Source organism: Sycon ciliatum, chromosome 7, assembly GCF_964019385.1.
Source record: "Sycon ciliatum chromosome 7, ocSycCili1.1, whole genome shotgun sequence".
NCBI lineage: Eukaryota > Metazoa > Porifera > Calcarea > Leucosolenida > Sycettidae > Sycon > Sycon ciliatum.
In genome coordinates this window covers 35,627,315-35,771,493 of record NC_088649.1, presented here as the reverse complement: position 1 = coordinate 35,771,493, position 144,179 = coordinate 35,627,315, and the positions used below count along the sequence as shown (strand labels likewise).

At 45.5% G+C, this 144,179-nt stretch overlaps 1 protein-coding gene and 5 long non-coding RNA genes across 6 annotated transcripts; 3 read left to right on the top strand and 3 right to left on the bottom strand.

Moving 5' to 3' along the window:
* Positions 1–12,860: 12,860 nt before the first annotated feature.
* LOC135821449 (uncharacterized) lies at positions 12,861–19,754 on the bottom strand. The gene is made up of 3 exons (XR_010554359.1): positions 19,606–19,754; positions 13,701–13,772; positions 12,861–12,966 (listed from the first exon to the last, which is right to left on the bottom strand). It is a non-coding gene; the product is annotated as an uncharacterized LOC135821449 (long non-coding RNA).
* Positions 19,755–78,378: 58,624 nt separating this feature from the next.
* Positions 78,379–82,263, bottom strand: LOC135821893 (uncharacterized protein K02A2.6-like). The gene has a single exon (XM_065334890.1). The coding sequence runs from the start codon at positions 82,261–82,263 to the stop codon at positions 78,379–78,381; it is 3,885 nt and encodes a 1,294-aa protein (XP_065190962.1).
* A 1,487-nt stretch (positions 82,264–83,750) lies between these two features.
* On the top strand, positions 83,751–99,064 carry LOC135821500 (uncharacterized). The gene is made up of 3 exons (XR_010554380.1): positions 83,751–83,801; positions 98,507–98,578; positions 99,007–99,064. It is a non-coding gene; the product is annotated as an uncharacterized LOC135821500 (long non-coding RNA).
* Positions 94,531–96,126, bottom strand: LOC135820683 (uncharacterized). Its single transcript, XR_010554181.1, has 2 exons — positions 96,012–96,126; positions 94,531–95,435 (listed from the first exon to the last, which is right to left on the bottom strand). It is a non-coding gene; the product is annotated as an uncharacterized LOC135820683 (long non-coding RNA).
* Positions 99,065–101,985: 2,921 nt separating the features above from the next.
* Positions 101,986–109,991, top strand: LOC135821517 (uncharacterized). The gene is made up of 3 exons (XR_010554386.1): positions 101,986–102,093; positions 102,700–102,771; positions 109,920–109,991. It is a non-coding gene; the product is annotated as an uncharacterized LOC135821517 (long non-coding RNA).
* Positions 109,992–115,614: 5,623 nt separating this feature from the next.
* LOC135820952 (uncharacterized) lies at positions 115,615–124,759 on the top strand. The gene is made up of 3 exons (XR_010554223.1): positions 115,615–115,673; positions 118,008–118,079; positions 124,579–124,759. It is a non-coding gene; the product is annotated as an uncharacterized LOC135820952 (long non-coding RNA).
* Positions 124,760–144,179: the final 19,420 nt, after the last annotated feature.

The following is a 144,179-nucleotide window of genomic DNA, read 5'->3' as shown; positions in this document are numbered from 1 at the left end:
AGTAAAAGTAACCTTATCTATTTCTTTCAATGCCGACAATGTGAAGATCGGTATGTAGGTAGAACCCTTCAGCACCTGGGCGCACGCATTCGTCAACATGTGCCGTTAAGTTGTGTTCCGCTTGATGCGCGCGATTGTCGTCCTCGCCGTGGTCGTCCTCCAAAATGTGCTGTCCAGTCCATCGGTGGATCTTCCTCTTCCCGTGAAGATGTGACTGCATGCCCGTCCTCTTCTGCGTGTGTAGGACACGGGCCAGCTGAGAACAGCATAAAAGATGGTGAAAGACCCACACGTAAACCACCGAAACTGACAAAGGATCTGTCGGCGTCGGAAAGGGTGACGAGAAGCCAAGTGAAAATACGGACTGATGAGGACGAACGTACAACGACAACGGAAGTGACAACAACAGTCAATATTCGAAAACGTGGTAGACCGCGAAAACTAACCTCAATATCGGACACCGGACAAGTTGGAGTAAGAAGCTCAATAGAAATCCGCAATGGAGGAGACGTAACGGAAAGGACACCGGGTATCGCGCACCCAACGGTTAGTGTCAAGAAACGTGGAAGGCCGCGGAAACGCGAAGAGACAGATAGTGGTGATGCCACGAAGAGGCGAGATGACGGGACATTGGAGGAGACAACACCCAATGGAGCTAAGAATCGCACTTCGTCAATCAAGCAACATCTGTCAGCCCGTACCAATTGTCGTGAGTTGTACAGTGATAATGTTTTCTCAATATAGTCACGTGGTAGATGTGCGTTACATTTGGCTGTGTTAGAAGCTTTGTATATCCGTAAGTTAGATCCTGAACTTTGCGTACAGAAAGAAAATGTGTTGTCGCTACAATTGTTTGGTGTTACTCCTCGTCGAGGTGGTAACAATGTAACTTAATTTGCTCACTATGTTGTTGTCACTATTATTATTTTCCTTCGAGTTTTGTGTCGTGCTAAACTTGATAATTTTCCATCTTGTCACGAGTGTTGTTATCTAATTATCTTTATGCTATATAAGTTTTAGTCTTTCCAGCTTGAGCCATTCCCTGTATAATCCTTGATGAGAAGGGACCGAAAACGTTCGGATACTTATGACAAGTGCCGTATTATGACTGGATGTGTGTTTGCGTGGATATTTGCGACCCATAACTTACCTTAGTTTTAAAATAATAATAATAATAATAATAATACGGCGAAACGTACAACGTGTGGAACTACTTGTTATTGTACATAACTAGTCCATCATACATGATAGTGGATTTCAGTAGGATGTTAGAGTTTCGGTTTGTCACAATTCATCTTCGCTTAGCTTCCCCTTCTATGTTTATTACATAAACTTGAGTCTCTCAATTTTCGTCGATCTGTTGCTTTGCGTCGTCGAGTTGTAGTAAGGCCGGTCTGTCCAATAGTCTTACTAGTTTCGTCATCATCCAGTAACTTTCGACATTCTCTGTTGCCGTGATGCGTAGATCATGATCTCCTTCGTTGCGCTTTCCTTCCCGTCTTGGAGTTTTCCGAACCTGAGCCTTCTAATTAAAAACAATAAGTGGGAAGGTTGTTGGTTTGCGCCTTGGAGAAGTTTGTTTGTTTCTTCTATTTGAATTCCTTTAGAGCACAGGTAAATCTGCCTTCTCACCGGAGGAAAACCTCCGGTTCCTGCTAAGAACGAATATGATATTATGAGAGAAGGAAATATTAAAAAGAATCATAACATGATAATTCCAAAGCACAAAGTTTGTATATAATTCAAATGGGTGTGTATGTGTAAGCATAAAGTGAAGAACACACAGAGAAAACAGGCACTAATTTGTAGGGATGTCGAGCAAGGTGGTTACAAATTACAATTAATTCTGTTCAGAGCCAGTTTAAAGGCAAAAGCCGCACTGTGGAGGCGAATATCGCTGGGAAGGGCATTCCAAAGAGTGCTTCCCACAAATGTCAATGACTGCCGACCGGAAGGTCCAGGAAGGAAAGACACTTGCAGTAGCCGCTGTTCCTGTCCTCGAGTAATTCGGCGATCGTCCCGGGATGCTTGGCCTGTATTAGCCATCAACTGAAAGTAGGTGCAGAAAAGAGGACTTGCAAGATCATGTAGGCAACGGAAAACAAAAAACAAAACCTTGTACTGTAGTTAAAAATGTGAGTACGGGATCGAATAGATAAGCGCACGAGGAGAAGTATTGGAGCTAGGTGTCAGGTCGCCGAATGTCGCATTACTCTTTGTCAGTTTTGTGCCATTTTGTCGCACTCGCTGACTGTATAACATCTGGTTACGTTGGTGGACAGTTTGTCATAACTCGTAACATCTGTGTCCTTTTCCTTTCTTCATCATAACTCTATTACCTCACCATCCCAGTTCAATAATAATAATAACCAAAATAATAATTTGTCAGAAAGGTTTGCTCCCCACACCGGAGCTCGCGCTATTCCGCCGACTTTACTTCAGTGGTGCTTTCTTACAGGTTTGCCGAGTCGAAGGTTCGATGGACTTCTCGTGTGCTCTGGATGGCAGTCGTGAGTCAGTCAAGTGTCAAGTAAAGTCGGCGGAATAGCGCGAGCTCCGGTGTGGGGAGCAAACCTTTCTGACAAATCATCGCCAAAGTCGCAACCACTACTTCGTACTGTTGTGCCCAGCGCGGGCTTGCGACTAGTTGGTTTGGAGGTGACAGCGTTGCGAATGACCGAGGGTCCTCAACGTCTGTCTCACCGTCCAGGAGCGACACTGACTCACGCTGCTATCTGGTGTTCACGAGGTGTTTGTCGCGCTGGAAGCGGAGCGTCTCTGTAAGTTTGTATCCCTGGTGATATTTGTGCCTGGACAGCACTATATAAGTGGTGCTCTTCAGGCACAATCTTCCTCAGCCTACTCTAGCTCAACTGATGAGGGGTGAATTCCCCGAAACACTGTGTATTGAGCAGGGAGTGGTGCTTTCTTACAGGTTTGCCGAGTCGAAGGTTCGATGGACTTCTCGTGTGCGCTGGATGGCAGTCGTGAGTCAGTCAAGTGTCAAGTAAAGTCGGCGGAATAGCGCGAGCTCCGGTGTGGGGAGCAAACCTTTCTGACAAATCATCGCCGAAGTCGCAACCACTACTTCAAAATTATAATTACGTATGAAAATCCGTATGTCGTATGCGCCGGGGAGCGAGGGCAACTTTCATACGTAAGGCTCCCAACTAGGGAGTCGGAAAATACCGGGAGGCGACACGAGATACAGAACCGCGTCGGATGATTGACTCAGCTTGGGCACGAGTGCTGAGGGAAAATGTAGAAACCCCATGAGGTCAAAGCGGCGCAGGTCATGCACAAAGGACGCGTTCGCTGTTTGGTCCCAAAAATCAAAAAGTAATCCTGCTCCCAAGGAATCGTCCGAGTGTCAGCAGTTGTTTGGTTATTATAAGTTCGTGCCTTGGCCTTCGAAGTAAAGGATGATGGAGCTTAACAGAGATGCCTGCCAAAATGATGAGTCCACCGTGGAAGATGTAGATGACGCCACGTATCCACTTGGTGAAGCTACGCCGGGGAGACCCAGCCTGGTGGTCACCTGAGTGCCAGGAAGCTGTTGACAGGAAGCAATGTGCCTGGCGACGTCACCGATCTTCGCCCAATAATGCACACCTGCGGCTGGCCTACTCTATGGCAACAGGTGAAGCAAAAAACTGTCTGCACAGAGCCAAGCAAGCGCACACTACCAGTATCCGCCGAAAGATAAGAGAAGGTGCCCTTTCCAGCCGACAATGGTGGACAGCCGTCAAACGAGCAGTTGGGCAAGGACACCGCTCTGCAGACATACCTGTTCTGCGTGCGTCGAACGGAACTGAGCACACCACGTGCAGCGAAAAGGCCGAAGCATTCGGGCAGTACTTCTCCGCAAAGTGCAGTCTTGGTGACAACGACTTGCAAGCCAACAGCCTCCCTCCAGTCCGCCCCGATCTCAAGCCCAACTCCGCAATGTCCACTTTCGGCCAAGCACCGGTGAGCGGAAGCTGAGGCAACTCCACCCCGCCAAAGCCACGGGTCCAGACGGCATCCCGGGAGTGTAGTCCAGCAATGTAGCAAAGAGCTGGCTGTACCAGTGTCGCCAAAGGCTCAAGCCTCAACAAAATCTTCAACTGCAACTCTGTAAAGGTTAGCTACAGTTGCATGCAGAATATGGCTACTATCATCAAACAACACAATAACACGATTCTACGACCCAAGAAACAAGCTAACGGAGGTGACAACGATACCAGGACTTGTAACTGTCGGGCGAAAGACTCATGTCCACTGGACGGAGCGTGTCTAACGGAGAGCATCGTGTATAAGGCAAGAGTCACCGCAGGTATGGAGAAAGAGTATACTGGATTAACAGCAACAACATTCAAACAACGCTACTATAACCACCGATCCTCATTCTGTAACAGGTTTAATCAAACTTGAAAAGTAAGAGGCCTGGTTGAGCGTGCCTCGACCAGTTATATGCAAAATGTGATAGTATACATGTGGCAATGGCGCCAATGAAGGTGCTAATAGACAGGCGTAAGACGCACGAGGTGCGAGGGAGTGTAAAGTTATAGAGAACAGGGGAAAACTGTTACATCATCCCCCTCCTATGGAGAGGAAGGAGCTTATAACCCAAATGCTCAAGTGGAATAGAGTACAATAAGCGCAAACACGTGCGAGACGAAAAAAGGCTTCGCACTGAAGTAACACAATAAGACGACTGAAACTCCATGCAAATAAAGTGTAATAAGCTCAACAAATGTGTAAGGTGAAACTAGAAGTTCAACTGCAAAACTCAGCGGGCAGAAGCCAAGGTTTTGTACTTCTGAAGTGGAACAATGTCATTACCAGATTCATCCAACAAATAATGTTCAGGCTCCCAAGTGGCATCAGAGTAGCCTTGCCACTTGACTAGGTACTGAAGCTGATTCTGCCGACGGCGGTGACTGAGAATGTTCTCCACCACATAGCGGGCATGACCATCAAGGTCCGTGATAGGCGGAGGCGTAGGCTGTCTCCTATTAGGAATAGCGTTCTTCTCGTAGGCACGGAGTGCCGACACATTAAATACCGGGTGACAGCGGCTGGTATGAGGCAACTTGAGCTTGTAGGCATTCGGGCCGACCACATGGGTTATAGGAAAGGGGCCAAACCACTTGGGGCGTAATTTATGGGATGGTCGGTCCCGAGCTTCAGGAGTCAGGAGGAAATCCCGGTAGACCATTACCAAATCTCCCACCTTCAGCTTTCCCTCGACCCTTGTCCGATCTGCATAGAAGGCCTGACGAGCTTGAGCTGCCACTAGCGCATCTTGTGAGATCTTGACCGCGTCTTGTCTTGCTTGCAACCAATCAGCTGAATCTCTGCCTCCCTGAATAGGGTTGAGGAAGTCGGGTGGCGCTCTGGGATTTAGACCGTAATTTAAGAAGAACGGTGTGTTTCCTGTAGATGATTGAGTAGCGCTGTTGATAGAAAACTCACAGAGAGGTAGGAGCATATCCCAGTTATCTTGTTTATGATTTACAAAAGCCCTCAGCACATCCTCTACTATTCTGTTTACTCGTTCAGTTAGGCCATCTGTCTGAGGGTGATTGGCAGTACTAAATGCTAGTTTCGTTCCTAAGCGATCAAACAATTCCTGAAAAAATGCTGCCGTAAATCTTGGATCACGATCACATACAATACTAGAACTCAAACCATGAAGTCGAAATACATGTTGAATATACAGATCAGCACTTCCTTTAGCGTCAATAGTAGAGGAAGTAGGTGCTAAATGTACACACTTTGTCAAGCGATCTACAAATACATATATAGCATCATGACCTGTATCGGTCCTAGGCAAACCCATGATAAAATCCATCGAGATATCTGCCCACGGCTGACTGGGCACTGGTAAATTCTGCAAGAGACCAGTTTTTAGCTGGCCGCCTTTAACTCGTTGGCAGACGTCACATGACTTGACAAACGCCTTTACATCCAGTCCCATTCTGGGCCAATAGAAATATCTAGAGAGTCTGAAATAGGTGCGATCTCGACCGGGATGCCCCGCAGTCACACAGTCATGGTATTCTTGAAGCAGGGCGAGTCGGAGTTTGCTACTCTTTGGAATGCATAACCTGTTCTGTGGTGAAGATCTGAGATAAAGATAACCGGGTGTTTCATTTAGAAGGTAACGGTCGTGCAGATTGTCATGGCTTGAATTTTTCAGTCTCCTGATAATGGGAGCAAGATCCTTGTCGCACTTGTAACCGTTGACAATTAACTGCGCTAAGTCTGGATTAATCTCTAGGGTATGCTCTATGGCATTCAACTGAATGTTAGGAGGATAGGATGACCCGCCTATTTCAGAATCACTGAACAGATCTGGACGGCGTGAAAGCGGGTCGGCAATGTTTTTCTTTCCTGGTTTGTGAAAGACCGTAAAGTCATAGTCAGCTAAAAACTCTACCCATCTTGCCTCACGCTTGGTGAGAGTCGGTTTGGTTCGTAAATAGACAACACCCATATTATCAGTCATCAGGTCAAAGTGGCGGAATAGATAGATTCTCCAGCACTTTAATGCAAATACCACAGCCAACGTTTCCCTCTCGGCCGCAGTATAGTTGCGTTCTGCAGCTGACAGTTTCCGACTACAATAGGCTACGGGATGCAAATCCATATCTTCTCCCTGCTGCAGGAGCACACCCGCCACGGCAAAGTCACTTGCGTCAGTTTCTACCATGAAGCTTTTCTCAACATCGGCCAGTTGCAACACTGGCGCCTCGAGTAATGCTGATTTTAGAGACTCGAATGCCTTCTGTCTAGCAGCGCTCCATTCAAAGCGTGAATTTTTTCCGGTGATTTCTTCTAATGGACGAGAGATGGTCGAGTGTCGATCTATGAACCTTCGGAAATAGTTTGCAAAGCCAAGAAACTTCCTCACATCAGTTACTGACGACGGAGTTGGCCATGTTTCCACAGCACTTATCTTCTTGGGATCAGGGGAAATTGATGTGCCGTTGATTTTATGCCCCAAGAAGAGAACTTCTCTCACGCCGAATTCGCATTTAGACTGTTTGCAATACAGCTCACTATTTCTAAGTGTTTCTAGAACTGTTTGAAGATGATGCTGATGATCTTCCCAGGTCTTGCTGAAAACTAGAATGTCATCCAAGAATACTACAACGAATTTTCGGAGATGCGGTTGCAGAATAGAGTTCATGAGAGACTGAAAGGTGGCCGGGGCATTAGTCAGCCCGAATCCCATGACTCTAAATTGGAAGTGGCCGAACGGCGTATTAATGGCCGTCTTAGAAACATCCGAGTCTTGAATTCTGATTTGATTGTAGCCTGACCGCAAGTCCAACTTGGAGAAATATGCACTGCCCTGGATCGTGTCGAATAAGTCATCAATATTAGGAAGACAAGCTTTGTTTTTGATCGTAATTCTATTCAATTCTCGCCAATCGCACACCATTCTCAGAGTACCATCCGACTTTTTCACAAAAAACACAGGTGCACCGTATGGCGACTTACTTGGCTCAATGAATCCCTTCTCAAGTAATTCTGATAGCTGTGACTGGAGCTCGTCCATCTCTGGTTTCGGCAGGCGGTAGGCGGGTCGAGACGGTGGTCTGGCTCCATCTTCTATCTGGATTTCATGGTCGACTGGTCTCTTCGGTGGAAGCTCATTCGGCAGCTCGTCTGGAAATAAATCCTGGTACCTCTTGAGCAGGTTCTGGATGTCTTGTTGCTCTGATTCCTGGAGTTGTGGCCCGGAACGATTCTCCTCGTTTGCAGCAGTGACCCATGCAAGAAACCCCTCGGCTCCACTCCTCAGGGCATGACGAGCTTGTCGGCCACTGATAAACATGCTTTCCACAGATGGCCGGTCGGCTGTCGGCGGGTTAGCTGAAGGCAATTTGGCAACAAAGGGCTCACCGTCCAACTGAACTTCGTTCGTACGGAAGTTGATGCTGGGGTTGTTCCTTGTAAGCCACGGCTTGCCAAGAATAGCGTCGTAGCGAGTCAGGGGATACACAGTAAAGTGCTGTTCCTCACTGAAGCCCCCGACTGTCACCCTTAGCGTGCGTGTGGAAATCTGCGGGACCTCGCTGGTCGAGCCGTCCGCCAATGTTACGCTCAGCACTGCTGAGCTTGCATCCGTGTCAAGATGATGCTTTCGAACAAAACTGTCTGCAATGAAGTCATGCGTCGAACCGGAATCTATCAGCATCACTGCACGGCGACCGCCGATCTTTCCCTGTATGCGCAGTAGGTCGTGTTCAGGTTCATTGCCGACGCTGACGTTGCTGACATGACACCTTTCTGCAACGGGACAATTTCCTACAGCTATGGGTGTCTCCGGCTCCGTAGGTTCCTGGAGAGCAACGTCTTCAACCTCCAGAGCTCCGAACCGGTTAGCGACTGGTACCGGCGTGGGCGCTTGGGTCGTCGCCAGTAAGCGCACCCCCTTTCTTACTGGCGACCAGCGTTTGGGTAGCGCTGTCCACCCTCAGTACAGTCTTTAGCGAGGTGGCCTGGCTTCCTGCAAGCAAAGCAGTGTCCCATTGCTCGCAGTTGGACACGCTCTTGGTCCGTCAGCTTGCGGAGGCCCTGACCACGGAAGCTGGGCACGGAACGCGACTCTCTACTGGCTGGTGGCCCCGACGCCGGTGGCCCTGACGACTGCTCCACGGTGTTTGCTGCCATGACAGCTTGCTCCAGGGTACGTGGATGCTCACGCATGACCTGTCGCTGGATGTGCGGCACTAGACCCCTGACGAACAGCAGCGCTCTGGTGTGGTGGTCGATTTCCGGCACTTGCAGGCTGAGGCGAGTGAAAGCAGCAATGTATGCGTCCAGCGACCCGCGCTGCGCTGCGGAAATTAGTCCCATACGCGATGTTTCCTCGTTGTGCCGTGGTCCGTACACATCGCCAAGTGCCGCTTTCAGAGCAGGCCAGTCGGAAAACACTTGGTTAGCTTCCAATGCCGCTATCAACCAAAGACGAGCGTTTCCAGTCAAAAATCCTGCCGCGTAGTCGACCCTCTGTGCCGCATTTGGGAGTGCCAACGACCGTAGGGCCATGTCCATTGCAAACGTCCATTCTTTGAATGTAGCGGAATCTCCTCCAAACACAGGCGGCTCTTTCGTAAGGCGGGGTGTTGGCTCCCACGGTTCCGAGTTCGGATGTATCGTTCGGTGTCCTTGGCTAACGCGCTGAGCGGTCTTGATATCGTTTATCAGCCGAACGACGAGTACGAGGAGCGTAAGCAGAGCGACCAGAACACCTGCCAAAAGCAGAGTAGTAACCATCCTCTGCTACCAGTGTAACAGGTTTAATCAAACTTGAAAAGTAAGAGGCCTGGTTGAGCGTGCCTCGACCAGTTATATGCAAAATGTGATAGTATACATGTGGCAATGGCGCCAATGAAGGTGCTAATAGACAGGCGTAAGACGCACGAGGTGCGAGGGAGTGTAAAGTTATAGAGAACAGGGGAAAACTGTTACACATTCCGCCACAGACAACACGAGAAGGACACCCGCCTATCGCAGTACGTCTGGACCAAAAGGATGAAGGGAAGGCATGCAGCATTCAATGGGCGGTACACCGCAGAGCAGCGGCCTACAGCTACAAAAGCAAAAGGTGCAACCTGTGCCTGGCAGAAAAATTGGCTATCGCGCAAGCACCCATGCACCTCTCTCTCAACAAAAGGAGTGAGCTTGTGTCAAAGTGTCGCCATGAGAATAGGTACTGCCTTCGGAACTTTAAACCATCCACAGCCATCACCTAATTAAGTAAGAGACAACCGGCTCCAGTGGTGGTCACCTTTCACCACTGCTGTCATTCACATTTTCACTTTAGGATTTGCCTCATGATGCAGTCATTCACGCTTTGCACTGCCGCCATTTACAACTTTTAGATTTGCGCCATGCTGCAGCTATTTACACTTTGCTTTGTGAGTATATAAACCAATACTGATCCAGATTTCTCATTACTGTTTTCTGATGATCGCTTAGTGCGTGAAACTCGGAGTAAAAACACTTTCTCTGTCCTCCTAGTGTTTGACCTGCATGCAATGGGAATTTTCCAAAATCCTAAAGTCCCCCGGGAACAAGAGTATCTTACGTGATTTGACGTAGATCTGAACATATCTATCCACACTGGTATGGCTCCTCGGTGAGTTCGTCTCCAAACGTAGGAGATAAACAAAACTGCACAGACCACTGCCTGTAACGAGCAGGTTATTACGTAAATCCCTGCATAGAGGCAAAAGCAACAGCACAAATGGCCATTGTCAGCATTTCACGCTACCGCACAAACAGGTCAATGGCATCAAAAACATTCGCATTGCACCTCGTACATATATTTTGTGAGTCAAAGAGAATTGCGTTAAACAGGTTAAAGAGACTGATGCCGTTTTGTCAGTGATGCGTATATAGTTTTCATAGCACTCGTTGTGCGCATCTCATATTTCGTTCCAAATTATACTGCTCGAGAGTATGTTCGGATATGTTGGTACAAACTACCTCAACAAATAATATATTCATAAGAAAGAAGGGACCAATTGAACAACAAGTCACGCTATGCTGTCCACATTGGAACAACAGATGCTTGGCAATCAGCTCATGCCCTGGAATTGCACGACTCTGACTTGCACGACTCTGACTTGTATTGACTGTCTACCAATAGCTGAGTATCAGATGTAGCACGTCTTGGATGCGCATTCCAATAGTATTCCAGCGTGGAAGGTTCATACCTCTGCTAAGACATTCAGCTTGTTCTTGTTTTGGTTGCGTTGACCATCTCTCTATGTTATCACTCTAACTTTGAAGTTTTCAAGTTGGAAGGTTCGAAATTGACAGCAACTGCGGCTTCAACAGCAGCGACGGGAGCAACACAAGCGATGTCAGCAACAACAACAATAGTACTACATCCTATGGCATCAGATCCTATAGCGTTGGAATTTATAGCATTAGACATGGCTAGCATTTTACCGTTCACGCTAACTTCGTCGGTCGGCCTGTACCGTTTTTGTGTGTTTTCAAGACATGGTTAGGTTTTCGGTTTCTAACACACCGATCGACTTGTGACGTAACCCTAGTTGGAATCTTACCGTTTCGTTATCTCGCTAGACAGAGCTTTCTATCGTTGAAACGATACCAAACCGACGGTATCGTGGGTGTTGGGTACGAGTACCAGGCAGGCACAGTGGGTTGGTCAAAGACCATGATTGAGATACGAGAGGTACCTGGTTCAAGTCCTGCGTGGGAGCGGTTTTTCCAGCCGTGCTGCTACCCACAGTCAACTGGGAACTTGTGGCCAGGCACAAGGGGAACAAGGATGCAGCTAATGGGGTCGTTCTCGGCACTTGTGTCAGTGGTTGTGAGACTTATCCACTCACCCCCACAGTTAGGCGCTGCATCTGCCGCTAGGGTTTACCGGGTGTTAGCGGCCGTCGTGAGTTCCCATTGGGAACGGACTTTACCTACTTACCATAGGATTTAGCGTGAACGGTAAAATGCTAACAATATCTATTGTATCTTACCATAAACTGTGTGGGAGAACTTACAGGTGATACAAATTCGGCAAATTGCTAAAAGCCCCAAACTCGATGTGCTTGATTTTGTTTTTGTTGAGGTTTCTGCAAAAAACGAAGTCACAAGAGTCAGTGGGTATGCATGAGAGGTTTGCACGAGAGGTATGCATAAAGTAAACCAATGCCATTCCAGTTCAAATTCCACGTGCGAGTAACGATATGATATGAGAAATCTTAGGATGCTGAGTGCCAACACTATTACTACTTCTCAACATAATCTGCTAATGAACCTACATGTCTGTATGTCTGTATGTCTACCACGTAAGACCAAGCCTGAGATCGGCCACGCTACTATTCTATAGTATATGAAAGATAGGAGTAATATAGATGGCATGAGGAAGATGTACAGTCAGACAAATATCCAGATAGACAGAAATACAGATGGACAGGTAGACAGTTCAGCAAATCAACCATATCCATACTGGCAATGCAGAATGGAGCGTTTGGTACAGGGGCGGATCCAGACCCCAAAGCTGAGGGGTGCGAGGATGAAACTTACATATTTTCTTTTGCAGTAGTAAACCAAAGACATAGTATGTTATGTGTGTTACTGTATAATATCATAATTACACATAGCACCAAGATGTGTAGTATGATTAGTTACACATTGAATGTCAAAATTTACAAGTAATTTACGACTGCTACCGGTATGATTCTCAGTCAGACACGGATTATGCTATGTACATGCTAATCGCCCAATGTCAAAAGGATGATGGCTCTCACAACGACGCTTAGCAGCAGGCTCCATGGTCTCACCAGCTGGTACACCAGCTGTGTCCGACATCTCCGCTCAGCATGCACGGAAACAGAGTCGGAACAAGCAGTGAGAATTTGAAAGAAGCTAACACGACAACTGAAACATGCAACGTCAAAAGTAAAGAACTTCGAAGAGAGTTTGTTGCCGGTGAAAAAGTAATGGTAAGTTCCAAAAAAGTTCTATTCCAAATGTGCAGCCCTGGCGCGTTGACGTGCACAACGAGCAGTTGAGCACGTGTCCAGAACGATCACCTGATTGCACACAAATCATCCGCGGATCTGCGCAGCGAGCCTGGGCCTGGCCTGGCCTGCCTTTTTTTGGGGTTTTTTTTGGAAAAATCCTGACGGGTTCATTTGCACCCTTCACACCCCCCTGGATCCGCCCCTGACCAAACGAGATAAAGGGGGAGAAGAAACAGTGAGAGAGGCAGTCAGACATACAGACAGACAGACAGACAGAAAAGCGAGTAAATGAACTCCAAAACGGATACCGTGAGAGAAATTGAGTGAATAACGGACCATAGTACGCTCTACCCCCTACTTTGTTGGCATAGTAACTCCCAAGGGCATTCATACTCACATTGTTTGGATATTGCTGAGGTTCACGAAAACGCCTGCCGATATAACTTGAAGCAGGTTTCCTGATAGATCTCTGCAGGGTATGAAAGGCCAGAAAATAACCATGCATTGAACAGAATGCAACCGTGCTTTCTAAAATTAAATCACAGTTAATATTTTCTATCCACTGTGACGGCAAAAATCGGTTGGGAAGCAATTATTGGTGACCTGGGAGATAACACACCGCCACCTGATCCCGTTAAGATTTTGGTAGTAGGTACGGAAACGTTGACTCGCCATAACACAGAAGGACAGAACTGAGCGTGGTTTATGCTGGGCTGCTCTTTCTACTGCTAAGATATATTTTTATTGGTTTTAGGTAAGATGGAAACGGGAAAGGTCTGAAGATAAAATTGACTGTAACCATCAGGACTCGAAGCAGGGAAGTTCGCTTGAGGTTAGCAGTGTTCTAACCACTGAGCTATGGTGTAGCTACTGTCATTACAGCACAGACCGCTCAACATTTTCTTCAGACTTAAACACTCACGATTTCTGTACATTTGCAACGCTACTTTGCACGCTCCTTCTTCTCAATCGAAAATATCAGTGCACTCCATGCACAAACTGATTGTTTTTGAAACCTCTAAATCATTGGAGAGCAACTCTGTCTTTAAGAACTCAGATGGTAAGCCAAGGAAAAAATTGTAACATGGAAATCGCGGACACAACTTGTGCCCACAATTTCCATGTTACTTCAAGTACAAACTCTGTCTTTCATCGCAAAAAGAACAGTCTCTATGTCCATTCAAAGGAGACTGTCTGACTTACATTTCTTGGACTTTTGAAATATTTGCGAAACTCCAAGTTTCGAGAATGCTTATTCCAGTGTTCGCCAGCAACCTGAAAATAAAACATTATTCACACAGATTGAATAGCAAATACAACTCTTTAGATGATCACAAACACGCAGGCCTACAGTATCCCAAAGACCAAGGTATAATTATTTGCATTGGACATGCGAAACTCTCCGCTTACGACGAGAAGCTGTTGGCACAATTTTGATATGTCAAGTCAACTTTACATAGTGGAGGAGATTTTAATTCATATCGCCCACAGCCGCACAAAGGCATTGGCTACACAAATTGAAAACCTCTACAATTTTCGCTCCACATATACTGGCACCCCCAGAGACATAGACAGCAACAGCGACAACACACAAAGGGAAGGGTTGTTGGCTGCAGTCAGATGTGACCCGGATAACAAGTGTGGTATGGAAGCAGCAAGGACTGAAAACAGAGTGTCGCAAATAGAAAAGGCATGCCAGGGTATAGCAGAAATAGGCCACGATGCAGAACCACTTGGGACAGTCAGATTTTTTTTCTGGACCGAGCCAGCTGGGGAAAAACCCTCGCGCCGACGGACGCAGTTGTGATGGAACAAAACCGGGTGTATATCCCCAATGGCGATTAGGCATCATGTAGGCATGGTAAGCACATTACGGCAAAACGTGATATATAAAAAAACAATGAAAATATGCACAAAAATGAAGTGTGGGAGGACAGGGACACTGGTGAAACTCAAAACTGACTGAAGAAGTCAGGAAAAGAAGCAACAATAGAAAACACACCAGATGCCATATTTACAACTGAAAATGTTTCGCGAGAAATCATTTCTCGCCTATCTCGCTGCGCTCGGCCGGCGAGAAATACAACATCTCTCCAAAATAGTTTTCAAATTCTTCAAAATTTTCTGCCAGGACATCCTCAGGGGAATGAAGGAGATTGCTGGTTATATCTTACATTACACAGGTAAAAAGCACATGTACCAAGTAAGCCTTAGCATTCGTAAGCCTGTGTGAAGTTTCTGAATCTGATCATGAATACGCCTACTAATCATGTACTAAATGTAGACTCTTCCAACATCAAGCTCTCCTTTCCAACAGGCAAGGCATCTTGACTGATCTAAAGTAGTCACGTGACCGGATGGAATACTTGAAGTACAGGTAGGTAAATGGGGTTCGTTTCTGCCCGATGTACTACGGCATCCCTATGTCATCCGGGTATATCACGTGACGATGGTGCGGCATACCGTATTTAACCTTCCTCACTAGTTACACCTACTTTAAGGATACATTTTTGTTTTACTTGAAAAGCACATAATCACCAGAAAGCTGACAAAGAAAAAAGAGTAAGAAAAGACAGATAAAAAGAGAGCGGAGAGAGATAGAGAGAGTTGGGGTACGGTTTGAGGAGGATAAGACATTGAATGGTGGTCGCCACAGCCACAGATAGTAGCAGTGCTGGTGAGGCTACAGGCACTCCACTGACCAATAGGTCTCAGTATCGCCATGCCGGTAACGAACCAAAAGAAAAAACGGAAGAAACTCTGAAGCGCAATACATGATTAGTGGGCGTGAAACGAGTACTAGTATCTATTTTGACCAATCGATCACTCGTTCATAATATTCGATCGAGTATCCGATTATTTCGAGTATTTTATCAAAATTAAAAACTAGATTTGCGAGTTCTCGTCCACTTCGGAAGAAATTATCTGTGAACATAGAACAAAAGTCGCCAACGTCTTGTACAGAGTGTAAAGTAACGATTTTCATCAGTACTTTCATATCTCAGAACGTTACTTGCGGTGGTGATCCCATCGTCCAAGTCTTAAAATACTGACTCAAAGCCATGCATAACGCATGCATACCAGTAGACCAGCGGTACAACATAAGTTTTTGAAAAATACAATGCCAATATTAAAACAAACAAAAAAACCATCGAGTGCAAAATTTCGAATAGTCGCTCGTTTTAAATTTTCGAACGAATACTCGAATATTCGAACTAATCGTTTCACCCCTAAAATTTATTTTGTGATAAGTAATAACAATTAAAGTAATAGGGCGAGTGGCGACCAAGAGAGGACAGTAAAGACCGGTAGTATGGGGTGCTTCAATGCAAATCCCCAAACCAAGAGGTGCTATGTGGAAAGAACAGTCAGACGATCAACATGATGGCTTCAAAGCACGTCCCAGGACCATGGCTGGTCTGACATGTGTTTGTTGACGAGCAGTGAGTGGCGAGTGGTTGGCCAGACGGGGAACGACGCCCTCACGGAGGCTGTTCCACAATTCAAGGAAACTGTTGCGAAACCACAAGTTCTTAAGAGAGCATATCTGAGAAACCAGAAAAGCAGGGCTGGGCCATCTCTCCGATTTCGCTCAAATTTTGCAAGTAGGTTTCCTTTGGGGTCTACAACAACAATGCAAAAGGACTCGTTTCATAACTGACGGACACCTTGGAACTGGGGACCACCTCGAAATGGGCACAAAATACGATTAAATATTGGGTCCAAAACGAGCGCTGGTACAGCGTACACGATTGAGCTGAGAACAAACCACTATCATGCAAACATCACCCCACCTGAGTAGTCTTCACATCACCACCACATAGAGCCATGGCTAAATCCAGGAAAGCAATGGCCATCATCTCCAAATATCACTAAATTCCATTGCTAAAATAGCCAAATTTCAAGGACCATAGCAGGAACCATTTACGGCGTCCATTTTTCTGAACCATGCACTGCAGCACAGTGGACTATCTATACTACCACCCAGGACATGTCTCGTAAAAAGTGTTCCAAATTTTCTGGGAATATACAAATTTGAATATTTTCACTTCACCACATTGCAACATTGCCAATTTCCTACACCGCGAAGGAAAGCGCCTTCTCAAGCTCCAACACCAGGCACGGCTCCAGACGCCAGCATGCCAAACACTGTAGCGTGGTCACCTCTACCGAGTCTGACAAGAAATTTGAACTGACAACCCTTGTCACTCCAAACAACAACCATTTCCTTCCCTGAACGACTCGAATTTCACTAGCAGCAAAGCTTTGCAGAAGTGCAAAAAAATTGAACAAATCTCGATTTGTGCGATCGAAGCACGATATTTTGCGTCCTGAAACTGGCCGTGCGCGGACTACCGCGTTACATTGCAGATCGACGGATTTGATCGAGTTGATCGCAAATCAAGATCAGAATCAAATCTAGACGATCACGTTGATCAGCAACATGCTTTTAACGATGCTACGATGTATGATGGCATGCTGCTTGAGTGAACCATGAAGATACACGATGCCCTGGACTTCACGATATGGAATCTAGCTGCAACCTGTTTACCAGGGAACTCATTCGACATTTCGGCCACGTAGTCGCCACAGGTTTGAGCACGTGCTTTTCAGGTGCACTCCGGAGAGATCGACCTTTTGGGTACAGAAATGCATCAATGGCTATTTCGTGTGTCTGGTAACTTGGTCGTGTGTTTCGTGCATTTTTTGAGGATGCCAACAGTAATGTTGTGTAGCGCCCATGGATACCATCTGTTGCCGGAGCGACATAGCTCAGTTCTATCGACATAATGTCTCCATTCCCACCTGATCTATATTCCTGCAACTAGATAACGTGATGGGCTCAATACATTATTGGTGTTTTGAGTATAGTCCTAGAAATCGAATTTTCATTACGAGCTGAATTTCACAATATCCTCCTTGCCAGGTCGATGAAGTCGCGCTGAGACCAAACTCTGCGTGGTCAACCAGCCCTGCATTGTCACTGATAAGAGTGTCGACCTTTTAGAGACAAATAGTTGCTCGACAAGAAAATTACAACAAGCAGACTTACGCTCGCTCCTCACCGAACCTGAGGAAAACCCACACCTCGCTGCGTGCTGCGAACTCCGGCAACTCGGGTAAATGTACGCTAAAATAGTGTTGCTGATCAGCCTTCGTCATCCAGATTTTGATTCTTTTTTCAAATTTTTTATTATAAGTCTGATTCCCACCTTCCAACCCGGCAAATATTTAGATTTTGATAAAAACGATTCAAAGCCTCTCAATTATTTTGTAATACTTGAAGTATAGATATAAGAATAAGAATAATAATAGTTATACTTTCACACAAAACAAGCTCGGTGCAGCACTAATCACGGCAGGGGAACCCGACCCTCCACCATCGCCAACTCACGAAGCATGTGAACTGGACGGCAGATTTTGATTCTGATCTTGTTTGTCGATCAACTCGATCAAATCCGTCGATGCTGCTAGTGACATTCGAGTCGTTCAGGGAAGGAAATGGTTGTTGTTTGGAGTGACAAGGGTTGTCAATTCAAATCTCTTGTCAGACTCAGTATAGGTGACCACGCTGCAGTGTTCGGCGTGCTGGCGTCTGGAGCGGTGCCTGGTGTTGGAGCTTGAGGAGGCGCTTTCCGTCATGGGGGTAGAAAATTGGCAGTGAAGCAATGTGGTGAAGTGAAAATATGCAAATTTGTTTATTCCCAGAAAATGTGGAACACCTTTCACGAGACATGGCCTGGGTGGTAGTGGAGGTAGTCCACTGTACTGCAGTGCATGGTTCAGAAAAATAGACGTCGTAAATGGTTCCCGCCATGGCCCTTGAAATTTGGTTATTTTAGCGATGGAATTTAGTGATATTTGGAGATGATGGCCATTGCTTTCCTGGATGAAGCCATGGCTCTATGTGGTGGTGATGTGAAGACTACTCAGATGAGGTGATGTTTGCATGATAGTGGTTTGTTCTCAGTTCAATCGTGTACGCTGTACCAGCGCTCGTTTTTGGACCCAATATTCAGTCGTATTTTGTGCCCATTTCGAGGCGGTCCCCAGTTCCCAGGTGTCAGTCAGTTATGAAACGAGTCCTTTTGCATGGTTGTTGTTGACCCCAAAGGAGACTTACTTGCAAAATTTGAGCGAAATCGGAGAGATTGTCCATCCCAGGTTTTCTGGGTTTCCCAGACATGCTCTCTTAACCCTAGGACGGCCGCCACTTTCAGTACTCCTAGAACGGCCAAACGGTGTCATTTGACACCTGCATACATTTCCATGTCTAAGACCTATGATGTAGGTTATTATAGTTTTTGTTTTCAGTGCTGGCTATCACTAGCGGCATTTGTGATGTACACAACACATTGGGATCCACCAAGACACCATTTTTTGGCTATACGCAAAGTACAATGTACGCGTAACGGCAATCGCGAAGGATGAACTCAATTACTGGCAAAACTTCAATTACTTGCAAAGGAATTTCGTATAATCACGGAGTTACAATAACAAGCAATGTGTCAACGTCACTTTGCATACGAGGAACTGTTTTTTTTTGGAATATGTGCTTTGGCCTAGTCGGATTATTCGACCGTCACGATGAATGACACACAGTGACAAGTAACGGTTACAAACATGGACTGACTATGAGCATCATTCTTCCACCAAGCTGATACATATGCTGCTAGACATGGCTGCAAGATTAGGCTAGTAACGACTGCATTTTACACTCTTTCAAAGAGGTGTACCCTTCTCTTCTCCTTGGCTGCCACTTAGCAACCAGATGCCATGATTATCTCCAAGCTTATTGACCAGTGCAGGAATGAGCGTTGTCTGGATATGCATGAATTAGCAAAAATACTCAAATTTCGAAAAAGCCAAAAAGTACTGTGCTAGTGATTTCAACCCTGCCGAAGAGGCGTGTGGTAAGTCTCTACCTACTACAACTAATTACTAATATCTACCTAACTATCCCTCTCAAGAATCTGATCGGCCTGCTGCCAGCTGGCTACTACACAGCATGCTAAAGCTACGGAGCTCAAAAAAGCTAACTCTGCTACCTCTGACTAACGTTTATATGTCTTAATACCATGTTCAGTATACACGTATATATACTCACAAGAACGTTGTGTTTCTTGGCAGGTTTGTAGGCAAGTAGACCAGAGGCTGATTCTGACAGTCTATGGACGTTGCGTTGCAAGAACACGTAAGCGGACAGCTGTGTACGTTCAGCACTGACAAGGCCATGACTAGAATGAGAAGACTGTAGGTACAGAAACCCGCTGCAGACTGAGACAGGCCATGACTAGAATGAGAAGACTGTAGGTACAGAAACCCGCTGCAGACTGAGACAGGCAATGACTAGAATGAGAAGACTGTAGGTACAGAAGCCTGCTGCAGACTGAGACAGGCAATGAACAGAGCAAGAATGGAGATTATAGTTTTGATTACTTCAAGTAAAAGAATGTAATGGATGTGATCAGACATGTTTCGAAGTACATGTAGAGATCTTTCCCTTCTTCGGCCAATTCCAGGTCAGCTTCTTACCTATGTATAAAAGTTCCTCAACTCCAGTAGCTGTGTCTTTCTTATGAATTGATTTCAATTATGTAGCTATCCGTCAGAAAGCTTGCTAACCATAGACATCAATGAAGAATATAAACATAGGCTCGGATGGAGAGCCAAGGATATCTTCATAGAAAAGAAAAGGATCAAGGAACTACCAGGTAAGCTACAATGTCCACTGACACGACCAGTTACTTGACAGTCAGCTCAGATGATAACATTGCACGACACTGACCAGCGGCATTGACGTTCTAAAACCAGCTCTAGAACATCTTGGAAGTGCAGTTAGCGCACTCCAACAAATTTCCAAATGCCAGGATCGTCATCGATATGCATGTACATCCACCACCGAGATCAATGATAGCTACGACTACTTTCAGCTTGTGCTTGTCTTGGTTGAGCGCACGTTCCCCTCTTTTGTTATTCCTATAACTTACAACGTTTCAAGTGGGAAGAGTGCGCATCCAAGATGTAGCTAGGTGGTTAGTTGTAGAAGGTCAGTACCGTCGATCAGTGTCTTGCATTGCTATTGCATAAGCTTATTGTCAAGTACGAGTGTGTGTATGTGTGTCTGTGTGTGTGTGTGTGTGTGTTTGTGTGTGTGTCTGTCTGTGTGTGTGATTGTGTTTGTAAAATAGTTTGAACGCATGTTTGTGATGTGAATATGTGTGCAAATTCGTTGCGTGTGTTTCCTATGCTTACATTGGTTTCCAATGAGAGTACATCTTCTATCAGTTCTGCTCTAATCCACGTTACGCAATGCAGTGTCTGCGTTTAGTTGATTTTTATACCTTTCTTACCTGTTTCATGATATGCATCTTTTCCACCGTTTCGTTGTGCACCCTCGGACCAGTGATCCCGCCACAACAGAGACAGACTGGGAATGAAGCGTAGAGTAGCTTGGAACGCCACGGACAGAACAGGCAATAACAAAAAGCCGAACCTCTCACTGCCGCTTTTCCTGAAGCCATTCATTTCCAATGAAACAGGCATGGAGAGCCAAGCATCACTCGCAAATCAGACAGGGCATGTAGCCTCTTTGCACCTCAGCAAACATTTGACAACTAACTGACCATACAAACTATGTATGTAAGACCACCTGTCAGTCTGAAGTACTGTATTGTAGCGGTAATATCAATACATGTAAAAGTGTTCATATTGGTTCTTTTCTCTTGAACCACGATCATGATCTGCCCGCAGCTTTTGGATGGTCTCTATTATACTATTTCAAATCACAGCACCGATGGCAGAAGTCCAAAAACGAAGAAAAATCCAAGCAACCGGCTAGTTCAGATCCTCTCTCATTTTCAAATAACATTTGGGCCATCACAGGTTCGGAAGCTGTGCAGGTGTGCAAGAGCCTGTACTGGGGATCTACCCAAGTTGTACATTGTACAAATCATGATGTGTCTTTTCCGTATTGAATATTGTCTTTGGGAGACGGGGGGACTGGGGGACGGACTCCCATGTAATATCCTACAACCTGTGCTCTCTCTCATTTGCCCCGGTTCCGATTATGTATCATTATTTTGTTTGCGAGGTTAACGAGGTCCTTTCTGTGAGCGGCTTGTTCGGCATACAGCGTCCCCTGAGCTGCTTGTTGCCGAGGCCTAGGTTGCTCGCATGTGAGAACTAAATAACCGCAGGTCATTTTTATACTAAATACTGAGCGTGGATACTGGATGACTTTACTCTTATAATTATTGGACAGGCTATATTTATAGTAGTATATTTATAGGCTTTCTTCTTGTCTCCTGTTGTTCGGTATTTTCCACAATATTTTGAAGCATTTTATTAAAAAGGAAACGATTTCAGAATATTCATCTTGATCGTTCTTTATCGTTCATCATAATTGTTGTGATTTGTAGACAAATCAAGTGCGGATCCAGATGGGTCATTTCGTATTGTGGTAAACATAATGCGAAACGAGTGTTAATGCGCAACGTGCATCAGTGCGCACTGCAGTCTGGTAAGTGTTTGCTGTCAAAGCCGCGTGCTCTCTGCCTTTATCACGCCATCCAGACATTCCACTACACTATGGACAGCGCCTTATTGTTGAGAATCATGTTTTTCCAAGTTACGCATGGGTTACTTGAAAGGGTGCAGATAGCAACGCGCCAGTCAACTATAACGACAGCACCAGCTGAGCTAAAAGTGAATGCAAACCAGCTGCCAGCTGAAAGCAATAATAATGTGTCTGCTGGCCTTTTGGAAGCTGCAACTGGCGCAGGCCAGTATTTTCCACTTTGTGCATGATGCGAAAGTATCGGAAAAATCATTGCGCGGCGAAGCTAGGTTGCAACATTCTCTAGCCGCATCCTAGTGGCTCGGCCTTGCTCGGTATATATACACGTACATGGCGCACATCACAGCATTGCGATGAGGATACTGGAGACTCCGAGCGGCTATATGGCATGCAGTTGACGTGTTACAATACAAGCCCCGCGAGAAATGTCACCTGTCACCTGTCAAGTGCTCCAGCTGCGTTCCATGACAGTCTCTCATGCCATTGCCGACTTCATTACAGGCTTCCCAGCCTGAAAACCCCTTAGCAATGCTACATATTTCTGAGTTGTTACGATTCGACTCGTTGTTCTAACCTGCTATGTCGCAACTGAGTAAGCATTGATTACGTCGCAAAGTGAGGGGTGCGCTCGGAGCCCCGGAACTTGCGGGAGCTAGGAGAACAGTGTCGTGTAAAGTCCTGATCTCTGACTATAACTTATAAGTCGAAGTCTAGTATTTTTCCCAAATGTGTATTTTGAATAGGTCAGTGTCTTAGTTCGCGAGGAACGTAAAACATCTCCCCCCCCCCCCCTCCCATCCCATATGAACCTTAGGCCGCGGTCACACAAAACAAGCCGTTTTCAGCTTTCGCTGAATGAAGCGGTTGGTCACATCAACCCATGTGATCCGCGGATTTTTTGTGCGTGCTGTAGAGGTTTTTTTCTTTGCTTCCAATTTTGAATTTAATTCTTTTTAATTTTTAAATTAATTTGTGTTGAACATCTTCATGGCAATTAACAGAGTTATGATACTGTACTATACTGAGACCTTCATTGGAATCAGGGTGCCTGTTTGAAAGATTGAGGAAGGTTTGACGTTGTAGTGCAGCCATGGATCCTGAAACTAGACTCTGAGCCGTTGTCTGCATCTTGCTCGTCACCGATATCATGGTACGCATGCTTCTATCCCACAATAGTCTCCCTTGTCTGACGCAGCCGAACCAAATCGTACCTCGCAGAAAGCGCACAAGGAAAGATGAGGACAATACCAGACAACAGGCAATGAGAGAAATTGGACCAACAACGAAACAAATAGCGAAGGCTGGCATACATGTATATCAGAACACGATGCATCCATGGCAAGATGTGCTTTGGATTTGCACGATTTTGGTTTTCCCGCCACTGCGCCAGGTTGGCTGAAAGTGGCTGAATTCATTCAGATCTCCATTCTGCGCTTTATTTATTTTATTTATTTATTTCACCTTCCCGTGGCCAGAGAATATAGGCCAATATGGAGGGAGGGGGGCGGTAGCCAGCCATGGCATTGAAAACGGCTGACTGCTGAAAAAGCCTGAAGTCGAAAATTCAGCCGTTTCTGTAGCAACGATGACGTCAAAAAGGGCTTTTCCGCTGAATGGCTGAATTGTGCTTTGTGTGACCGCGGGCTTACCTGATCACATTTGCATCGACATATTATTTTTATAAACCTTTTTTTTTTAAACTTAGGTTATCCAAAACGCAGGGAAAAGAGTTATGGTCTATTATGTCGGCAATGGACAATATAACATACGTAATCTTAAGTTACCGGAGGATGTACCCAAGTTGCTGCCAGTGCTCAACACCGCGGAGACAGAGCGTAATAGATAACAACAAGGACAATCAAGGCTTGTTTTCAAGTTTCATACTCTCACAATCAACAGACAGGTTGCTTCATGATTGCGATAGCGTGAAACTTGAAGTAGTAGCAGCAAAATAGCCTTGATTGTCCTTGTTGTTCTGTAATCCTAAGTTACTACTGGTGAGTCAACTTTGGCCATCATCCCAGACACGACGGAACACGGAAACGGTGGAGAGGAAACTAACACAACGTTACGACATGAGTCATAATGCTATTATCAATATTTCATTCTTTGGAGAATGAAGTTGAAGCCACCACTGCAGCTGTGCTTATGGTTGATTAAAATGGTGGTAAAGACATACATTACACTATGGCAGTTGATACGCGTTCTCCAGGCTGTAAAGTTCGGGCACAGAGCTTTCATTCTCACTACCACTACCGCCAGGGGACGAAACGTACGTCGCAATCGAGGTATGTTGTTGCTGTGTCATCGTCTATGTGTCGTGAAATTGTGCTACCTGATGTACCAACCTTCTATGTCGGATACCACCAGCCATACATCGACTGAGAAGAAGAGCTCTGTGCCAGACCTTAGCAACCTAGAGAGCGTGTGTGTGGGCAGGTGAGTAGTACCGTCATATTGCCAGGTGTGGCTTTATCATCTAATCATTGATGTTTTATCCTTGCTCAGTACGCGGCTAAGAAAAAGTTTCATAATCCGCTCACCATTCCGGAATGCCATTCTTTGCGAATACTGCATCGTATTATATTATTATACTTTTTACAACATCTCAAGACTCGGTGGAAACACAGGCCAATGCTCAGAGAGTGTGTGATTGCCTACCACGGCGGAAAATAAAAGTAAGGGGAGGGAAAACAGAAGAGAAGCAAAATCAACAGCAACAACAACTCAGTAAAGAAAGAGAATGTCAAATAAAAACAGTGAAAAGCAACAGAGACGAAAGGACATGCGGATGATGACCTACGTATGTCGTAGTAAAAATGAGGCGGCACGGATCTTGAACAGGCGGAGTGATATCACCTTTTCAACTTCTCTGGGCAGAGGTTTTTTTGGGGAGGGGCAACTTTTTGGTTAACTGACAAGAGTGTAAGCAAGGCCAATCCCCATTTATGAATCAATGCCAGGTTACTCAGAAAGCGGTGGACATCACGCAACTGCTTTGTAACTATAACATGGTTTTTCAACGAACAACCCAAGGCTCTATTCAGTTGCTATCCAGCCTTGGCGCATCCGCTGGATGAATAATTCTGTTATTAGTGATGTCGAAAATTATGACGTTTCGGGTCAGTCACCCATCATCAGGTAAGTACTTCGTATGTTGTTCATTTTTCATTGGACTTTTCTTCAGGGACGGAATTTAGGTCCTTGAGCAACACCAAGTGAGACCGCACAGAGTACATATTCATACTAGTAAGTGGAGGCATTACATCAGTACCCAATGCCATCCATAGTTTGATATCATTTTTTCTACTGCTACGACCCGAACAGACCAACCTGTCAGCGGTGGCAGTTGCTTGTCAAGACAAACACGCAAACCAGACAAAATCTAAACATTCCGCAAGGAGGTTAGCGGATCGATTCGTTTGCAGACAGGCAAACATGTAGAGCTTATTCACGTATTGGAGAAAGGCCTCTGCCGACTGTGAATTTACATGATCAGAGACCAGCTAACAGGCAAATGAATGAAGACACCACCGACAGCATCACTCGCAACATTCCCTTCATCCTCAATGACAGTGAACAAGTAAAAATCTTCCAATTATCTCCACTGCGTGCAGTCGGTGACTGGCGTATTGTGCTACGAGCTGAAGCATTAGCAGAAGATAACGCTGAGCAAACTTTCCGTCTCTTCGAGGTTGGGTGTCTCCGGTGAGTGAATCCAGCACATAGATATCATTGAAATAAAGACAAGTTAGTGGGAGCGGAAAATCAAAGCCACTATATCAAAATATGTAGCCGCCATTACGACTGATGGTGGCCGAGCCAGTCACTCCGGGGCAGGCCCAGTTCTCCCGCAGGAACAAGCGGGTATTTCTACATTCTCCCGTTTTAAAACAGCATTGTGCAGTGATCGATTTTCACACACTGGGCATGTACAAGGCTTAGATGTGTGGGTTTTCTCTAGCTTGCCTGGTTATCTCTAGCGTGCCTGGGTATCTCTAGCTTGCCTGGGTATCTCTAGTGTGCCTGGGTATCTTTGTCCGCTGTACGTATAGGTATGTGTGTGTATGAGCGTACGCGTTGGTTTATGCTGGTGTGCGAATGTAGCCATAATGTTTGACGTATTTAGGCCAGGGTGCGTATTGTCTACACGGTGGTTTTTTCTTGATTACGGATTTCAAATAGGGTTTCCTTACGTAAATACACCGATGGATCATTGAACACCTGTTATTATTGGTGCTAGTAAAGCCAATATCAGATACTTGGTAACTTTGCAACCCAAACTTGCATAAAGTGTTGCCTTCACAGGGACAGAGTTGAATGCAGCTTAATACGCCCACGGACACTTTGACATATTCTATTAGTTTGCGGCACCTTGTCTACATCCTGCCCATATGCCCATTCTGTCGAACCACCTACACATCAAGCCATGGGGTGGGTATTTCAACCGCGGGGTGGATGGAGGGCCAGTTTTGTTTTCGAAGTTTCCCTCTGAATTTCTATCCCCTCTCCCACCGCACAAACAGTGAATGTCACAGAGCTAACTGACCAGATAATGCGTCAACGTGAAGTCGGGAGAAATGAAGTAAGTTATTTGGCTGCTCAGAAAAATCGGATATCAACAAGCGGGTAGTATTCCCGCAATAAACCTCGGATGGTAAGCCCATTAAAACACGGATAAAAAAAGTGAAAAACAGAATCGGAAGATCTAGGACTAACTGTCCACTAATGTAACCAGGGAATTTAACATCAGCGAAAGCAACAAGAAGGCCCCCAACTGAAAAGGAATATTTACAATACTTTGGAGGTGAAGGTAGGCATAGTGGGGTGGTCTAAGACCACGATTGAGAAACAGAGGTTTCCAAGTTTAATATTAAGTCCTGCTTGGAAGCGGAAGGATTTTTTCCAGCCGTGCTGCGACCCACAGTTAAGGGAACTCGTGGCCTCTCTTATCATTCCGGCAATAAAGCAGTTTTTCTTTCTCTCTCGCTCCTCTCTCCTTTTCCCTTCCCCCTCTCTCTTTTTCTATCTATGTATCTCTTTTCTCTCATCATCCATGCGTCACACTTTCATGTAATGTCTCTTATAAGATAACATGCTTCACACTAATATTTCTTTCCTTTCCTCGTATTTTTGGTGAGAGCTTGGACAATCCACTTGTCTAGGCAAGAAGACAGCAATGCCTGTTAATTATGGCGAAGTAAATTAAAATATACCAAACAACCAACCAATTCCACCGTGTAGAGTGCGTAGGCGTAGCTCCAGTTATCCCAAAGTAGAACGCTGTTCAATTTTACACTCCGCTACTATCTCCAGTTGAGCGTTCTCGGGGCCTTCTATTCGGTACTCTTTGTAGTTGTACTTCTGTGCTGTTGAGCTATCCGAATTCAAATAAACACTAAAAAAAGAAAAAAAGAATCTTCAATCTTCTGCAGCAACCATTAAATGTTGTATTCTGCACTGGTCTATGACTGTTCGTATTATTATATATGTGGGCTTCTTTGCGTGTGGTAATGTTCGTGTGTGTTTGCCTGTGTGTATAATTTTGTGGACATGACGGTGTGTGTGTGTGTGTAAGTGTCCGTGTGTGTGATTCGTTAACTTTTGCTCAATAGCGGATACGTGCCCTGATCAGTTACTTTGATTGCTGTGTCGGAGTGGTCACTCGACTACCTATCGCTGACAGCCGGGTTATGGCTTTTGCAGGAAACCAGGTATGTATTGATTATCATTGTCCAAGGACCTGCTCTCACTGTTGCCATAACTCCATGTAAAATGAATCGCCTTCATAAACTTTTATTGAGCCTGATGCAAAAAAATTCAATTGTGGTTCCAATGGCATGTGCCGGAAACAACAGTTTTGAACTGAACGCAACAAATTCATAACCATTTCCTCTTAACCAATTATGTTATGGGCTGATTGCCACACTGCAAATTGCGCTGCCTTCTATACCTTACTCAAAATTCTACTGATTCATTCAATGATTTGGTCTATGACCATCATCAGGAAATTCCAAAAAATTGCTTTTAAAAACTCTTATCCAAAGGATTAGTCGCGGAAGTAAACTTCCTGAAAAAGAAGAAAAAACGCCAGACCCACCAGAACTCGAAACCGAGTCCTTGCTTGTAATGAGCAATGCTGTAACCACTGAGCTACGGGACCAGTCTGAACCTACAGCTGAACCTAGTCCTGGTGGGTCTGGCGTTTGTTCTCTTTTCAGGCAGTTCACTTCCCGTCTGATCCTTTGGATTTGAAGTCCTCCCAATCCTTTCAACTAATCTTATCATTGAATTGTTTTAAATGGCAATAAATAAAAACAATTGTGAACAGCTAAAAACGAAGAAATTTATGTTCAACTCGGGTGGTGAGCCAATATAGTTATGATGAAAAAAGGAAAAGGACAAAATTTTACAAGCTGTGACAAAATGTCCACCAACGTAACCAGATCTTATAAAGTCAGCGAGTGACAAATCGGCACAAAACTGACAAGGAGTACTGAGACTGAGCTCTTCTTCGTTGCGCTTTCCTTCCCCTCCTGGACCTTTCCGAACCTGAGCCTTCCAAATTGGAAGGTTTTAGGTTTGCACCTTGGAGAAGTGTTGGAGCTAGCTGTCAGGTCGCCGAATGTCTCAGTACTCCTTGTCAGTTTTGTGCCATTTTGTCGCACTCGCTGACTTTAAAAGATCTGGTTACGTTGGTGGACAGTTTGTCATAGCTCGCAACATTTTTTTTCCTTTTCCTTTCTTTACAATAAATTTAAGGTCCATAACGTTTTCTTGTGACTATCATCAGTGGAACACCGTCGCATAAACTGTAATATCTATAACACACACTTGTATACACGTAGATAGTATGGGTTTCAGGTAGAAATACAGCGGCCAGCAAGTGCAAAAAGCGAACTTTGCACCTTTTCCAATGTGTGAACATTGGTCAGGTGTAAAGGCGTAAACATCGCTTTTGGTACTTGCTGACTACTGGGTTTTTACCTGAAACCGTATTCGCTACATAGAACTTAACTTCACTCTTTTTTAGCTGTTGTTACGAGTGCACACTTGATCTTATCAATTGCCAGTTTACGACTATTGTCTCCTCGTCGATTTCATTTTTTGTATCGGTTTCCATTTTTTAAATTTCGGTGCCTCAAGAGTTCATTTTACTGTTACAAAGAGGCCCGGCAAACCGACCATGAAGAGATAAAAATGAAAAAGAAGATACAAACCAAAAAAACTAGATGAAGTGAGAAATACTATTCAGACTCAGGTACAGCCCATGTTATTTCATGCGCTGATTGTAAAGTAAATGTTGGTGTTGGTGTTTGTGGATATTATAGCGTCACTAGTAGCTCCTCGGCCTTCGCGTCTTCTTTTTATCCATTCAACTTTTCGGTTTAGAAACGTCATCAGGTTCCTGATGAAGGTCATATCCCGAAAGGTTGAATGAGTACTTCGAAGTAATTTTGAATAAAATATAGAGAGCAGTACAATTAGAGGTGTTTCTGTTAGCCCGCAACGTAATTGGTGACAAGGAAGCTTAAGGAACCGTCCAATCTCATAATAGATTTTTAATTGTCTCAATTTATTTGGGCAAATGGCAGACAAATGTCGAAGTCTGAACGGTGTGAACGACGCACACTGATAGCAGTGTGGGTGGAGTAGGGAGTGGACTATCTGTGGAATTCGTATTAGAGGTGCGCGCTATTATATTTATTTATTTCACTCAACTCGTGGTCCATGACCAATTGGCACGCATAGTGCGAGAGAGGGGTTATAGCCAACCACGGTAAGAAAAGAAAAGAAAATAAAGGAATAAAGAAAAAGAGAAGAAAGGAGGATAGACAAGAATCCAGCAACGAGATCCTATCGTACTACATTATGCGATCGGAGTGCATTTTTAAAGCTGGAAAGACATTTTGATGTCTTAACATGCTGGGGAAGTTGCAGCCAAAGGCTGTAGGACAAAAACAGAGGAGAGTTGGTAAATGCGGCTGAATTAGCACGGGGAAGTGAGATTTCTGTTTCCAAAATGTCCAAGTATGACCATTGGGTTTGGCACGTATTGGATGAGTTTTTGGCTTTTTCTTCTTCTTGTGTTCTATAGCTACCTCCAAGGGTCCTTCTTCTAACATTTCTGACAACATGTTCATTCTTGCTGACGGCAGTGCAATGCTTCCCAACCGAATGCACGTGTACCAACACAACCGTAGATTGCCAGCACATGGAGTTGACGACTGCGCCGAATGGTATACCAATCAATGCCACCACTCTGTAAGAGGCCGTAGATTGTTAGGTGTCCGCTTCTAACCGACCCGATGAGCCACCCCGTCCATTCTCCTCCGCCATCGCCATCAGCGGCGGCGGATGGTCTGTGGGTCCTCCGTCTGCTTCTAAGTCTTTTATATTATTATTAGTGTAACTTGTAGTTGCTTGGTCCCTTTTTAATTTGTATAAATTATTACTACTGCAGTATGTGAGCCTCTAGATGCGAAAAGTGGGCTTACGTCCTTTCACGAAGTACTGAGAAAAATGCATTCGAAAGTTGAGAGTTCCGCATAAAGCCATGGATAATTCACTTAAAACTCGGATGTTGAGCCATAAATAAATGTAAAGGAGAAAAGGACATATGGATACGAGCTGTCAGTTTTGTGCCTAGTTATTGCACCTTCTGACTGTATATAGTATCATGTTACAGTGATGGAGAGTTACTCTTAACTCGTATCCATATGTCCTTTTCTCTTTTATAATTCACTTACTTCAGTATTAAAACACCCCTAGCTCTGTGAAAGATGAAGATTGTGGACCTTGGGTTTTACAGAGTGATCTGCTCGGATACAGCACTGTCATGTGTCATGGTAAAGATAACTAAAACTGATCAAAAATAACACAAGCCCTTTTGGATCTAGAGGATCATACATTCATATTTCCCCAGGGCAGTACCGAGAGACCTATTTTCTATTTTTAATGTTTTTAATAGTGGCTGTAAATACAGTCTGCCATAAAATGGCTGTAAATACAGTCTAATGAGACCTATTTGCTTCTTTCGGGGTACCCTAGCTAATCTAGGATTGCGATACGAAATTAACTTGGTGAAGCAGGAAGGCGGACTGATGTCGGAACTGAGTTTCAGGGGTGAGAGGCTAAAAACGAAAGAGATGAACAGCCAAATCGAGAGGCGATTTGGGGCAGTACAAGTCCAAGAGGTTCTTGAGACCTTGGGCAGGTTACTCAGAAATGGCTCAAATGCAGAAAAGGCGGCATAGAAGTGAGCTGGCAGAAGAATGAATGCAGCTGAATACAATAAGGGGCAGCTTAAAGGGAAACCGTATAGTGAAGGATGTAAGGCTGTTGTGAGACAGAACACACTGAGCTTCTGCGGTGGACGTGTAGCCAAATCCAGTATGTAATGAACGGCGAGAGATGCGGGTGAGAGAACATAATCCAGTGTAGACTGGACAAAAGAAAGATAGAATATGCGTCTGGCTGCATTGGTCAACATGATGAGGCAGCGCCAAAATGCGTTCACATTTGCACTGACCTCCTTCCGGAGTGCATCCGGAGTGCATCGACTTGCTGACGGAATGTCACGTGCTCGTGAATACTGATGCCAAGATACTTCGCACAAGATTATTGTTAAACCACCACGCCACAGAACCGCAACTGACGGGATACCTGCACTGTTGGCTTCCGCGGAACAAGAAACTGAGGCTGTGCCGGGTCTAATTTGTGTACTCTGGAATGCAGAAACTCGCTGATTGAATGCAAGTCTTTCTCAAGCTTTTCAGGTGCTGCATGATCAGCTAGGTCTGGAACATATACATTTGTAAAATCCGCATAGAGTTGGCTGTTGGAGAAGGCCAAGCATGTTGGAAGAGAGCGTGTGTACAGGGTGAACAGTCGCGGACCAAGTACAGATCCCTGAGGAACACCACGGCTGGCAGTATAGTGTCCTCCTGGGCGGTGGGGACATAGAACTTGCTGTTGAGGGCTTATCTGGTAGCTGCAGAGCCAGGCCATGACGTTATCACCTACACCACCAGCATTGAGCTCGAGAAGAAGTTTATCATGACGAACACAGGCAAAAGCTTTACTGAGGTCCAACAACGCCATCGCCCAACGTGGCTCAAGGAGCATATTAGCTCCTGCCGTGCCTGAGTCCCCTGCGGTACAAGCGGTGGCTGAGGCACGCATCCAGTAAACCTGCAGTAATCTTACTGAGGTTGTTTAATTCTTTCTATATCCAATGATTCGGTTTATGTAATTGTGTCGATGTTTCACAAGTGTGGTATTTTGCATGCACAAGAGGCTCAATCTATTAAAAAACTGCTCAACAAAGTGGGTTTCCCTCAGGCGACAATTCAGGAGGGAATACTTACGGCGGGTTGCGCGGAAAGCTTGATGTGCAGACTCATTTGTACGGTCTTTGGGCCAGTTTTTGGTAGGGCTGAAACGATCGTGGATTTTCATGTATCGATTACTCTTTAGCTTAACGATCGAGTAATCGATTATAATCGTTAGCAAATAGTGTCATAATTCTGTGCAAACATTACTCTGTTTCCACAAACTATGCCTTCATAATACAAACAAATCTGCATTAGTGAAAGGGTAGCTCCGAAACATGGCAGTTTTGAAGTCAATTTAACCTCAGAACATGAACCATACCCCTGGCAACTGCATACTCCCAGCGCAAACTGATTCAAACTTCACAAAATGAGGGTTTACAGTACTTTCTGGACACAAATTTAAAAAACGCAAAATAATCGTAATCGGTAATCTAAACGATTGCTCGATCGTTAGAGTTATCAAACGAGTACTCGATTATTCGGTATAATCGTTTCAGCCCTAGTTTTTGGTTCAAATGGGCTTTCCTTCTGACCAACTGTGTCAAAGCTGGTGTAAACTATGGTGGAGGTGGAGGGTGAAAGGTAGCTGGGACAGCTACTATTCAGGACAGAAATTGTTGATGGCGTGCTTAAAGAGGAAGTAAATGCTAAAATCAACTTCCACCAGTTGTAGTCTTCGGGGTGCTGAGTCGAATGGTCTGTATTTATTTATTCAACATCTTATGGCTTCCGTTTAGGCGTTTAGGCGCTGCATCTGCGCCTTTGATCCTAGAGGGTGGTGGCGTTCCCACGGCGGATGCGGAAAACTCGGCTTCCAGCCGAGTCTCACGCGAACCGTGAAATTTATTTTTTTAATTTTTATGGCTTCCGATGGCAGCCAAAACGGGAAGATGTGGGTGATAGCCAACCATGGTAAAATAAGGAGAGGATTATATACATGAAAAGGTAACAGCCGAAAAGCTATATTGATATAGTGTTTTTTATTGTGGTGCACGCAGTCATCAGCAGGCCCTCAGATTCACTTTAAATTCTTTCAATAATGCAGAAGTCTTCGCTGGGTGGGGAAGTTGTAGCCACGCACAGTAGCCCTGGAAGAATGGCGATCTTGTGAATTGCGTTGACTTTGCCTTGGGAAGAGACACTTTGTTTCTGGTTGAGCGGCCCGAAACAAACCAGCTATAAGGCTTGATATGTTCAGGAACACAACCCAGGAGCATTCGATGAACCAATATACAGAGGCAAGGTAGTCGGCGTTGCTCTAACGGAGTAGTCTGAGCTAATACGTACAACTCATTAGAAGGAAAGGAAGGTTTCTTCGAGAGCAAATTGTTTAGAACTTTCTTATGATGAACTTCAATGGAATCGGATAAGACTTTATCTAGGCCACACCAGGCTGTGGCAGCCTATTCAAACAATGGAAGGTCTTGGTCCGAGGAAGCTGAAACGCTCTCTTCCTCCTTTATTTCCCATCGAACTCGCCACTTCCACCGAAACTGAGTGACTGGGGCCTATTAGATGATGATTTGTGTACAACAAGCGCCATTTCGTACTGGAAAAAGCACGCATGACCGTGATTGGCTCGTACGTGGGACGCTGACTCGACTGGTTTTGACCCGAAAACCCTGCGGTGCAGCCTTCGGCCCTTATTCCCAATGGAACAGGGTTGAGAAAGCTGCCACGTGCTCGTCTGTGCACCAGGCCCCTGGTCACCGCATCACGGTTCATCCGCATTTACAGCCCGAATTTGTTTTTCAAGTGCTGAACCTGTCAAGCATGCACTGTGTGCGTGTGTGTGTGTGTGTGTGTGTGTGTGTGTGTGTGTGTGTGTGTGTGTGTGTGTGTGTGCGTGTTTACAATGCAACACAATATTGTGCAAAGAACATAACAAAAAGAGACAAGATCAGAAGGAAAGCTTTCCAATAATAATGATAATAAACATAGCCTGTCAAATGTAAAGAGTTACTGAGTACAGTTATCCAGTATCCGGGTCCAGTATTTATAATTAAAATACTCTGCTGCAGTTAATGGATTCTCACATGCGAGGAACCTGGGCCTCGGCGACAAACAGCTCAACAGACTCCGGATGCCGAACCGATCGCTCACGGAAAAGACCTCGTGGACCCCGCAAACACATGATGCATGATCGCAACAGGGCAAATGAGAGACGGCACCTGATGTAAGATATTACGGTGGAGTACGGCTCCTTCCCCTGTTTGCTCTCAATAAGGCGTTTACAGCCCGAATGGAAGCCACCGCTTGTCCTGCGGTATCCTTACCTTAAAAAACGAAACTCTCACTTGATGCCGAACATTTTCAGTTCAGGCTCTGAGCCTTCAAGCAGGTCTGACACGTCGGAATCGCTCATGGTGAGGACATCTTCGTCAAGACTATCCCTTTCAAACACCAATTATACCTGTACCTCTGAGCTCGGCCCAACCAGGCTTGTTTCAGTAACGTGGAGAGGCGTTTAGGGGGGGGGGGGGAGTAGGTTGCTTCGCGGCCTCATAAAGTCGTGGCCAGTCTCTGAAAAGTACAATTTCAACTTAAGGATATATCAGGAACGCTTGGTCGGATCGAAGGGGGACCTTTACCATTCGACTCATTTTATTCCAACAACCGGGACCCCTGTCGGCTAGTCTATTTGTGAATAACGTTATGGTGGTGTGTTAGTACAATCATGTGCATGTCCAGTACAAAACACGTATCAATTTCATATTATCAGTTTACCAGATCTGCTGTACAACGCCGGGCAGTTTGTTCTGTAGAATGAAGTACAATGCCTATGCCTCTTCTCTCTCTCTCCACCACAGCTACCTGAGTAATAATAATTTAACTCGGTTGCCCCCACGATTCCTCAGTCAACTGGCAAATCTACAAAACTTGTAAGATTGAGTTCTGTGTTCTGTACACTAGGAGCGTTTGGCAACAGTGTTTGCTGACAGAAAATTAAATTTCACAGTAGTGGCAGAGCTGTGTCGGATATTTTCTTCGACGTTCATGCGCTCTCAGACTTTTCACACGGATTTGACACTGAGTATAGTTGATACTATCACGGTTAACATATTAAGGACGTTGAATGTCCGTATCATATCAGTCAGTGTTTTGTGCTAATCGTTTCGCATTTTGACTCAACAGAATCCTGCTGATAATCGATGGTGTTGGACAAAAATGATAACTTGTAAGCTTCTGGTCCTCCTTTTTTACTGCAACTCGAATGGTGAGCCAATAGAATTATGGCGAAAAGAGGACGGAACAAATGTTACGAGTTATGACTAACTGTCCGCCAACATCACCAGATAACTCGCTGACTGTATAAGATCTGGTTACGTTTGTGGACAGTTAGTCATAACTCGTAACATTTTGTCCTTCTTCTTTTTTAATCCTGACTATTTTACCTAATGCAAAGTAATTCCTTTACTGGTTCAAAAGCCTATTGTATTCTTGTGTGGACATATCTGTTTGGCCAGGTACATTGACAAAAATCAACTTCTACATATTGCTGTTGGCGCTTTCAGCGGCTTGACGAAACTCCGTGTCCTGTAAGTTTTGTTCGCCAATCCCTCCAGATCCAATCCCAGTCGCGTATTCAATTTTTCAGCACCATCTCCTGCCACCAACAATTCTAATTCATACTCGGAAAGTCTGATACTACTCAAGCATGAATATCGACTCGGGGTACTAGTAGTTCATAGACTCCATTACAAATTCTAACTCTAACTCGGATGGTGAGCCAATTAAACTATGGTGAAAAAGGAGGACAAAATGGTATGAATTATGACGAACTGTCCACCAACGTAACTAGATCTTATTATAGTAAGCGAGTGCGACAAAATGACACAAAACTGACAAGGAGTAATGAGACATTCAGCGACCTGACATCTAGCTCCAACACTTCTCCAAGGCGCAAACCAACAACCTTCCAACTTGGAAGGCTCAGGTTCGGAAACGTCCAAGAGGGGAAGGAAAGCGCAAAGAGCACGAGCTACGCATCTAGACAACATATCTGGCTTGCCAGTATGATGCAAGCCAGATATGGATTGATCGAAGACGTGTAGATTTACCATCACCGTGGACAAGAGTCATACTGTAGCTCAGTTGGTTAGAGCATTGCTCGCGAATAGCAAGGTCCCTGGTTCGAGTCCCGGTGGTGTGACTGATGATTTTTCCTTCTTTCATATCTGGCTTGCAAGTGTTGAGTTTCGGAGAGAAAAGAGCAGTACGTGACATGTGGCCTGTAATTTCCTGTAACTTTGAAATTCTCCGTGAAGTCCAAATTTGAAATTGCAATTTATATTTGCTCGCAGTGGACATAGTTTGATGCGCTCCCCATGATTTCAAGGGAATGTCCGAGGGCCCTCTTGATTAATGTGAGTTGACAGTATGATGCAAGCCAGATATGGATTGATCGAAGAAGGATAGATTTACCATCACCGTGGATAAGAGTCATAATGTAGGTCAGTTGGTTAGAGCATTGCTCGCGAATAGCAAGGTCCCTGGTTCGCGTCCCGGTGGTGGGACTAATGATTTTTTCATTCTTTCATATCTGGCTTGCAAGTGTTGAGTTTCGCAGAGAAAAGAGCAGTACGTCGCATGTGGCCTTTAATTTCCTAATAATAATAATGATAATAATAATTACGAGTTGAGAGTAACTCTCCATCACTGTAACCAGATACTATATACAGTCAGAAAGTGAAACAACTAGGCACAAAACTGATAGAGCACTGAGAAATTCGAAGTCCTGACACCTAGCTTCAACACATCTCCGTAGCTCTAACCGACAGCCTTCCAACTTGGAAGGTTCAAGGTTATGGAAAAACCAAAGAGGGGAAGGCATGCGCAACGAAAATGAGCACAAGCTACAGTCCCAACGGAACAAAGAATGTCATTTTGTTACTGGACTATGACGAGACCAGTAGGATATTTGACAAAGCGGTCTAACTAGTGTTGAGTTCGAAACAGGACGACTGACGACACATTATCCAGACATTACAACGGGAAAAGGTAGGTTGGGGGAACGACATTTATTATAGACGACGAGACAAGAGACCAAGACGAACGAAACGACTACATTGAAGAGTGAGAAAGAGATCAAGTCTGAACGGCAAGACAAAGGGCCTGGGTAGCTATGGCAAATATGGGCGCGCAAGTAGGTACTCCCTTCCCCTTCCGAAACCCAAGTCCTCCTTTCTACTTCACTCTCCCCTTTTCACTGCGTACTCTGCGTGGCTAGCACTTCCCCAAGAAGCTAAGGACCTTTCTTCCCTCCGCCTTTTTAAGAGCCCTGTCGCCCCTTGACTTTGATTTTGTGTTTCTCATTTTGTTGCAATCACTACTTATCCATGCCGGTTCATTTTTTCTTCTCCTCCCCTTCTTCCTTCCTTGCCGTGGTTGGCTAACACCCTCTCTCTTTGTATTGGCCGGTGTTCTCACTGTGCTATGAGATGCTGTAATAAATAAATAAAAAATAACCCAGGCCAACGGAACAAAAGAAGACAAAAGGTGAGTACGCAAGTGCATGCATGCCAGCTAGAAAAGGTACGGGAGGAGGTACCTAACATACCACCCCTCCATGAAAAAAACACGCGTCCTCGCGGAGAGAAAAAAAGAGAGAAAAAGATTTTTTTTAAATGACTGAAGGAGAAAAAACACACACACACACAACGCACGGGCCTCACAAAAGTGTGTACTAAACAATGCACTACAGATCATTACAACCGTCAACGTTCCTGTACTACTCATACTATAGTGTGTACATTGCCAATAACAACGGGCCCAAACGCCCCTTCAAAACATGGCACAAAAAATAACTATTGGAGTTCGACGAGGGACTTGAATTGTATTCTGATGACTAGTATTTTTCACGGCTAATAGTCTATAGAGCCTAGTTACACTTTAATATACAACATAAATAAGAGAGCGTGGCTCACCATGATCGGACCCCTAGTATTAATGAAGGACACACCGCGCGCACACACACTACAAAAAAATCACGAAAAAAAATTGACGAAGAAGGAACGCATACAAAAAAGAGAAAGAGAGAAAGGTAGCTGACCTGCATGGCTTGAACGACACGAGGTTGACATAGACGAGACGAGGTTGGCGTAGGAGAGACGAGGTTGATAGAGACGAGACGAGGTTGGTGTAGGAGAGACGAGATTGACATGGACGAGACGAGGTTGACATAGACGAGACGAAGGGCGGTTGAGGACGGCTGGGCATGGGAACATCTCAGGGTCGTGGGTCGCTCAATAATCGGGCGCCAATGTTGAGTTCGAAACAGGACGACTGACGACACATTATCCAGACATTACAACGGGAACTGGAAGGTTGGGGGAACGACATTTGTTGTAGACGACGAGACAAGAGACCAAGACGAACGAAACTACTACATTGAAGAGTGAGAAAGAGATTAAGTCTGAACGGCAAGATAAAGGGCCTGGGTAGCTATGGCAAAAATTAATATGGGCGCGCAAGTAGGTACCCAGGCCAACGGAACAAAAGGAGACAAAAGGTGAGTACGCAAGTGCATGCAGGCCAGCTAGAAAAGGTACGGGAGGAGGTACCTAACACTAGTAAAAATAAATAAATAAATAAATAAACTACAATTCGAAGCAGCAAAGCAGCACACCACTTAACTTGGGTGGGTCATAAATATCAAAGATAAGTAAAGAAGGGGAAGCTTTGCGAAAACAAATTGTACAAGTCGAAAGCCAAACTCCTACAGTACTCCTCATGCATGACATAGTGATGGACTAGTTGACTACAAAACAAGTTGTTTCACCCGACGTACGTTTCGCCGTATGTGTACGTGACGGCTCATCAGGTGTGCAATTTGAAACTTGGATGTTGAGCCTATTATAAATGTAGAAAGGAAAAGGAAATATAGATATGAGGTGAGAGTAACTCTCCATCACTGTAACCAGTTACTACATGCAGTCAGAAAGTGCAACAACTAGGCACAAAACTGACAGAGTACTGAGGCACCTAGCTTCAACACATCTCCGTAGCCTAACCCACAGCCTTCCAACTTGGAAGGTTCAAGGTTATGGAAAGACCAAAGATCAACTCGTATCTATATTTCCTTTTCCTTTCTACAATAATAAAAATAATAACAACAGGTCGCATATTGCCCGCATAAACAAATCAAACGGCGGTCTTGCATCTGTCAATGATCGTTAAAGGGGAAGTATACCCCTAAATCAAAATTTCACCAGTTGTAGTCTTCGGGGTGCTGAGTCGAATGGTCTTGGACCGAGGAAGCTGAGACGCTCCCTTCCTCCTTTATTCCCAAGCGAACTCGCGCACTTCCACCGAAATTGGGTGATTGCGCCCTACTAGATAGGGATTTGTATGGAAAAGTCACTAAAAACGCGGTTTCGTTCTTATAATAGCACGGATGACCTCGATTTGTCGATATGCTGTAGTCGTTTGGCCGGTGAGTCGACTGGTTTTGGTACAAAAAGGCTGGGAAGTAGCGTTTGGCCCTTAATCCCAATCGAACACTGTTTAGTGAGCGGTCACGTGCCATGCGTAAACCAGTCGCCTGGTCACCGTGCCTGCAGGCTACAATTTTCACATCAAGGTTCAACTAAACGGTTCAAAGCAGGGAGTTGTTCGACTCGAGTGACATAAACGGGCTCAAACAGGCTCTAAATGAGCACTTGACCGCTTACTCAGCCGTGTTCGATTGGGTATAAAGGTCGAATGCTGCATCGCAGCCTTTCCGGACCAAAACCAGTCAACGCAGCGGCCAAAAGACTACAACATTTGAACCAACCGCGTTCATCCGCGCTTTATAAGAGCGAAACAGCGTTTTTATTGAATTTTTCCATACAAATCCCTATCTAGTAGGGCGCAGTCACCCAGTTTCGGTGGAGGTGCGCGAGTTCGATTGGTAATAAAGGCGGAAGGGAGCGTCTCAGCGTCCTCGGACCTAGACCCTTCGACTCGGCACCCCGAACACTACAACTGGTGAAAATTTGATTTTAGGGTATACTTCCGCTTCAGAGTTGCTTGTTGGTGGCGAGGTTGCTTCTTTAATGTTGTCGACCCATCTCTTGTGGGGTCGTCCACGGGGGCGCTTGATGTCTGAAGTTTTGAGGGCTAGGTGCAGTGCCTTGTAAGAGGTCGCGTCTGGTCAACGTGCCCAAGCCACAGGCGGCGGCCCTTTTTAAATGTTTGCGAGATCGGGGCTTGGTTGGCATGATAATGCATGATCCAAGAGAAATACATGTTCCAGGAGAAATACACAGCGTAATACATTTCTAAGGGCCTTTTCACACTAGGTAAAAAACGCCGTATAAGTGACATTTTCATGAAAATCGTCATGACAATGGGTGGAAAATGGTGCTAAAATGAAAACGGCGCACGTGCCTTTTATGACAATCGAGGACCCCTGTAGAAAGTGCCATTCTTCCGTTTTCACATTCGTGAAGAGTTTTTTTGTTGTGGCCGTCGTGTTGGTCGAGCGTTTCCTCAACTCTCCTGGACAATGCCTTTGGTTCACTTCAACGATGAGTTAGAACTAAATTTGATCGAGCTGTGGGGCGAGCAGCAGCGAAGGAAAGGCGGTCAGATGATCAAAAGAAAAGTGAGGGAGATGGAGGTGGTGCAGGCTCTCAACAAGTATGCTGTGCAACTATATGGGGAGAAGAACGAGCATGAGTTCTCGCTCAAGGTTGTCAGCAATAAAATCGACCTCAAGTCGAAGGCGAGAGAATAAATGATTTCTACAAGAAGTACACAGCTTCAACCCAAACCGGAGCAGCTATAGGTGATGGTTGTGGTGGCAATGCAGGCAATTTAAATCTCGCAGCTGCAGGTGCCAAGTGGGGCAACTTCAAGCTGTGGCACAAAACGTTTTCGGACGTACCAGGCTATGGGCCCATTAGCTCATTGAGCTCAACGCAGGTGCTGTCTGTTCCTGCATCACCTGTTCCAGTGTTCGTCCGTGAGATCAACGCCAAAAGTCTTCTTCGCCGCCTATCAACACGAACAGGAGGCATTCTTCAACAAAGAAGTGAAAAAGAGATTTTTTTTGTTTCTCCTTCGCCTTCTCGAGCGATCATGAATCCAAAATTTCTTGAAATTCTTGTGCGGATGTAACTACTTCAAACTTTTCCCGCCGGCAGTGACGTAGGCTGTCACCATGGGGAATCCCGTGAAAATGTTTCATGACGTTCTCAAAGTCAAGCAGTGTGAAAAGCAGCCCAAACAAACCTGGTACATGATGTCGCGTGCACTCATGTTCTTTTACCTAGTGTGAAAAGGCCCTAAACATGTTGAAGTATACGATTCTTGACGTCCATCTACAGCCATGTTGAAGATTTTTAATTATCCATCTCGTTATTGCGAAGAGAATTGCCGGATATTTGTGCTGTATCAAAGTTCTCCGCTAGAAAGGCGCATTAGAGACGTTTTCATATTGATATGCAAGTCCTGTTGGGAAGTTAGTTGGCTTGTTAAAAGATTACAAACAGGTTTCCAGGAGATAACCTATTAACGGCGATGATCTTTTATCACGTAGACTGCGCTCAATCCGCACTCCGACGGACATTTCTGAATTTTTCTAGCGAAGTTGAAATAGTTCTTTCGCATCTCAAGTTTTGGGCTGTGCTAAAAGGATAGTTACTGAGTATACAGATGTCTACTTTGAAAACGATATCTGGTAAGATGTACAAATGTGTTTCCTCTTTTTTGTCAGAGATATTTCGTCGAACCAACTACACTACCTCAACTCCAGTATGTTTTCCAGCTTGCCCTCAGCTCTCAAATCATTGTAAGTTTGCCAACGATCAATTTCTCACATCCTAAATGCTTTTCATTTGATTTTTTGATTGATTTTTATTTCACGGATCCTCCAGAGGCAAATAGATGCCTATCGAAGGGAGTCTCCTAAGTAAGTATGGAAAATGAGATTGTATGTTCGTAAGGGAGAAGAGGTAGAAGATACATTAGTACAAAAGAAGTAAATTCACTACTTCAGGTAGTACATTGCATGCTAATCATAGTGAGAATTAGACAAGCAGCATTGTGGACTACTATAACTGACATATACACAAAATATTGAAACTATCATAGATGTTTCACGCTCGAATTTTCAATATCTTCCTTTTTGGCCGGCTTTCTCCTTTTGGCCGGCTTTCCAAGTTGCGCTATTGTGAATAATGATCTGCTTTGATAGTAGTGACTTGTAATAATTGCCTGGATTTGACTCGAGTTCGGATTTTTCTTCCATCATCTTTCCGATCACATTATCATGGGTTTTCAATAAAGTTCTTTGACTACTACTACTACTAAGAATGAGTCCTCTGTGCAAAATAATTGCCATTGACGAATCCTGTACACCTTGAATTCGTTGCCCAGTTGTATACTGTTATGTGTTTTCCTTGAAATTGACGAAATACTTCAGTCTGCCCTCCAGAATGATAATGTGTGATTCTTTTGTTCCGATATCCAGAACGATAAACTACAATCCATTTACGAAGGTTCCCGGCAACGTCTTTTTCAATATTCGTGGTCTACATAAATTGTATGTATCCTAGTGACGGTCCATTTACTTCAAACTTTTATTTCATGATTCAATTGAGTACTTCGAGTACTAAGTACATGTATTTTGGGTGCCAGCCTACCCATAAAATCAATGTCATAAGTATGGCATTCAATTGACCGTAACTTTAGTGTCTCTCAATGGATTTGGCTGAAAATTTCACCACACACTCCTGCCACTATGCTGGCCCTCTAGACATGATTCAAAAGTTCTTGTGCCTCACTGACAGGCTTTCCAGGCCGGAAAAACTCAAAATTCCGGCATAGCGCCACGGTGTGCGAGCCACCCCCAGCCAAAAAATGCATTTACAATATTTTTCACATTTTCTTGCCCATTCTGTCCGTGCGTGGGATCCAAACCAAAAAAGCCAAAAGCAGCCATGGGTGGTGAGATAGGGCCCCTCAACGTGGCCCTGGAATCTGTCACAACGGCACGAGTGGGCGTTCTCTCACAGACTCCCACAGACCGAAGTCAATTTTTTCGGAATTTTTTAGGTTTAGCACATGCTACGAGGTCGTACCTTTGATACAAAATCCAGTGCTGGGTCCTCCACAGCAAGTCATTTCCACAGCGCTGCACACCAAATCCAGGATACCCTCAAAAATCGGCAAAGACTACCACTAACGTTCAACTACTGCCTAGTACTGAATCCTACCTGACTTCTTGACACAACTCAAATATGCCAAAGTCACTAAATCAACGTCAAATACAATAATCAAGCCACATATCTGCAACGTCACGAGGGTGCTTGCAAAAGTCCAGCAGCACGGCAGTGGGCGAAGCCCGCCGCCGTGCAGCCCAATACCTGCCTAAAAACGTGTTGTTTGGGACTAATATGAATTTTCAAATTCTATTTTTTAGGGAATTTTGGGTAGTCTGCCACCTTAAAAGGAGAAGGGCTGAAATGAAAATAAGTGCTAGCTGTCTGCAAAGAATTTTGCATTGCAAGTTTTTCTAAAGTATCGGCTTATTATTGATGTGTTTGATTTGCGTTGATTGGCTTTCTCGGATCATAATGTGTGGAAGAAGAAAGTACTCAACGAGGGCTTACACTACCTGGGAGTCGCATATGTAGAATGCAGTACCGGGAATTTCTGGATCGAATTGAATGCTGTCTGAGCAGTGTGATATATTCAATGTTTGCATCTGGGGTTCTCTTCCGAGAAAAATATTTGGAATGGCGAAAGGAGATTGTTTTTGAAATAGCAAGCTGATTCTCAACGCCGAAACTATAACCAAGTGCTATAGGCCTGAAATTGTACTTTCACATGCATAGGGAAAACTTCTGTTACATGTACTAGGAATTCTGGAATGAAAATGTGACAAGAGGTTTTTCATTTGCGCAGTGTTCTATCACTGTTCTGCCTTTTTCATAGCACAATTTTAATGCATACCATCCATATAAAGTGGCGGATAGAAATAAATCATAATTCTTGTTCAATTAATCTTTAAAATTTTATTTGACTCGCAATTGTCCTGGAATTCTCACGTAGATTTTGTATGCAACAAAGTTAACAAATCTGTAGGTTGCCTGATGTCTCACTGCTCCCACTTGTCCCCCGAATGTATTCGTCTCTTTTATAAATGCTACCTCCTTCCTACCTTTCTGTACGGCGCCACTGCTTGGCATTCCCTGCTTAGTAAATCTGCTGTACAGACACTAGAAATACATCATAAACGTGTGTTGAAAATTATTTTTCGTAAAGCCTCTGTTTTCTCCTCTACTGATCTATATAGTTTGGCCTCCACCAGCCCCATCTCTATCCTGTCGCAGAGACAGTCATGCGTTCTGGTCCATCGTATTAAACTGAACATTGTCCCTGAACATCTCACCAAATATAATTGGTTTGCTTTCGCACGGGACACTCGCAATGGCATAGTACTTCCCAGAGCTTTGTCAACTATGTTTACCAAATCTCCTATCTTCTCTGCATACTCGTATTGGCTCAAGCTGCCCATGGAAAGTAAGACTATTATCCAATATTAGACAGTTCATAGACCATGTTAAATGCCATGCCACGTTGTAGGCTCGCTCGCCTCTTTTGCTAGCTTATCTCGCCGCTCTCCACCATGGTCAACATAGTGATACATTTCACCTCGCTGATGCATTATTTTCTTCCGATTGTCATCTTCTTTCCTTCATTTTTTCTTCTCTTGCCATGGCTGGCTAACGCCCCCTCCTTTGCATTGGCTTCTGCCATTGGACGGTGAAATAATAATAATAATAATAATAATAAAAAGGGAGGAAAACAAAATTAATAAGAACGAGTTATGCAGCAACTACATACGACTGTAGCAATAGGATAGATGACGGCTGCTGCATAACTCGTTCTCATGTGCTTTATTCTCTTTTTTACATTTCTCACGGGCTCAGCATCCAATTTATAGTTCATCGCTTATATACTTCATTGTCAGCAGCGAGAAAGTAGCAGGATCATGTATGTATGTACAACTCATAATCAATAGTTCAAAAAAGAGGAATTATCAATTTAAAAAGGTTCCGTAGAGATGTTAGATTTGTGGATATATTCCTGCGACATTATAAATCTGTCACTGCGGTTTTAGTGGGATGCCACCAACAACTTCTAGGTAAAGTGGTGTGGGACAAATAAATTACTACAACGAAAATGTAATGCGGTGGAGCTTGCCAGTGGCAGGCCGCGAACAACACCGACTGGGACATTAACACCACAATTACCGAATCAAAAAGACCCACTTTGCGTATCACCGACTTCCACACCTGCAGCAACAAGGCAATATCGAGCGAGGTCAACTAATCCATCATGCTATCCCACTATTGGAAGATCCAGACGGTCAAAAGCCAACTACAACAGAAGCTACGCATTCACCGGGCAAGGGCAAAAAGCGGACCTGACAGACGGTTGACGGCCAGTCAAGTTCGATGGACCGGGCCAAGCGTGATGGACGAAACAGAGGGAGCGCAGAGGAAGCGGAGGATGGAACAGATGGCGAGGGACGCAGTGAGTCGGAGAGCGATGATGAGAGTGGTCGCCATTGCCTGCCAGAGTGTTTGTGTTATGCGTACGTATCGTAGTAGAAAGGTTTCAGTGTACAATCATCTGCTAGCTAGAACTGATTGTTGCAATTCGTATTCCGACTCTTCTTTCCCTGTATTGTGCCGTGGTCGTCATGGTTATGGACTACAGTTAAAAAGTGTTGGAAGGTATTTGCTAGTGTTTGTATAAGCCTAATTTGTGTATACTGAAAGGTAATATAAGTACTTTGAAATTGTTCATGTAACTTGTCGTGTTTGGTTTGGCCAAGCTCGACTGCTAATGTTCTAGCTGAAATGTAGTTGTACACGTATGTGGTGTCACTTTGTCCTTCTTTCTTTCTTTCTCGTGTTTGTTCATTTTTTTTCATTTTCAAGTTTATTGTTAGCACACGCATTCATGATTGCTCTCGCTTTCATTCTTTAAAAATTTACTCTTGGGAACGTCACTGCTGTTGTTCGTTATTTCTCTAACTTAGGTGTTCTATCATAGTTCAACTTTGTTTCAGTTCCAACGACGATTCCTGAAGAGTCTTGTTACGAAACCCTGTTTGAATCTTTATTTATATTTACACTATTTCTTCCTATTTTCATCTCTTTATTGCACACTGTCTCCGCCGTTTTACATTGCATGAAAAAAGTTTACACCAATCTCCATTCAGCTTGTCTCATGGATTGCGGTTATCACTGTCTCCTTGCCGTTTGTTGCAATGAAATGTGAAGAACAACAATTTCTTTCTTTATGACATCTCAATAGTTTTATGGAGCTTTGGCAAACAAATCCTTCGGGATATCACTTTATGGCTGGCTTTGCTTATTTGCAATCCTTTTTTTACAAGATCAACACAAGCCATCATGGTCCAAACGCCGGAAAAAAGCACGGATATGCACATATCGATGGCAGCTGATGCAGTGGAGGCGGGGTAAGGGCAGCTAAACCGATCAGGGGTCTCGGGTTTGGCACTGCTCATGCGCGACAAACAGAAACATACGAAAATAGGAAAGAAAGGAGTCAGGAGCACTACAGAGCAAATGGAAAATATGGGTGGCAGCACAGTCACGGAATTTGTTGAATGGGAGGAAAAGTTGAGGTACCGCCTTTTCAGCTGACTATCCCTAACTCTCTAATAATAAGCAATGTAAATATTCGTGTTTCCTGTGCAGATATCTGCAAAACAACAAGATTGCCACATTGACAAGTCGCTCATTCTCGGGTCTGGTAAACCTCCAGACGCTGTGAGTTATCATTATACCACTTATTTCACCCTCTGCACTACCATGCCGTGTTCTCAGCGTTGACTGACTCGCAGAGCCATGGGGCCGGGTTGAGGTGGGGCTAGCATTATACTATACGTTCTGAAGTCATAAAGTTTCTATTTTGCTTCTGCTGACTAGGAACCTGGCTTTCAATCCGATGACCGGCCTGACAGGAATCATGCTCAAAAGCCTGCCGCTGAATCTAGACACACTGTAAGAAGAAGCATTTTCCATTTAATTCAAGCAAATTATTAGATTTGTATTTGGATCAAGTGATTATTTAGGGTAAAGAATGCATGAAACATTTACATTTAAAATAATGGAATAGGCGACCGGGAGACAATAACTTTACTAAGGCGATAAATAGTATAAGCGAAGCGAACATTACGAAATGATTAATGAGAATACATGTATGTTAAAATTCATGTTCCTAATCGATTTTCTTGAGCCTATCATCCGGGAAAAATCGTCCCACAATAGAACCTAGGCGGAGAAACAAACTACTTATACATATATAGGATAGTGGGAAGTATACAAGGTCTACAATTAAGAAACACCTTTTGCTTAGTAGCCCGTGGCTCTCAGTGTATGACGATTCATGCTTCTATGTTTCGTGAACTTAAGGCATTAGAAGCTATTTTCATCCGTAAACACAATCCTAATCTATGCATTCAGAAAGTAAATGTCACAAAACTGAGACTCTTTACCTAGCATTCACACACGTATTCATTCGCATACACCTACACCTCACAGTTTCTCACCCTGTGACATTCACCTGCTTCCACGCCTTCATTTCACTCACCTTTTGTCGCAGCTCACACCGTTGGAACACTCTCAGATCTTTTCTTCTTCTTTCTTTCGTCTTCTCTCCAACTTTAGTTTTTTCACACCTCACCTTGTATATTTCCCACTAACCTATAGATGTATAGGTAGTTTGTTTCCCCGCATAGCTTCTATTGTGAGACGATTTTTCCCTGATGACAGTCTCAAGAAAATTGATTAGGTTTCGTAAGGTCCGCTTTATCGCCTTAATAAAAAAGGAAGTTATTTCCTCCTTTCCCTGGGGAAATCATGTCAGCCACTAGCATACAGGCAACCCATCAATGAATGCAGCGACTATCGGTGGGGACTGGGGGTTGAGGTGACACGCCTGATTAGGCATATGCGGATAATGCCCGCAGAAAAATTGGCAGAATTCGGTACTTTTTTCTGGTAAGTTTATACTTTTTCAAACAAAACCTGGTTGCTAATCTTGTTGAAACGGATTATAGATGCAAGTCTGACTTCGTGATGTGTTGTATCCGTATCTTCCATAAGCTGGTAAATAATACATGTACTATGATCAGATGTTATGGCAAGCCAAGCTTCACAGCTTGCTATGGAAGCTGTCTTGCTTCGGAAGACTTGACGCTGGATTGCCAGAACATCGTTAGCAGCGAAAGTGTTTTCCTTCTGCTTTCGTTTTTGCTGAATTCTGCGCAGGATTCTCACCCACAACAAAATATTAAAAATCGATGATCTTGCTTTCGTTGGTCTGCCGGGTTTACGACATCTGTAAGCTTTGCAATTTCCCTAAGAATTATGTTGATAAGAGTCATTTGGTTCTTCCATTGTACCGAGATTCATTGTCCATGAATTTGTTGTACTCAAGTATTATTTTGATCATTCTTTGAATTCCGGAAACAGGACGGAATCGTCTGTAGAAGTTGCCTTCTACTTTTAGTCTGGCTCATTGTTAATATCAAGTAAGCGCGTAGTTTCTTCGTGGCTTGGTTTCGATTTCAACTTATTTTGACTGAACCGTGGTCGGATCTTAGCCCTCGTCGAGAGCCGTCCTCCACTGCATTATTTCCAGATAGTAGTGGGCTATCAGTTTTCACTGGTGGAAAAGGTTTAGCACACCTGAAGATTATGTGCGCATATAATGTTGGACTCAGTATAAAGTCCATGCACTATATGATGTCCAGCACCCTATATGGAGTCCATTGGTCCAAAATCCACGATACAGAGTCCAGGAGTCCGCTCAATTTTGATCATGTCCATCCAGCGGCGCAATTCCCTATAAGGCGTACACTCTTTCTACAAGTCCCCTATTCACGGTCCAGGAGTCCAGTTTATCCTGTCACGCCGTCCTGTGTGTAGTGCCCGAGAGAGAACAAATACCTTTTCAGTTTTGCTTGCCTCGTGGTAGCGCATTCCTTCCTTCACTTCAGCCATGGCTGCCAGTTCTGCGGTGAAGTTGCTGACAGTAATCTGTCTTGAGGTAAACAAGCAGGCAAAGGAGACTTTCAAAATCTAATCCGGAAAGTGTCTTGTGGTTCTCTGGAGACGTATCAGCAGTGCGCGGGATGAACGCAGAAATTGGAGAACGAGAAACGTTCAGCACAGTTTAAATCTGACGAGCCAGGTACACTGACACTCTCTTTCCTTCGACGCCATAATGATCCCTGTTTGACTGGCCATGGCTGCCAGTTCTGGTGTGCAGTTGCTGACAGTAAGACGTTTCATCAGTGCGCGAGATGAAAGCAGAAAGTGGAGAATGAGAAAAGTTGAGCACAGGTCCGATTTGACGAGTCAGATACACTGAAACTCTCTTTCGTTCGACGCCACAAGGATACCCTGCTTGACTGGACAAGAGCTGCCTGCACCACCGTGTCAAAAGGCTGTCCAACCACATGGCAGAATGATGACTGAGGTAAGGAAGCTTTTACTCGTTTTCGATCGGTCCGCTGTTCTGTCGCTATTCTTGATTTTTCCAATTTCAAGGAGCGTATCGCGTTTGTTTGATGTTGCTTGAATGAAATCCCTAAAAGTAATCAACAACATCGCAATAGTTGCATGACAATACTCAGTCCTCAAGGACGGCAAGGACGTTGCATCAATCGTCTAGCTATCATCAATTTTATTTCATGAGAAATGTATTTTTATCCCTGTGATAAATATTATGTGAGCTCCACAACACTCTTCCTCTAGTATGATGTCAAATGCAATGGGATCCACAAACGCAGTGCCAGTGTACTGGTAGTAGCAGGAGAATTGCTTATATGCCGATGACAAGAAAAAAGTGTCTCAAGCTAATACCCGTATTCCATGAAGTAGCCGTACGGATGCCACAAACATGACCTTGTGTCGGGGAAATTGCCTCTTGACAACAAATAATTGCATTTCCATCTTGGAGAAGACTATTTGACTGACGGTGACGCTGTACAGATTGTTTTTAAAAATCGCAAAAACAATGGTGCTGAAACAAAATGCAATTAATCTATGTAGGCGTACAAGTACAGCATGGATAAAAAGATGAAGGATAACACGGTACGAGTTGTGCGTTACTGTCCACTGACGTAAGCAGATCATATAATTATGTTGGACTCAGAAGGCCAATGCACTATAAGATGTCCAGCACGCTATAAAAGTTGATGTTTTTCCAGTTGACACCTAGTGTGAACAGTGTGAACTATATATGGTGGAATTTGGATCTATGGACTCTTTATAGAGTGCGAACCTCATATAGAGGATGACCTGCCTACTGAGTCCAACATTTACAATCACCGATTGCGACATGAAAGCACAAAAACTAACAGAGCGTATTGATACATTCACCGATTTTACACCTAGCTCCAACACTTCTACTCGGCGCAAACCTACAATCTCTAACTTTATTTATGATTACATTGGCTCACCAATGTCACCATCCGAACCAATACATTTACATGGTTATTGATTTTAGTTTTTGAGCACTCCAATTGAAGACCTATCTAGTAACCTGGTGAGGCTCCTCTAAGCCACCCAAAATTGGGCAGCTCCTGCGAGCATGTGTATGTGTTACTGAAGTCGCCTGCTAAATTCACCTCTTTCCTGTGCATATATTTGTGTCACCTGCTCCTCTTCAGGTCGCTACAGAGTAATAATCTACAGACGCTGTCTAACCGAACCTTTACCAATCTCACCAGTCTTCAAATCCTGTAAGCTTTGTAAAGAAAATAATCTGCTCATCTAAACTCGGATGTTGAGCCGAAATAATCATGGATAAGAGGAAAGGACAAAATGTTACGAGTTACAACTAACTGTCCACCAGCGTAACAATATTATCTACTATGGGCGAGTGCGAAAAATCCTCACAAACTGACAAGGAGTACTGAGACATTCAACTGCGTGATACCTTCCTCTTGCACGTCTCCACGTCGCAAACCAACAACCGGAAATAATTTTTGCTATTTTCCAAAAACATATCCCGATTTACATGTATAGGCCATGCAGACGTCACAGAAAAACCCTGTGTATTCCAATCTCGCAAAATAGGCTCATAGTCTGGCTCTGTGAGTTGCTCTAACTATCGAGGGGTGGCAGAGTACGATTTTCCATTCCAACATCCGTGAATGGCCCGTGGAAAACGTTGGATGTTTCTCTCACAAAATTTGGAATCGAAAATCTTTCGATACCAGATGAGGGAAAAAGTCTGTAGCCAACATGTAACTAAATCCTAGCCTGTCCGTGAACCTTTCCTCGTAGAAAATGTTAAGAGCCACCCCTCGATAGATTCCGTGGCGCATATCCGGATTTTGTTTCGAAAATTGTACCCGGAAATTTCTCTTTTATGATCTGATCGTGATGATGGCAACTTTGGTTCTATTTTGCAAATCCAAACGGGATTTTTTTCCGAATAACATTGTAGATATGAAATATGGTATAAGAGATTAAGAGAGGCAAGAGGTTTATGAAAAATGTGTGCCACTGTATGGAGTGGAATGACACTCAGCTGAAGATCAATACTACGAATCCAGTGCCCAATATGGCTATATCTACGGTTGCAGGTATTGAGCAACAGGCAGAGTCGGTTATTGATTGTGTAATGTACTGCAGATTCTTGTAATGTCTCCCGCATTGTGCTGGATCGGACGTCTCCTGGTGATTTGTTCCATTTATCTGTAACACTTACCGTATGCCTCCACTCGCTAGCGTTCATTCTCGCAAGTGGAAGACTGAGTGCATCCTGATTCTAACGATGGGTTTCCCTGGTCATTTGCAAAGTCAGAAGCTGCGTAACTGCGATATCTCAACAGGAAGGCTCTTCCACCCAATAGCCAATGCTGACTCCAAGCCGGGTCAGAATATGCTCAGCTCAGTGTATGGGTACAGCATAGACGGTGTGGACACTCCATGCAGCAGAACCTGCAGCCTCCATGTCTAAGCACTGGAAAGCTAACCCGTGAAAGAGGGCGAGCGTATGAGTTGCCTCGCAGTACTATGGAGGTCACTTACTGGGCCCTTGCAGCTTCACTGGGGCAGCGGCGAGCGAGCCAGCAGGCACTGATCTTCTGAGCCATCTTGGCTGCCACTCTATTAATGTGCTCCTTCATTGTCAAAGTGATATCCATGGTCACTTCGAGGTGCATGACTGAGGGGTGTTCCGGGAGCGGGAGGGATGTCCTGTAGCAGGGTACATAATAGATCTGTGATGTTGGCTGTTGTCTTTCGGCTAGCACTGCTATGTGACGACCATTCGTCTCATTGAGAGTGAGGCCACGTTGCCGTAGCCATTCACTGAGCTTTGGGGCTGCTGTGGAACGAATAGCTGAGATGACATCCGCTAATCTGTGGCTGCATTGGACCTCAATGTCATCAGGAAATTGGATTGACTTTGCTGGCTCTACAACATAAGGGATATCGCGGCGGAACGGGTCCAGGGCCAACAGCACTATATAAACGCATTGCGCATCTGTGGGCTGAACAGAGGGGTGAGCACTAGTCATATGTTAAGGCCTTTGTTAGATGCAGGGTTTCATTCAGCCTTTTGAAGTCATGTGCAGGATTTCATTCAGCCTTTTGAAGTCATGTGCAGGATTTCATTCAGCCTTTTGAAGTCATGTGCAGGATTTCATTCAGTCTTTTGAAGTCATGTGCAGGATTTCATTCAGCCTTTTGAAGTCATGTGCAGGATTTCATTCAGTCTTTTGAAGTCATGTGCAGGATTTCATTCAGCCTTTTGAAGTCATGTGCAGGATTTCATTCAGTCTTTTGAAGTCATGTGCAGGATTTCATTCGGTCTTTTGAAGTCATGTGCAGGATTTCATTCAGTCTTTTGAAGTCATGTGCAGGATTTCATTCAGCCTTTTGAAGTCATGTGCAGGATTTCAATCAGTCTTTTGAAGTCATGTGCAGGATTTCATTCAGCCTTTTGAAGTCATGTGCAGGATTTCATTCAGCCTTTTGAAGTCATGTGCAGGATTTTATTCAGCCTTTTGAAGTCATGTGCAGGATTTCATTCAGCCTTTTGAAGTCATGTGCAGGATTTCATTCAGCCTTTTGAAGTCATGTGCAGGATTTCATTCAGCCTTTTGAAGTCATGTGCAGGATTTCATTCAGCCTTTTGAAGTCATGCGCAGGATTTCATTCAGCCTTTTGAAGTCATGTGCAGGATTTCATTCAGCCTTTTGAAGTCATGTGCAGGATTTCATTCAGCCTTTTGAAGTCATGTGCAGGGTTTCATTCAGCCTTTTGAAGTAATGTGCAGGATTTCATTCAGCCTTTTGAAGTCATGTGCAGGATTTCATTCAGTCTTTTGAAGTCATGTGCAGGATTTCATTCAGCCTTTTGAAGTCATGTGCAGTATTTCATTCAGTCTTTTGAAGTCATGTGCAGGATTTCATTCAGCCTTTTGAAGTCATGTGCAGGATTTCATTCAGTCTTTTGAAGTCCTGTGCAGGATTTCATTCAGCCTTTTGAAGTCATGTGCAGGATTTCATTCAGTCTTTTGAAGTCATGTGCAGGATTTCATTCAGTCTTTTGAAGTCATGTGCAGGATTTCATTCAGTCTTTTGAAGTCATGTGCAGGATTTCATTCAGCCTTTTGAAGTCATGTGCAGGATTTCATTCAGTCTTTTGAAGTCATGTGCAGGATTTCATTCAGCCTTTTGAAGTCATGTGCAGGATTTCATTCAGCCTTTTGAAGTCATGTGCAGGATTTCATTCAGCCTTTTGAAGTCATGTGCAGGATTTCATTCAGCCTTTTGAAGTCATGTGCAGGATTTCATTCAGCCTTTTGAAGTCATGTGCAGGATTTCATTCAGCCTTTTGAAGTCATGTGCAGGATTTCATTCAGCCTTTTGAAGTCATGTGCAGGATTTCATTCAGCCTTTTGAAGTCATGTGCAGGATTTCATTCAGCCTTTTGAAGTCATGTGCAGGATTTCATTCAGCCTTTTGAAGTCATGTGCAGGGTTTGATTCAGCCTTTTGAAGTCATGTGCAGGATTTCATTCAGCCTTTTGAAGTCATGTGCAGGATTTCATTCAGTCTTTTGAAGTCATGTGCAGGATTTCATTCAGCCTTTTGAAGTCATGTGCAGGATTTCATTCAGCCTTTTGAAGTCATGTGCAGGATTTCATTCAGCCTTTTGAAGTCATGTGCAGGATTTCATTCAGCCTTTTGAAGTCATGTGCAGGATTTCATTCAGTCTTTTGAAGTCATGTGCAGGATTTCATTCAGCCTTTTGAAGTCATGTGCAGGATTTCATTCAGCCTTTTGAAGTCATGTGCAGGATTTCATTCAGCCTTTTGAAGTCATGTGCAGGATTTCATTCAGCCTTTTGAAGTCATGTGCAGGATTTTCATTCAGCCTTTTGAAGTCATGTGCAGGATTTCATTCAGCCTTTTGAAGTCATGTGGAGGATTTCATTCAGCCTTTTGAAGTCATGTGCAGGATTTCATTCAGCCTTTTGAAGTCATGTGCAGGATTTCATTCAGCCTTTTGAAGTCATGTGCAGGATTTCATTCAGCCTTTTGAAGTCATGTGCAGGGTTTCATTCAGCCTTTTGAAGTCATGTGCAGGATTTCATTCAGCCTTTTGAAGTCATATGCAGGATTTCATTCAGTCTTTTGAAGTCATGTGCAGGATTTCATTCAGCCTTTTGAAGTCATGTGCAGGATTTCATTCAGTCTTTTGAAGTCATGTGCAGGATTTCATTCAGCCTTTTGAAGTCATGTGCAGGATTTCATTCAGCCTTTTGAAGTCATGTGCAGGATTTCATTCAGCCTTTTGAAGTCATGTGCAGGATTTCATTCAGCCTTTTGAAGTCATGTGCAGGATTTCATTCAGCCTTTTGAAATCATGTGCAGGATTTCATTCAGTCTTTTTGAAGTCATGTGCAGGATTTCATTCAGCCTTTTGAAGTCATGTGCAGGATTTCATTCAGCCTTTTGAAGTCATGTGCAGGATTTCATTCAGCCTTTTGAAGTCATGTGCAGGATTTCATTCAGCCTTTTGAAGTGTAATGGGTAGCCGGCTGCCAACTGCGTGCCGGCGAAAATCAAACGCTGCTGGTCTTGGGGAAGACCCTCCTTGTCTTGGGCAGCAGCCTGCCTGTCGTGGTCCTCATCAGCTTCACCATGACCACCAGTAGTATACATGTAGGTAGCGGGTCGCTTGGAATCGCCATCGGAGTCTCCAGTGTGTGCCGTGCGGAGAGAAGGGTGATCCACGCTAGCACCCTGACTGAGCTGCAGGCTAATAAGCAGTGCCAGGCCGAGGAAGGCAAGAAACATGATTCTCATCTTGATTCGTCGCACGGAACTGCAGCGGGTTGAGCCATGGGGGTCTGGGGTCGAATCACGTTGTTTTATTTTACAAAAACACACCGCTGCCACCAATGTAATAGGTGGCCGAGTGGTAGGCGCGGTGAAATCAACAAGAATTACTTTTATTCTACTTCTTTCAGGTACACACCTGAGATATAATTATTAGTGAAAGACGAAGCGGCAAATAAATGACTTTCTCTCCGGTGCTCACCTAGAGGTTGACTCCTTCTTCTTCGAGTTAGCTTTCATTGCTATCTAATCTAATCTAATCTTCATCAAAACAGAAATGCTCAGCCGCTTTTATGCAGCAGACGCCGTACGCTTACATACGGAGATACACTAAATATACATCAGGCAAAGCTCCGTATTAGTTCCGTACTGCTTCCGTATTGGTCGGGCAGGGATACTACAGAAGTCATGTGCAGGATTTCATTAAGCCTTTTGAAGTCATGTGCAGGATTTCATTCAGCATTTTGAAGTCATGTGCAGGATTTCATTCAGCCTTTTGAAGTCATGTGCAGGATTTCATTCAGCCTTTTGAAGTCATGTGCAGGATTTCATTCAGCCTTTTGAAGTCATGTGCAGGATTTCATTCAGCCTTTTGAAGTCATGTGCAGGATTTCCTTCAGCCTTTTGAAATCATGTATGAAGTGCATTCGCGGTTGTAGGCGTATAAAGTTTGGTTTGAAATTTGCACCCTCCTGCGGGGCCCACGCTGCTCTGGCATTGGCAGAGGCTCGCTTGCTGACGAAAACGTCAGAGACCATCATGAACAATTTACGGACTAATAATATTATTATTCACTTGTCCTGTATTTCTAGATAACATGTCAATGCACATGTTCTTAGTTAGGTTTTCGTGCTTTGGAGTTATTTGTTGTTTTTGGAGAGTACCGTTCTCTCCACCGAATTGGTTTGAAAACAAACAAACAACAGCAGGGATCCCGAGGATAGAAACTGAACAGGAGGAATCCAAGTACTGAGCCCTGTGGTACACCACTCGTGCACAAATACAGGCCACTTTGGCGGGAATCAATTCGAACTGACTGTTTTCGGATGCTGAGGTAGGTAGTCATCCATGACAATGCCCTGCCAAACACGCCAATCTCAAACTGATTGTGTAACTTTGAAGATATGGTGATGCCCTTAGTCTAAAGCTCCGGACGCTTGTCTGGAAGCTGCATTGCAGGGCTATAAATGATGTCATTAAGAACGTAATTTCATCGTCATTTCTAGAGTATTCCAGCTACATGGTCAGGGAAAGTCCCGGTTCGTAGGCCTACAACACGGTCAACGTGTTGTTACAACAATGAGCACTGAGTGTGATTGCTTCCAACTAACGAGCTTTCAAGGCGAGTAGTAAGTGCACATGATGAAGGGGACTCTGCAATCTCGTGAGCCGTTCTCCACACCAGTGCCATTCTTGTGTCACCAGTCACGTGATTTCACTGTGCTTTTGCAGTATAATTCAAAAGTGGAGTAGTGTTGGAGTACAAATTACGTAGGAGACCGGGCGGAGGGGCGAGCTTTTCTCAAATCTAATGCTCCACAAACCACTAACAGACATAATGTATTCTTGTATGGTTCTCCACATTAGCAGTATGATATGTCGACAACTCACCAGTCAGTGGCTGAAACATAGGTTCAATGGAAAATGTCCAGCAGACCTGATCCAACAATTTGGCAGTTGTGGCCCGGTTGGCGATGTGTCTTATCAACGGAAAACCTTCATAGGACAGGACAGCGAGTGCGTCACATTGACTTCATGGCCACAGGAGCAATGGGATGGAAGCCTTGCTGGTGTCCACCCATAAAGGAGGCACAACCCATTCGAAAACTCCTGTTTGCTAAGACTAAAGCCATTCTTCCTCAATGGGCGGCTTGGTAATCACCTCAACGATACATGATAGTGGAGTTGAGTAGGATGTTGACGTTTCGGTTTGTCACAATTCGTCTTCGCTTCGCTTCCCCTTTCTATGTTTATTACATAAACTTGAGCCTCCCAAGTTGGGTGGTCTGTTGCTTTGCGTCGTCGAGTTGTAGTAAGCCTGGTATGTCCAATAGTCTTACTAGTTTCGTCATCCTCCAGTAACTTTCGGCATTCTTTGTTGCCGTGATGCGTACTTCGTGCTCTTCGTTGCGCTTTCCTTCCCCTCTTGGACCTTTCCGAACCTGAGCCTTCCAAGTTGGAAGGTTGTTGGTTTGCGCCTTGAAGAAGTATTGGACCTAGGTGTCAGGTCGCTGAATGTCTCAGTACTCCTTGTCAGTTGTGTGCCATTTTGTCGCACTCGCTGACTGTATAAGATCTGGTTACGTTGGTGGACAGTTAGTCATAACTCGTAACATTGTGTCCTTCTTCTTTTCACAATTATTTAATTGGCTCAACATCCGAGTTACATCGAGATTTGTTCTATATTTCTTTGCACTTTTGCAGATCTTTGCTGGTAGTGAAATTCGAGTCGTTCAGGGAAGGAAAAGGTAGTTGTTCGGTGTGACCAGGATTGTCGGTTCAAATTTCTTGTCAGACTCGGTAGAGGTGCCCATGCTGCAGTGTTTGACGTGCTGGCGTCTGGAGCGGTGGCTGGCGTTGAAGCTTGAAGAGGCGCTTTCTTTCGTCGGGTAGTAAATTGGCAATGTTGCAATGTGGTAAAGTGAAAATACGTAATTTTTTTATTTCCATAAAACGTGAAACACGTTTTACAAGACATGTCCTGGGTGACAGTGGAGATAGTCCACTGCCCTGCAGTGCATGGATTAGAAAAATAGACGCCGTAAAATTATGGTAAAAGGTGAGGTAATGTAGGCATGGGGTGGTTTGTTCTCAGCTCAATCGTGTACGCTGTACCATCCTTAGTATATGGACCCAACACCCAGTCGGGTGTTGGTCTTATTTCTAGGTGGTCCCCAGTTTCAAGGTGTCCGTAAGTTATGCAACGAGCACTTTTGCATGGTTGTTGTAGACTCCAAAGGAGTTACCTTGGCTAATAATAATTATTATAGTTTCCATTATTTGAAGAAGGGCTGAGGCTTCCTGCAGCTTCATCTGTGAAAAGAATTCGCGGTGGAAACTGGAAACTCGCCTGGAAGAACATAATGGTGAGGCAAGACGACAGGAACTCGACAAGCCATGGGGCCAACATTTTCGTACCACTCACCCTGGATGTAAGCTTAACTATGGGCAAAAGTGCATTCTCTGCAGTTGAAGTAATAGGAAGAGAGCCTGATCGAGCCCGTCGCAAACTGCGCGAGGCAATTGAGATTCGTGATGCCAAGCCCCATGTGAACATAAGCACCGGATGGGATTTGTTGTGAATTTTCTCAGCTTCCCCTGCTGCTACTTCAATATCACTGAATAATTATAATATGAGGCGGGTCACTCAAATCCTTTCTGTTCCTGATGCCTCGTCGCGTCCCTGGTGGTAACAGTTTGGCATGGAAGTTTAACCTCATAGTGCATTGACACATGGGGCTCCGTGCTCCCCTCCTGTGCTAGAAGTAACACCATAATTATTTGGCATGTACCCTCACTTCGTAGAGCACAACGGCGCGCTCTTCTTCTCCGTGATGTGCACAGTTGCACCTTCTCTCCCCCCCCCCCCCCCCCCTCTGTATAGAGGTGACATAACTCGCATCATTTTATTTTTTGGCGCTACACTCTGCGTAACGCCATTCACAGAGCACAATGTGCGCTACCTTCTGCTGCTTCTCCTCCGTGATGTGCTAGTTGCGCCTTTTCTCTCTCTCTGTCCCCCCCCCCAATTCTGCATACTAGGTGACATAATTCGCATCTTTTTTGGCGCTACACTCTGCTTATATACTGCTCTTGTGTGGCTTCCACGGTATTCATTGTTATTACCTGACGATGGCCAAGTGCCGAAACGTTGTAAAAATAACGGAACTGGTTCAGATGTGATGTGCAGCGCTATGGGAATGGGTGTGTCCACCCGAATTCTTTTCCATTATTTGGTCTGTTTATATTGTTGTCAGGGGTTTATCACACAATCATCTGTCTAATAGTATACCGTCTGGTGCGTTTCATGGTCTTGGCAATCTACGTAACCTGTAAGTGAAATTTCTTTGCGTATTAGAATACTTATATTGTTTGAGGATAGACTGCAGGTGGTTAAATTAGAGTGGCACGCACCACATGCGCGCGCATCGAAAAAGTACCTACTGCTGGCACGCCAGCCAAGCCTTCTAGTAATTTTGTAAGTGCGATTTGAAGCGTGCAAATGCAACATTTGTACTTTCTCGCATGCTCTTTTCAAACTTCAATTTTTTGTGCTTTTAGTTTTTGATTCACCTTGCTTGTGCCATGGCTCTTGTAATGACTGTCTTTACCTTCTTTGCATAGTATAGCCACTTCGTTTGACGGAGTTCAGGCACTGGGATGCCAATACTGCCTCTGCTGAATAGTGTTCGAAGCTGGTTTTCCAAGGAGAGATTTGCACGTAGCGTCCAGTCTTTCGCGAGAAATAGGAAGAGAAAATAAGCCAGGCCTATTGTAGATTCTGACATTGGTGAGTCTTGAAAAACCGGAGTGCGACTCTGGGCAGAATGAGGCAGAAGGGGTAGGGGGGGAAGTCGTGCTTATGCCTGAGGATGGCAGGACGAATGCATTTATCACACAAGTTTATTTGTTGATTTCCGCCTGGCATGGTCACCTCGACGTTCGTGATAGATGCTCACCCATCACTGATCGTTGAGGTGTCCTTGTCAGCCCCGCAAATTATTCCTTCTTGGACATCGACGATTCTTGAATTCTCTGGGTGTGTTAAGATTGTCGAGTTGAGATTACTAGTTGAAAGGTTGTATCGTTTCATTGTCTTCATGTGTTATCCATCTCGGGTGTTCTTGTTCGTCATTTTTTGGTGTCCGAATCTGTCTTGTGTTAAAATCAATGGTGCATTGAAATTCAACTAGGTTGGTGAGCCAATTAAATTATTGTGTGTCCGGGATGCTCGGTCGGCCCGTTACTGTCCAGTTCACATGCTTCGTGATTTGGCGATGGTGGAGGTTCGGATTCCCCTGCCGTGATTAGTGCTGCACCGAGTTTGTTTTGTGGGAACGTATATATTATTAACTCGGATGTGGAGCCATAAATAAATGAGCCCCAGCCAGCAGAAACCTGAACATGTGTAATTTTTTCAAAAATTATTTTTTCCCTCCAAATTGTTTCTACACTATTAATCATTCAAGTTATCAAGTTTGATGACAATCTGATAAGCGAAAGCATGGAAAATAGAGTTTGAAGTCACACAGGTCAAGATTCCGTACAGTTGGCGCAGCATCCATGCCTAGTGATTCCATGCAAGTTGATCCTACAGTTTCTGATTGTGATGTGGAACAGGTACATGTAAGTAAATAGAATGCAAATCAGGCTTGCCCTCTTGGTGCTGCAGGCATGAGTTGCTCAGAAGTGTGACGATATTCCGTATACATCACTACCTTCTTTACAACACCAGAGTGCAAAACGATGATTGGTGGCTGGCCTTCCAAATTGTGTTCAGGGACCTCTGTGCTGGTAGTTTGAGCGTTGTGACAAAGCTTGCCATACTGATAGATGTGCTCACCAATACCACAGACATCCACTCTCTTGCACACTTTCACTCAGACCATGATTTCAGCATAATTGTATTTCAATGATATGAGCGAATACTCGCGTTTTGTAGCACGTGAAGATGTTGCCCGAAAGCGTTCAGCCGGTTTGAGTTTTTAGGTATCCCCTTTCTCAGCACAGGCAGCAGCCAGCTTGGCGTCATCTGGCAAGGTAGAGTACTGATAATACTACGCTCTGTTTTGCGCCGTGAGAAGCCCTCCATCAGTGTCTGCAGCATCATTGTTGTCGATGTAGAAATACGGATCGCTCAGCGGGACGACATTCTGCTTCTCCTCGCAGTCGCTATTACTCCAGCACTGACTATCGTCGCCACCAGTATCCAGTGTCGATTTTATGAGGGCTCCTCGTTGCTATGCATATGAGACTCGCCACTGCTGGACAAGCTCAGCAAGATCGCCACCAAACAAATAATTCCGATCGCGAACTAACTTTCAGCGCCGCTCCGTACAGGGAGTCTCGCGCTGACAACTCTGGACCTAAGTCTTTGTCGCGACACCTGTCGCCATCGCTGTGTCTAAACTCAACCTCCGTGTGACGAGCTCTCACCTAGCGCTAAAATCAATTGACCAGAGACATTTGAAGACACTTGAAACTCCTTTGACAACAAAGACACCCACTCGATCGAAAAAGAATCTTCAAAAGCCAGCTCACTGCGCGTCCCCAACTTTGACGTCACATTTTGATGATTGATATCAAGTACACAAGTGCTGGTTTTCGCTGGCCGGGGCTCAAATGTAGAAGAGAAAAGGACATATGGATACGAGTTAAGAGTAACTCTCCATCACTGTAACATGATACTGGATCCAGTCAGAAAGTGCAATAACTACTTGAAGTAGGCACAAAACTGACAGGGTACTGAAACATTCGACGTCCTGACACCTAGCTTCAACACATCTCCGTAGCGCTAACCGACAGCCTTCCAACTTGGAAGGTTCAAGGTTATGGAAAGACCAAAGAGGGGAAGGCAAGCGCAACGAAAACGAGCAAAAGCTACAGTCCCAACGGAACAAAGAATGTCGATTGTTACTGGACGATGACGAGACCAGTACGATATTTGACAAAGCGGTCTAACTACAATCGACATTCTTTTTTCCGTTGGGACTGTAGCTTTTGCTCGTTTTCGTTGCGCTTGCCTTCCCCTCTTTGGTCTTTCCATAACCTTGAACCATCCAAGTTGGAAGGCTGTCGGTTAGCGCTACGGAGATGTGTTGAAGCTAGGTGTCAGGACGTCGAATGTTTCAGTACCCTGTCAGTTGTGTGCCTAGTTATTGCACTTTCTGACTGTATATAGTATCATGTTACAGTGATGGAGAGTTACTCTTAACTCGTATCCGTATGTCCTTTTCTCTCCTACATGTATATATTAGTATTATTCTTATATTAATACTTCAAGTATCCATACATCCTGTACACACCTTGTACACACTCTCTCTAACGGTCTCTAGGCTACACTGCAATTGATACACATTAGCTCAAAATTTCGGGCAAGGCCCATCATCACAATTTTGCGCTAATTCTCTGTACCATGATAACGAGTACAGTAAAAATGAAGAACCAGAAGAAGAAGATGATTACTAGCATTGAAATTCTGATGGTTACGCAGAAGGCGATAATCTCACAAAATTCTCAAGATTTGCTTTCAGGCCGATTTTTCGAGCCCGAAATGTTCATTTTGAAGGGAGTGGCAAAAATTAAGGAAAAAAATGACCTAGGAACTACAAGTTATTGCATAATGTCCACTGACTCCACCAGTTACTAAATAAATAATATGCTCATACGATTATATTGCACGACATTGGCCGACGGTACTGACTTTCTACAACTAATCCGCTTGGAGCTAGAGCTGATAGCCAGTTAGTAACGGTTGTAGAACGTTGGTGCCGTCGGTCAGTTTCGTTCCATGTTTTCGCATGAATTATTTGTCTAGTACCTAACTGGTGGTTTTGGTGGACATTTTAGCCTACTGTAAGCAGAAATTTTCGTCCGTGAAATATTTCGTCCAACTCTAAAGAAAGGCAGTTTGTCTGGTCAAAATTTTCTTCCGTGATCGAGTGGATGACTAAAATATATCGTCTTTTTCGATCAATCGAGCTTGACATGGCACGCAAGCAGATTCTGCATGTACTAGCATGCATTTGTAACTTGTAGTTCCTTAGTCCTATTCTTTTCTTTGCATTTAACCGTGCCTCTTCATCGGAGTGGGAAAACTTCGAAAATTCAAAGATCTGTCAGAGAAGTAAACTGTCTGAAAAGGGAGAAATTCTCACCCCACCAGCACTGGAGCCAGTAATTTTCTTGTCATCAGCAATAATCCAGTCATCTGCGCTTTGGGAGGAGGCCAACATTAGACCGGACCAAAACGTTGTTTCAATCCAAAACCAACTCTAAACAAGTGTGTCACAAACATACCTGCATGACACTTTGGTCTCCCTGCCCCAACTGTGGACAGACTGCAGTGTCTTAAATAAAAGGTGAAAGGATGGGATTTCGAAGGTACGGGTTAGGGTAAACATATTATCCAATCGATCATTCAGGAAAGTGACTTGTCCGAAAGGATTAAGAATTATGAACAATCATCTTGATACAATAAACAGCTTTGCCATCTGGTTTCGTTATGTTCAGCTCTCTGGAGAGAAGCTTCTTGCGGTATCTTCCCGATGGTATCTTCACTGACCTCGGAAACTTAACAGATCTGTGAGTTACAGTGTGGATATGTCCACCTCCAGTATCTTTTCATTCCCGTTGCTATGCAAAAGAAGTTACTTCAGTAGCGTCTGGCGCTAGCCAGGGTCCACACAGCTTTAATCCCCGTAGCTATGCAAAAGACGTTACTTCAGTAACGCCTGGCGCTAGCCAGGGTCCACACAGCTTTAATTCCGTGCTTATTTGTTTGTTTGTTTGTGCCGTCGGCGTGGCCGGCGCTATCCCGTACCTGTACCTAGCCGTACCGTACGATCAAACACAGCTGGCCACACAATTAACGTGAAGCAACTTGGAAGAATGAGTATGTATGCAAAGTGTATCAGGGGAATGCAGGCAGGTCGATAGTGCGGGTTCAAATCCCAGGTTACAGTATCTCTTGAAAAAAAAAGAGAAATGAAAAAGTTACCACATCCCTATGCTTATTTTGCTTAGGTCATTTTTTGATTGACTTTTTGATTGATTTTTATTTCACGGATCCTCCAGAGGCAAAAAGATGCCTATCGAAGGGAGTCTCCTAAGTAAGTATATAAAATGAGAAAGTATGTTCGTAGGGGAGAAGAGGTAGAAGATACATTAGAATGTAGAGTACAAAAGAAGTTAATTCAGTACTTCGGGTAGTACATTGCATGCTAATCATAATGAGAATTAGAAAACCAGCATTGCGGGCTACTATAACTGACATATACACAAACTATTGACATTATCATACAATAGCGAGAGTTCCCAGATTGCCTAGAGTGCTCAACACCACAAGGATGGAGCATTACCACAAAGGGCAGAAAGAGAAAGAAAGAGAAACATAATTTGGTACAAACCGCCATTCAGCAAATCTGTGTCTACCAGTATCGGCCAGGGGTTCCTGAAACTTCCCGGCATCGTCACCTCTTTGTAAAATTTTCAAAAAAAATACGGTCAAGATCAGCTCTTCGTGTATGCCCAACATGGCCTGCATAATCAAGGGGCAAAACCAGAAAGTGCTGGCCCTGGCCGACGTGCGAAAACCAGCAGAGGAATGCAACTGCCGAGCTAACCCCTCTTGCCCTCTGGACGGCCGGTGTTTGCAGGAAAGGGTGGTCTATCAAGCGAACGTCACGGCTCGGAGCTCAGGTGACGAGAGGCGGCACTTCGGGCTTTGCGAGACACCGTTCAAGACGCGCTATAGCAACCACCTCACGACTATGAGATACGAAAAGTACCGCAGAAGCACGCAGCTGTCGAAGCACCTGTGGGCAATGCAGGACCAGGGTGAAGAGTACGACATCAGGTGGTCCATCGTCGACAGAGTAAAGACGTACAACGACATCTCAAAAAGATGCGGCCTGTCCTTAGCGGAGAAGGTGAAAATCATCCGCGCTGACGCAGCCACGCTCCTCAACAAAAAATCAGAATTAGGATCAAAATGTCGACACCAGAATAAGTTCTACCTCTCGCGCTATGGCACTGGCGTCACTTAGTCACCTGCATGCCGCCGCCGGCACCTGCCTGCCGCCACCAGGCCCAGGCCAGGGCCTGCCTGCCTTCCCCCTGTCACTGTAACTAACATGTTACTTGACTGTCACCCTCCTTCTCTCCCTCCTTTTCTCACCTCCCATGTAATAACCGACACCATCCGCACCATGTCTCCCTAACTAACGTATCACTTGAAATGTCACACTAATGTCGCGCTTTTACCACCTTTGCGCGCTATGCCACCTGCTTTTTCGCGCTTCACTCACTTTGCGCTCTTTTTTAGCCACCTGCCTGGGTATAAATTTGGGCCCAGATGATGTACAGGTTATCAGTTGTCTGAGGATTGCTTTAGCTTTGCTATGTACATGAAACGCAGCATGACAACAATGACCTAGCCGGCTGTCTCTGTTCTCTTCTGCCTTTGCGAAACTATCATACATGTGGGTACTACACCACTGGTTAGCCTAGACACAAAAGTCAGGAATATTTTTCAAAGAAAACATAGATTGCGAATGATACCGACGAACAGCAATACTAAATTTCGCTGCTGTAGAGAGTGAACAAATATCTTCAGGGAGTTTATTCCAAGGAACACTCAAAGAAAAAAGGGTTGATTTACGAAAGTAGGTGTCAGCTTCAGGAAGAATTATGGATGACTGGTGACGACTGCTTTGGGAAGAGGGTAGCTAGAAGTGAGACAACAAGGACGGGTATTGGGAGAAAACGTGGTGGAAATAGACAAGGCCAAGAATCTGCCGTCGCATTGCTAAAGATTCCCAAAAGGACAGAACACTGAGGTCTTCTTTGGAAGTGGTCCAGTCAGGCCGACGCTTGAGTTTACTATTTAAGTATGCTCTAGCAGCAGTAGCCTGCAGTTTATCAAGGGTTGTGGACATGGTGGCTGAAACGGAAAACATCCAAACGGGAACAGCATATTCAAGGAGGGGACGAACATAACATTTATACAGAAGATTCACAGCAGGAAAAGGAAGGAAGTTGGACATGTGGTTTAAAAGAAAGACCCGACCTCGAAATTTGCTTGTAATGTGTTGAATATGGGGGGACAGATTGATTGAAGGAGTGAGGATGATGCCTAGTTGGCGGTGGGAAGAGGGCTGGGTCAGTAACGTAACGGCCATAGTGACGGTCCTGGGATCAGGTTGATTTGATTTAGGTCTGCAAAAGGGAACATGGACACATTTGTTAGCATTGAAAACTGCTTCAGCTTTATGGTACCAGTTCACACATCTATCAATGTCTAGTTGCAGGGAGGCAGTGTGCGCGGCGGGTACAACAGTAGGCGGAGAAACACAGACCATGTTGGAATCATCCGCAACCAGAGTCAGGTCGCTGGGTTGGGGAATGCTGGGAAGGGAGTTGATAGAAAGGTTGAATAATACAGGGCCTAGATGGGATCCTTGTGGCACACCAGCGGTGAGCGACATATGGGTTGATAATGCAGTGCCAACCCGCACAGACATCGATCGGCCTTCTAGGAAGTCTATCAGCCACGCGAAGGAGTCAAGTGCACACCAATCGGACAGACATGAGGCTAGGAGGCGATGGCTGGTACGATCAAATGCCTTCGAGAAATCGAGAAAGTCGGCATCACACTGGGCCCGGTTATCAAATGCAGAGCTGACAGTTGATAAGACATACACAAGTTGGTCAACCGTTCTTCGGTGGTGGCGAAACCTGAACTGTTTCGGCGACAGCAGTTTGTGTTTCGCTACAAAGGCGTACACCTGGCGGCTGATTAACGCTTCGTAGCATTTTGCCACACCATTCAGCAGAGATATCGGCCGGTAGTTAGCAGGGTCATTGCGACTTCCCTTACCCTTGTAAATTGGGGTAACGATTGCAACTTTCCACTCAAGGGGTTGGGATCGGTAAGTGGTGCAGCGGTTAAAGAGAGCAGTGAGGGATTGGGCGAGCACTTCTGCTGTCTCTCATATGATCCTGTTAGGAAGACTGCCAGCTGTAGACTTTCATACACTTAGGGTCGACAGTGCCTTGAATACTTCTACGATAGACAGAGGGCGGATGTCCAATGTTTCCGAAGAAGAAGGCATGACGAGATCACGCCATCATCTGCATCCGACAACGGTGTAGCCTGACTGTTCTTGGCGAAATGTTTACAGAAAATGTTCGCTTCCTCAGGGTCGGTAACCGCTAAGGTATCGACTCCTTGTATATCAGGTATAGCGGTGTGAGGACAATTGATGTGGCAAACTCTCTTGACTCTTTTGAACCAGTCATAAGATCCTTGATCTGCATGAAGGCCTTCTGACATCTGGTCGTAGAAGTGACGTTTAGCTTTACAGATCGCAGCGACGAAGCAGTTCCTTGATAAGCAGCCCAGCACTCAGGGGTATTGACGCGTTTTGCTGCAGCAAATAGTCGATCTCGACGCTGACGGAGGCGATGGTGCACAGAGGTGAACCAAGGCTTTCCATAACGATTTGTTCGTTTTCTAACCTTCGGGACAAAAGATGATAATTATGGCTGTGTCAACTAGTGTTCGCCAGGAGACCCATGCTTCATCTGCACTACTGGCTTCTTGTACAGCAGCGAGAAGAGGGAGGCTCCAAAGGTGGTTGTTAAGTGCGGGCCAGTCTGTGGCTGCATAGTTGTTCATGAGCAAATCAGAGTGCACTGGTTGCTGGGAGCGAGTCTGTATTGCGAGATCCAATACCACAGGACAGTGATCAAAGACAGGGGGAAGTGTGGTGAGGTTGTGGATAAGGAATGGTTGGTTATAGAGAACAAGATCCGGGAGAGAAGAGCTCTGACCTGCGGCGGAGAAACGTGTTGGGCGGTCGCGTACAAGTTGTGTAAAACCAGTATCATCCAGCAGTTCGACAAGGCATCTTCCAGAAGCATTGTTCGGCCCTGCCTATAGCATTCGTTGTGCCGAGCATTAAAGTCACCGAGGATGATAATGGAAGCTGTAGTGTCCGTAATGGAAGAGATGTACTCACGCAAGCCAGAGAGGAAGCCGCAGTTGGCAATAATACAGAGTTAGGAATTTTAGGAGTTAGCCAGGTTTCGGTGATGCCTAATATGTCCATGTCCGAAGTACCAAATAAGTTAATAATTTCATCGGGCTTTGGGTACCAGCTGCAAGCATTGGTTGTGGCTAGCCGCATATGACGGGAATGTTTGTTTGGTATGAAGGCTGAGGTATCGTATGGTGATGGGAGAGTGAAGGTAGGTGCATCTGGGTTCGGTTGCCCTGACACACTGTTAGATGATGGTGTCGATGTGGTCCTAGTGGGATTTAGGACGTAGGTGGTAGACCACAATGATGTACTATGCAAACAATGGAAACGTAAATTCCATCAGTTCTAATAACATGAATGATGAGCTAGGCAAAAAGCATAGCGTAGGGCCGTGAGCTTCCAAGCTCTCTCTTTCCCGTAGCTATGGAAAAGACGTTACTTCAGTAACGTCTGGCGCTAGCCTGGGTCCACGCAGCTTTAATTCCGTGTTTGTGTGTGTGTGTCGTCGGCATGCCTGGCGCTATCCCGTACCTGTCCCGCACCATACAATCAAAGACAGCTGGTCGCAATATTCAAATAGGGCTTTCAAATGCAAGATCATAACGTGAAGCAACTTGGAAGAATTAGTATGTATGCGAAGTGTATCAGGGGGGATGCAAGTAGGGCGATAGTGCCGGTTCGAATCCTAGGCTAAATCTTGAAAAAATATAATAATATGGCACAAAACTGACAGGCTACTGAGATGTGTTGGAGCTAGGCCTCGGGTCGCACTTTCTGACCGTTTATCATCTTGTTACAGTCGTGGATAGTTGCTGCATAACTCGTTTTCATGTGTATCTTCTCTTTTTTACAATTATTACTGGCTCAGTATCCGTGTTTAAATAACATCACTATGGTTTTTTTAAAGATCTTTGATCCTAGAGGGTGGTGGCCTTCCCACCGCGGATGCGGAAAAAACGGCTTCCAGCCGAGTCTCACGCGAGCCGTGAAATTTATTTATTTTTAATCTATGCTTTTTGCCTAGGCCAACAAGGTGGTAGACGGTGTCGTATTACCCTCGAAAGCAAAGATAATGGTTATTAATTTCTTTCGCTCAGGGCCCTACGCTTTGCTTTTTTGCCTAGCTCATCATGCATGTTATTCGAACAGATGGAAAATGTTTGCAATACAATGATGCAGCCAATCAGTTCGTGGTGGTATGCATGGGTGGGCATTGAAGCCGTCATTGTCGACGTAAACCACTATTTACATACGCAAGCCCGGGGAGCAAAAGTCTCTCTGTTCCTTAAGCTGCCACATACCAACTATTTAATACAAAACCATGAACTCCACACGAGCTGATTTGCACGTGTTGCCCTTTTTTTGGACTTCCAGAAGGCCTTCGCCCGTGTGGATCATCAAGTCCTCCTTGCAAAATTTAAGAACATCTCTGACGCTCGGAGCTGTAAATGGCTAGAAAGCTATATGAATTCTCGCCATCTTTCTGTCCAGATTGAAGATGTTGAATCCACTCCCACAGTGCTTACGTCTGGTGTACCTCAAAGCTCCCATCTCGCTCCAATTTTGTTTCTTGTACACATCAATGACTTGAAAACACCGCCATTCCGGCAACAGGCTCTCAGCTAAATAAATGACTTTGCCAATATTTCGCCCATTGGGCGAAATATTGTCAAAGTTATTTATTTATTTGGTGCAGCTGAGAGCCTGTTGCCGGAATGCCGGTGTTTTCAAGTGCAAGAAATACGCTGCAAAGGAGTTTGGGAATTCTGAAGAAACATAAATCAATGACCTATCCCTAATTGTATCGCACTCAACACCATTATATCTTCGCTGATGATGATGATGTCACTCTATTTCTTACACATTCCACTCTACAAGACAATAGCTACCTCCGTCAGAATCTCACAGCCGATCTTGAAACTTGTCAGAGTTAGGCAACCCTGAAAAACGGACGATTTGCTCCAAAGAAAACACAAGTGCTCAGTTATTGTCATGGCCCAACTGTCATCTTTGACAAGCAGGCACTAATACCATTATCCACACACGAGCACCTTGGCGTGACCCTCACCACCGACCTGAACTTCACAACGCACTACAAACGCATTCACACGCAGTACCAGCAAAGGATCAGCCTGCTATGCTTCATGAGCAAACTCCTCAATGCAACAACCATCATGACCCTCTACAAGGAATACGTACGACCGACCATTGAGCGCGCTACTTCAGGATGGAGCTATACCCTAACGAAAGCCCAGCTCGCCGACCTTGATGTGCTCCAAGCCAGAGTCGTTAGAAGATATCTACAAAAGAAAAGAATAACTTTTCCCAGGACTGAACACAAATCACAATTAAATGCTATGGCAATGCTGGAATCGCTACACTTTCGGAGACAATTCATGGGCTTCAACACTTTGTTCAAGTACATTAATAAATAAACAGTTTCCTCTGAGACAAAAATGCGATAATACTCATAAAAAGGACACACTTCAGGCTCATTACAAACATCTTGAAAGTTTTTGTCTTCACAAGTATACTTTCAAGCCTTCTCGTCAGGTAAAATACAGGCAAGGGAAAAGGAACAGGAACAGTGGATTAAATACAGTAAGAAGGTGGTAAAACAGCGCAAAAAAGAAAGAAAGAAAGAAGATAATAGATGCAGACATGGCCAGACAACAACGAGTTCATGGAATTTTTTTAAGGATTTTTATGTTATTCAAAATCGATTTTCGTGTTCCGCTCATCAGTGAATAGTATCGGAACTGAGGGTACTGTGTACAAAAATGGAACATTTTATAACAGCATAATTAAAAGTGTGAACAAAAAAGGAAGTGCTACAGCATTACATAATAGGTGTCAAACATAGTGCTAACATATTATAACTGAGTGCAGGCACAAAGCATGAGGTGATACAGTGCAACATGACACAACATTTACATCTGATAACCAGCTACGAGAACAACTTTAGCGCGACTACATGCTTCTTTTGTTTACAAAGAACAGGATTATGCACACGAATACATACAGCTTCCAGAACCTTCAACCGCGTAACATAACTTGCACGGCACAAAACAGAAAAGTGAGAGTCATCGTACACACTAAGACAATCTAGACGTGATAACAAGTGACAAAATACAGCTGACTTTTTGCTCACGTCGCTCTCTTCCGTCTCATCCCGCTCCTTTCCTTCAACCTCCTCCGCCTTATCCTCGTCCTCCGTCTCATCTTCATCATCATCGTCCTCATCACCACCATCATCATCAGTCACTTCCTCATCATCCGTTTGATGCTCAATCTCATCGCCCTCCTTATCACCCTCCAACATGGCTCCATCATCTCCACCAGCATCACAAGTCGTTTGACCGCTGCTCCGCGTCACCGTTGCTGGGTTCTCTGCTACTGCCCACCCATTTCCAATGTCCATTTTGCGTGGGCCAAGTCCATTCCGTGCATAAATTTCAAGTGAATAGTTTGCTGTGCTTCTTCTGGGTCTATGGGTAAGGATATTGGTTTCATTTTGGTTTGTCGATGATCTCCCTCTCTGTCCAGACACAGTCGGCACCGTGGATCCCAGCACCGGGGGGACCACCGTCTCGGTAGTCACCAAAGGTAAAGGGGGTGGCTCAGGCGGAGGCAAGGGCAACTGCCGAGGTGAGGGTTCAGTGTCTCTCGGTGGCCCCTCCTCCATTCCAGGCCGATGATGTTGTGCTAGAGTAGGCTCCGCTGCCGTTCGCAGTGGGTCGAGAAGTGGTGGCCAGGTCACTGATGGCAAACCCAACCCAGCCCCAGCCACCCACGGCACCCCAGATGGTGGGGACGGTGGTGGCACAGGAAGAGGCGGCGCTGTCGGCACAGCGTGTTTGTCTACTGAGCTAACTGGGTTCTTACACGGCCTACCACGCTTTGGCCGCTTTGCTCTGGCTGCTGGTGGTAATAAGTGCAACGGCACATGTTGTCTGATACGTGCGTTCAGGTGTTGAAGAGTCCTACCAACGTACCGGGCAGCACAATTCCGGCACTCAAAGAGATAAACCAAATGGCTTGAAAGCTGGGGAGGTAGGACATCCTTCCTCACCATGAACGCACGTACCGTGGTGAACACGGGGATGAAGTGGGCAGCAAAATATGTTTTATTGACTAGGGTCTTGATAGCTCTGGACATGCTGACAGACGCGTTGCCTTTCCAAGGCAGGCATAAGTAGATAGGACACTTCCGAGGACCTGTGAATTTATCTTTGTTATTAGATTCTTGATAACCGCAATCAGTAATACAAGCTGGATCGACATTTGTGTACACTGTATTCATGTATTGTAAAACTGTGGAGACAATGTGCAATAAAACGATGAAAAATGTGAAGAAATTGTGTAGAGAAAGAAAGGGATTCAAACAAGTTTTCGTACAACACTCATCAGGAATCATCGTTGTACTAAAGGACACTGAAACAAAAATTGAACTATTATAGAAAATCTAAGTTAGAGAAATAACACTAAGAAGAACAACAGTGAAATTTACAAGTGTGAATTTTAACAATCAAAGCGAGAAATGAACAAAGGAGAAAGGAAGGAAAGACAACGTGATAACACATAACAGCAGTACATTACACCTAGACCATTAACGGCCAAGCTTGGCCGCACTAAACACGACACGTTACTTGAACAACTTCAACCCAATTATACTATCTTTCTGTACACACAAATTAGGCTTGTACAGACGCTGATAGATAGCTTCCAACACTTTTAACTGTAGTCCATAACCATGACGACCACGGCACAATACAGTGAACGAAGAGTCAGAATACGCACCGCAACAATCAGGACTAGCCAGCAGATGATTGTACACTGAAGACTTGCTACCACGAAACCTACGCACAACACTAACACTCTCACCGGCACTCTCACCATCACTCCCATCACTGCTCTCCGACTCACTGCTCCCTCCGCCGTCCGTTCCATCCTCCGCTTCCCCTGCACTCTCTCTGTCTCGTCCATCCCGCCTGACCGGGTCCATTGAACCCAACTCGGCCGTCCCCCTGCTATCACGTCCCTCCTTTCGCCCTCGTCCGCTGAGTGCGTAGCTTCTGTTGTAGTTGGCTGTTGATCGTCTCGGTCTTTCAATTATGGGCTTGGATGGTGGATTAGTTGTGGTTGCTGTAGATTGCGTTGTTGGTGTTGGTGTGGGAGTTACTGATATGCAAGGTGGGTCTTTTTGAGTCGGCATTTGTAGTGTTAATGCAGCTGTCAGTGTTGCTCGCGGTCTGCCACTGGCAAGCTCCACCGCCAACCGTACACCGATGCCAACCGTACAACGATGATTCCTGATTAGTGTTGTACGAAAACTTGTTTGAATCCCTTTCTTTCTCTACACAATTTCTTCACATTTTTCATCGTTTTATTGCACATTGTCTCCACAGTTTTACAATACATGAATACAGTGTACACAAATGTCTATCCAGCTTGTATTACTGATTGCGGTTATCAAATTGTTGTCTCCTCGCCGTTTGTTCAAATATTAGATTCTTGCTTCAGTATTTTGTTAAAGTCATGTGGGTATCCATTCTTAAGGAATATTGATCTGAGAAATTCCAGCTCGTAGTTGAGCGGCAGGTGGACGGTGTGGTGGACAGGTGGACGGTAGGTGGACGGTGTGGCCATGGGGTCCCCCCTTGGACCCGTATTGGCAAATATATTCATTGGATACTGTGAATCCTTGATCAATGAGTCGATGTGGCCTCAGGTATACGTTCGTTTCGTCGATGATTCTTTTACATATTTTGATTCCGTTGAGCAATGTGACACATTCTTTCATCATCTAAACAACCTACACCCAGCGCTTAAATACACATGTGAGCATGAGCATGACAACAAACTCGCCTTTCTGGATGTGCAGGTAGAAAAATCTAATAACAGCGTCGTAACATCGGTCTACCGAAAGCCCACTTTCACTGGGCAGTACATCGTCTATGATTCATATTGCTCACATCAATACAAGGTGAACCTGGTACGTAATCTGGTGGGGAGAGCAAAGCGGCTCTGCTTCGAAACGAAGCTCAACGACGAGCTGGAATTTCTCAGATCAATATTCCTTAAGAATGGATACCCACATGACTTATTGAACAAATACTGAAGCAAGAATCTAATAACAAAGATACATTCACAGGTCCTCGGAAGTGTCCTATCTACTTATGCCTGCCTTGGAAAGGCAACGCGTCTGTCAGCATGTCCAGAGCTATCAAGACCCTAGTCAATAAAACATATTTTGCTGCCCACTTCATCCCCGTGTTCACCACGGTACGTGCGTTCATGGTGAGGAAGGATGTCCTACCTCCCCAGCTTTCAAGCCATTTGGTTTATCTCTTTGAGTGCCGGAATTGTGCTGCCCGGTACGTTGGTAGGACTCTTCAACACCTGAACGCACGTATCAGACAACATGTGCCGTTGCACTCATTACCACCAGCAGCCAGAGCAAAGCGGCCAAAGCGTGGTAGGCCGTGAAAGAACCCAGTTAGCTCAGTAGACAAACACGCTGTGCCGACAGCGCCGCCTCTTCCTGTGCCACCACCGTCCCCACCATCTGGGGTGCCGTGGGTGGCTGGAGCTGAGGTGGGTTTGCCATCAGTGACCTGGCCACCACTTCTCGACACACTGCGAACGGCAGCGGAGCCTACTCTAGCACAACATCATCGGCCTGGAATGGAGGAGGGGCCACCGAGAGACACTGAACCCTCACCTCGGCAGTTGCCCTTGCCTCCGCCTGAGCCACCCCCTTTACCTTTGGTGACTACCGAGACGGTGGTCCCCCCGGTGCTGGGATCCACGGTGCCGACTGTGTCTGGACAGAGAGGGAGATCATCGACAAACCAAAATGAAACCAATATCCTTTCCCATAGACCTAGAAGAAGCACAGCAAACTATTCACTTGAAATTTATGCACGGAATGGACTTGGCCCACGCAAAATGGACATTGGAAATGGGTGGGCAGTAGCAGAGAACCCAGCAACGGTGACGCGGAGCAGCGGTCAAACGACTTGTGATGCTGGTGGAGATGATGGAGCCATGTTGGAGGGTGATAAGGAGTGCGATGAGATTGAGCATCAAACGGATGATGAGGAAGTGACTGATGATGATGATGGTGGTGATGAGGACGATGATGATGTATTTGATACGGAGGACGAGGATAAGGCGGAGGAGGTTGAAGGAAAGGAGCGGGATGAGACAGAAGAGAGCGACGTGAGCAAAAAGTCAGCTGTATTTTGTCACTTGTTATCACGTCCAGATTGTCTTAGTGTGTACGATGATTCTCACTTTTCTGTTTTGTGCCGTGCAAGTTATGTTAAGCAGTTGAAGGTTCTGGAAGCTGTATGTATTCGTGTGCATAATCCTGTTCTTTGTAAACAAAAGAAGCATGTAGTCGCGCTAAAGTTGTTCTCGTAGCTGGTTATCAGATGTAAATGTTGTGTCATGTTGCACTGTATCACCTCATGCTTTGTGCCTGCACTCAGTTATAATAATTATGTTAGCACTATGTTTGACACCTATTATGTAATGCTGTAGCACTTCCTTTTTTGTTCACACTTTTAATTATGCTGTTATAAAATGTTCTATTTTTGTACACAGTACCCTCAGTTCCGATACTATTCACTGATGAGCGGAACACGAAAATCGATTTTGAATAACATAAAAATCCTTAAAAAATTCCATGAACTCGTTGTTGTCTGGCCATGTCTGCATCTATTATACTCCTAATTGCACTAATAAAATTGCTTTCTCCACGCCGACTCTAGAAAGAAGATAGCTAAAGTAAACAGCGAAAATTGCAATAATGACACAAAGGTGCAAATGCGAGAAAACTCAATAAGCGTGACATGTAGTGCGACAACAAGAGACAACCACTGGACATACATGTAACTAACGAGGTTTCACACAAAGAAACCCAACCTTTGTAAGCAGAAACAAATCAAATTCACACTTAGGCTGTTAGGTAGGTCGTCAAAACCTCGTTAGTTACATGTACGTCCAGTGGTTGTCTCTTGTTGTCGCACTACATGTCACGCTTATTGAGTTTTCTCGCATTTGCATCTTTGTGTCATTATTGCAATTTTCGCTGTTTACTTTAGCTATCTTCTTTCTTTCTTTCTTTTTTGCGCTGTTTTACCACCTTCTTACTGTATTTAATCCACTGTTCCTGTTCCTTTTCCCTTGCCTGTATTTCACCTGACGAGAAGGCTGGAAAGTATACTTGTGAAGACAAAAACTTTCAAGATGTTTGTAATGAGCCTTAAGTGTGTCCTTTTTATGAGTATTATCACATTAATAAATATTCCGAATATCTAACCCAGTTTAACTCAGCAGCAGCCCTAGACTTCCCAAAAAAATCAACCTTAATTCACATGGCCGACATATTTCTAAACTCTTCCTGTATAAAATATGCATACTGCGGAACTGTCTCCCACCCGCTATAACTTCACTCGCGTCTCTTCCTCTGTTCCGTCAAACTCTACGAAAATACTTGCATAAAATATGATTTTCATACTGCGCGAATCCCTCTTCCTTAGCCTCTATAACTAATTCTTATGCTTTTGCACTCATTACCACAATACTCTTTTTTATGTTATATTTTATCATTTTTCTTGGGCATTCCCAACAGACCCTAAGGTCTTCTTACAGGGTGCCAAAGATGAATGAATTTGTTAAGTTCCAGGCGAAATGAATTGGGGAAATGATTTGTGCGAAGGAATTCGGGAAGCGCATTACAGCCGTCAGTACCTAGGAATGAAGTAGATTTGTATCCAGCTTTAGCTTTCACGATGGGTAAGGAAAGGGAATAATTGACTTGGCCGCGGGTAACTCTATCTGTGTCAGCGCACTTACGGCGAAGGGAGAACATGTCAGAGAGGAGTGAACTGCAGATATTGTGGATGCAACGGATAACGAAGAATTTGGACTAAGAATGATATCTTTTGTCTAAGCTAATGATGTGGTACCGCTGAAGCAAGTATGAATGTGTCATGTTCAAATATGCATCTAAGTGCTCTTCCACTTATGCATAGCCTCTGATCTCTCAGGTTGTCAGCGAGGCAGTTGATGTAGGCAGTCGTGACGTACTCGAGCTTGCTCTGGACTACTGACAAGTAGAACTGCATTTCAGCCTGGACGGCAAGGTTCCTCCTTCCACGTCGAAAAGCACCTCGTTTCTTTCCGATGTATTCCCTGAGGGAGTTAACGTGGGCACTGCTATACTTAACAATCCGTTGCTCCCAAAAATGGCAAATTGGTCCGGTATACCCTATCCTTGGTCATACACCTACAAGTATCCCTTCACTGTGCCTAGTTCGAACCCCCCCCCCCCCCCACACACACACCCAATGGTTACCTCTTGTCTTTGTCATTCCACAACCATTCAATGTGGTGAACCCTGTTGTGTCATGTACTGACATAAGGAAGTGGTTTATTTTACAGACAGATGAGTGTAGATTTAGTGAAGAGTCAGGGAGGCCATGCCCAGCAGAGCATGGTATCGTGCTTAGCACGGGGGTAGTGAGAGGTCACGTACCGTCTATACATGGCGACAGGCAGGGGAAGGACTATGCCGTGAATGGGTGAAAGGATAACATGATACAGGATAGGACATCTCCCCCTTTTTGAAAAAAAATTGAAGAGAGAAAAAAACACAACAGCTGGGAAAAAAACTGTTATGGAGCAAAGGCAAGACAGATACATGTACGGGTTGTACATAGCCGAGCACATAGAACAGAACTATGCAATGTGCGAGAGAGCAATAGCAATAGCATGAAGCCAGAGAGAGAGTTACATGGTAGCGATCAATCTCTGCGGTGGCTGGATGTTGTTGCGGGCACGCAGAGTTGGCTGTGACGTAGGCACAGGCTGTTGTTGCGGGACTAGCGCGGCCGGTGGTACTGCTGGCACCGGTCCGGGAGGAGTCACTGGCTGGAGCAACTTCACTGCACGGCGGTTTCGGCGCAGAAGACCGGATGAGGTGGCGATGTTGTAGGAGCGATCAGTGAGTTGCTCAACCACTGTACCCTCGCACTTGTCGTCGACCCACACTTTCGCTCCCAGTGGCAGAGGGGAGAGCGACTTTGCTGCGAAGCGTTGATCGAAGTGATCTTCTTGCCTATGCTTAGCCTCCTGCTCCTTGGCCCGGAGAGCGGTGATGTCTGGCCAGGAGGGTTGCAGGAGATCAGGTGGGCACGGAAGATTGGTGCAGAGCCTGCGGCCGTACAAGAGTTCGGCGGGCGAATAGCCGTTGGCCAGGGGTGTGGAGCGATATGCTAGGAGGGACTGCTGTAGATCACCTGGCGCACGGATGAGTCGTTTGGCAGTCTGCACGGCGCGTTCTGCTTCGCCGTTGCTTTGAGGATGCTTCGGGCTGCTGGTCCGATGCGTGATGTTGCACGATGACATAAACTGTGCAAAGGCGTCGGAAGCGAACTGTGGCCCGTTATCGCTGACGAAGATGTCCGGATAGCCGTGGGCAGCAAATATGCTCTTCAGATGAGTAATGACGGCCCGTGACGTAGTCGATGAGAGACAAGCGACATCAATGTAACGGGAGAAATAGTCGACGGTAATCAGGTACTGGCGGCCGTCGACATCACAGAGATCCGATGCGATACGCTGCCACGGACGCTCGGGGAACGGAGTTGTCTGAAGAGGCTCTGGAGACTGATGACGCTGCTTGATACAGGTAGTGCACTTGGCGACGTACGCCTCGATGTCGGCAGAGATACCTGGCCACCACGACGAGAAGCGGGCACGGGCTTTACTCTTCGTGACACCTTGGTGACCATCGTGCAGCTTCTGGAGGATCTCAGGCTGTAGCACGGACGGGACAACCAGGCGAAAGCCGTGGCACAATACACCTTGCATGTGAGACAACTGGCCTCGCTCACGATGGAACGGCTTGATGTCGTCAGGGACGGTAGCAGGCCAGCCATGAATGACGTAGCGCATCACACTGGATAACACGGGATCTTCAGACGTAGCCTTGGCTAGGTCGGCGAGAACGGATGGACTCGTGAGATCTTCGGCAGTGGTTGATAAAACCATGCCGATGTCGTCTTGCAGAACGTTGTCAACTGATGCCGATGCTGGCGCTCGTGAAAGCGTGTCAGCCACCACCAGATCCTTGCCGGGAACGTGTATGGCTTGGACTTCGTACCGGAGGAAGCGGAGCAGCATTCGTTGGCATCGGATGGGGACCTTGTCCAGGTCTCTGGTGTTGATCAGTGGCACCAGCGGCTTGTGGTCCGTCTGCACGATGAACCTGGGAGCGCCGAAGAGGTACTGGTCTAACCTCTCGCACGTCCACACCGCTGCGAGGCATTCCTTTTCGATCTGCGCGTAGCCTTGTTCCGTCTTGGTCAGGGAACGGGAGGCGTAGGCTACTGGGCGCCAGTCGCCATCGTGCTTCTGGAGCAGAACACCACCAATGCCATAGCTGCTGGCATCTGCACTGACCATGATGGGACGCTTGGGGTCATAGTGCACTAAGCACGGGGCTGAAACGACGAGCTCTTTCAGCCGACGGAACGCGTCCTGCTGCGGGGAGTCCCAGAACCTATCAGTGTCGGTGTGCAGGAGCTGACGGAGGGGCGCTGAGATCGTAGCCAATTCCGGGATGAATCTGGCGACGTAGGTGAAGAGACCTAAGGCACGGCGAAGCTCAGGAACATTCGAAGGCTCCTTGAGGTCGTCAATGGCGGAGACTTTGCTGGGGTCGGGTTTCACACCGGACCCGCTGACGATGTGTCCCAGGTACTTGACTGATGACTGCTTGAGGTGGCATTTGTCGGGGTTTAGAGTGATGCCTGCGTCGGCAAGGACCTGGCGCGTTGTGTCCAGCCGGTGGTCGTGTTCAGCTTCGTTAGCGGCGTGGACCAGAACGTCGTCCATGAATACCTCGGAACCTTTGACGTGGGAGAGGAAGTCCTGCAGGCGTCGCTGGAAGATTTCCGGTGCAGAGGTTATACCGAATGGCATCCGGAGGAATCGGAACCGACCCACAGGCGTGATGAACGTGGTCAGCTTGGATGCAGACTCCGTGAGAGGCACTTGCCAGAAGCCGCTGTTGGCATCCAGCGTGGAAAAGACAGTAGATCCGGCGAGCCTAGCCAGTGTGTCCTCAACTGTCGGAAGAGGGAAGTGCTCGCGCTTCACGTTGCCGTTCAGCTTCTTTAGGTCTACGCAGATCCGTACGCGACCATTTGGTTTACGAACCGGCACCATAGGAGAGCACCAGTCAGAGGGACCCGTTTCCCGGACGATGATGCCCATTTCCTCCATACGTGCGAGCTCTTCTGTGACCTTGTCCTGTAGAGGCAGAGCCACACGGCGGGCAACACCACAGTGGTACGGCGTGGCGTCGTCCACAAGCTTGATATCAGCTGGGGGCCCAACCATACAACCGATGGGCTGTGCTGGCTTGCTGGTACACGATTCTGCTGCATCTAAACGCTGGATCAGGCGAAGTCGGAGGCAGTCTCTGCGACTCAACAGGTTGGTAGATCCAGGACCATCGATAACTACGATCTCCATAGAGAACACTTCACTCTTGTGCATGGTGTCTGCAGTGAACTGACCCTTGATGGATAGAGGTGCACCAGATGGACCAAGGAGTTTGGTAGTGGATGGTGTGAGTACAGGGCGTTGTACGAGATTCTGATACGTGGAGTGCGTGATACATGATACATCTGCACCTGTGTCGATCTTGAATATCAAATTTGTCGAGCAAACAGGCAGACTTACTGACCAGGCGTCGGTGGACTGGGAAGGACTGGCGTTGGATGACAGCTCTGCAACACCACCCATGAATGGCGACGGGGACGTGAGCGATTCATCTTCGACAGCTCTGGCACCACGCGTGGTTGCTGGAGTGGAAAGACAGACGGCGGCGAAGTGGCCCTGCTTGCCGCATGAATTACACTTGCGACCAAACGCAGGACACGCAGAACGGTTACTCTTGTGCGAACCAGCGTGGCCACACCACGGACATGTTGAAGCTGCAGTGCCGCTCTTCCTCTGCGTGGACGGCGTTGGTGCAGGCTTCGACGGAATGCCGCTGCGCTGGCGGCGACTCCTTGCATCTTGCTGCTTTCCTCCAAAGCGGGATGCAGCATTGACCTGCGGCCTGGCGGCTTGCGCTGCAACGTCTCCGGAAATTTTCTCGGCCTGCCTGGCCCTGAGAACTGCGTCCGTGAGGGTGAGTTTTGCGGGCTCAATCAGCTGCAACTCCTTGGCGACTTGACGATCCAGAATGTGAGCCACGAGGCGATCTCGAATTCTGTTGTCCTTCTGGTCACCAAAGTCACAGAACTTCGCTGCTGCGTGAAGTTTCCGAACAAATTCTTCCACGGACTCTCCTGGAAGATGGACGCACTGTTCGAAGATGGTCCTCTGGTGAAACACGTTCAATGCTGGCGTAAAGTAAGCGTCCAGCTTCGTCATGACCTTGTCATACTTGTCCTCGTCTCCAACGGTGTCGAATACCAGTTGATCGAAGACAGTTTCGGCCTCAGGGCCCAGCGAGTAGAGCAACGTAGAGATTTGCACTTTCTCGTCTTTCGCGTTGAGCTCTGAGGCGAGGCGATATCTCGCAAACCGGCGTTTCCAAGCCGGCCAGGCATCTGGAATGGAGAAATCAAAGTCTGCAGGCGGCGCGAACTTGGCCATTTCTACTCGAAGTGTAGACCTGGTTGACTAACTTCTGACACCATGTTGTGTCATGTACTGACATAAGGAAGTGGTTTATTTTACAGACAGATGAGTGTAGATATAGTGAAGAGTCAGGGAGGCCATGCCCAGCAGAGCATGGTATCGTGCTTAGCACGGGGGTAGTGAGAGGTCATGTACCGTCTATACATGGCGACAGGCAGGGGAAGGACTATGCCGTGAATGGGTGAAAGGATAACATGATACAGGATAGGACAAACCCCTCGATAGGCGATTTGCCCTTGGGTCATCCTAATAAAGTTATTATTATTCAACTCCACGATTTGTGCAGAGAGCTCATCCAAGCGTCGTGGGAGGCATATCTCCCGGTCTCTCGACTCGCTGACAAAAGTTGCCAAAGTCTGCAGCAAGCTGGCCACATTTTGCTCCACACTACGCAGAGAGCAGAGCAGTTTTGTCGCCGGCTCGCCTGACGTCTCAGACATGGCAAAAAAAGAAAAACTACGACTACGGAAACCACACTACTACTGCTACCTATTACACTGGATTACTACAACCACTGGTTAGACCCTACCGGTACCTCCAGGCCGGTCTGATGCCGATCGCGCTATCCAAACACGAACATGACAGTTATCTGTCTTGAGGTAACCAAAGAGGAAAGGGAGACGTTCAAAATCAAATCCAGAAAGTGTCTTGTGGTACTCTGAAGACGTTTCAGCAGTGCGCGGGATGAAAGCAGAAATCGGAGAACGAGAAATGTTCAGCACAGTTCGAATCTGACAAGTCAGGTACACTGACACTCTCTTTTGCTCGACGCCACAAGGATCATAGTACCCTGTTCGACTGGCCATGGCTGCCAGTTCTGCTGTGCAGTTGCTTTATTAATCCTTGGCTCTCCATCAGAGTCTATTTTCTTTGGGTTCTTGGTTTTTTATTATTGTTCTCTTGGCGTTGTGTGTGTGTGTGTGTACGTGTAAGTGTGTGCATTTGGGTTTTCCACAATGATTTGAAAAAACTTCATGACCGGGATATTGTAATTTGCAGCGAAGAGACCACTGTAGTTGAGGATGGTGTGTGTAGCGTTTTCCATGTAACAAAGTGGCTGCTGGGGAGCTTCGAATTTTTTTATATCTTGAGAAGTAACTGCAGAAGCCCAACAAGAAGAGGGGACCGACCAGTAATTTGCGCCCAATCACTCTGCTGGATTCCGTCAGGAAGGCTATTGACCCTCAGACGTATCCAACCGGCAGTGAATGAGTACCTTAGCCCTACTCTGCATGGGGATGCCTAATTGGCTGGGTATATTCTATATCCTGATGATGCCCTCCTGCGTGAAAATTCGGAACATCTACTGTACGTGATGTAGCCAAGGACTGTTTGTGTGTTGAGAGTTTGGTGTACGGATAATATGGATACTGACTGTGGTATATGATACATTTCACCATCATATTATTCTGCACTGTTACTAGGGACTTATCATACAATAGCATCCCGATAACAAGTGGGTTGTTTGAAGGCGTTAGCAATCTACGCAATCTGTAAGTGATACCTATCTTCATATTTTATTATCCATTGCTTTGAGGGAAAGAAGCAGAACGGAAAAGTCTTTAGAAAAATTGAAATATTCGAAGGAAGTGTCATCACGGACGCAATCCACACAGTCAATAAAGCCAACTGCGTCGGTACGGACGGTTTTTTTCCCCTTAAGTTAAGAGAGGATGTCTGAAAAACCAGAAAAGCTGGGCTGCTGGATCTCTACGCTTTCGCTCAAATTTTGCAAGTAGGTTTCGTCTGCGGTCTACAACAACCATGCGAAAGGGCTTGTTGCATAACTTACGGGCACCTTGGAACTGGGAACCACCTCGAAATGGGGCCTAAAGACGACTGAAGTTTGGGTCCACAATGGAGCTGAGAACAAACCACAATCATGCCAACAATAGAGAAGTACGTAAAATTGAGCAACATTACATTAGTGTGCGGCAAAAACCCGACGATGAGGACTACGACGACGACGACGAAGACGTTATATTTGAAGTTCTTCCAATCCTTTCAAAAATGAGTCACTTAATTTAAACTATGATGAAAAAGGAGGACAAAATGTTACGAGTTATGACTAACTGTCCACCAACGTAACCAGATCTTATACAGTCAGCGAGTGCGACAAAATTGCACAAAACTGAATGTCTCAGTACTCCTTGTCAGTTTTGTGCCATTTTGTCACACTCGCTGACTGTATAAGATCTGGCTACGTTGGTGGACAGTTTGTCATAACTCGTACTTGGTCCGACTTATTAAAATGTGCGTTTCGCTTCGAACATCAACCAAACAAATTCAAATAACCTCAGGACGGAATAAACTTTCCAGCTATCTAACACTATCATTCAGTTGTCAATTTGTGATGTTGAAGAAGAAATGGCTCCAACTCCAAAGGAGGCAGCGGCTCAGGATCCTAGTCGACTCGAGCATTTTGCGTCCAAATTTTGTCGTCAGAGGACTCCTGTTGCTTCTCGCGCAACACAGAGAAGGTCTGGTGCTGAAATCAACACCCCGCTGCGATGGAGGATTGTCACGGAGTACCAGAACCTCCTGGGCGATCGTTCTCGAGTGCCTCCTGGCGGATTGAAATCGCTGCAATCGCTGTTTCCTTGGCAGAATTTCAGCAAACGCGTCACCCAGAAACTCGTGCAGAAAGCACCAGCGTCGCTCCGTCCAGTTTGCTGATCTCTCTCGCAGTCGTTCACGATGTGGCGGCCGACGAATCAAGATCACAGAAGAGATCGTCGAGAAGTTGATCAAAATAAATAACCGGCCTTGAGGTCGACTTTTAGCCGACAACCTGGTTGGAAAACTGAAGCTCAGAAAGGGTGAATTATCCGGCGGATACGGTGCGGAGTCCTGGGATCCGTGCGCGGAGCCGCGATCTCGATGTGTCACAAGATCGCCAGTCTCCGGGGCCAGTGGATTCGTGAAACAGGCAGGGAAAAGCATGCATGGTCTGACTGCATGACATGTCGACACAGATCGGACTCAGTACGCGCGCGGTAGATCTGTACACGATGGAAAGAAGTGATTTTTTATGCGTGGTGGTCTACTTGTTCGCCTCATTTGAAGGTGTCGTGGGAGTTTCAGGCGAAAACACCTACAGCCACCATTCTGGTAGTCGCACTGCACGAGGAGGAGGCGAAGTCGATCGTGAAAATCGTGCCTATGGAGTGAAAAAATCAAAAAAGCGCAGTGTAGCTTGGAGGAGATGAAAAAAATGTCGACGTTTTGCAGGTTGACGCACTTGCAGATGCGCCCTGAGACACCAGCAGCGATGAAAACTAGAAGGTCAGGCCAAGAAACGACACAGTAGTTATCTATCTACCGTCTCTTGGTTGATTTTTTAGTACAGGTGCTCCTTTGTACCTATGCTTGAGTTTTGAAGTGAAGCGCACATTTTAATAAGTCGGACCAAGTAACATTTTAATAATGCAATGAATATAACTAAATGCGCACTCATATCACAACCATGGGGACGAATAATGTATTCCAGAACGCTTTCTTGTCACAATTATCAATGGAATTCGTGACTCAAGAGAATGATGAAATTACAATACAATAATCCTATTTTAGTTTCATCATTCTCTTTAGTCACGAATTCCATTGATAATTGTGACAAGAAAACGTTCTGGAATACATTATTCGTCCCCATGCTTGTGATATGAGTGCGCATTTAGTTATATTCATTGCATTGTTAAGATTATTGTCTCCACGTCGCCTTTTCGTAACATTTTGTTCTCTCTTTTTCACCATAATTTAATTGGCTCTAAATCCGGGTTCTTTAAACTGTAGTAGTTTTCCCGAAACTTATCGTGGTTGGTCCCCTGGGTGAGGGAAAAAGACCCACGCGCCATCAGTTTGTGTGGCACGTGTTATGAGCTGCCTTAGGAGTGAAAAACTTGTCAACGCCTTCTAGGTTCAGCCTGGTCCCCATAGCTCAGTGGCTAGAGCATTGCTCATGACAAGCAAGGTCCTGGGTTTGAGTCCTGGTGGGTCTGGCAGTTTTTCTCTTTTCAGGCAGTTCACTTCCCCGGTTAGTTTGCAGGCAACCTGCCTACACTCAAGAGAGCACTGCATTTCACACTATCGTGTCAACGTTTCGGTCTCCATCAGCTCCTCCTCCACTGTCGTCAGCGACTTTCCCCTGCGTTGGAGATAAGTAAGAATGGTGTGGCGCTCACTCTGGGAAACAGAGGTTCATCATTCATCCACTGGGACGCATGAAATGTTGGGCATGTTGACGGTACACTCGAGGAAGTGGTGCCCTTCTTATTTCTAGAAGCATCAGGGTTCTGCATAGAGAAGTGTTCTCTACATCGACAGAGGAGAGGTAGAGAAAAGGAAAAGGAATTTCAAACTACAGTAATCCGAAATATCCACTGAATGCGGAAAACGTACCGCTCCAACAACTTCTACTTTTTCCAGACAGATACGCACTCTCATTCGGCAGAAAACTGTTCAGTTCCTTCGCAGACCATTCTTCATTTGACAGTTCGTCCACAGCCATTGATGGGAAACCACTCGACACTCTCTCCTCCATCTCCAAAATGGAAAAATACAGTGTTTCACCATGCTCAACAACTGATACTCTGCACAAAAATCGACGAGGATGCCCCGTATCGGATCACTTGACCGTTATTGTGCAAAGGGTCTATTGCATTATTCGTTTCATTCCCTGTATTGCCCATAAGAGAAGGGATCAAAAACGTCCAGCAGATGTTTGTTGTATTCTGGCGTGAAGTGGCGACGTCATCAGATGCATACAATAATAGTCACTTCACTAAGGACACCACTTGTAATAGTTTTACCTTGACACTTCTTGCTTGTCTTATGGTAACACCTTGTGTTCCTACTATTCTCACTCCTGCGGTTCTCACCTTTCTTTTGCTTTATAACCTCTGGTTTGAACATCATTCGACGAATTCTCCAATCAATCAAGTCTATACTGTTACACTGGTAGCTTGAGGATGGTTGAGATCATCGTTTGCCCTTTGACGTGCCTTGTGCTCCTGGCCGCTACTGCTCTGCTATACGCCGCTTTCCGTGAGATCCGCCGCGCTCGGGACAACGTGGCTGCTACAGTTGGACGACATCAATTACCTGCTACATCAAGCTCAAGTCCTCCGGATCTAGCCCCGTGTCGATCGCGTTCTCTCTCCCAGACAAGCCCGAGCGTCAAACGCGTTACCAGAGAACCGAATGTTTTCCATGGCAACCCTTCCGAGTTCAAAGAATGGGTATTTACGGTCGAGTTAGCCTTGAAGTGCTCACCTCAAGGTGACCCGGAGAGCCAAGTTAACTTTGCGGCTAGCTATCTTGCTGGGAATGCGCGTCTTTGGCTAATTTCTTCCCTGGAAGCAGGTGAGCAATTTTCGGATTGGCATTCTTTGAAAAGCGCCCTAGCGCGAGTGTATGGCCCGCACTATGATGGGGAAAGAGTGCGGTTGGATATGTTCTCTATCCAACAGCGTGGGTCAATTGAATCGTACGTAACGGAGTTTTCTCGGCTAAGTTTACAGGTGCCGGAACTTGACGAACTCTCCAGAGCCTTGCTATTTGTCAACGGCCTGCACGGTAACATGCGGACCTTGGTAGTGAAGGAACACCCCACTACACTGTCAGCCGCCGTTCAGTCAGCGCTAGCAGTCGCCTCAGACAGCCGATTTCAGCGCAGACCACCACTGGCGACCGCGCGGGGATTCGCACCACCATCAGGTAGCAAAAAGCTAACAAAACTAAGCCCCGAGGAACGTGAGACATTACGAGCCCAGGGGGGCTGCTTCGCATGTCGTCGACCAGGCCATATGGCCCAGAATTGCCCGCAGCATCGAGATCACCCAAACGGTGGACGTCAGTAAGGCCGATGCGATTACTGACGCAGCAAGAAAAGGCATCACCTGCGTGTAGTGTGTGCTCCGTCTCTACCCGTAACCGATTCAGTAGCCTCGCTGTGGAGGATGTTGACGATGATGCTGAATGCTCCGAAGCCAATTTCAAGCAAGATGTTACACCAACTATTGAGGCCCAGGTTACCAGCGTCAATGTGGAAACGGAACATGAGCTCCTGCGTGTAGAAGGCAAAATCAACGGTCGTCGCGCGCTTATGTTAATAGATTCGGGCTCGACCCATGATTTCATTGCCGAACAGTTTGCCAGGAGAGTTAACCTGCCAACCGAAATTGGCTCGGAAAACCTGAATGTCACGCTGGCTGATGGAGCATCAAGCTCGTTTCCCATGGAGACGACCCATGAATTGAAGGTTATCGTAGGCGACTTCAGCGATAACCAAACCTTCACGGTGTTCCCCCTTCATCGCTATGACGCTATATTGGGGAAACCTTGGTTAACGCGTAACAATCCAGACATAAACTTCCGGACGAATGAAGTCAGGTTGAACTCGAATGGTTTGCCTTGTGCGTCGCCCAGTCAAAGCGAACCGACCGCTCCTGTGGAGGCGATGTTCATATCTGGTCGTCAGGCTAGGCATGCCCTTAGGAGTGGAGACGAAGGTGTTCTGGCGTGGGTCAGCGTAGAAGACGGCATTGGCAAGGAACCTCCCGACAAATCCACTCAGAACGAGCACCCAGATCTCAAGGCCATGTTCCGTGACTATGACGATCTTTTCCCGGATGATCTGCCAGCTAGACTCCCACCAGAGAGGTCTGTAGACCACGAAATCCGCCTGGAGGAAGGCTCATCACCCCCATCGCGACCTGCCTATCGCCTGCCCAGGCCAGAAATGGAGGAATTGAAGAAACAGCTCACAGAACTCTTGAAAAAGGGTTTCGTAGAACCAAGTAAGTCCCCCTTTGGTGCACCGATGTTTTTTGTCAAGAAAGCTGATGGTTCGTTACGCATGGTCTGCGATTGGAGGGAGCTAAACAAGATAACTGTTAAGAACAAGGCGTGCTTGCCCAATGTGGATGATTTATTCGATACCGTACAGGGCGCTAGGTACTTCACGAAACTAGACCTCCGATCAGGGTATAATCAGATTCGCATTCAAGCTGAGGACGTGCCCAAAACCGCGATTAACACTCCCTTTGGGCATTACCAATTTAGGGTCATGGGATTTGGTCTCACCAATGCACCGGCAACATTTCAATCCATGATGAATACGATTCTTCAACCATATCTGAGGGAGTTCGTAGTCGTGTTCCTAGATGACATACTCATCTTCAGCAAAACGTGGTCGGAGCATATGCAGCATGTCCGGTCGGTATTGAGCGTGCTCCGGGACAACCAGTTATTTTGCAAACGGTCAAAATGTGAATTTGGCGTGGAGAGTGTGCGGTTCCTGGGACATTGCATCGATGGACTGCACATCGCCCCTGACCCAGACAAGATTGCCGCAGTAAAGGTCTGGCCCGCTCCGACTTCCGTCACAGAGGTGAGGCAATTTCTTGGATTTACGAATTATTTTAGGCGATTCATAGATCAATACTCATCGCTCTCTAAGAACTTAGAGGAGATAACGGGAAAACATGCACGATTCGAGTGGAACAGCTCTCGGCAACATGCCTTTGAATCGCTAAAGCATGCCTTGTTGAATGCGCCCCTATTGCGGCTGGCTGATGTGAACCGACCATTCAGAGTGGTAACAGATGCAAGCGATTTCGCCTTGGGATGTGTTCTTCTCCAAGAACTAGAGGAAGATGCCTGGCATCCAGTGGCTTATGCTAGCCGAAAATTGTCTGCTGCGGAACAGAATTATACAGCTACAGAAAGAGAAACATTGGCCGTAGTGTTTGCGCTAAAGACCTGGCGCATCTACCTCTTTCAACACTTTGAGGTCATTACAGACAACATGGCGGTAGTTTATCTGAAAACAAAACCAAGCATTACAAAGAGAGAGGCGCGATGGGTTGAATTCCTAGCTGACTATAACTACACAGTCCGTCACAGACCCGGCAGAGAGAACCCTGCAGATCCCCTTTCGCGTCGCCCAGATCTCCATGAGAGTAACCTCGTGGAGAATGCAGTACCACGTTTGAATGCTATTGAGTATGCTTTAGCAATGAATGATGACGTGTCCAATACAATATCAGATGCCTACCAGAGAGACAAAGAGCTAACTCCCATCATAGAAAGATTGAAGCATTCTCTCCGAGATAATTTGCATGATCGCTATTATTGGGACGAATCCACTGATCGCTTGTACCTCAAGGCATCCCCCAATAACCGGTTGTGCATACCACAGTGCGGTGTCCGGTTAAAGCTCATTCAAGAACACCATGAGTGTGCAACGGCTGGCCACCCGGGTCGTGATCGAACGTACTTCCGCCTAGCACGTTTTTTCTACTGGCCCCGAATGGGTCTCGATATCAAGAGATTTGTCAAAACCTGTGATCTCTGCCAGCGAACGAAGGGAGGTCAGCCACGAACAGGGCTTCTCCAGTCACTTCCAATACCTAATAGTCCTTGGCAGGATATCTCAATGGATTTTATTGTTGGATTGCCCCTTACTTCTCGTGGCTTCGACGCAATTTACACCTTTGTGGACCGACTTACGAAATGCGTACATCTTGTTCCAACAAACTCGAAGATTGATGCTAAGGGCAGAGCTCAACTGCACATTCAAAACGTGTTTCGTCTGCACGGGCTGAGCTCAACCATTGTTTCCGATCGCGATCCACGATTCACTGCAGCTTTTTTCAAAGAAGTATTCTCTCAGCTAGGAACTAAATTAGCATTCAGCACTGCTAACCACCCTCAAACGGATGGTTTGACAGAGAGAGTTAACCGGCAAGTGGGAGATGTTCTAAGAGCATTTGTGAACTTGAGACAGGACAATTGGGATTCGCTTCTACCACTCTGCGAGTTTGCAATAAATAGTTCACAACAGTCATCTGTAGCTAATACACCGTTCTATCTGAACTATGGGTTTGACCCTAAGTCCCCGCCCGAATTCATTCTTACGGGAGGGGAAAGGAGTGATTCGGTCAATTGGCTTCATGAGCAGGAAGCCGCACTAAGGATAGCTCGAGATGCTATGCTCGACGCCCAGGCAAGGCAAGCTCTATACGCAGACCAGACGAGAACGCCCAGTGATTTGAAGGTTGGTGATAGCGTTCTTGTCTACAGAGACTTTCTACTGACCCCGGAAGCTCGTGGCCAGCCCTCTCGGAAGTTGCAACCCAAGTGGTTTGGTCCGTATCGTATCCAGGCTAAGATTGGAGCGAATGCTTTTCGCTTGGAACTACCCCGTGAACTTCGCTGCCATCCCGTGTTTAATGTCACTGCTCTTAAACGCTACGAAGAGAACACGATTCCTGGAAGACACCAACCCCCGCCTCCGCCCTTCACAGATCTAGATGGACACACACGCTATGTTGTCGAAGCCGTTTTGAATCACCGACACCGCAGTGGTGAGCAACACTTCCTGGTGCATTGGAAGGGTTACCCCAGCAGCGAAGCTACGTGGGAGCCCGCTGGCAACCTATGTGATGAGTCTGGTCGGAATATTAAACCGCTGCAGAACTATCTAGCCTCACAACGACAGCAGCCTTGATCTAACTGGGCTGAGCCATATGCATCTCTTACTGAGATAGTTAATAATTATGTTATAGACTGATATAGTTTTGCGTCATCTCCTTGTGAGAGTGATGAAGTTGAGTTGGATTACACTTCAATGTGGTTATGCATGTGCATGAGTGATTATTTAATATTCCCCTTTCCACAATTGCATCTCCTAACTGGATTGTGTTATCTAATAGAACCTTGGGCTTCCTATGGGGCCGGGAGAGTGTAATAGTTTTACCTTGACACTTCTTGCTTGTCTTATGGTAACACCTTGTGTTCCTACTATTCTCACTCCTGCGGTTCTCACCTTTCTTTTGCTTTATAACCTCTGGTTTGAACATCATTCGACGAATTCTCCAATCAATCAAGTCTATACTGTTACACCACTACTGCAGTACTATTCTTAGGCTAGCGTGCGTGCGGGTCATTGAGTTTGAGCATGTGCATGCGTGTGTTGTTGTTGTGTGTGGGTGCACGTGCACGAGCACGCGGGGGTGCACTTGGGTGAAGGTTTGAGTGCATGCGAAAGTTTAGTTCCCACTGTATTCCTTGCACAATAGTTCTTCACTTACTTTTCTTTCGCATACAACAATAACCTTTTTTTGAGTTTCCCAAGCCTCTTGTACGGGCAAAATAAACACAATTACGAGTGCAACATCAACAGCACCGGAAGAAAAACGAGTAAAAATGGCTGTGAAAACAGTCGAGAGAGCAAAAATGACTGTGAAGACAGTCGAGAGAGCAAAAATGGCTGTGAAAACAGTCGAGAGAGCAAGACAGGCTGTGAAGACAGCCTAGTATGGAGCCTCGGGAGGGAGCTTTAACCGATCCTGCTCATGGCAACCGCAAATCGGGCCGAGTCGTTTGCATCTGAGGGCACACGGTGCCGATGGCCTCGCAGACTGGCAACAGCAGCACGGATGAGGGCAAAGCTGAGCTTACATACACCAATAACCCTTTCCCCGTGCGAAATTAGATTTGTTTGGCCTGGTGATCCCGCAAGCGTGGAACTCGGAGTTGTAACAAATTTTTGTTACACCTCGCACTGTTATTTGCCTTTCCATACTTCTAACAACACTGAGTGATATGATATTCAAGAAACCATGCCTAAAGGAGTGTAACTGGTATAAGTAGAGACATATCCACTCAATCAACTTACACTGGTTCAGTTTGGCAGGATTGGTGAGACATTTCGTCGTGCATGCTGACTGCACATCGCAAGCAAACATTTCTGTAACCTTCATACTTGCTGGGGTCTGTCTGTTTGTGTCCTGATCCTGATGGTAGATCTATATACCTCGTCCTACTTTCTCAGTTGCAGCTTGTTGAGTTTGCTTCGCTGGAGGCTCATTGTTCCGAGGGCACTGGTACACTGATGAGGGCTTTCCTGGACAGAATACTCGTCAAAACTCAGCTCTCAAGTCCTTCTGGATCATAAATGCAGAGAGCAAACATAGCTCGTGCTGCGAAAATAGGCTTGAACATTTCACGCCGTATTGCAACATCTTGGCGCTTTGCCAGGTCTCGATCCTTTGGGAATCTGAGCAAACTACCCCCAGGAGGATTATGTGATACTGGTACAACCAACAATGCACAAATTTGGCATCGCGGCGGCTCAGGCCACTTGGCAAACTACTTTCTGAAGTGACTTTCGTCCTGAAGAAAGTGAGATTCAAAATCCTAAGGATTTTCGCACCGTGTTACAATGACGTCACACGCACAGTGGCATAGGGGCGTGAATAAGATTGAAGTATCTCAAGAGCACTTTGTCGTAGAGACTTCAGACCAAGACCATTCGACCTCATCCTCTCTAACGGTGTTGTAGTCTTGCCTCACCAGCACAGGCTTGCTTTGCAGCCCCTACTCTTCCCGCTGTTTTGTTATTGATACTGTGGCCTGCAAGCGTCGTGTGGTCTCGTCGGGTCAAATGAAAAACCTAATACTACTTGACGGACCTATGGAAGATGGCAACAAAGAATTTTTGATACTCTGTTGTCTTCTCCCCTTCTAACGAGTAGGTTGTGAACTTAGTAAACAAAATAAAATCAGCTCCCTAAACTCTACAGGATATCATATTTTCATTTTTCGTGGAGTTCCCCTTTAATAATAATAATTATTATTATTATGCTCTATTCGCGTTAGCATCAGTGAGCTTATAAAGCTCACACAGTCCGTGCGCCAGATTCAAAAAAGTCGTCTAAAAGCTGACTTTTCATTTTCCGCACTGGTCAGTTTGCGGGTACTTTTTGAGTCGCATTCTCAATGGTGGACAATTTTGGAAAATGGTTTTGTGTCTATGGCTCGTTTGTTTTGGCATTTCGCTACCTGTGTGGTGAGCCTAAAAATTGCGCTTAGCCGTGGCAACGCAGTGGTGTATTCCGTTTTTCAGCCAGATGACTTGTTTCGCTGTGGTCCGGCATCTTCCTAGATTCTCAGCCGTCGTCGAATTTGAGTATTTTCGAAACATTTTTTAGGGTGCAGGCGTGGGGCAAGGCTTTCACTCCCAGCCAATGGCACCATTTGGCATAACTCAGCCCTATGAACACATCACCAGGCCCTCGTTAGTGTCCAGCTCATATTTCCAAAAAATGGACTGGACTTGAAACTTGAGTGTACAGACAGTACTATGCATTATGCACGTAATGATCGTATGCAATAACTTTCGCAAGCTACACGACAAGGACTCGCTGCAGAACAACATAATGATATTCACACCATATGCCATTGTGGTGCACCGTGATACCAATGACAGTATATTTATTGGTGATCAATTGCCTACTGGGTCGCTCCGTTGCCGAGAACGTCAACTTTGCGGACTGTGGAATGACCCGCGATACCGCCAACCACCCCTGACACAAAGCCAAATGCTGAAAGAGCTGACTGATACGGTACCTAGCAAATTAACTGGATAATGCTCATCTTCAACAAAACCAGGACATAAAACAGTGCTATGATAAACTACCTCCAGTCACCGGAAACAAATACAGTGCATTACGCATATGGATAGAGATTGCACTATTGTATAATTGTATACCAATCTTAGAGAAACAAAACAAGTTATCGGGTCTATACCATCAGAGTTAGCAGCTATATGTATTGGATTCTCCTGGTGTGCAGAATGATGCTGGCGGCGTGGTTCATATCCACTGTTGGCTTGCTGTCGGCAGTACCTTCACTATCTCACGTCTAAGGCATTTTATAGTCTGCATGACTTGGATCACAACGCCATAGTTATCCACACGAGAATGGTAATAAATCCAGATCACTAAGGCCTTCTTCATTGCAGTTGGCGCAATACGTTCACGGGATCGCGTCTCCGACCTCCAAATTGTAATTATAGCTGGCTAGTCTGTTGTTTATTGGCAGACAAGAATTGCGATGCTTCTTCAAAAGAGGCAGTTTAGCGATGTCTGTCCATGACATGTTCCGCATTGCTGTGTGTGGAAGGAAAGGTGCAACAATATTAGATTGCTGCTGGCCATAGACATCAAACTGCAACATCTGGGCTTCAGCTGTCACAGGTCCATTGACAGAGAGACTGCCGCATATTGCACATACTGCAAACTATTGACTTCATGCCATCGCCTCATGGATCAGAAGTCACCACACTGAAAGAAAAACAGCAGAGGAAAACAGAACTGATGCAGTTAATCGATGCAGTTAATTGGCAGCAACAAATTTACTCCTTCATTTCATTCGACGAATTTGAGTCGTGTAATGCAAGAAAAAAGTCAGAGAGTAGGATCTAGGAGAGGGCATGCACCAGTGCTGTTGTGCCTATAATAATTAGATGCTCAGAATTTCACCACAATAATGCACATAATACTGACATATTTACACTATGCAACCTAGTAGTCAACAAATTCAGAAAAAATCTAGTACTTCAGCTGGTGAAATATCCCACCTCTATCCCCTAAGCTCAAATGTCCCTGTAAAATTGATAAAGGATTGGTAGATGCTCACTCGGAGTGGTGTTTGAAAAGTAACACAACAGGTCATGACGATTTAGAGCATGCTCAATTGTCTCTTCTCATAAAATCACAATATTGCCTGTGCGTGGTTTATTTCGGGTGCAATTGTGGGGCACATAGGTATCACTCTAATTTCTCGTGCATTCGAAAGATAAAGCTTTGGTCTATCACCCCACAAAGCGGCTTTAGTGTCCGTGATGGTAAATGCCTTACCTGGTGTGAAATTGGTGACCATATTCCTCGTTTCAGCAATTACAAAAATGAGACATTCGTCCTTGGTGGCTGCTCACGAACTGCAAGCTCCAAAATAATTTTCCAGGGTACGACCATAGGTGTCTACATCACTCCAAACCATCTCTCCAGTGTAGGAAAGGTCTCCTGACGAGACTAGAAGGGCTCTAAGCAGCAAATTTCATTGAAATATTCACCATTCGGAGATAGGCGAAATCAACAGAAAACAAGCCCGCAGGTGCGGCGCCTTGGAGGCTACGATTCCCGCGAGAAAATGAAAGTCGGTCTCTCAAGGGCCTTGGCGCACGGACTGCACATATAGCCTTCACTTAAGCCGCAAGAAGGAGCAAGTGAGCGCGAGGAAGCGCAATGCACACAGAGCGTCAAAACAAAACAAACAAAAAACAGAAAAAAGAGACAAGCTGCAAGGAGGAGCAAGTGAATGCGAGGAAGCACAGTGCACATCAAGCATCACAATCGCAAAAAAGACAAGATAGAAACGCAAAGTTATGTCCATTGTTGCATTAGCGGCTACATACAACCTTCACCAGGTCCTGCCACTGAGGGCGATCCTGGGCGAGCTGCTGCAGCCTGTTGCAGTCATCTCCATTATCTATATATAAAGGTATAAATTATGTCCATTGTTTCATTAGCAGCTACATACAGCCTTCACCAGTTCCCGCCACTGTCGACGGTCTTGGGCAAGCTGCTGCAGCATGTCCAAGTCATCGCCAGTCTCTAGGGCGGTATTATTTTTCAGCTTTTTGAGATCATTATTGAGCGTTCGCGGGAGCGTTGTTCTTGGGCGTCCCCTAAAGCTGGGGCGTTACCCCCTAAGAAGTAAGCTCCCATGGCACGTCTGGCAATAATAATAATAATTTTTAAATATCGGAAAATATTTCCATTGTACACCGTACATAACAGGTTCTCAGCTGCATCGAATAGATTTCCTAATGCCAATATTTCGCCCATTGGGCATCATCAGGGCATCCATGCAAAAGAAGAGGAAATCGAGAAAATTGCTGGAGACCATCGAGATCAGGAATCGCAAGGCAGCAGTTAACTGCGATGACGGATGGCGCCAAATTGACTGCATCACGGCAAAGTTACTGGTTTACCACTCAGCACTGCAACCTATCCATGCAAAAGAAGAGGAAATCGAGAAAATTGCTGGAGACCATCGAGATCAGGAATCGCAAGGCAGCAGTTAACTGCGATGACGGATGGCGCCAAATTGACTGCATCACGGCAAAGTTACTGGTTTACCACTCAGCACTGCAACCTATCCCCTGAAATCTCCTGCACTACCACCGGACTTGTCCACTTACACTTACACTTTACGCTATCACTATACATTCACTGTTCTATGGCTCTCTTACGTGTGGTTTCAGACCCTCTGGATGAAGTTTACATTACAAGTAAATCTAATACTTCTTCAATATCTACATGTATAGCGTTACCAAATGCGTGGACTTAATACGTGAATTTCAGGATGTTAATTCTACACATTTTGTAGGTGTAAATGTCTCTAGTATTTTCCCTCTGCTGAGTATAATGTTGCCGCTTGCCTCTTCTTTTGCATGGATACCCTGATGATGGCCAAAGAGCGAAATATTGGCATTAGGAAATCTATTCGATGCAGCTGCGAGCCTGTTGTGTAAACTACGCTGCAATGGAGTCTGAGAGTTTTACGAAAATAATTTTTAAACATGGATAATTTAAACAAAACGGCGAGGGGACAATAATTTTATAACCGCAATCAATAAAATAAGCTGAAGCGGTATTTGTGTACTTCGTTCATGGAATGTAAAACGGTGGAGACGGTGAGCAATAAAACGATGAGAATATGAAGAAATAGTGTAGGGAAAAAATAAGTATTCAAACAAGTTTTCGACCAAAATTTCTCACTGTACTGTGGATTCTTCCGCAATTTGTAAATTTCCAAACACCAATAATCGCGACCACAAATTTCGTTCCGTAATTCCTATAATTATGTCCAATTATCGCCTTCTTAGTATTTGACCCCACTAATTTCCCTGATACCTAAGTGGTCAAATATATCGCGTATTTGACTGCTTAGTCAAATACACAATATATTCGACTACTTATATTTGACTCCTTAGAATTTCTTGGACTTAGAAAAAGACATTTTTGAAGAAAGCAGAAATACACAAGATGGGATTCGAACCGACAACCATGTAAATCTCAGTCACTCTTCCTAACCACGCTGAACTTAGTTTAAATAATGACCTTCATCCTGCAATGCCATACAATGCGGTATAGGCTAGATTATAATATTAGAATTACAAGGATATGTCGTGTATGAAGAGAAACTATTGCGTGGAGAACACGATAAATAGATTATAGACCACATAGTTGGTCTATACCTCCTAACCGGTCTATAATCTATACGTATAACAAGCGTATTGTTCTGCTGACGTGCCACATGTATTCTATATTTCTTGTCTCTCTCACAGTGATATTAGCTTTACTGGCCACGCCATCCTCAAACCCGGGACATTTAAACGTCTATCTGAGCTCCAGAAGCTGTAAGTTTTAGGAATTCTCTTTTACCTTTGTTAGTCATAAATAACGGAAATGTCCAACTTGTTGCCCAACATATTGGCGACAAACTTCAAGCATTCTTTGAGCTACAAGTAGGAGACAGGCGGAAGACAACACCGACAATGACACAGACGACAACGAAGGAAACAACGGCAATATAAACGATGATGTTCATGATGTGGACAATGACACCAATGAAGGAAATAAAAATGTGACAAGAAAATTGATTTGCAGAAAACTTTCAAGACTTTGTAGTGTGGCGATGAGCAGAATGCATGGTGAGAACTATCCGAGTTGAATACAGCAGAATTTGTTTTCTTTATTGCTATTATAAAATTGTTGTCTCGGCGTCGATTGTTTGCATAATTATTATAAAAATTGTTGTTGACTGTTTCTACTCTGTGATGCCAAGGAACATGAATTACGTGAATGTGGGAAACTACACAACAGACGTTCTTGCTGACCTAACAAGTATCAAGGAACTGTAAGTAACAATGTTTCATTTATGACCCACAGCATGAAGGCAGTAATGTTATGACTCACAGCATGAAGGCAGTAATGCCTGTACATATGGTGAAGTAGAATAGAAGGTAACATAATGTTGAGTTCTAAAAGGAGGACGTCATACTCTCCAAGCACAACAATGGACAACGGGAACTGGTAGGTGGAACATTTATTTCAGGAGACGAAGATACAGAGACCAAGACGAACGAAACGACTACAAACTCATTGTGTAAGAGAGAAAGAAGAGAGAGAGAGATCAAGTGTGAACGGCAAGACAAAGGGCCTGGGTCGTTATGACAAATATGGACGCGCAAGTAGCTACCCAGGCCAACGGAACAAAAGGAGACAAAAGGTGAGTACGAGAGTGCATGCAGGCCAGCTTGCATAAGGTTGTAGAACGTACGGGAGAAGGTACCTAACAATAACATAACATTGCAAACTGTGTGTCGCCCCCTATGTGGGAGCTCACGGTTTTCCCGCCGACTTGAATTCTAAATGGACTAACTCACGACTGCCATCCAAAGCACAAGAAAAGTTCATCGAACCGTCCACTCGGCAAACCTGCAAGAAAGCGTCATTCCCTGCTCAATACACAGTGTTTCGGGGAATTCACCCCTCATCAGTTGAGCTAGAGTAGGCTGAGGAATATTGTGCCAAAAGAGCTCCCAAGTAGAGCCGTAGTCGCACCAACCTCTTCTTCACATTGTTGCCTCCAGCGCGGGCTTGCGATTTAGATGGTTTGGAGGCAACAACGTTGTGAATGGCCAATGGTCCTCAGCGCTTGTTCCGCACATCCATGAGCGACACCGACTTACGCTGCTATCTGGCGTTCACGAGGTATTTATAGCGCTGGAAACGGAGCGTCTCTGTAAGTTTGTATCCCTGGTGATGTTTGTGCCTGGACAGCGCTCTATAAGTGGTGCTCTTTGGGCACAGTCTTCCTCAGCCTACTTAAGCTCAACTGATTAGGGGTGAATTCCCCGAACTGTGTATTGAGCAGGGATTGGTGCTTTCTTGCAGGTTTGCCAAGTGGACGATTTGCTGATCTTCTCGTGTGCTCTGGATGGCAGTCGTGAGAATTCAAGTCGGCAGGAAGACCGCGAGCTCCCTTGTAGGGAGCAGCACACAATTCCCCAAGTATCACCGAAGTCGCACCAACCTCTCCGTAACATAACATAACGTTTGGTTTGCGATGTAAAATGAAATTTCAAATAAAGAAACAAACGTTCTTTCCTGAGAAAACCTGAACATTTGTGCAAGTGGATCACTCAGATTTCGCTCAAAATTTGCAGGTAGGTTTGCTTTGGGGTGTAGATCGACACTCCAAAGCCCGCGCAAAATCTTTTGAAGGGAACCATGAAATTGGTATATCCCTCAATATCGGCCCAATATGTTTTGCGTCTCTGTGCTTTTCACTGTTTTTATTTGACATTATCTTTCTTTACGGAGTTGTTGTTGCTGTCCATTTTGCTACTCTTTCTTTTTCCCTCCCCTTACTTTTATTTATCGCCGTGGTTGGCAATCACCCACTCTCTTAACATTGGCCGGTGTTTCCACCGAGTCTTGAGATGTTGTAATAAATATAAATATAAATATTGGCACTATTTATGGGTCTACAAACGAGCTTTTTCTTGTACGCTGTACCGTACAGCGAACAAGAAAAAGCTACAAACAAAACTCCAACTTTACCTCGCGTTAGAAGAGTTCTCGTCGTATAATCTCAAATCTAGACTTGTATGCTGCTGCATTCACTACCACTCTGCACCACTACCTTGATACTTCCAAGTGCACCCTGGCACATTCAATTTTTCTTGACCAGCGCCCTGCTCATTTACAGTCACTTAATTGGTTTAAGTCAGGTGGCACCACCCGAAGCTGCATTCCTCTCCCCCTAGCTAGGTCTACCCGATTCAAAAATTCCCCTTTCTTTTCCTCCTACTCCTCGTGGCTACAATTGCCTCCCAGTGTTAGACAAGCTCCAGATATGCCCAAATTCCGTACCCTCGTCAGACAGCACTTCAGTATCTCCCAGTAAACAAAATCACAATCACCACCTCCGCTGCATAGCTCGCTACGCATCCCATTGCTTTGTAAGTTGCTAATCCCTTCCCACTTTGTGTACGTGCTCTTCATTTTCTTTTTTCTCTTCTTCCGTGGTTGGCCCCACAATCTCCTCAATTCAATTGGCTTTCTTGACATGCCACGAGGTGCAGAAATAAATAAATAAATAGATATATAAATAATATGTAATTCGGATGGTGAGCCAATTAAATTATTGTGAAAAGAAGAAGGACAAAATGTTACGAGTTATGACTAACTGTCCAGCCACGTAACCAGATCTTATACAGTCAGCGAGTGCGACACAATGGCACAAAACTGACAAGGAGAACTGAGACATTCGGCGACCTGACATCTAGCTCCAACAATTATCCAAGGCGCAAACCAACAACCTTCCAACTTGGAAGGCTCAGGTTTGGAAAGGTCCAAGAGGGGAAGGAAAGCGCGACGAAGAAGAGCACGAGCTACGCATCACGGCAACAAAGAATGCAGAAAGTTACTGGATGATGACGAACTAGTAAGACTATTGGACATACCTGCCTTACTACAAATCGACGACGCAAAGCAACAGACCACCCAACTTGGGAGGCTCAAGTTTATGTAATAAACGTAGAAATGGGAAGCTAACCGAAGACAAATTGTGACAAACCGAAACGTCAACAACCTACTGAATTCACTATCATATCATGTATGATGGACTAGTTATGTACAATAACAAGTAGTTCCACACGTACGTCCACACGTACGTCATAGACTGCAGTCCTGATTGGTCAAACTTAACTCTGTACGTTTTAACTTAACTCTTTACGTTTTCTTTGTTTCTTTTTAGGCAAATGATCACCATCACCATCACCATCACCACCACCATCACCATCACCACCGGCTCCACATGTTTAGCAGTAAACACATTGAAAAACTTGTCAACCCTTCAGTTTCTGTAAGCGTGCGGGTACAATAATTATTTCTAGTTGTGTGTTTGGTTTTTCCAGATTCTAAGGTGACGAAAACAAGGAAGTAATGTTGCATAAATGTAGAGATGCGTAGCCGATTTGAACGTGTCCGACAAATAGGGGAGCGTGGAACACGAGCTAAGGGGAGGAATTCTCCTCTGTAGGGATTAATTGTGGGGAGAATTTGAGAGATCGGACTTTGAACAGGCAGAGGGAGTATTGCCGAGAAATGATGTTATCTCACACAGCAAAAACGTTTGCACAGAGATCAGCAGCGTAAGGAATCGTGACCAATTGTATGAATTTGTGAACCTCAACCTTAAAAAACCATTGTACGGCTAATGCTATTTTTTCACTTAACGAATACACCTGGTCGCATAATGTTCACTCTCCATTTTTAAAAGAACATTTCAGGGAGTTTGTACCTAATGGCGGTGGAAGATGCGGTTGTCCTTTCGCATACTTGGGAATGGGGGTGGGATAGGGAGAAGTGCTGAGAGCACAGGACGCAGAATATTTAGCAACATTTGCAAGAAATCAAGTTCTTTATGTGCTTTTGCAATGTTTGCCATCGCATTGTTTATCATTATCAGGGATCTATCAAACAATAATATCCACCAAATAAGACCAGGTGCATTCAATGGCCTTCGCAATCTACACAAGCTGTAAGTGAAATACTATGCAGCAGGCATTGAAACGCAGGACACGACGTTTCATGCCTCCAATGTCAGGGTGATTACTCAATTTTCGTATTTGCTCACTGCCTAGTGGAGGTTCTCAAAAGATGTGACTATTCCCAAAGTTTTGTCCGCATTGGACAGTGGGCAAAACGGGTCAAAGTTACTTTTGAAGACTGACATCCTGTATTCCTATGCTGCGCACATGACGTTCGCCAGAATATTTCAGATATCAAGCAGATTTTCACCTCGAACTCATTGTATGATGTTAAAAACTGTCCAGCCACTACCAATACTGCCCCTGTATGTCTGCCCTGAGAACGAAAGAGTCAGAATGAATATTCACTAGCTATACCTAGGGTGTACTTCACTCACATACTTTTCATGCAAGCATACACCGCCCTTCATGTGCCAATATCCACCCTATATTCACCCCATATTCACCCTATTTTCACCCTATTTTCATCCATATTCACTAGTAACATTTTGCGGAGTTCTTCAGTGATTGATGAAAGGATAACATTTATCATTCCATCATTTCATAATTTACACAAACGACGAGGAGACAATGATTTGATAACCGCAATCAGTAAGACAAGCTGAATCGACATTTGTGTATACTTTATCCATGCAATGCAAAACGGCGGAAACAATGTGGAATAAAACGATGAAAAATATGAAGAAATAGTGTAGAGAAAAATAAGGATAAGGGACCAAACCCCCTCGTGTTTCGTATGATCAATATTAAGAAAAGTGTTGTGTGTTTCTCTCTGTTGTTTACCTACCATCATATTTTATATCAGTCGGGGAAGTGAACTGCCTGCGGTTTTTTTCTCTTTTCAGGCAGTTCACTTCCCGACTGGTCCTTTGACTTTGAAGTTCTCCCAATCCTTTCAAAAATAGAAATAAAAGCAAAAAATGGCCATCTCTCTATTTATTTGGTTCTCTCATTATCCTTGATCTTCTTTGGCCGGGTGATGGGGTTCTTACCTCATGTCATTACAACGTGAGCGAAATAAAGCGAATTCAATTCAAGTCTCGATGTGTCTAAATCTGTGTGTGTTTATGATGGTAGTGCATTATGTGCTGTGTGACGAGCTGAGAGGCGCGAATTTCTGCCCACAGTGGTGTATTGTGTTTATCGGCCTATGCCGTGTTATCTCGTCTTAGTTTTTCTTGCTTGGAGTTCCCCTATGTGCAGCATGCTTGGTCTCTACTAGCACTGTTATAAATGACTGTGATTTTATGTTAGTACTGAAGTTGGTATAGGTGAATGTGTATTTTGCTCTCCTGAAATTTATCACAAAAATGTTCAGGATTTTCTTTTTCCTTCACTGATTGGTGCTTCACCCTTGGGTCCCATGGATCCCGGTGCTGTACTTCATGCCGCCTTTCAAGCTTTCATTTTCAGCTTTGGGAGTGAATAAAGTTATAATAATAATAATTATCAGGACGTCGAATGTCTCAGTACTCTGTCAGTTTTGTGCCTAGTTATTGCACTTTCTGACTGTATATAGTATCATGTTACAGTGATGGAGAGTTACTCTAAACTCGTATCCATATGTCCTTTTTTTCTCTTCTACATTAATTATTTATGGCTCAACATCCGAGTTTCAAATAATAATAATAATAATAATAATAGTAGTCAGTAACTGAAATATTCTGTTGTCCTTCGATCGAAGGCTGGATAAATGCCGGTGGGAGACCGATCTTGCATCTAGTATAGAGTTTCTTCGATATTCGTTTCCGTCCTGTTTTCTCGAGTCCGCATAGAATGACTCGAAAAGAACAGCTGAATCCGAGAGGACGATCGACTTGAAGTTGACAACCTGGTCCTTGCTTGTTTTACAATAAACTTCATATATCTAAATTCTTTCATTGTACAGTTGTGCCTGTACTGCGGCCAGGATTATCAACCGTATCTGTCCTAATAAAATTAATGTCTATTTCAGAGCTAGGTAAAACTCTTCGATCTCGCCACCTATGTACTGTATCCAGCAATATCCCCGGAGCACCTGATTAGTCAAATCTCGGTAATCAGAATAGCTTGCACGAGATTATTCAAATCTGGATACCGCGATTCAATGGGACTGGTCAAATATGTTGGCCAAGCAGGTCTCTTGATCCGACTAGCCGGGTCATTAGCTGCTACATGGACTAGCTAACCCCCACCACAGCTCATGGCTCAATTTAATCTTCCACTAGTACAGGACCAGACTGTACTGTACTATCGACCTCATTATAGAATTTTCAAGATGCATTTGACAACGACGTCAGCGAACGAAGGTGAATATCACCTTAGGTGCACATGTAAGTATAGTATTACCCGTTAAGTCTGGAAACGACGTTTGTATACAAGTGAATATTAGCCTACACTCACTTCGGCTTCAGGTAATACTATACTGAAGGTAATGGAAAGGGGGGAGGTTGGAAGACAAAAATTACATAGCCATGGTTTCTGTTGTGTATGCAAGTTAGTCATTATATATCTACTACACCGTTTGCTACTGACTGCGCATGCTCGCATATGGTTGTTGTTGTTACTTTACCTGACCAAGAGGAATGTCTTACAAATGCTAGTGTTTGTGTGTGTCAGTAAGAATGCATGAGTGTAATGGAATGTTAGTCCGCAAGGGGACATAACAATTTGGCGACGAAGATAAAAGACGAAGATGTCGCGATCGAAGCTTGAAATATTTGAAAAAGGTGATTTTCGTGAGTATGTAGAGAGACTCACGTTTTATTTTATCGCCAACAGTATTGGACAAGTCGCAGCTGGGGCAACCGCGGACCAGGAGAGAGCGGCGGACACGCAAAAGGCAGCTGTCCTGATCAGTCAACTCTCTGCTGAGAACTACTCGATTCTGAAGAGTCTTTGCCTGCCGGACAAACCAGCGCAGAAAACGTTTGAGGAACTCGGAGAACTGCTTTCAGAGCACTTCAAGCCTAATGTCAGTGTGTTGGCGGCGACTCATAGATTCCAGAGGATTTGTCAAAAGGATGGAGAGTCAGCAACACAGTATGCAGCTAGACTAAAGCAAGCAGCCATGGACTGTAAGTTTCAGGCGTATTTGGACAGGGCACTCCGAGACCAGTTTGTCAGTGGGTTGAAGTCGATGAGTGTTACGAAGGAGATATTGTCGAAAGCAAAGGAGACCTCAAGTTTGGCGGACATTGTGATGATGGCATCAGCCTATGAAACTGCATCGAGAGAGTCGGAACAATTGACGGCACAGTCCGTCCACGCCGTTCGTTCGCGCCAGTCGACGAGCAAGCCAACTCCAACTTTCAAGTCGCACGACAAGAAATGTTTTCGGTGTGACAAGGCTGGTCACAAACCGGAAGAGTGCCGCTTCAAGAGTGTGAAGTGCCACGCGTGTGGTACGGTGGGTCACATCGAGAGAGCTTGCCGCAAGAAGAAGTCTGGACAAACCGTCCATCACATCGCGGAAGAAATTGGTGAGTTCGTTCCATGTGCTAGTAAACCCGATGTCACCATGTATAGTGTAAATGCAATGGGGCGACTACCGTACACTGTATCATTAGATGTAATGGGTACCACTATCCAAATGGAGATTGATACAGGAAGTGCTGTCACGATTCTCAGCAGCGCAGATTTCTTGCAATGCAATGGTGTGCTGAGTAACCTGATGGAATCCAGTATCAACCTTGTGTCCTACTCTGGAGATGTGATTAATTGTCTCGGGGAAGCGGAAATGGAGTTCCGAATGGGCACACAATTGCACACACTATTGGTGAGGGTTACAAATGGAAACCGTCCATCTATTCTGGGCAGAGATGCAATGGCTTTGTTCAAACTCCCCTGGAAATCAATTTTCGAAGTGCACCAGGTCGAAAAGTCTGGCGCTAAATTCATTGAGAAATACCCAGGGTTGTTCGACACCTCAGAAGTGGGAAAGGTGAAAGGCGTGCAGGTGAAATTGCATGTGTCTGATGAGAGCCCTGTTTACCGAAAGGCAAGGCCGGTACCACTGTCAATTCGGGAGAGCTATGTTGAGGCTCTGAATAAATTGGAAGCAGATGGTATAATCGAGAAAGTCACGCATTCAGAATGGGCCTCCCCCACTGTCACGGTAGAGAAATCAGGAGGTGGGTTGAGAATCTGTGGTGACTACAGTGGCACTATCAATCTGCATTCTAAATGCGAGCAATACCCGCTACCCACTCTTGAGGAGCTATTGCACAAATTGGGCCCGGGGTCTAAATTCACGAAGCTGGATTTGTCGCAAGCCTACCACCAGCTAGAGATAGCACCTGAATGTCGGCAGTACACCACGATCAATACCATGCAGGGGTTGTATCAGTACAAACGACTCCCTTTTGGTTTTCACAGCGCCGTATCTATTTTCCAACGGGTAATGGAAGAAACCCTTAGCGATTTGCCAGGATGCGGGGGCTACATCGACGATGTGTTGTGTACTGGTCGTGATGAGGAGATCCATGAGAAAAATGTGGATCAAGTGCTATCTTGCCTAAATGAGAAAGGATTCAAGCTCAATCCTAAGAAGTTCAGCTACATGGCGGATAAGCTAACGTACCTCGGTCATCAGGTAACCGCGCAGGGAATCGCACCCTCGCCTGATCGAGTGAATGCCTTGAAAGTCGCAAAGCCGCCTAACAACGTGAATGAATTGTACTCTTTTCTGGGTGCGGCCAATTTTCAACGGAGGTTTGTACCTCGGTTCGCAGAGATTGCTGCACCACTGTACAACCTGCTCAGGAAAGAAATGAAATGGCAATGGAGCAAGGCAGAGGAAGATGCATTCCAGGCCTTGAAAGATGCAATGTGTGAGCATACGCTATTAGCACACTACGATGTCAAGAAGCCAGTCACACTCCAGGTGGACGCTTCTCCAATGGGTGTAGGTGCCGTACTATTGCATAGGCAAACGAATGGTGATGTTTTGCCGGTTGCTTACGTGTCAAGGAAATTGACACCGGCTGAATCGCGTTATGCACAAATCGAACGGGAAGCCATAGCTGTGGTTTTCGGTGTTACAAAGTTCCAGAAATACTTGCTAGGGCGCCACTTCACGCTTCAAACCGACCATCAACCACTATTGAAGTTACTGGGAAACAACGAACCAGTTCCTACACTTGCATCAGCTCGCATCAAGAAATGGGCACTAATGCTAGCTGGCTATGATTATGAGATCAAGTATTTGCCAGGCAAGGAAAATGTCTACGCGGATTTCCTGTCTAGGCAACCATGTGAGAATATCAGTCCGTCTGCAGAGGAAATGGTTACGGTTCGTGTCTTGCTAGTGGAGGAAGATACGATAATCAAAGCAGACGTAGTGAAATCGGAAACAGCTCGTGACCCTGAGCTATCTAAGGTGCTCTACTATGTGGTGAATGGTTGGCCTAGCTCAGTACCCCAATCGTTTCGGTCTTACCACAATAAGAGGGATGAGCTGTCTGCGGAAGATGGTATCCTATTGAGGGGACAACGAGTTGTCATACCCAAATCACTAAGAATGGTATTGCTACGTGATTTGCACACGGAGCACTTTGGCATGGTCAAAACCAAGCAAATGGCACGACGGTACTTATGGTGGCCAAATGTGGATCAAGAGATTGAAATGTTAGTCAAGGCATGTGCTCAATGCCAAGAAATTGCGAAATGTCCACCTGCCAAGTCGGGAACCTGGTCATGGCCAAACGGTCCATGGAAACGGGTGCATATCGACTTTGCAGGACCATTCATGGGCAAGATGTTCCTGGTTGTGGTGGATGCATACACAAAGTATCTGGATGTAATTGCAATGTCTAATGCCACGTCTGCAACCACTATTGCGGCTCTGCGGCACGTGTTCTCTGTGTTTGGTCTGCCGGAGCATCTTGTTTCAGATAATGGAACCCAATTCACGAGCGAGGAATTCAAGGCTTTCCTCCGTGCCAACGACATTGTGCACACCCTGACGGCTCCAGGCCATCCGGCTACGAATGGACTTGCTGAGCGCTATGTGGGTGTGTTTAAGCAGAAGTTGAAGGAAATGGGTGCAACAAGCGAACCACTGCAAGCTCGGCTCGACAGGTTTCTGCTAACGTACCGCACGACACCCAACCATGCCGGCAGAACACCTGCGGAGATGATGTTTGGACGCCAGCCATGCACGCGGCTCAGTGCTCTGCGTCCCTCGCAGGTACGTCAACAAGCAAAGGCTTATGAGGACGGCAATCGCGTCAAGCCAGCGTTCACAGAGAGTGACTCTGTGTTTGCGCTCAATTTCGGCAAAGGTAATCGTTGGGTCCCGGGACGAATTGTGCGTGTCCTCAGTGACTACAACTATGAAGTACAAGTGGGTGATGTGTTGTGGAAGCGTCACCAAGATCAGTTGCGTCTACGGTCAGTTCCGGCAAGCTTGAGTGCATCGCTGCCAGAACCACTGTTGGATACAATCGATCAGACGTCACCGTCACCAGTGCTGTCAGACGTAGGAGAGTCGTCACGGGCCAGTGATTTTCCGGCTAGCGTCTCGCCACAGTCTGCTACTGTACAAGTTGAGGCGGATCCTCCTTGTGAGCAGTCTGCTCCTGAAGTTGGTTTACCACAGGTCGAGAATACTCCCTGTGAAACCACTGTTAGACGTTCGTCTCGGCGTAGTGTTCGTCCGGATAGACTGATTGAACAGCTTTGAGCCTTTCCCTGATGTCATTGCTGGACTGTTTAGCGAACTAGTAATTATTACCATGTACAATAGTGTGCAAGATCCTTGGTATTGCTAATATTGACTGACGGATTCCTGCGTCAGATTATGTTATTGTAGTGCTGTGTCAAAGTTTAAGAATTCACGTACTGTGGATTGATGAACTTATTTTATGTGTTTCTTCAACGATTTTTGAGGTATTTAATTGTGGTAGAATATTCCCTGGAACATTCTTGAAAGGGGGCAGTTGTTGTGTATGCAAGTTAGTCATTATATATCTACTACACCGTTTGCTACTGACTGCGCATGCTCGCATATGGTTGTTGTTGTTACTTTACCTGACCAAGAGGAATGTCTTACAAATGCTAGTGTTTGTGTGTGTCAGTAAGAATGCATGAGTGTAATGGAATGTTAGTCCGCAAGGGGACATAACAGTTTCACAACAAAATGTGTCCATTTTCTTAGTGTACTTGCAGAGAATTATCTTAAGGAGATACGTCCTTCGACTTTCAATGGCCTGCTCAATCTCAGAAACCTGTAAGTCCTGTGACTACGTCATGATCACTGCCTGTAGAAACATGTATTATTTTTATTATTGTACAGAATTGCGTTAAAGAGATAAAATATTTTGTATTGCAAAAGTAATACCTCGTTCCACTTCTGCATTTCTCATTGCTTGCATGCCGAGAAGCTTATCGTAATGAGCTAGCGGTAAAATATGTGAATATTAAAATATTAAAACACGGCTGGTTTTATAGGAATGAAATTCTATTGTTGAATATTGAACACAGCTGGTGATCATGGAGTAATAATAATATAAAATAAAAATTCTAGGGGTAGTTTGGAGACGGTTAAAAAACAGTTTCGTAATCAGTACTGGCATGCAAGGAGGGAAATTCACACAATTCTTCAGACATTTCCTTTCTATCAAACGTTTTCTTTCCCTTCTCTTCAGGATAGTACAGGGAATGTTATAAATTTGAAAAAAAACACATAACTATATAGAGAAAGAAAGAAAAAGTCAACACTTCAACATAGGCGATAAAAATGATTAAAGTGTTAAGAACTCAAAAACAAAACTCTGCACGTTGTAGACAAACACATTGAACACATCAGGGAACACTTGTCACACTTTCACGAGGTGTGACACCAAACAACTGCAACGATAACACATTCTCCTTCTGTATACATAGTTCTGGATCTAGTTTACGAATATACAGAGCTTCTAACACAGCAAGATGTAACTTAGACCTTCCACGAGTCAAAATATAAAAGGTATCATCACTATCCAATTTGCGGCAACTAGCTCTGCCCGACAAATTGCGCTTGATGGACAATGTCCGATCACTTAGCTCTGTCACCTTCGACGCTTGCAACTGTTCTCTTCCGTCAGGCTTGCCCGTTTGGTTGCTCCAGTCGACACCTCCAATGTCCGTTGATTTCATGGCCGTTTTCGTTTCACTTCTTGGTCTTCCTCGTTTACTCTTGTTGATCGTTGTTTTCACTTCCAATATGAACGTATTCAAATCCCCAGTACTTCGTCTCTTCACCTTGCTTCTGGTAACTCTTCCGTTGTCTGTGAGCTCCAGTGTCACATTGGGTGGTTTTCGAGCCGGTCTCCCTCGCTTCCTCACCATAGTGAAACGAAAACGGCCATGAAATCAACGGACGTTGAAGGTGTCGACCGGAGCAAGTGTAACAGGTAGCCGAGTGGTAGGCGCGGTGCAATCAACAAGAGTTAGTTTTATTCTTCTTCTCTCAGGTACACACCTGTGATATAATTATTAGTAAAAGAAGAAGCAGCAAATAAATAACTTTCTCTCCGGTGCACACCTAGAAGTTGACTACTTCTTCTTCGAGTTAGCTTTGTCGTTGCGATCTAATCAAAACAGAAATGCGCAGCAGCTTTCATGCAGCAGACGCCGTACGTTTACATACGGAGATACACTACATATCCATCAGGTAAAGTTCCGTATTAGCCGGGCAGGGATACTACACAAGCGGGCAAGCCTAACGGAAGTGAACAACTGCAAGCGTCGAAGGTGACAGAGCTAAGTGATCGGACATCGTCCATCAAGCGTCATTTGTCTGGAAGTGCTAGTTGTCGTAAGTTGGATAGTGATGATATTTTTTCGATTTTGACTCGTGGAAGGTCCAGCTTACATCTTGCTGTGTTAGAAGCTCTGTATATTCGTAAACTAGATCCAGAACTATGTATACAGAAGGAGAATGTGTTATCGTTGCAGTTGTTTGGTGTCACACCTCGTGAAAGTGTGACAAGTGTTCCCTGATGTGTTCAACGTGTTTGTCTACAACTTGCAGCTGTTTGTTTTTGAGTTCTTTTAAACACTTTAATCATTTTTATCGCCTGTGTTGATGTGTTGACTTTTCTTTCTTTCTCTATTATAGCTACCGGTATGTGTTTCTTCAAATTTATAACATTCCCTGCACTATCCTGAAGAGAAGGGAACGGAAAATTTTGAGAGAAAGAAAGTGTCTACTGAATTGTGTGGATTTGCGTTGTTGCATGCGAATAAAAACGAGAAATACATGCTATACACACCTTCTCCATTCTGTTATTGCAGGACAAAAAGTACCCCGCTTCCACCATGAGCCTAGGCATGAGGAATATGATATTAAGTACAGAATTGTATTACCAAAAAGGTATTTGAGTGAGTGAATATGTTGATGTTACAAGAAACAGTAACGAATGGAGACCAATCAAACTCCTGGGTTCTCTATTGGGCTCTGCAGAAGACGTGGACATGAGAATCTCAAAAGCAAACAGGGCCTTTTGTTCGATTTCTTCGAGACGGCATTCCTTTCAATCCCGACTGTGTATGTTTAACTGCCTCATAATGCCGATCCTTCTACACAATTGCGGATTGTGGACTCTGTCCAAATTGCTGAACAACAAACTGGACAAATGGCAATGGAGGAAGCTACGCGAACTGCTGCAGATTGTCTACCCGCAACGCATCACCAATAACAGCTTATACACGGAAACAAAACAATCTCCAGTTAGTGCCTCATGCCGGCGACGTAGGCTGCTGTGGTTTGGCCATGTGGTGAGAGAGGGTCCAGAATCCGCCATGTTCCAAGCACTAGAGCTATCAATCAGCACAAACGACATCAAAAAAACCGTGGCCGTCCACCATTGCGGTGGATAGAAACGATTCGGCACGACCTGAAGGCGGCGGATCTCTCCGTGGAGAGCGCTATCCAAGCTGCAGGAGATAGACTAACTTGGCTTAACACTGTTGACAGATGCGTCGACTCTGCTCCTGTCTAACAGGCTCAGGGAAGATGCGAGCTGTGTTTATTATTATTATTATTATTTGATTGAGCGCAGATATTTTTAGCGTGATAAGTTAGTACATTGATTCACAATGCCGAGCCAAGCTTCCTTGTCTTGAGAAATAGCTTCCGCTTCGGCAATGGACAAGTTTATTGTCTTTAAGTCATTCTTGATGTTGTCGATCCATCTGGTTACGGGGCGTCCTCTGAGTATCTTTGGTGTCGATTGAAAGTCTTAGAGCTCTGTAGGATGTTGAGTCACTGTCTTCTCTGATTACATGGCCGGACCATAACAAGCGCCGTTGCCTGCATGTTCTGGTGATAGGCAATTAGTTGGGCAGCTTGTATAAGTTTTTATTCGATCTTTTTTGGGGATACACTACGCCAAGAATGGATCGTAGTTTGCGGCGATGCCACGTGTGGAGCCTGTTGCCGAGTGCTGCTGTCAAGGTTCACAGGCCACAGTTGTATAGTAGAGCCAGAAGGATAAGTGTGGTAAACATAAGCATTCTAGATGATAACTTGTGTCTCTTCCAGGCTATAGTGCCGAACGCTCGGTTAGCGGCATTGATACGGTTCTCGATGTCACTTCCAGATCCCAGGAGACCTCCGAGTAGTTTCGTCTTTCTCCATGCGTCATCATCCTTGGAAGAAGTTACAAATTGACTTTTTGTTAGATTTTATCTCAGGTCATCCTGGGCGAAAATTGGCGCACATTTCGCTGAAGCGGCCACCACAGCATCACCACCAGTGTCATGTATTGTGGTGTCATCTGCATACTGTGAGAAATGAGTAGGCAGACATGAAGGGGAGGTGCAGGCTGCTCTCGCCTGCCTCATCGCACCTTCTGTGTAGAAAATGAACATGGCAGGACACATCGGGTCTCCCTGAACCACGCAGATAATGGTCGAGAAGGGATCACCGAGCTGCCCAGCAATCTTCACCCTAGCTGTCGCATGGAAGACTAGCAATTTCATCATTGAGGTGGCTGCACCCCAAGCGGCCATTCGATCGAGCGCCTTGCCACGGTTCACTGTGCCCAATGCACCGCTAAAATCGAGTTATGCTCCCGAATAGTTCCAATTTCCGAGCAAAGCTCTCTTACACAGAGACCGCACACAGGAAACCCCATCAGCCGTTGAGCGACCTGTTCTGAAACAAGCTTGTGAATCATCCACAAACTGCTGAATATTGGTGCTAATTCTCTTTGTGCTTATGGTAGTAAGGACTTTCCGAGCCACTGACAATAGCATGACAGGTCTGTATCTCTTCAGGGCTCCTTTCGGTTCGCCATTTTTGTATATTGGCACAATAATTCCAGTAGTCATGTCTGCTGGGCAGTGCTGTAATTGGCGAATGACATTGAAAGCTGAGGACAGCCAACCAGCTAGACTAGAGAGGTTTTGCAGAGCGAACGTTCACGCGAATTTTCGTTTGACGTCACGAAAAGCGAAACTTCGTGCGAACGTTCGCAGTTTTGAACGAGAAAGTTGCAGGAAACGCGAAACAAACTTTCGCAGTAATTTTCGCTCTTTGTTGACCGCTGGTCAGCCTGGTGGAGTGGTGCACGGTGAGCGACCCTCGATCTTCATGTTTGTGCTGGATCTCTACTCTTGGCTTGGTCCGCGAGTGCTAGCTTTCCGATACTTTTGGCAGCCCGTGTTGTTTCATCTCCAGAACCATCTCCGATCTCCTGCTTGCTCGTCTTCTCACTGCTCAGAATCGGTTACATCAATGATGCCTTTTTGAATCTCAGGTGTTGATGCGCAAGATTACGGCACAAGCCAACCCGGCCCGTTTGTCTGTGGGTCTCCGGCCATGGACAACGTAGTCAAAGAGCTCTCGTCTCAGGCCGTGACTCAGGGTACCTGGTGCGCGGGCCGCCACTCGCAACAAACAAATAATCGGATGGAGAACACTTCTCAACAACAAGCGAGTACACACGAAATTTCCTTGGAGCGAGAAACATGCAAACATTCGCAGTAATTTTCGCTCTTTGTGGACTGTTCGTGCGCGGTGAGCCACCCTCAATCGGATCCTCATGTTTGTGCTTGATCTCTACTCTTGGCTTGGTCCGCGGGTGCTAGCTTTCCTATACTTGTGGCAGCCCGTGTTGCTTCATCTCCGGAACCATCCCCGATCTCCTTCCTGCTCGTCTTCTCACTGCTCAGAGTCGGTTACATCAACGATGCCTTTTTGAATTTCAGGTGTTGATGCGCCAGATTATGGCACAAGCCAACCCGTTTGTCTGTGAGTCTCCGGCCATGGACAAGGTAGTCAAAGAGCTCTCGTCTCAGGCCATGACTCAGGGTGCCGTCACTCGCAGCAACAAAATAATCGGATGAAGACCACTTCTCAAACAAGCGAGTGCGCGCGAAAATTCCTGGGAGCGAAAAACATGCAAAACGCAAATTTCGCGCGAACATTCGCAATAGTTTTCGCAACCCGGAACGCGAAAATCATTGCGAACGTTCGCTCTGCAAAACCTCTCTAATGTCAGAACCAGCACACAACATCTCAGAAGACGTTCATGCAGCGATACAGAAGCAAAAAGTAGGCATAACATCGACGCACATCGAGACTTTAGTGACCATATTGCTCGTGGATTTTTTTAGTGTTTATTTGAATTCGGATAGCTCAACAGTGCAGAAGTACAACTACAAAGAGTACCGAATAGAAGGCCCCGAGAACGGGAAACCAAAAAGAAGAAAAAATTTAAAAAAAACAGCAACATCAATTTACTGATTATGCACATTGCTTGAAAGCAAATCACAACAATGATTAAGAAGGAGTTATTGCTATAATGGTCCATGTTCCTCATTTTTGTTTGTGTTTTTACTACAAACTTAGAATTTTGGACGGCAATAAACTAGAGGAGATGAACCTGGACCACTTGAAGCAGATGCCGATGTTAGAGACTTTGTAAGTATGACATATTTAAAACAGAGAATGCTCAATACCGAAAGACGGTGCTGGTTCCAACAGGAATAAGAGGATGAAAAGTCTTTCAATCCGAGTTTCAAACCCTGAGGTAGTACGTTCAGGTTCTGCGAAAGTGCTCAATACCTGATTCAGGCAGAGCAGCGTACACAAAGGCACACAACGAAAACCTTTGGCAAATTCCGTTGTTATTCTGAGTTTCATGGCTGCACCAATCCTCAGACAACGATGTCTGATGATAGATATAAAGGCCTCTTTTACGGGCAAACAGAATACAATTGACAGTGGCATGGCGAATGATTAGAACACAACGCCAAAAAATGAAAATAATTGTATGTGTGAAAAAAACGTGAAAAAACAAGGAAACAAAAAACACAAAACAAAACCCAGGAAAATACAAGGGCACTGTCCTGCCCACCATCGTCTCCAAAACCTCACAGCCGGCCCTCCGAGATTGCCAACTCTCGCAATGCATTCACAGGACGGTGATATGACGATCGGGCACCGCGGATGCACATGATGTCTGATGATTGGTTCAGCCATGAAACTCTGAGTCACAACGGAATATGCCAACGGTTTTCGTTATGTGCCTTTGTGTCTAACAAGGGTTAGTAGTAAGGTACAGTCAGTTTCAAAAAGATTAGCAATCCTGGGGATTGCCCGAGGAGTTTGCTGTCTTACCGTATGAGCGCTCGAGCGCTGCCAGGAAAAATCACTGCGAACTCGAAGAAATATTGCGCGAGAAAGCATGAAAAATGACTGCTCACTCCAGTGGGTACACGATGTACGTCTGGTTTACAGTCAACTTCGCTTATAACGACACTCGGCGGGGCATCAGAAAAGTGTCCTTATTCGCGAAGTGTCGTTATACCCGAAGTCTAATTATATGTGTCACAGTTGGATGGGACTTTGCTCTGGGCATGAAAATTATGTCGTTATTCGCTAATTGTCGTTATATCCGCAGTCGTTATTAGCGAAGTTGACTGTACAACAAACGAGTTCTTCCTCGTATCGATATGGAGTCAGAGAGTACATGTCCAAAGTGTAGTGAATATTGACGAGCGGCATGGGTCCCATTTCGTATCGTGATCAAAATTTAGTAGTTTCTTTGAGCTGCGGTGCAATTTACTCTCACCATGTGATGAAAACGACATCGACCCAGACTCATTCCCAAGACCATGACTTGGCAAAGCTATCCGTGCAACTTCTACGACATTTTGAGAAAAGCAGACACCTCTGAGAGCTGATAGAAGAAGGCGTTGACTCCTAAATTCAAGTCAATTGGCGATCTTGAAATACTAAAATAAGTTAATTCTCAAAAACAAATAGATCGATCAATGTGCCGATGTATTTGACACATAGCTACAGCGCAATGACTTCCGTATTAACTCACACCGTTTCAGTGCTGTGGGTGTGTTCCCATGGCATAAGCCAGTCAAGTGTCAGTCAGCTTGGCAGGAAGCCCGAGTTCCAAAAACAAATTGTGCGGCACAGCCACCTTCTTTGTCAGCTCGATCAGCAAAACAATGAAAAAAGGTTTTACTTGAAGATAGTTGAACTCGGATGGTGAGCCAATTGAATTTTGGTGAAAAACCTCTTGGACCTTTCCGAACCTGAGCCGTCCAAGTTGGAAGGTTGTTTTTTGTGCCTTGGAGAAAGTGTTAGAGCTAGGTGTCAGGTCGCCGAATGTCTCAGTGCTCCTCGTCAGTTTTGTGCCATTTTGTCGCACTCGCTGACTGTATAAGATCTCGTAACGTTGGTGGACAGTTAGTCATAACTCGTACCATTTTGTTCTTCTCCTTTTCACCATAACTTGAAGATAGGTTTGGATTTGGATTTGAACTCACAATTTCATGGTCAGCAGACTCCATTCATAACCACAAGGCCAACAAGGAAGGGATACATCGTGGGTTTTGATAAATAATCGATACTAACTTCCAGCGCAAATCGTAAACCATGGGAAAAGGCCAGAAATCTGGCCGAGATTCAAACTCCTTTTAAAACATCTGTTACAATTGTTCCGAAACCTTCACAGAACAATTTGCAGTGCTATGTGCTTTGTTGTCCAAATTTCCCGTATCTTCGTACTTTTTAAGACCAAAAGCGGATTGCTAATCTTATTGAAACGGACTATAATGCTGCTCTGGTTTCCCGTCTCCGCTACCGTGCTGGGTTTGTACTCCTTGGCGCAATAAGCACGATCAGGCAACAAGGAGTCAGTCAAGGCTGAAAGTCAAGGTAAAGGCGGGGGCAACAAATCCACGAACATTCTCATAATGACAGTTCAAGTGATTTCTTGTGCTGTGGTCCTCTTAGATCCATGATGTGGAACTCACTAGAAGTCATCTCATCGTGGACACCTGGAGTTCTAAAGCATCTAACTTATCTGTGAGTTTTCGAATTTACTGAGTTTAAAACATGAGAGTTGAAACGGGGGAGGGTCTTACGGGCTGTAATCTGTCTCAATCTGTACTGTGAAAAAGCCTCCTGAGATTCACAATAATGTGACCAAGCCATACAGGAGGGAGTGGTGCCCTGTTGCAGATGGTTCAAGTGGAATGTTGGACGTGCTCCTAGTGAGACCCTGGTGGTGAGTGGGAGCCAGTAGAGTGTCAAAGTACTGTATATGTACAAATGGTCAAGCTGGCAGGAGAGCCTTCGATGAAACTTCTCTGCTACCTCCCGGGTATAGAGCACGCTCTGCTCAGCGTGCTGCAGACCCTGATTGCTCATGCCAACGACTCTAGTGCTCGTGAGGTGTGCCTCTATCAGCGTGTGGACGAGCTCTCCGCACAACTCACAGGCCTACGTGAGGAATTTTGTTCCTTGCAGAAATCAACAATTGCTTCTGAAAAGGACATTGGACGATCTTATCAGCACCAAGCACAAGGCGACAAGTCTTGTGCCCGTACGAAACTTCTTAACCGTCCTCCCCAGCTTGACCCAGCAGCAAACCAGCTTGATTAAGCCAATGGACTACAGTCAAGACAAATCGACGTCGCCTCTGGCTCTGCATACCCGTAAGGACGTCCCCGGCTTGCTTCACCCTGAGCCTGTAAAATGTAAGAAGAGCCAACCGATCCTGGCCGTCAACAAGGAGGACACTTGGAAATTAGCTGGCCAGTAAAGAAACAATCAGTGTTCTTTGTGGGCAATTTCAGCCAGGACTGTACGGTGGACAGTCTCATTGAGTTATGATACCATTTCGGAAAGCGTGGTGATGCCCACCACAGCAGCCTATATACAGCTATAAACGGGCAAGTGTCTGCCAGGGTATCAGTTGATTCCACCTCCCACCTGACAGTGACGTGAGTAAATTTCTGGCCAGGCCACTCTACTGCAGGCCGCGGAAATTCAACACCTCCACAAATGCTAATGCAGCCAACAGCACCAGCAGCAGCAGCAGCAAGCACAGCAAGAACAACAACAGCAGCAACAATGACAACAGCACCAGCAGCATCACCAGTAGTCATCGGAGCATCACCAGTACAAGTAGTCTCCGTAGCAGCAGTATCGACAGTAGCAACAACCTACTGAAAGCACAGCTGCAAAATCAAGAGCAATATTAACCTGGAATTGGCGTCAGGATTAACGACTTCCTGAGCGCGACTCACGGCCTGTCCGCTGCCGCTGCATGCACACCTGTAACCCCCTACCAGACTTGTGCAGCCAAGAAGTGAGCAAAGCCAAGATGCAACTGGTAGCTCTCGCTCGGCAGGAGGAGTATCCCGAAGCCGTCCATATGCTAAGGACGAACAAAAGTGTGCCACCAAGTGATGCCCTGTACAAGCTTACGCCAACCTTGATCACCGAAGCTGACCTGACCCTGCTTGTTCTTGGAAGTCGACTAGCGCATTCGCCATATCTGCCGTCCGACCTGCGACAGCCCCTGATCCTGCCACCTAAACATCGGCTAACCATATTGACCATCCAAGAGGCGGATCGAACAGCCAACCGCACGATCGGGCCGCAGCACCTGTCGTTTAAACTACGCTGACGCTATTGGATAGTGAACGGCCTATGAACGGTGAAGTCTGTTCATAAGGGGTGGGTCACTAAGCTTACTATAGTCTTCACACCACCAAACCCTATACAATAGCAGTTTGGTCTATATTTTTAGTCATTCAACATCTACCTTCACTGATGAGTTATGTATGAGCGAAACAGCTGTCTGAAGGAATTATCAATATAATTATCGTCTACGGAAGTGTCCTGGCAGTGGTGATGGTTGGGTTCAGGAGGATCTAGTCGGCTAAGGAGCGCATTGTAATGGTCGAGGTGACTCAACTTTTTCTTCAATGGCCGAGAGCTCTGTCGCACCCTGGAAAAATGTGATACGTGCGCCGTTAGCGTCAGAGCAAGACGAGAGACAAGACGAGTCAATGGACAATCCAGAGGACGCAATACCATAGGACCAACTGTTTCTACCAGCGCTATTGTACCCTCGACACAGCTCTGATGGTATACTGGGCAAATGCCACAGGGCCAGGCAGTACCCCGCCCTTGAAAAGTACTCTCACTGATACATGCTAGAAAAGCGCAGGACACTTGCTCTCCTCAATTCATTCCCTGAGCAGAGCACACAGGGAGCCTGCCCACACTTCATGACACTTCTTGAAAAGGATCGGAAGCAACCCGTCTGCTCCGGGAGCCTTATGTGCATTGAGATTACGAAGGATCTTTACAACGTCAGTGACCGTAGGCTGCGAGATAGCCAACATAGCAGTCTGGCGATGGGGAACAGATGGGCAGTGAAGGCGTGTCCGGATGGGTGTCTGAAACAGTTTGTGCAAAGTTGCGGGAGATACCAATGTGATCAATCCCTCCTAAAGTGTCCCTGGTATGTTTGTGAAGCAGGCCATTGAGTAACTGCCATTGACCCCTGGGCTGTCTACGCACGGACATGAATTGGTGTTGATAGTACTGGGTGCGGAGATGCCTGTTCATTAAAGGTCCCTCGCGCCGAACTCGACGATATTCTTCTAAAGCTGCCTGGTCACCCGCTTTCTTACATGCTCAGTGGTGGAGGTACTATCGACGTGCCAATAGAAAACGTAGTTCTGGAGTGATCCATTGCCTAGGCGAGTTCTTGTGTAGCTTTATGTGACCACATATGGATCGAGGTCATCAAGGACACCTCCAATACTACTATGCCATTCATTCACGCGTTTAACAACGCTAGTGCTAGCAGTGACATGCCGTCCTGTCTCAGTGAGAGCCGAATCACTTCTGTAAGATAGATCATCAAAGTCCAGGGTAGAAAGGGGTTTCTTTCCAGTGCTAACTTGGAGGTGACCTGGTCTGTCAAGGTCTAGACTAGCTTTCACGGCAAAGTGATCGCTAATTGGACCAGGCATCACATTGACATCGACAGCTACGAGATCCACAGTGACACATATAGGGTACAAACATGAATCGGAGCGGAATCTGGTCAGCTCTGTTACCATGTTATGAACACAGTGGGTTGCACACATGTTAAGGAACTGAACGGGAGCTTGATCAGACACACAATTGACAGTAGTGTGTCTATTGGTATTAGTCAATTGTCTGTTATAGTCACCACTATAATTAAAATCCAATCCAATCCAATCCACCTTCTCACGACCAGCATGAGGGGGAGATACCCTACGCAAAAAAATCTTCACACCACTCGACATTGCAAAAAAAGTCAGCATGTATATTGATGGTATTGAAGGAGAAATACCACCCTAGCCAAAACTATACTCGCATGCGTGACAGCATCAGTATACTAGGGACATGCAAATAGTTTCCCATGAGTCACGATGAGTTGGATATTGTATTGTATTGTATTGTATTTATTTAAAAGGATTCTCCAAAAGCAAATGGATGCTTATCACGGAAGTCTCCCACATAAATATCGCAAGAAAAATGGGGAAATGGGGGAGAGGAGAGTGGAAGATGAAGCATGGGAAGAAGGGAAACAAGTACCTAAATATCGAGGTATAAAAGCAGGAAAGAAATCGACGAGGGAAGAAATCACCTCAGCAGATAATAGCGGGACATTTAGATGAAAAAAACCCAGCAAGGATTAATTTCAAGGAAAAAAAAATTTCTCAAACGGAAAAGTTCGGAATTCCAGTCAGAGAATATCTATGCTGTGAGTAATGAGCCTTTAGAGCAATGCGAACATTGACAGAGGACTGAACGCAGCGGATGTGTTCTGGAAGTTTGTTCCATTCCACAGATAAACTGAAGAGAGGGGATTTAAGGAAATGGGCGCCAGAACGAGGTAAAACTATAGAGGACGGGTGACGACAACTAAGGGATACATTGAATTTGAAACGAATTAGCAAAGACGGAAACTGGTAAAAGACATGATGAAAATACAGCAAGGACAGAATCTGACGACGCCACTTCAGGGATGACCAGTCACAAGTACGATTAAGAATCTGCTTCGGGGTTTCCCACTCAGGAGGGTGCCGGGTCTTACAAAGCAGATATGAACGAGCAGCAACGGCTTGCAGTCGGTCTAACGTAAGCGAATCTGAATGGGATACGGCGAATGACCAGACAGGGACTGCGTATTCTAACAGTGGTCGTACGTAACACTTGTAGAGCATATTCACGGTTGAAGCAGAAAGGAAATGGGCCATATGGCGCAACAGAAAAACACGACTGCGAAACTTATGGGTGATAGATTTTATATGGTCAGAAAAATTTAGTGAAGGAGTGATAGTCACGCCGAGATGACAGTGGCTATCACCTTTCTGAATAGGCACACCGTTCATTGTCAAGGGGGATGACGGGCCGGGGGCTAATGCATATTTTTGAAAGGGTAGGTGGACGCATTTACTGGTGTTAAACGTCATGGCAGTAGCTGATGACCATTGACAACACTTATCAATGTCAGTCTGGAGCAATGCATGATGGATAGGAAGTGAGGTGTTTGCTGGAGAAACAAGAATTAAATTAGAGTCATCAGCAAAAAGGGATAGGGTACTAGAAGCAGGGGCATCAGGAAAGGAGTTGATGCACAGGTTAAAAAGAAGCGGGCCGAGATGGGAACCTTGGGGTACGCCAGCGGTGATGGGCAAAGGGTCAGAAAGAGTTTGGCCAATGCGAACGCAAATACTACGATCACTGATGAAGTCCTTCACCCAAGAACAGGCAGAAAGAGAACACCAACCTGAAACAGATTGAATAACTAAATGATGACTAACTCTGTCAAAGGCCTTAGAAAAATCAAGGAACAGCTGGTCACAAGAAGACTTAGAGTCAAATGCACGCGAAACAATTGAGGTAAGCTGTACCAATTGGTCAACTGTTGACCTCTTTCGACAAAAGCCAAACTGGCTGGAACTGATAATTTTATGGCTCTCAACAAACGAGTAAAACTGACGGCTAATCATAGACTCATACAATTTGGCAACTGCATTTAACAGCGATATAGGACGGTAATTGACTGGGTGAGAAGGATTACCTTTTCCCTTGAACACAGGTACAACAACGGCAGATTTCCACTCCCTGGGCTGAGTACTGGACAGCAAGCAGCGGTTGAAAAGGGCGGAAAGAGACTGTGACGTGACCTCAGCTGTTTCACGGAGGATGCGATTGTTCAGCAGTCCAGCGGTTTTACGTTGAATGGGAAGTCTGGATAGCGTGTCAAATACGGACTGCACAGAGAATGGTTGTATGGAGAACTTCACAGTGGACGTGGGTGTTAAAATACCAGCTGAGTGCAGGTCAGGTGTTAGCAGTGGCGCCTGGCTGTAGCTCGCAAACACTTTGGCTAGGAGATTCGTCTTTTCCGTATTATTCGTGGCTGGGTATGCTTGGTTGTCATGGTAGAGGTCAGGGATAACCGGAGACGGGCGATTCACATTACAAAGGATCTTTGCTTTGCGCCACCATGTACGGGTTCCATGATGCTGAGCCATGTCTCTCGCCATCCTCTCGTGATAATGGCGTTTCGCCTTCCGGAGCAAGGAAGTAAGACAGTTACGTGAGAGTCTATACGCTATCCAACTATCTGTAGATCCGAGACGTTTGGCCTTGGCGAAGAGACGATCCCGAAGCCGCCTCTGACGATGGTGAACAGCAGAGTACCAAGGCTTGTTCGATGGAAATGTGCTTCTCCGGACAACGGGAACAAACAACGATACAGAGTCTTCCAGCGCTGTGCGCCACAATGACCAGGCCTCATCAACTGTTTGCGCATTTTGGACGGCATCTAGCAAGGGTAGTTGCCACACGTGGTTGTTAAATGCTTGCCAGTTCGTGTGGGCAAAGTCGAGCCAGGTGTTTTGTTCAGAAGATATTTGGGCTGTGGAGCCTGCTGATCGGTTGTGGACGACATCGAAAACTACAGGACAGTGATCAGATACCGGTGGGAGGATGGTGAGATGGGAGACTGCTATTGGAGCATTAGTGATAACTAGGTCGAGTAGTGATGAACTCTTACCACTTGCGGAGTAGCGGGTAGGCTGTTGATCCACAAGTTGCGATAAGCCCAGATCATCCAGGGTGTCATACATGCATGTACCAGCAGGTGTATCAGGATCGGATGCAAGCCATTTCGAGAGGCGAGCGTTAAAGTCGCCAATGACAAATATGGAAGCTTGAGGACAAGATATTGATTGAATGCAGGTCCGGAGTGCGCTGCAGAACTGATATCGGCATAGGCATCTCGTTTCCATATTGACCCCAGCACCTCGCACTACTTGTTAGACACATTACACACAGAATCATGTATCGGAAACAGATTTGATATCCTTGCATCAGCCGTACGCGCCGGGTCATGTCAACCAGAATGTAGCACAGTAAGATGAAAGGAACAAAACCAGTCTACTTTATAACCAGCGGGAGCATCTCAGCACGAGTATAATTGTACCTTTGACTGATTTCTTTGTATTGTTGATTTCTCCAGCGGATTACAGAACAACCCTCTTCCATATGGAAACTATCTCTGTAACTTCATCTACCGACTTCCTATTTCCGACGGAACACTGAGCAACTGTGCGCAGATACATGTTTACAACCCGTTCACCGAGCTCACCAAAAGACATCCCAGCAACTGCACCGCAGTGGATACGTACATATACAACTACACTAAACTTTGTGAGTCCAGATTGAGTACAGTTGTGAGTACAGATTGATGAGAGAGAGAGAGAGAGCAGTAAGCAGGGTTATTGATTCACCTTTGCAATGAAAGAAAATATTCATTTTGTCACGAACAAGGCCGGTCTCGGAAGCTCGAGGTAGAGTGCTCAATGCACGAATGTACAGAGCAGTATACACACAACAGAGGCGAAAGGCTGTTAGCTAACACAGCCTTTTTTCGCCTGTGTTGTGTGTGTATTCCTTTTGTCATATTCTGATTCGTGTCAAAATGACTTCTGATCATATTTTTGTGATATCGTGTTGCAGATCTCAGTCGCACTACATTGCAGGTGACATATGTTCATAGCAATTCTATGCTCGTCGAGGTTTATTCATCAGGCGCACAATCCCAGTACAACTGTGTGGATGTTACACGCACTTACTTGTGGGGGAGCGTATCGCCTGCACCATCTGTGAAGACCTGCTCCAATGACACCAATGGCAGTGTACACGTCATGGATATGCCTGGCAATGCTAACTTTTCCATCGTGGGTTACAAAATGCACTCCAATGCCGTACAATACTGCAAATCGCCGTCTCGTCAGGTTACAACTCCCATATCATGTAAGTGCCTGCGTGTGTTAGGTAGAACGGCACAATATCTGCATAGTGTTACCTGTGAATTCCGAACAATCCGTAGGTTTGCTGCCGGTGAGGTTCATTGAGCGTTGGAAACATCTCACTTGACGCAATACCAACCATGTCCTGGCAATCTGTCCTTGCTTTATCGTGTAATTGATCAAGAGATGGAATGTGTCAGCAAATTCTCCATTTTGTGTTTGGCAAATATAGATGTTTATACCCAGCTCATATTGACCCCCACTAATTCTTGTGATTTATAACTGGGGTTTATACATGTACCTACATATCCATCACTTAAACACTGGGTACATATTAATTTTACCTATATTCCCAATTAGAGGCTGTAACTTTTCAACTAAGTTACTTTCAAGGGACTTGTCAGGCTGCATTTACATGGGAATTTTCCACCCGGGTCGAGTTCAGCCCGGGTTGAAAGTCTGTAGGATGGAAAAGGTAGGTGGGTGTTTACATGAAGACAGTTGACCCGGGGAAAATACTGATATGCTGCCAAAAGTCCACTTCTAGAGTCCTGTATCGTCACATGATTGCTTTCGCGCGAAATTTGTCTGTGCAGTGGTTGGCTGTGTGTATTGGAATTTGCAAAGCGAACAGTCATGTCCAATGACTAGGAAGCAAATGAGGTGCAAGTAAACCAGGAATGGGAACACTTGGAAAGGAGATACAGATAAAAATAAAATGTGGGAAAGGAAAAGAAAAAAAATTTCACGGTTCGCGTGAGACTCGGCCAGGCCCAGTTTTCCGCATCCGCAGGAACGCCACCACCCTCTTGGATCAAGGCGCAGATGCAGCTCCTAAACGGTGGGAGGTGAGTAGATCAGACCCACCACAAAGTGGTCAAAGACCGAAATCCCATTCACTGCATCCATGTTTCCCTCGTGCCAGGCCACGAGTTCCCAATTAACTGTGGGTCGCAGCACGGCTGGAAAAAATCCTTCCGCTTCCAAGCAGGACTTGAACCTGGTACCCTCTGTTTCTCAATCATGGTCTTAGACCATCCCACTATGCCTGCCTGCGAAAAAAAGGAAAGGAAAGCTCTCGGAAAAAGAAAAAAGAAAGAATGAAAGAAAGAATGAAAGAAAGAATGAAAAAGAAATAAAGGAGAAAAAGAAGAAAAAAAGAAAAATATAAATCGTGGTCACAGAGAGAAAAAAGCTCTTAGCAAACGAAAAAGGAAGGAGAAAGGAGAACATGAGGAGCTAAATCGTGGTCACGGCTAAAGCCCGAGTAACGGCAAGACACAGTAGGCCAGGCACCCAGTGCTGTTCAAACTTGGTGCGAGATACCCACAGAAGTACGATGGTACAATTCCTCGATTTCAACCCTCCCCTCCCCCAGGGGTTGGTTAAAATCAACCCGGGGAAAAATGTCAAACTCGGTCAAGCGCAATATTCCTTATGCACTTAGTACAGATGCAGGACATCCCGTAGAATCCCGTAGAATCCCGTAGAATCCGGTAGAATCCCGTAGAATCTCGTAGAATCCCGTAGACCCGGTTTGGTTTCGAGTGTTCAGGACCCTATTGTATTTATTGCTAATTCCACAACAAAAATAATCCCTGAAGGCATTTCATACGAAAACCTTTTCAAACAGAGATCTAGCTAGTCGTTAGTTCAATCACAAAGTGAAAAGGCAGGAAAAGCGTTTTATTTATTTATTTTACTCCAAGCAATACATGGCTGGGGTAGCCAATGGCCACTTTGCGTGGCGATTGCAGGGTTTTTATAGCCAACCATGGTTAACAAGGGAAAGAGTAAGAAGTCAAAAAGAAAAGGAAAAGAAGAAAGAAGCAAATATGGACTAAAATTGTGGACTACTGGTAAAGCAAGGCGCTCCTTAATGCTGTTAAAAAAGGCCCTTTGTCTCCTGGTGCAGCTTAAGCCAATGCAAATAGCCATTGAAAAGGGGGAATGTAGCAATTCAGAAGAGCGGGCTAGAGGAAGGGAGAGGTGGTTCCTAGTGGAGGTATCCCGTCGGAACCAGTCAAATGGTTTAAGATGCGGGGGTACTTTGGAAAGTTGAATACGATGGATAAGACAGCACATCATGATTCGTCGTCTTTCTAGGAGAGGTCTGGTCGAGGATAACATATAGAGGGCGACACTAGAAAGGGACTTGGGCATATGATAAAGACTCTTAAGGAGGGAACGATTGTGAATTTCCAGTTTCTGCTATTGGGCAATATATAGATTTGTCCAGGCAGTACAGCAGTAGTCAAAATGCGGCTAGATATATGCATTATAGAAAAGAGCACGACAGCTGTCAGGAAGATGGGCGCGGTGTGAGTATATTATACCTATGGCTTGACTAGTCTTCTTACACATTTCCACGAATTATGAGGATAAATTCTTCAACCGCGCATGTATAGCGCACAAGGAACACCCAACCGGGTAAGTATGTACACACATACATGTACATGTACAACCCTAGTACAGAACTTCGTACATCTGTACAACGTGCATAAGGACCACGCGTCAAGTAAATGCGCCAGTCAGTAGGGACCTTTCGCACCATGCGTACGGATACGAAACGAATGCTGATTCGTCACCTGGGTTCGAGGATTTGTCAGAGTCGCCGCGGAGAGCTCGTTTTCACGAATGGAAGCCTCTTCATTCGTGGCACGCCCCGAATCCGTCAGGTACACATTTTTTGCAAGGTACACATGTTTTGCCAGGTACACATTTTTTTGCAAGGTACACATGTTTTGCCAGGTACACATGTTTTCCCTTGATTCCATGATCCATGCACGTGTGCGCGAACACACCCGTACGCCAAGCTACCGGCCGTATTCGTAGTTGCCATGCACATTTGCATTACGACTTGCGAAACCTGAATTCTGTTTTCAACGAAACGATTACGAGCCGAATCAAACTTTTCGTTTCCCATTCGATTCGTAGCAAATGCGAAAGGTCCCTAATATGTGTTCATCACGGGTCGAAACTTGACCCAGGTCGAAACTTGACCCAGGTCGAACTCAACCCGGGTTGAAACGCCTCATGTAAACACAGCCTTTGTCACATTGAGGGAGCAATCCACAGATTATAAACCGGGAATATTTTTTCTACTTTGCATCACGCCGCACTGGATACGCACAATGGACAAATCTCACCACACGAGCTATTTTTTGTCACCATTTGCTTCTGGCAGTCTGTAAGCCCTGCTCCGGGGCCAGAGCTGCTTCAGCACAGCCTCTTAGAGTATCGCTCCACTCCATAACACAATCAAAAACAAGGAAACTCAAAGAAATCCCGTGGAAGCCTCGGATGATTATAATCTTCGGCGGAAAATCGGGGCCTCCAGCTGATTTTCATCCAGTGGATTAAATCTCACAAATCTCCCACTCAGCGGCAAATATCCATGGTAACCACGGATTTTTTTCAAATTGTCCCACAATGTGACGGGGCCTTTAGAAATGTTCTCTCCAAATTGAAAATGAAAGAACTGAAAAGAAGAAAGAAATTAGAGCAGGAATCGAACCTGCAACCATAAGATTCCCAAGCACCTTTCTTGACCACCCAGACACCAGGGTTTGATGCAGTAATTGGTTTGAAAGTGTGTGTTAGGTCTGCGACACGCAATGCTGCCTACACATAATAGTAAGCAATAGTATACTAGGATACTAAAACAGCTATTTCGGAACAGTATTTCAGGCCAAAAACGAAGCTAGGCATTAATGCATAAAGGCACACAATGAAAACCTTGGGCAAATTCTGTTGTGACGCAGAGTTTCATGGCTGAACCAATCATCAGACAACGACTCTGAGTCACAACGGAATGTGCCCAAGGTTTTCATTGTGTGCTTTTGTGTACGCCGCTCTGCCTGCATCAGGTATTGAGCACTTTCGCTGAACCTAAGCCTATTGACTCTGTGCTAGGTATAAATAGAATAAACACATCTGTCTAGTGTTTATGGAATTTAGAATCAACTCGTAAAAACTCCAAGTCAATCTCCAATTGACACAAACCTCGCTTATTCAACATAATCATATCCTATCCAATAAAATCTGTTTCTAAAAACAGTTTCTAAAAACAGCTTTTTAGGATCTGACCCAGTCCGCATAACCAAGAGATCTAGCTCCCTTGGCTGCTGTTGGAATATGCAAGAATGGGCCTTCCAGATAAGGTCTAGCAAGGACCTCGGTTTTTATAATAGTTTTTATTGGTCATAAACCCTCGGCCTCCTCATTTATTCTTTACATAAACACTGCCTATAAAAACCTCGCCTACGCCTCGGTTTTTATAGCAGTGTATATATTCCCATAAACACTACTATTCATTCTATGCATAAACCAGTTCACGTGATTCACTACCCTAACGCAGTTATACTGAGGATGCCAACTGATGATGTTCTAGCAAAACATTTATTAAATTTTCTTTGACTGGATTCTGCAGCCCCAGCAACCGCTCCTACCTCCATGGTTTTGACTGCTGGTGTGACGTCGGTGATGGTCGAATGGACTGGTATAGACTATTTATACTACAATGCTCCACCACAGGGATACGTTATTAACTACTACAGTCACGTGACTGGTGAGAACAATGGCACAATCAAGGCTGCGATCAACTCTACATCGGCCAATATAACAGGGCTGTTGAGTGGAGTTAGGTATACGTTCAGTATATCTGCTATATCTGCAGGAGGAGAAGGGCCAACAGCAGTACAGGACACTACCACATTGCAATCTGGTAAGGATGTAAATACAACAATTTTTAAGTAAAAGAAGAGGAGACAATAATTTGATAACCGCAATCAAAAAGACAAATTGACTGTTTTTTATACATCGTTCATGCAATGTAAATCGTTGGAGACAATGTGCAATAAAACAATGAAAGTAGGAAGAAATAGTGTAGCAAAATTTGGGATTCAAACACGTTTTCACTAAACTGTCGACATCTGCATGGACGTCTTCTACTGTAATGAGGGCATGGACACGCCATGGATATCTGAAACTGCGTTAGACGGTTGTTGTTGCTGGTCACAACTGAAATTGAGTTTTCGTTCAACAATGTCATGTATTAACAAGTCGATGGTATCGCTATGGGTTCGCCTTTTGGTCCAGTATTGGCAAACATGTGTGTAACCCTAATCCTAACCCTAATCCTAGATACTGTGAGTCGAAAATTGATGATTCATTTTGGCCTGACCTTTATGTACGTTTCGTGGACGATTCATTCACGCATTTAGGCAATGAGGAGCGTATACACTGTAACAAGTTTGTGATGTGTTAACATTTATCATGTGTGTTCCCATACCTATATTATTCACCCTGCCTTTCGTTTCACCTGTGAGCATGAGCGGTCCAACAATTGTAATTTCTAGATGTGCTTGTGGAAAAAACGAGTAGTGACGTACTGATAACCGTTTATCGAAAGGCGACATTTACTGATCAGTACATTGTATATGACTCCTATTGTGCGTCTCAATATAAAGTCAACTTAGTGTGTAACCCTGTGGATCGTGCAAAGCGTATTTGTTCGCCCTGCAAGCTGCAAATGAAGCTCGCTTTCCTCCGTTTAATGTTAGTGAAGAATGGTTACCGTGAGTTTTGTTGAAGAAGCTGTTTTCTGTGGAACAAATTACTAAGGCAGCGTTGATTGGTCCTGCCCGTTGTTCGGTCTATTTATGTTTGCCTTGGAAAGAGCAGGAGTCGACTAAATTGTGTATTTCAATAGAATCTGTCGTTCTTCTAACATATCATGCAGTGCACTTCGTACCAGTCTTTACAACGATGCACGTATTTGCCGCACGGAAAAATGTCTTACCAGCCCATCACCTTAGTCATCTCAAAAACCTTTGAACGCGGACAATGTGCTAGTCTGTATGTTGGTAGGACTGTTAAGCACCTGAACGCACGCATTAAACAACACACACCAAGTCACACACTTCCAAATGCGCACACCAATAAAGAACAAAGTGCGAGTGACATAGAAAACTACCAATGAGCTCGCAAGAGTGTTGTACGGAAACTTGTTTGAATCCTAATTTTTCTTTACACTAATTCTTCCTCTTTTTATCATTTTATTGCACATCGTCTCCACTGTTTTACATTGCATGAATAAAAACTAGACACTAATGGCCATTCAGCTTTTCTTACTGATTGCGGTTAGCAAATTAAGTTTTAACTTAAAACAACGATAGTATGAGTGGGTCGGTGGAGCTCGAAGTGGGAGCTGAAGCTACGTGGGCCATGGTGGCACTCGTGATAGAACTCGGGTCCGCGAGTTGCTACTGAATTTGCCTGAGGCATAGAGGCGGGCCCATTTGCCACATCCATGTTAATTGGGAACTCGTGGCCTGGCATGAGTAATACAAGGATGTGGCAAATGGGATCGAAGCCTTTGGCCTCTGGTTGGTGGATCTGATCCCACCGTTTAGGAGCCACATCTGACGCCTGATCATGGGGTGGTGGCGTCCCACGGAAGCGTAAAGGTGGTTCTTGACCAGGGAGTTGTACGACTCCTTGATCTTGACCTGCCCGGTACGCGAACCCCGTCGAATTTATTTATTTTTTTATTTATACAGGCGGGCAGGGCAGCGCAGGCTGGTGTGGTAACTGGAAGGCTGTAGCGATTCTCGACCTCAAGGATAGCTGCAACTTCGTACGCCCGCGAACCACGGCATCGAGGGCTGCAGGGCTGACGGTCCTGATGTGCAGGCGCAGGTCACTATTTACCTGGCCGTCAATTAAAGGGGAAGTGCATCGATTTTTCAAGTAGGGCTCAGATGAAAGACAATTGGATATCGGTTCCGATGGTATATCTCTCGCTTGCGTACGGCAAGGGAAACTTGCCATATCGCCGATTTCCCTATCCCGTTTCCATGGCGACTACAGGTGATGACGCACATTCTGCTTAGCTCCGTGAGAGAGAAGGTCGATCACTGCAGAATTGTGTCATTTTCAGTTGTCTTCTTGCATTCACGAAGTGAAAGAAGTACTGTGTTCAATGCTGTTAGTGCCGTGAACTGTTTATCAGTAGTCCTCTCCGTTGTGTACCGGGACGTGACACCGACAGGGGAACGCTGGAGTGCGGACACGTTAGCTGGCAAGCGAAAATCGTGACAAACCAAGTGTGGAAATCTTGGTTGGGACAAATCAAACGTTCAGCATTTACCTCAACCAAGGACCATGCCGTTTGCTCTTTCCACTTCCTGAAGATGGATGCGCTGCCTGCTGGAGACTCTCCTATCTCTCGTAACATCTTCTGAAGCCAGGTGAGACGACGAGTAGCGGAGATTAGCGAACGAAATAATGTCGTATGTTTTGAAATTTTTGCTGAACATATCTCAGGAGAGATGGCATGTATGAACTTAGTCCATGTGAACTCAATCAGCCCATGAACTTACCCATGAACAAATGCTTTCCTTGCAGACGTGCATGAGTCTATCCAATCTACACGTAGAGATCATTCCATGCCCTCAGTGAATGGCCCATTTTGTCCATACACTTCATCTGCATGTTGTCTCTATGGAAAAGGGTATTGTTCATTTCATATGAAGAAGTTCGGGCAATAGATGCTTTCCTCTGGTACAATTCTGTTGACCTGATGTTCTTTCTAGCTTCATGGGTAGCTTAGGTGAGGTACCATCACCATCATGTTTACATGAGGATCAAACACTGCACCGTTCTTTGTTGTGACATGACGTAAGTTATTGTAAGTGCTTGCAGACTCCATACGTTCCAGCAACACCTAGCATGGTTTCCCGTGAACGTTGTGGGTGAACAAATTCCTGTCCAACATATACACACACTTGCCCTGCCCTGTCGAGTCACTGCCACGTGGGCCCGGAGGGGCAGTGGAGAGAGAATGGGAGAACGCCGCCCCATGGCACCCGGGACACAAAAACAAGAGTTTGTCTATGTAGGGAGCAACACACATACATACATACACCACACACACACACACACACACACACACACACACACACACACACACACACACACACACACACACACACAAAATGAGAGTTCGGGTCATCTGCCACGAGACTGACGTACGGCCGCGGAGAGCTTCAGCGGCGGTGTCTATTCCTGCCCTGGACCGAAAGGAAGCAGCGGTCGCAGGACACACAGTATTCACCACAACACGGCTCCACTGTCGTTGGGGGCTGAGCCACACACTTGTGACAGGCAAGAACGCTATAGCTAAGAAAGCAACGGCCACAGCGATCACACTGGCATGCTCCACGCTGCTCCTGCACAACACTCTCTCTCGCTCACACACACACACACACACACACACACACACAACACACACACCGTGACGCGTGCGCACATACTGCAAGAAAGAAAGAGAGCATGAGTGTCAGATTCTTGCATAGGAAGTGTTTATCAGCACACACTTATACATGCACATGCAGGCACTCAACGACCAACTATGCACCATGCCGTATGTTCGTCAAACATAAGATTGCAATACCAAAGAACAACATAAACAAGATCACTTACTTCGTTCTCCTCCAAGTGTGTCCTCCCCAGCCAGGCCGTCTCCTGCATTTCCCTAGGCGGAATGTAGCCTACGAAATGGTTTCTCTAGACTAGGAGAAGATGCTTGGTATTCGCCATCTCTCCTGAGAAATCAGCAAAAATTTCAAAAAAATACGACATTATTTCGTTCGCTAATCTCCGCTACTCGTCGTCTCACCTGGCTTCAGAAGATGTTACGAGAGATAGGAGAGCCTCCAGCAGGCAGCGCATCCATCTTCAGGAAGTGGAAAGAGCAAACGGCATGGTCCTTGGTTGAGGTAAATGCTGAACGTTTGATTTGTCCCAACCAAGATTTCAGCACTTGGTTCGTCACGATTTTCGCTTGCCAGCTAACGTCTCCGCACTCCAGCTTTCCCCTGTCGGTGTCACGTCCCAGTACACAACGGAGAGGACTACTGATAAACAGTTCACGGCACTAACAGCATTGAACACAGTACTTCTTTCACTTCGTGAATACAAGAAGACAACTGAAAATGACACAATTCTGCAGTGATCGACCTTCTCTCTCACGGAGCTAAGCAGAATGTGCGTCATCACCTGTAGTCGCCATGGAAACGGGATCGGGAAATCGGCGATATGGCAAGTTTCCCTTGCCGTACGCAAGCGAGAGATATACCATCGGAACCGATATCCAATTGTCTTTCATCTGAGCCCTACTTGAAAAATCGATGCACTTCCCCTTTAATTGGTTGAGCGTCAGACAATGAGCGGACCCTGTTGGCCTGGAAAGGCCCGTGCCGCAAGGCGCTGGAGCTGCAGACAGACAATGAGCGGACCCTGTTGGCCTGGAAAGGCCCGTGCCGCAAGGCGCTGGAGCTGCGGCGAACTCGGCCTGGGGCTCACTTGATTGTTTCATACGAGCTAGAAACTCGGCCTCAAGGAGGCGACTCTGCTGTGGACGATCGAACCGTAGCCCCAATTCGTTGCACATTTCTACGTACGTGTACTACAGCCGCCAGAATGGTCTGATACGTCGTAAACTCACTCTTCTTGAAACAACAAGGCAAAAATGCTACCTTTTCACATCATGGTAGTCATTTGCCACGCACGCTGCGTTCAACTGGGCGACGAAGGAGTGCCAATCGACTTGGCTGCAACCCCAAAACGTCGGTTGTACAACTACTGGCCGAGCAAGTGGTGCCTGTGGAGGAGCAGGATCCAGACCCAGAGTGAGCTGGTGCAGCGGTAGCAGCAGCAGCGGTAGCAGCAGCAGCTTCAGGAGCCTGTGCCATTTTGTAGTGTATACAGGTAAAAGGATAAGGAACAAACAAACAAGTAAGACTTCGTAAGCAACACGGGACGCGTTTGAGGACTAAAGCCTACTATAGTACAGCAACATTTCAAGTACGGCGAGCAGCAGTGCAAGAAAACACAGACAACGAAGAGCTAGCTTAGGGGACAGAATTACACATGGATCCAACAAAGCAAGCCTAGAAAATACTAGCACAGCAAAAATGTAAATATTTTACAAATGAAAGCTGGCACAGAGCAAAGTTATCTACAGTGTGGCAGACGGACGGTATCTGCAATGAAGCAGACTTACTCTGGAGAGCCTGAGTGAGAGTACAGTTTGAGTACTAAGTCCCTGGCGGGACTCGGCCGCTTCTGACACTATACTGTGCTCTCAAACTCGTCAGTCACTGAACTGATTTTTTGTAAAGAAGACATGAACTCCTAGTATATGAAGAGGAGTATTTCAATGTAGAGCGAGATAGAGAACTGCTATATAGCTGGGTATTATTATGTATAAGCGCACTCGGGGAAGGCTAGACAGTATGTCTCTAGATAATATGAATTGTATGGAAGACCAGTAAATAGCACTCAGCACTCACAACACAGTCAATACCGTCACACAACACAGTCGATACCGTCACACAACACAGTCAATACCGTCACACAACACAGTCAATACCGTCACACAACACAGTCAATACCGTCACACAACACAGTCAATACCGTCACACAACACAGTCAATACCGTCACACAACACAGTCAATACCGTCACACAACACAGTCAATACCGTCACACAACACAGTCAATACCGTCAGACAATCATGAAAGGCATCACACAGATGCATCACGAACAGTAGAGGTGACAGATCACATCTGTCACCTCTACTGTTCGTGATCTACATTAATGACCTACCAGAAGCCATACATCACTCGCACACCTTCTTGTTTGCGGATGATGTCACTCTAATTTTGCCGTACAAAGGCTCTCTATCCAGTCCTGGTATCCAAGGAGACATGCATGCATGCCAAAACTGGGCCAGGGAAAGAGGCGGAGAGTTTTCGCCCTCAAAAACTTCTGTTTTAAGCTTCCGTTATAAGCCAGCGGCAGCATCGTCACCAGCACCAACATCTGCCACCTACACTATGGAGGGTCTACCTCTTCCCAGTATTGACATCCTCAAACTTCTGGAAGTTCGCTTCAGTGCAGACCTAAACTTCCGTCAACACTACCTTGACATCAGTCGCAAATTCAAGCAAAGAGTAAGCCTACTTTGTCACATGGCACATCGTCTTACACCGCAGACCATGATGCTCTTCTACAAGTGCTATGTTAGACCTGTGATTGAGTATAGCGTCGTAGTGTGGTCCTTTCGTCTTCGTTCAAGCGACTTGACTGAGCTGGATAGAGTCCAGGCCAGGTTTGCAAGATCCTACCTTCGGAAACGCAAAAATCCGAATCGACTTTAATGCACCCAAGCAGGATCATAATAAAAAAGCTAACATTGAATCCCTTCTTTACCGCAATCAGTTTTTAAGCTTAGTTACCATGCACAAATTTATTTTCAAATATCGACGTTGCCTAGCTTCATTCCATTTCAATATCACTCAGAGTGCGAGACGCCCTAACAACATAATTCTCCCTAAAGCAAAGACCAAATAAAAATCGTTGTTTCTCTTCCAACCCTCCCTCTTATGGAACTGCCTCCCACCAAGACTAACTGCAGAACCATCCATTATTATTTTCAAGAATGAGCTTCGCAAACTCACTTGCAAACATAGTGCTTCGCTCTCCGGTATGCCTACGCTATGTACATCCCCCCCCTGTGTGCTCCCCAACGCATTCACGCTGCACAAATTTTCACTACTTTCACTTTAGCTCATACATGTACATGTACATGTACATGTACATCCTTCAAAGCGGTGAACCCCTTGATAGGCGACAAGCCTCTGGGTCATCCTAATAAAAATATTATTATTACATGTACTTGTACATATATTACAACAATCTTGACTTGCTTAGTAGAGACATTGTAAGTATTCTAGATTGATGTGTTGTAAGTATTACTGTATGGTTGGATCAATAGAAACTCTGATGCCGAGGGAAATACCCTACTCACGTGTTCACCTTCAGAGTTTGCGTAACGTTTTCTTTCTTTTCACTGTGTCTCCAGGACAACCAAAGCCACCAAATGATACTGGGCATTCCCATGGCAGCAATGTAGCTATCATAGTCCCCTCAACGGTGATATTTGTCCTGGGTGTTTGCACAACTCTAGGAGTTGTCGTTTGGAGGCGAAAGTGGGTAAGCAGAGTATTTCACTTGCACCATGCAAGTAAGGGTGCAGGTACTGGCGGTGAAAGCAGTACCCAAGCGACAGCTGGGCAGTTCCAGTCATCCCAAGACCCTGTGAACCAAAGCGACAGAGCTGTTCTCACTGAAAATGAGCTGTATGCTGGCTTGGATGAGCCAGGAACAGTCAATGAGCTGTATGGGACTGGCTTGGATGAGCCAGGAACAGTCAGTGAGCTGTACGGGACTGTCCAAGCAGACACCGGGAACACATCTACCCAGCATCATGACACACCCGAGCCAAAAAACAACATCACAGAGTGAGCCCCAGTACTGAAATGAAAGCCAGGTGCACAACGACTAAACGCGGATCGGAAACCATTGATGAACTTTAGAGGAAAGGACAGGCAAGTGAGGAAAGCAAACATTTGCTTTTGAGTTTCCATACACTCCCCTTTCCAAGAAGTGCTCGTTAATTTGAATGATTGTTTTCCTTTCATGGGCATGCTCATCTTTCAGTTTCGTCTTTATGTCGATCTTCATGCTATACATCTTCCCCATGCTTCTCAGGGAAGACTTCTCCTTGGAAGTGGGTATACAATCGTTTCTTCATTCCCAACACAATTTCCCTTGTATAGGCCTTTTATAATCTTTAAAAGCATCCAGTAGCGCATGTTGGCAAAGTGTATCACGCTCTTAGTCTATATACTCGTTCTCAGTCACTCCACCTATACTGCCTTTGTTGCTTTTATTCCTGATTTGGTATTGCTGCTGCTACGCTTGCTGGTGCCTATCTATGTTTGTCCATCTGCGGTACAGCATGGAAGCAGCATTGGCCTTTCCTCCTACATAAACCCCCCGTTTTTTTGCTCCATTTTCACATTTGCTTTCATGAAATTGGTCTTGTCGCCCGACTTCCAACAATTAAAAAACACACACACACACACGTACCTGTCGCTTCACTGATCAACTGAACAGTGTTTACATGCTGAACAGTGTTTACATGCTGAACAGGGTGTTTGAGAGAAAGTTTAGAACAATTTTTGCGTACTTGTCACGTTTCTCCAATCTTTAGATCACCTTATAGTTCAACCCGTCTTCCAAGCTATGCGCATACTCATTTCTTCTCTTTCATCTTTCCACTTCCCTCGCCGCCTGTTCCGCAAGTAAACCCGCTCTGGCATTTCCATATAGACCTTAAGGTGCAAGTTTATCATAACTTTATGCTGTGTGCTTAGCCCATGTTTGGTCTTCAGCGATTTCTAATGTTTCCTCGAGTTTTTTTGTTCCCAAACAACATGCCCCGCCCCCCCGTGTGCCTACAATTTCTGGCGAAGATTGGGTGTAGCGTGACATCACATACCAGCTACATGTATATTGTCCAACATTTGTTGTGATAAATAGATCGATCCTGGTAGAAAGTTCCTTCCCAGTAAGGAAATTACAAACCTGGACAGGGAATCTCCGCCTTCAGTTTCAGAAAACGCTGATGTGGCTGAGTTGCTTGAGCAGGGTATCATTAGTTCTCAGTTAGTTTATTAAACTTCCACGGTCAACTGGGTATACATGTACGTGCTACTGGGAGTAAGGGTAACAATACATTGTAGATGCAGCTGGCGAAGCTGGCCTCCTCCCCCCATCCTCTCCCCCCCCCTCCCCACACACACACGCCTCTTGTCGGGGAGTGGTCGTCCGACTTAGGGTTCCCTGTAACAAGACGGCAACGTCTGTAGGGCCTTCCCTATCAAAATAATAAATTCTACTACTACTACTACTACTTACCACCTCACTCTGGCTGCATCGTGGTGCATAGGCGAAAAGTCTGCCACCCTGGTATGACGGTAACCTTTATCCTACCATTGTTCGCTAGGTTATGCGATTCACGTCATACACTGTAGGTACGTTTGCCACCCCAAATTCTTCTATATAAGGGGTTTCTCTACCCGCTTTGGGCATTTTGCCACCCCAACTGGCTCCTATATATGGCGGATTTGACGTTATCGCATAACCTCAAGAATTAGGAAATGGACTCTTTGTGGCCAAAAAAGTTGTTAGAGCGGTCCATTTTCTGTTTTTATGATTCATTGTTCTTACATGTATATGAACCCAGAACAATATTGAGTTTTTTAGGTGCATCCATCCTCCTATGTGCTAATACTTAGCGTACCGTAAAGTACCGTAAATTCGCGGATAAAAGCCGGGTTTGCATACAAGCACATCGCGGATAGAAGCCTGAAAATCAAACGGGTCAAATGCATAATAGCCTGTCGCGCGTAGAAGCCTGGCTTCTATGCAAGCGCGGATCGGGTAGGTCAAGAGTGCATGTGCTGTACGGTGCACAGTAAAACTGTTTTGGGCGACTCGTTTGTACGGCGTGCAATAAGGCAACGATAAATCTAATGAGAAAAGCAATGGACAACAATAAATTTGATTGCCGGGGTCCTGTGACTGAGTGGGGACTCCACATTACTCCCCCACCAGTGGCCTCATCTAACTTGCCTGCTAACCGTAAGTGCTCATGCATGTGTCATGACCATAGATGTTGCGGTGGCGAATCTTTGATGGGGATCATGAGTAGTTTGATCAAGGAATTGGCTGCCATGAAAGAAGCTGTTGTTGACAACAATTCCCTGAGAATCGAAGTGGCGGCACTCAGGGAGGAAGTTCAGAAATTGCGTACGAGTACATGTACCCGAACAGGCCAGTCCACGTCCTCCACGGCCACATCAGTGATCAACCCACGCACATCTGACTCAGGGCCTGTTACACGCAACTCGTATTCAAATGCTTGCAGCTCAGGGGTTACAACTGACACAAGTACACCACGCGAACCAAAATGTGCTCCCGTACCGGTCGAACCTGAGTGGGAGGATGTATATGTTGAACGGAGAAAACCACGAGACCCTGCGCGCACGTTGGCAAATAGGACTACCACTGCCAGCCGTGACGTAGCACACAAGCCAGGCCAGTCCACTGTAATCTCGTATTAGTGAGGTTTTGCATTCCGAAATTCGGTTCGCGAGTTCGACGGTCATTTGTCGAAAATAATTATGTCGAATTTTCGGGTGAACGTTTGTTTTGCAAGTCGAACATCGCGTTTGTTCTCTTCGTGAGCTTGGTTGATTCAGTTGCCATGGAAGGGAACATGGCGGTCATAATCGCCCGGGAATTTTGAACTTTTTGAGTTGTCGGAATAAACATTCAACGCTGAGTGACGCTGCGTGACATGAAGTAACTGTTACTACTAGTCACTGTACTAGTCGCAAATAATCATGTTGACTGAAGAGGAGAGAGACAGCCTGGTAGCGCTGCTGCTTTTATCGTACGAGTACGGAGATCTTGAGGAGGATGATCCGTTGCTATTGGTGTTAGCGCTTGAGGAAGATGTCGAGCTCACGAACTACAAATTTAATCAAGTTACTGGACAGCGGCTGTGCCTCGAGGAATTGGACGACGAGAAATGTTTGCGGAGGTTTAGGTTTACGAAAGCTGCGTTGAAAGACCTGCACAGGCGATTTAGACTGCCAGACAAAATGACTGCTCCTTGCAGAACAACTTGGACTGGAATGGAGGGCTTGCTTGTAGTTCTCCGACGTCTATGTTACCCCAATCGACTTGGAGATTTATGTGAAGAGTTTGGAAGACCTAAGCTAGTGCTAAGTATGATTTTCAACATCACGCTCATTTGGATACACAACGTTTGGGGTGACTTGCTCACCAACCCATTTGATAAAGCATTCTTCACCCAAGCTAGGTTGGAGAGCTACGCAGCTGCAATGGCGAGACGCACGAGAGTTGACCTCAAGGTCATATGTTTTATAGACGGAACAGTGCGGCCAATAGATGACTTGCACAAAGATTGTCTGGGTTCGAGACGGAGCAAGTGGACCTTCTGACTCTGCACTTCCCCACCTTTTGAGTTCTTGACTTTCGAAGTTTCGCTTTTTGCCTGACGAACACTGAGCTAGTTTTTTTGGCTAGAGAGTAGAGTTGTTTTGATTCGACTTGTATCGTCATGCCGAAGCGCTGCTGCGCTCCTGAATGAACTAGCAGACGAGAGATGGAACTGAGGCTCCCATTCCATACGTTCCTTTCCTAGCCGGCCGGGCGGGAGGCAGAAAAATGAGGGAATAACGTTATTATTTTAGTATCATTGGTGTAGGCTGCAACAAGCACGTCGTGGTCCTGAAGTGTGACTAGTTTCCCGCAGTGGAAGCGAAGTGAAGCACAACGAAAGTTTGTGGACGTCTGAGAAAGAACTCGATTCCCTTTCAATCGGCTGGACTAGCTCCAGAGCGACCCTCTCCTGAGGACAGACTGCGGAGAGGCCAGGAACCTGCCGAGTGACGAGTGGAAGCCTAAACCATGAAAATGAAGGGTGGAAGGACTGAGTATGAGAGCCAGATGGCCTTTAGTAGTACTTCAAGTAGTATCTGAGTTGAAGGAGAGAACAAGTGTGCTGGAGAAACGCTGCGAAGTCCTCAGGCCTGATGTGTACTAGCTACTGTTGAAGTCTCACTTGTTCCGATTTGAACATTTCATCAGCCCTTACTCTGGGCAGCTGTATCTAGACTTGGATCTAGGCCAGAGACATAGCATTGTAAACCTTACTGAAGCCATATGTATCCGATGCCTGGCTCTAGTGAGAAAGCAGTTTGGCGCAGGCTCGCAAACTATGATTGAATCAGGGAGTGGTGGAAAGTCACATTATACCTCTTCATGATTAGCTGGTAATGACGACGAAGCGGCTCCGGCTGGGTCTCATGGGAAAGTAACTTGCATACCTGTTTAGTTGCAACGAGGCAACGGTACCCCATGTACTAAAGACATGATTGAACTACATTTCATCTCCTCCTGGGAGAATGTGGAACAAATAATGCCAGAGTGTGTCTGATACACATCACAGTCTGCTGAGTATGTTCATTATTGTGGACGTAACATAACTGCGCTGTGAGGTACCTTCTGCGTTGGACCTAGAGTTGAGCCACTACTCTTCTTACAAATTCCGTACAACGGTGAAAGGATTTGTTGGAGCATCATCAAACAGTGCATTCGCCTTCATCATACACTGGCTCCGTTGCCTACAGTAATTCACATCTTGACGGGGCGCGCTGGGACGATACGGAAGGAGCGGCGGGAACCATTGGAGTGCTCATGATGATGGTTAGCGGAGACGGATGTGAGTGTCAGGAACGGGAACGCAACCGCACTACTGTACAGATCAGGAAGCGATGGAAGAGTTATTATTATTATTATTATTTGTGCTCCCGCGTCAATGGGCTCGCCCAAATTCGCTTGCACCGAACCATGCGAAAAAAGGCCACCAGCAGGCAGGCAGGCAAAGAAAAATAGAAAATGGTGTCACATAAACTAATACAAACAAGAATATCATTATTGATGACATTAATATACTGAATGAATGGCAAAGGCCATGTGAATACGGATAATACGGATAATCAGAGTACCAACAACAAAGAATGTAGCTCAAACCATTGCAGTGCCAACTTCCTTCACCAGTACTCTGCCTTGTACGCATCTGTAACTGCGTTGCACAGATATGTCCATTCACGGCGATCCAGTGCTCGCTGAGCCATCAGCTGCAAGTCCCCTGGAGTCCTCAGACGGCAGCCGACTCGCTCCGCGTCTTGATTCAGCAGGACTGGTAGCGTGATCCGCGGCCGCCCACGGTATCCCGGCACGGAGCAGCCAAAGAATCCACTCATGGCCTCCCTTGCCGGTGTGTGCTCATCTGATCGCAGGATGTGGCCAAACAACCGCCATCTTGCATTCACCAGAATGTTGCCAAGTGGAGCAGCACTGCAGCGCTCGTAAACCAAATCGTTCGACAGTCGGTTGGGCCACCTGATACCCAAGATATGCCGAAGTTGCCGCCGATGATACGATTCCAGCGCTTCAATTGTCTGTCGAGTGATGCCCCATGTGGAGCAGTTGTAAAGCAAGACAGGTAACACGAAGCAGTTATACAGCCGGACGCGCACCTCCAGACTCACTTGGTCTCTTCTCTTCCATAACTGGCAGAGGGACTTAAACGCTATCGCCGCAAGCTGCTTTCTGCGGGTGACATCCTCTGCATCACCAAGGAGAGAGCCGAGTTTCTTGACCATACGCCATGGCTCATCAGCACGATCGGCCTCTCGCTGGATGGCTGTGAATTCTGTCTTGGTCTGGTTGACGGTAAGGGACCATGTACCCAAGATGGTGGCAACTTGTGGCTCTAACATCCGAAGCCAATCACTAGAGATACTGATGAAGTCCACATCATCGGCGTACTCCACATCGTACGGAAGATGCCGGGCCACAGGTGCAGCCATTCGCTGTCGCACATCCTGCAGGGCAGCTTCCAGGTAGATCACGAATAGAATTGGCGACAAGGAGTCGCCTTGCGGGGTACCAATGTTAGTGGAGAAAGAGCTTGATGTTTCCGTGCCCAGTCTGACTGCCAAATTCGTATCTGAGATCAGGTAACGGATCAAGCGTACCTCGTCTTCTTCCAAGAATCGCTGAACCACGTCCATCAACTGTCCTCGCCTGATCGTGTCAAAGGCACGTGACATGTCGATGCCCAGTATGCTGAATGACCAGTGGTACCGCTGGGTCGTAGCTGCTAACCACCGATGGCACCAGACCACATCAGCTGTTGACCTTCCTGCACGAAAACCACTTTGGTTCAGTGATAGGAAATCGTTTACGGCTGGCGAGATGCGCTTGAGGACTACCAGCGACATGACTTTGCGTA

What these genes read in the sequence shown, in the direction of transcription:
- LOC135821893 (XM_065334890.1), bottom strand. Translation starts at nt 82,263, where the DNA reads ATGGCCAAGTTCGCGCCGCCTGCAGACTTTGATTTCTCCATTCCAGAT.